The sequence below is a fragment of the Meles meles genome, chromosome 21, assembly GCF_922984935.1.
Source record: "Meles meles chromosome 21, mMelMel3.1 paternal haplotype, whole genome shotgun sequence".
Lineage (NCBI taxonomy): Eukaryota > Metazoa > Chordata > Mammalia > Carnivora > Mustelidae > Meles > Meles meles.
The window spans coordinates 43,197,387-43,331,907 of NC_060086.1; the positions used below are offsets into that span (position 1 = coordinate 43,197,387).

Sequence of the window (134,521 nt, forward strand, 5' to 3'; positions counted from 1 at the left end):
CACCAGCTCCGGACACCAGGTGCTGCGGGGGCCGGCAGGGAAGCCCCCCTGCCCGGGCGACGGAATACAGAACACACAAGCTCACGTCGGCGTAGCCAATGTGGAACTCAAAGAATTTACGCAGAAACTGTCTTTTTATCTCTTTTAGTTACTAAGCATTGCTTTATTTCTTTTAAAGATGTATTTATTTCTTTGAGAGAGCGCACAAGCAGGGGGACCCGTAGAGGGAGAGAAAGAAGCAAACTCTCCGCTGAGCAGAGAGCCCGACGCGGGGCTCGATCCCAGGACCCCGAGACCATGACCTGAGCCGAAGGCAGAGGCTTAACCCGCTGAGCTGCCCTAAGCACAGCTTTAAATCCAGCCCAGCCCTCCCTCCGTCCACCCTGCCAGCCGGTGAAGCCTGTTTCTTGGGCTGGGAAATGGGGACGGGAGCTGCGTCTTTCCTGCGATTACGTGGATTGGTGGTGAGTGAAGCCTGAACGGACGGGAGACACGGACACGTCGTCTAATGTGCGGCTGGAGGAGGGAGGGAGGGAGGGAGGGAGGATGGGTGGACGGAGGGATGGACAGAGGGTGGAGAGAGGGACGGACGGATCACAATGGCCCCGCGGTCCCAACCTGAGTACCGTCTTGGCCCCCGCCCCGCTGAGTCATTAGGTGGGACGAGTGCGCGCACAACGTGTTACCTCATTGTTTTCACAGCAAACCCCGCAAACGTCTGTCCGTGGGGAGCCGGTTCTGTAAGTTTCCCCGGAGCCGAGCAACCGAACACACCGCACACCACGCCATTACCAGCGACGCATTTCTCTGTGGGGGGCGGTGAAGGGGACGTGCGCTCGCGGCGACGTCGTGGCCTGGCTCCCCTTGCCGGCTGGAAGTGGGAGTGACCGTGGGCAGCCACGGCGGCTACTGCTGGCGGGAGATTATTGAGAATTTCTGCTTTCTATTCTTTTTTTTTGTAGCCCGAGTTACATTATTTTCATAATTTAAAAATGAGTATTTTCATGTTGGAGGACACATGGTTTCTGGTTTTTAAAAGCCACATCAAAGTGGATTTTAAGCTCTTCCCAAAACTTCTGCTTCGAATTGGAGCATCTCAACGGCTCCGTCAAAGTGGCCCCGGGAAAGCCTCTTCCCGTCGGGGACGTCCCCACGGACACCGGGCATCTGCTGTGCGATGCAGAGACCTGACCCCCACCGCCGCAGAAGGGAGACTCCATGAGGGCTCCCCGGAAACACGTGGGAGGGCCTTCCAGGTCTTGCCAGAGAGTTCTGCCGAAGCCAGGGTGCCCCCGTTCATTGTCGTTGGGTTTCTGTTTGTGCCCAAGACGGGGTCACCACGGGGGCCGTGGACGAAACGTGGAGACGGACACTCCTCCCTCCGGGTTCCTGTGACCCCCCGACTGTCCGCTCTGTGCCCAGAACCCCTGCCCAGTCTTCTGCCCAACCAAGAGCTTTCGCAACAAGCCCGGAGCCACATCCCTGACCCAACGACATCCCTGAACCAGGCATCCTGGCCACAGTCCTGACGGTTGCAAGCCCCCTGCCGCGCGGCCCCCAATCCCTCCCCTGATGCTATCGCTGCGCCTTCTCCGGGGGGTCTGGTCCCGACCCTATCACGGCAAGCAGGTGTCCTGCCCCCGGGTCCGTTGCTCAACGGCTGAAGCACCGGTGGCCAGGGTGCGATGGCCTGAGGTTGCTGTCCTCTAGATAAGGGACGCCATCCTCACCACTGGCACAGAAAGCACCCGGGGGGGGGGGGGGCGCCTGGGTGGCTCAGTGGATTAAGCCTCTGCCTTCCTCTCAGGTCATGATCTCAGGGTCCTGGGATCGAGCCCCGCATCGGGCTCTCTGCTCCGCAGGGAATCTGCTTCCTCCTCTCTCTCTGCCTGCCTCTCTGCCTACTTGTGATCTCTGTCTGTCAAATAAATAAATAAAATCTTTAAAAAAAAAGAAAGAGAAAGAAAGAAAAGAAAGCACCCTGGGTGATGCCACGCCGCTGCTGCTCGTTCGTGCCCCCGGCGTCACTCCCCGCGCCGTGGCGGCAGAGGCCTGAGGGTGTGAGGAACTGGCCGTCGGGCCGGCCTCTGGGTGGGGAAGACGCTGGCCCCCGAGCTCCCTCCTTCCACGCCTCTAGACAGTGGTTTTCCCTCAGTGACCCACATCTGCCCTCGTCTCTCTTCCCAGACGCAGGGCGCAAAGATTTCTCTGACGGGCTGTCGGTCTCGGGCGGGCTTGGAACACCCCGAGCCTCCCCTCGCAGGCTGGGGTGCGGGGCTCAGACCCTGCTCAGTGACTCCAGGACGACCTCGCCCCCGCCTGCCCACACGCTGCCGTGTTCGGCGCGGGGTCTCCAAGACTAGGGGCCCAGGCTTCTCCATGCACGCACGCCCCTTGGGGTCCCCTGGGCTCAGTCTGTCCTCTTCATTGCCCTGTGCCCACGTGCCCTGGACAAACAGGGCTGGGCTGGGCCACTCGGCGCGGGTCCCCTATCACGGCCCTTCATCCTCTGTCCCCGCTGGAGGGGAGTCCGGGTCGAGGCATGCCGTCTCCCCAGCGATCTTCCCGAGGCCCGTGGCCCCGAGCCACCGTCACCATTGACCACAGGCGCTGTTCCGCGCTTGGAGCTCAGGGACAGGAGGCTCTGAACGGGGCTCGGGCGTCACCTTCCTGAGTCACTCTCGGGGAAGGGGACACACAGGCTGTCCTGACACGTGAGAGTGAGCCGGGAGGGAGCGGCGTGTGGAGGCCCGGGGGCTGCAGCCGGAGACTGGTTGGCCCACTCAGGGGAGGGGCTCGGGGCTGGAGACTATCCCCCGGTGGGGAGGCCCCGGCAGACCTCACAGGACATTGCACCTGCCCCGAGAGGTCAGGCCAGCGCAGGGGAAGACGATGTGTCTGCAGTGGCGGAAGGGGGGGCTTGGGGGCGGGGGTAGGTGGGGAAGCGCCCAGGCTGGGCCCCCCTTTCTTCCCCGTCCTCCCTCCAGGGATGGCTGACCAAGCCGCCTGCTTACTTCCTGTGGCCAAGAGATAAAGGGGCTCAGGAGGCGCCCAGAGCAGAGGCCCGCGGAGTCCTGGCAAGGTAAGGTGCTGCCCCTCCAAGACGCCTGCAGAGGCTCCTGGCCCTCTCGGTCCCTGAGCCCGGGCCTGAGTCCCAGCGGCCCCTCCCTGCCCTCCCTCCTCAGATGCTGTGGCTGGTGCTTTCCACCGTCTTCTTGGGGAACTCCGTTGCTGGCAGCCCAGGTGAGTCCTGACCCCATGGAACTCCTCCCGTCCCCAGAGGTCCCCGGAACCTGGCGTCTAGTTTCAGCTGCTGGGGGGCCCTCGGGGCAGCCTCTCCAGCTCAGCCAGCTCCTCCTGCCACTCCGGGAGGGCCTCAGCGCCACCCCCTGTCGCTTCCTCAGCGCCCGTCCCTGATGGTGAGCTGGTGGGCATCATCGGCGGCGACAGCGCCCCGCAGGGGAAGTGGCCATGGCAGGTCAGCCTGAGAGTCTACGCCTACCACTGGGCCTCCTGGGTGCACATCTGCGGGGGCTCCCTCGTCCACCCGCGGTGGGTGCTGACCGCCGCCCACTGCATTTCCCGGTGAGTCCCCCGCGCTGCTGTCCAGCTCTGGGTGGGACGTGGCAGGGGAGTCAGGGCTCACGGGAGAACTCGGTCTGGAATGGCCAAGGCCGCCCCCCACGGAGGCTACCCTCCCCCCGGGCACCCACCTCTGTGGCTTCTTTTGACCCCAGCAAGGAGGCCGACCCCTCCGCCTACCGCATCCACGCCGGGGACGTGTACCTGTACGGGGGCAAGGCGCTGCTGAACGTGAGTCGCGTCATCGTCCACCCCGACTACGTCTCCGCCGGCCTGGGCGCGGACATCGCCCTGCTCCAGCTGTCGGACGCTGCGGAAGGCGCTGCTAACGTCAAGCCGGTCAGGCTCTCGTCGGCCCCGCTGGAGGTCACTCCGGAGGACCAGTGCTGGGTGACTGGCTGGGGCTCCATCGGGATGCATGGTTGGTCCGGGGTCGGGGGCATCATCCCCGGGAACTCCTGGGGGGCGGGCGGTGGCGCTTCCAGGAAGGAAAGGGAAGGCCCCCCCCTCCCCCGGCTCATCCCCCGCCCACCCCAACCCCAACTAGGGAGGGAGATGGGGCCCAGCGGCAGGACGCGCTGCCAGCCCCCCCCATGGCCTCTCTCCCCCAGAGCCGCTGCCCCCCCCTTACCGCCTGCAGCAGGTGGCCGTGCGGGTGGTGGAGAACGGCGTCTGCGACCAGCTGTACCACAACGTCTCCTCCGAGCACCACCAGCTCGGGAAGATCATCCAGGACGACATGCTGTGTGCGGGCACCGAAGGCCGGGACTCCTGCTACGTGAGTCCCACCCCGGCCCCGCCCCGCCCCGCCCCTGCTGCGGGGGTGGGGGTGGGGGGACCGCTCAGCCCTGCGTCTCCTCCCGCAGGGTGACTCCGGGGGCCCCCTTGTCTGCAAGGTGAAGCACGTCTGGTACTTGGTGGGCGTGGTCAGCTGGGGCTACGGCTGTGGCTGGCGCGACGCCCCCGGGGTCTATGCTCGCGTCCAGACCTACGAGCCGTGGATCACGAGGCAGATCCAGAGCCACCCCTGACCCGGCCTGGGGCAGCGGCTCCCGCCGCCTCCTGGCACCTGTTGCTTCGGCCTTGGCCCCCTGGCCCCGGCCTGGGCCGCACCTTCTCTTCTGCTCTTCTCTGTGTCCACAGGGAGATGCTGGGGGGCGGGGTGAGAGGCCACTGGGGCGAGGGCGCCTCATTCTGCTGTCTCTATCGGATTAAAGAGCTTGAGGAATGACCGGAGTGTGGTCGGAGTCTCTGTGGGACGGGCTGGCCACAGGCAACGTGGCTTTCCAAGGGTGTATGTCCCCCAGCCCCGATGTGCAGCGGGCTGTCCTGGGGCCGTGTCCTGCCAGGCTTGGAAAGGGACAGTGAGGCTCTCAGTGCCGGCCCCACTCCGGGGTCACAGCCCCTAGCTCTGTCCTGCCCTAGAGGTCACCATCTGGTCCTGTGGGTGGTTCCAAAGGGTACTGATCTGAGTCCCAGGATTCGGTCCACTCACCTGCCCCTCCCTCTGTCCATCCAAGTTCTCTTGTAAGGTCTGTTCTCTGAATTAGCCAGTCACCATGTAAACGTGACCTGGATGCGAGGCGGGTGTCTCTCCCCAGCCCGGGAGATGCCTGCTTGTTGGGTGAGAGCCTTCCGTGACCCTCCCAGGGTGCCCTCTCTGGTTGGCTCTGAGTTCCAGACACTGGGCTCCGCAGGAAGACATGCCCACTGGCAGCTGGGATCAGGGAGCCAACAGGGTTGATGCTCCGGCCCGGGGGAGCAGGGGGTAAGAGGAGGCCAGAACGTGGGTGTGCTTTCCTGGGCTGCCCCAGAGCGGGCCCCACGGCCACGACGAAGTCTCTGGGGACTCACCTTGGCGGGGTGTTGGGAGCCACACGAGAGACAAGTCACACCTTCCCCAGCCTTGCCCACGGTCCTGAGGAACCAGTGGTCTGAGCCCCATGGGGCCCCGTCCTGTGCATCTGTAACGTTCACGGCTCTAGGCAGCCCCCAGGACTAGAAGCTTTTCCACACAGGTGAACGGACAAGTGAGTTACGAGTGTGTGCCCAGGGGGAAACGGGAGCAGCTGCAGGTCCCCCTCAGTGGGGGAGCGGGCCGTGCGGATGTGTCCGCCGACCCCTGTGAGATGAGTCTGAGCCTGGGGTGGTGAGATCGGTCGGCGCCCGGGAACTCCTGGACTCGGGTCGTGGGGATCTGCCGGCCCACCGTGGGGACATGCCGAGGGGCCGAGGGGCCAATGCAGGACATTCGTGACCGTGACGACAGGGGAGAGGCTGGGCCCTTGGCAGGCAGCACGACTGGTGGGATCTGGGGTGGTTTTACTTCTTGGCCGTGACGTTCCAGACATCTGCATCTTCTGTTCGGAAGAATAACACGTCTCTAACCAGGAAACAAATGACGATTTTTATCACGAAGACGAGAGAAATTTTCTGGTTGGGTTTTTAAACCACGTAAGTGTGAGCTTGAGCCGCCTGGTAAAGTGCTCCCGTGCAAAGGCCCTGGGGCTGGGGAGGGCATGGCTGAGCGGCCGTGGAGGACTGAGGTGCCAGTTTGGTGGGGAAAAACACCCGGAGCTGGGGGCACCTGGGGGCTCTGTGGGTTAAAGCCTCTGCCTTCGGCTCAGGTCATGATCTCAGGGTCCTGGGATCCAGCCCCACAATGGGGCTCTCTACTCAGCAGGGAGCCTGCTTCCTCCTCTCTCTGCCTGCCTCTCTGCCTACTTGTGATCTCTGTCAAATAAATAAATAAAATCTTTAGAAAACAAAACACCACACGCCGGAGCTCGACAGGAAGGGCAGGCAGCACTGGGAACTCAAGCACTGACTGAGCCGTGCACTCGCGCAGGCCCAGGAGTGGGATCGACGTTTCGTGCACGAGAACGTGCTCGAACACGCGAAGACCTGCGCCAGTGCCTGCATTTATGAGGGTCCCGGCCAGGGCGCCGAGTGCACAGCCTGAGCCAGACGGAGGGCCGCCCGCCCAGCACAGGCTACTCTGTGAAGAGCCAGACCTCCCGGCCCCTGGCTGCCCCATGCCCCCCCCCCCCCCCCCCCCCCCCGGGCCTGGCCCCTCCGCCTTCCACCTCCCGGAAGGACAGCGTTTGCGGGAAGCCAGAGGCCACGTGGGGCAGGGGCTGCCGGAGATAAGACGCGCTCAGGTGTCTCCGGCCTCGCCAGAGTCAACAGGGACAGGGCTCCCTGGGGCCGGCAGCTCCCGGAACCTCCACGCCTTCCCGCTCTGTGTTTGTTCTGCACCAGGACTAGGCAGACGCTGAAGGTCACTCGGGCCTGGGCTTCTCACCTCTGATCCCACCCCATTCCCTGAAGCCTGATGACCCCTGACCACTGGTGTGGCCTGGCCTTGCTGGGATGGCTGCGTCCCAGAGCCTGGGGCTGGGCCCCGGGGGGCCAGGAAGGGACCAGGCCCTCTTCCCCACATGCAGGGCAGGAGACAGAGCTGACATCAGGACCCCGAGGGGCCGGCTGGGAGGGACAGCTGTGTGACCACGCTTGTGGGACACCATTGCCCATCAGTGGGACCCGGCCAGCGGCCACAAGTGGGGAGTCTCCCAGGGAGGAGGCCGGTGGTGTCGGGGACGGTGACTTATCTTCAGGGGGCCCTAGGGTCACTTCCTGGCAGAGGGGACAGGCCTCTAGCCTGATGGGAGCTACAGCCAGGGCAGGAGTGAGCAGCTCTGTGTCAGGGAGCGGGTCCCAGCCTGCGGCCTGCGTCTCAGCGATGGCAAAGCCCACGTGGCAGGGAGGGCTGACCTTCCTCCTCTGTCCCTGGCAGGTGGTGATGGGGTGGAGAGCTCTCCGGGGAACATCAGGAATCAAGCAATCACCTTGGCTGGCTGCCAGCACCTGGGGAACCCGGGATCCCTGTGTCCTCGATCCCTTTGCTTGACCCCCACCCCGACGCCCCAGGGCAGCCCCCACACCAGCAGCCAGTGGCTTCCGTCCCTGCCCTGATGTGTCCAGGACCACCAGGGACAGGGAAGAGATGGGAGGCCAAGAGGGAGGGGCTGGGTGTCGCTCCAGGCCAGCGTGACATCACGCCAAAGTCAGGTGCCACCAAGGCTCACGGAGAACCTGGAGTCCCTGGCGGGCCTCGGCAGATGTCTGTCCAGGTGAGGAGGGGGCTGTGGGGAGCAGGAGGGGCCGGCGTCCCCTCTCCGGCCCCCATCTGCCTGGGCTCGTTCCCGGGGCTGGGGAGGTATGGACCCCGACAAGGGCAGGGCCACCGGCTGGGGGCCACCCGGTTCGTCCTCTCTGGAGCCCCCGGTCTTGGCAGTGGGGGGGCTGGTCCCGCAGCCCCCCGTGCTGGCTGGGCCCCCCACACCCTCCCCCTGCCTCTGCCTGCAGATGTGGCTCCTGCTGGTGCTCCTCGTGCTCCCTGTCTTGGGAGAAAGGGGTGAGTCCCCAGGCCAGAGCGCCCAGCTGCCTGGAACCCGGGCCTCTCACTGGGGGAACCCTGTCCACGCTCCCCTCCATCCGGGGCCTCCTGCAGCCACACGCACCCTCCACGGTCCCTCCTGGGCTCCTTGCTTCCTGGCTCCCCGGGAGACGGGGCAGGGGGCGGGGGACACTCAATCCAGACCGTCCTTGGGGCGCCACAGCTCGCACCAGCGGGTGTGTGTGCCCTTCCGCAAGCGTCAGCTCTCAGGGTCCTTTCCCTTGGAGCAGCTCCTCCCCGTGGGACTCAGGAGGACGTCGAGGCACGGGCTGGGAGACTGAGGCGTCTGGGCTGCCTCCCCGCTGAGCCGGGCCAGGACCACTGGCAGGGCTTTCTGCCGACTTGTGTTATTTATGCTTCAAAATCGTAGCCGTGGAAACGCGTCCGGGGCAGGAAGACAGGAGGTCTGCCTCCTTCCCCAACCCGGTGCCGCCAGCCACCCACCGGGGCTGCTGACGTCTCCATTACTTACGATTCAGATGAAAAAGTCCGGTCCCCAGTCCTGGGGACGTTTCCTTCCCGTGGCCAGGGGCCTGGCCCGCACTGGCCCGCACGCAGAGCAGGCGCACCGCCGTGGAGAGTTCCACTGGGCCGTGCTGTCTGCGGATCAGAGTGTTGACCGCGGGCTACGGCGTCCGCGCTGGCGGCGGGAGGAGGGCCCAGCTCTCCGCCCCGGACCTGGGCCCTGTCTTGCCAGAGGAGGCCGGCCGGTGACCCCGTCTCTCCACCAGGGAGCGGCTTCAGTCCGGAGGCCCGCATCGTTGGGGGTGCCCCGGCAGTACCCGGGCAGTGGCCCTGGCAGGTCAGCCTGCGTGACCGGGGCCACCACGTCTGTGGCGGCAGCCTCATCGGCCACCAGTGGGTGCTGACCGCCGCCCACTGTGTCTCCAGGTGAGTCCGGCCTCCCCGCACCGGGTGGCCCGGGCCGTGAGATGCCACGGGGCCGCACGCGGGGAAGGGAATCGGGGCTGCGGAACGGCACCTGGCCCAGGTGGCTCGGAGCCCCGCGGCGGGAGCTGGGCGCCTCAGACGCCGGCTACTCCCTTCAAACTAGGAAAGAAAACACACTTTACTTATTCGAAGGTACTTGGAGGTCACGAACTTGTTTCCAATTTGGGGGACTCCGGTTAAAGGCACAGCCTGAGACCGATCATCTCGACCCTTTCTCGGTGCGCGGTTCACACTGCGGAGGAACCTCCCCCACACACCTGGGAACACCTCTGTCCTCCCAAACTGAAGCTCTGTGCCCGTTAAGCTCTCAGGCTCCCCTCCCCGGCCCAGCACCCCCCTCCACTTCCGTCTCCGTGGTTCTGGTGACCGCAGGGACCTCATCGCAGCCAAATCCTATAGTCCGTGTCCTCCGGGGTCTGGCCTGTCGCACGGAGCGGAAGGTCTTCAAGGCTCAGCCACGTTACGGCAGCGAATGTCAGAAATTCCCTCCTTCTATCGCTGGACCTTGCCCCGCTGTGTGCCTGGGCTGCACTGAGTTGATTCATTCCTCCCCGTTTCAGCGACTGTGAGTCTCGCTGCCCAGCACGGGGCGCGAGGAAGTAGAGAACGTTCCAGAGCTACATGCCCCTTCATGATACTTGAAAACAAAAACCAGAACAAAGGTATCGTAGAGCCATCGAGCACTGAGAGCACTGAATTCCATAAAAAGATACTCCACAATCAAGGCGGGTCCCTCCCGGAGCTAAATTATGGTGTCAGCTTAACCTTAGACACGATAATTAAAACACCATCGGCTGGTCCCAGGTGTCATTTTGGGGTAAATAAGCCTTTTGCCCTTTGGTGCTGGGGCTGTTCCTGGAATGTCCTCGGGAGATGTCCAGTCCTGGAAATCATGACCGATGGCTACCGGGGGCTTCCTGCCCCAGTGCAGTCCCAGGCACACTCAGGACAACCTCCATAGGTAGACACTTTTACCCCCAGGTTCCGGGATGGGAAACTGAGGCACAGAGAGGTGAGTAATTTGCTTGAGACCGTATGATAAGCAAAAGACAGTTGCGGGATGTGGACCCCAAGGAAAAGGACACTGGGGTTAGCGGCAGTCCTGCTGGGAGCAGTGCGCCGCTCCTGGAGGACCCGCACTTTCAGCACAAACTCCTGCTCCCCGCGGAGACTCGCCGCCTGCGGCCCCTCCCGGGTCCCTGCCCACCCGCTGTCCCCAGATGCCGGGGAGGGGGCCTGCGGACACGCTCCATGAGTTCTGCAGCCCCCAAACGCAGCTCCCCCACCTGCACCCCTGCCTGCTCTGTAGGGTCACCACCCCAGCCCCTGCCGAGAGCGTGGTCTCCCTGCCCATCACTCTGGCTCAGCCCGACCTGCTCCCCCAGAACCCCCACCCGCCATCACGGCGCTGTGCCCCAGCTGTCCGTCTGGCCCAGAAGAGCAGGGCTGTGTCCGCTCTGTCCCCACCAGGACAGGCCCTGCCGCTGGGAGGGCTCGCCACAGCCCAAGGCTGAACTCCGTCACCGGGAGCTGGACTTTACACAGAGTCTCTCCGGGCCAGACAGGACTTCTCGGGAACAAGGCCCAGAGGGGGGCCCTGTGCTCCTGTGATCCAACTCGGAGGGCCAGGGCAGAGCAGAGGGTCCTTCGGCGCCACGCCCCACCCCGGCGGAGCTAGCGGGCTGAGGCCAAGCCGCCAGCCTCCGCCCTCCAAGCCCACCACGACCTCTCTGCTTCCCGCCCAGCTCCGCGAGCCTGCAGGACCTGAGGGTCCAGCTGGGAGAGGCTGCGCTGTACTCCCAGCCCCGGGGCTCCATCTCCGTGGCTGCGGTCCGCGCCATCCGGCACCCCTCCTTCACCGGGAACGCCCTCCAGGGCGGTGACGTGGCTCTCGTGAAGCTGGCACGCCCCGTGCCCTTCTCCAGCACCATCAGACCCATCGCCCTGGCTCCACCGGGCTCTGACTTCCCTGCAGGCTCCCTCTGCTGGGTGACCGGCTGGGGGGACGTCCAGCAGGACGGTGGGTGAGGGGCCAGGGGCTGGGGGCTCGGGGAGCTGGCCCGAGGGGAAGGCACTGCAGGGGCGGAGTGAGTCACCCCAGTCTGTTCTCTGAGCCTCACCTCATGGTAGAGGCCGGCCCAGGCCTCATCCGGCACCACTCAGCCCTGCCTTGGTCCCGCATCTGCCTCCCCGCTGGCAGGACAGGAACGTGGGCCCCGGGCACAGATGCCGCGGAGCTGCAGCTCTGGGCTGTCCACAGGAAGCTGGCTGCGGGCTCGGCGTCACACCACCGCGCGGCCCCTGAGAGCGCCTGAGCCGCTGTCCCTGTGTCCCACAGTGGCCCTGCCTGAGCCCCGCAGGCTGCAGGAGGCGGACGTGCGTGTGGTTGGTCTAGACAGCTGTCGCAGGCTGTACAACCCAGAGCCCATCGCCAAGAACATGCTCTGCGCTGGGGGCGTCCAGGGCCAAAAGGGATTCTGCGAGGTCAGTCCCGTCCAGCCCGCATTCCTGCCCCTGATGCACTGCAGGCTCTGGGAGAGTCACTGGACGCCCCCCCCCGGCCTCAGTTTCCCCAAAAGTGCCCCAGGAGTAAGGGAGCGGAGCCCCACTTTCACAGGGAACCTGTGATGTACCTCCCTCCTCCGTGCTTAGCCAAAGGCTCTGGTCACCTCCCTAACCCTAAGAGACCCTGGGAAGCAGGCTGGATCCTGGACTTGGGGCAGGGGTGGCATCTTCGAGCTAGCTCTCTTGAGGCCACGGACTTTTCTCACCCAAGGTAGAACAGGGTCTGGCTTGGAGCCGGACTTGACAGTATTTCTTGTAAGCATGGGTCCAGAGCCATCCTGACAGAAAAAGCAGAACGCGCGGGCTCCAGCTGTCACAGGATGTGAGCAGGTGTGGCCGGGGTGAGAGGGACAGGGGTTCGGGCCCAGAGATGCCAGGTGACCTGTAAGGGAGGCAGAGTGCATTGGAAGAAGCAGCCAGGCTTCGGGAGAGTAACGACGGCAACCCTAGCAGAGCGACTGCATCCCAGCCCTGCTTTGAGTAGCTGTGCGACCTTCAGCAAACTGCTTGCCCTCTCTGAACTGCTGAAAACAAAAAAAGAGGCAGCTAGAGCTGATACGCAGGCTGCAGGGACGAACAGCTCCAAGACGGAAACCAGGGGCGACCGCATCTGCTACCTGGAGCCGCAAGGGGACCTCCCCCTGCCTCCAGCATCCCACCCGCTCCCAAGTGCTCGCTGACGCTAGCCTCAGTCCGAGAGCTCCCACCCCTGCGGCACAGACCCGAGTCCCACTGCCTCTGTTTGTCATTCCTGTTTTTCAGGGCGACTCCGGGGGCCCCCTGGTCTGTCAGCGGAGGGACAGGCGCTGGGTGCAGGCAGCGGTGGTGAGCTTCAGCAGGGGATGCGCCGAGCCCGGACTCCCGGGGGTGTACGCCCGGGTCTCTGCCTACTGGGCCTGGATCCAGCGCCACCTGCTCCCGCCCCGGCACTTCCGCAGGGTCTTCCGCAGGGGCTGACCCCTCCCCTCCCCTCTGCATTCCTCCACCCGCCTCCCCCTTTCCCCAGCGCCCGCTCTCCCTTCCGTCCCGCTGGCTCTGCCCCTCGCGCTCAAACGCCGCCGCCCGCCCTGCTCGGTGCCCCCGGTCCCCACCCGCCCCGAGCGGCCAGCCGACCCCCGGAGCCCAAGTCCCGGCTCCAGCGGAGAGAAGCGGGCGGGAGCGGGCGGTCGGCCTCGCACCTGTTGAAGGACGGAAGCGCGAGGGGCGCGTGGGGGGGCCCGGGGCGGCCCCCGCCCGTCCGCGCGGAATAAATGCTTGGCTGCCTGCGCCTCGGGTCACTTCCTTCCAGCCGTGGGAGAGCCGCAGGGCCGCACGTGCCCCAGGCGGAGGGGGTCGTCGGCGGGGCCGCGGGGGGGGGGGGTCACCGTTGGGGCCGGCGGGGGCGGGGCCTGCGGGGGGTCGTCGTTGGGGCCGGCGGGGGCGGGGCCGGCCCTCCCAGGAGGCGCCCGGGGCTCCCGCCAGGCCGCGGCGGCCGCTCGTCCAACCGTTCTTCTCCGTCCTGTCGGCGTCTCTCTCTGCAAGAGTTTTCAGTTCGCGGCTTCACGCCGGGCTCCCCCGGGGCACGGGACACCCGCCGAGGGAGCGCAGACGCCGGGCGCCCGGGACGCAGCCGGGCAGGGCGGGAAGCCACTCCCTCCTCGCCGACCCCGCCTTCTCCATAGCCCCGCCCCCAGCGCGCGCAGCCCCGCCTCCTCGACGCCGCCCCGCCCCGCCCCGCTGAGCCCCGCCCCCTCTCCGCAACCCTGACCTCCCGCCGGCTCTCCACAGGGGGCGGAGGGGGGTGATCTGGCCGCAGAGGGACCCCAGCCCCGCAGGGGGCACGCAGGCCCCTTCCGACTGGTCTGCGGGGCTGCGTGTCCGCGCCCTCCCATTGGCGGCTGGAAGGGAGGGGCTTGCTGGCTGGGGACCGGCTCTCCCTCTCTCTCAAATAAATAAATATGTATATTTTATTTTATTTTTTATTTTTTTAAAGATTTTATTTATCTATTTGACAGACAGAGATCACAAGTAGGCAGAGAGGCAGGCAGAGAGAGAGGAGGAAGCAGTTCCCCACTGAGCAGAGAGCCCGATGCGGGGCTCGATCCCAGGACCCTGAGATCATGACCTGAGCCGAAGGCAGTAGCTTAACCCACTGAGCCACCCAGGCGCCCCTAAATATGAATATTTTAAAGACTTCATCTGCTAGAGAGACAGAGAGAGGGAGAGAGCAGACTCCCGCTGAGCAGGGAGCCCCATCCAGGACCCGGAGATCAGGACCTGAGCCAAAGGCAGACCCTTCACTGACTGAGCCACCCAGGCGCCCTGACCAAAATCTTCAAAAAAAAATTCAAGTGTCCGAATCAATGGGTCAGACAAATGCATGAAATCAAGTAGCCGCCCCCACAATCAAGTTTAGACAGGGTTCCCTCTCTCCCTCTGTCCCCTCCTGCCTCCCGCACCCCAGCAGAATGGTGCCACAGGGGGCAGGACAGAGGAGGGGCTGAGGGAAGGCCCACCTGCTGCTTCTGTGCACCCTGAAGCCGCTGGCCTTTGTCCCCCCCATGCATGCCCTCACCTGGCGATGAGCAGCCGGCTCAGGGACACAGACCGCAGCAAGACAAGGTCAGACCCCAGGTGCCCTGTGTGCAAACCGTGGCTTCCTCCTCAGCCAGCCGGGGGTGGGGATCGGTGCCCCCCACCTCCAGGAAGCCGTCCCCAGACTCCCTGTCCCCACACCCGCCCCGGGCTCCCGTGATCTCCGCCGCACATCAGATGGGCACAGCGCCCAGCTGCCTGGCTCAGGGTGGGTCCTTCCTAACGGTCCTCCGTGTGGCCAGGGCCTCATGACTGAACTGCTGAGCGGCCCTGGGAGGGGCCAGACTTGCCTGCACCCGACCCGGGGTTGAGAAGAAAACTCAGAAGACCGTCTGGGGAGCCCCTCCATGTCCCTGACACCATGCCCTTTCAGTCCCCTTTGACAGGAGAGCAAACTTAGGCACAGGGAGGGGTGTTCTGTCCCTGCATGCCTCCCTGCTCCGGCCCCCGGATGCCCTCCTGGGTGGGTGGGCTCCCCTGCTGCCCAGTGGACTGGCTCATGTGGCCTGTGCCGTGACCTCAGTCCAGGAGGACCCCCCCCCTTGCTCCCACCCTCACACTAGCTGCTTACTTGGCTCAGGCTGTCCTTTGGCCTTGACCTTTCCCGGTCTGAGCTGGACTTAGCTGTATAAGTGAACAGGAGCTGCGCTGTGTGGGTATGGTTTTCGGGGCTAGGGGACCCCCAGATGTAGGTCCACCCTCTGCCCTGCTCCCCTCCCTGGCCCCGGGCCTGCTCAGGTCTGCAGCTCTGGGCTTGAAGGAGCCTAATCCTGTCTTTCTGCACCTCCCCCCACCCTGTCCCCACTGAGCCTCGTGGGCTGAGGAGGACTTGGACGTGGGAAGGCGAAGAAAGCTCCTGACTTGGTCCTAGAGTCTCACGTGACATGGAAATCAATTCTAGAAGGATTAGAGGCAAACTTGTGCGTACACGTGAACGAATCATAATTAAACCCGCAGTCTGTAACACAAACACCTCCAATTTTAAAAAGCAGACAAAACAGTTTTTAGCAACCGTGAAAACCAAAGCATAAAGTGTTCCTGTAGTTGAAAATCTCCAAATGCTGAAAAGAGGCCTGGAGCTCCATGTGACAACGGAGGGCCGAGCTGGAGGCGACAAGCCACTGACCGACCGGGGGAGCTCCCAGCTGCCCCAGAAATGAGACGCACACAACTCTCGAACGGAAAGGGGGCCTCCCCGATGGCAGCGTGGGGGCTGCAGGGGGTTCAGGGGCCGTGGGGTGGGGAGGGGGGCTGGAGGACCCGGTGACCAGTAGGCTCAGGGAAGAGGGAGGAGGTGGGTGGGCGGACAGACGGGGTGGGGGCCCAGGGTCTGCGTGGGGACTGGTAGGCATCCTAGTCATCCAGAGCCTAGGAAGCCAACCATGGCCCTAGGCAGGGGTGTGTGTGTGAGAGAGAGAGACTCTTCCTCTGCTTGGCTCTATGCCCACCCTTGGGGCCTGGGGACACCCACATGGGCATCTGGGTGGGGGGGACACATGCCTGCCATAGGAGGGCCTTCCTCTGAGTCATCCACTCCCTTCCCCCCCGGATTGGAGGATGCAAGGCCCCTCCTCTGACCACACCCCAGCCAGGAAGGATAAATGGGCAGGGGAGAGTGGGCTGAGTTCACGGCAGCCGTGGTCGGCCAAGGTAAGCCCCCACCCGAGACCCCAACATCTGGGTGTCGTTGCGGAGCAGAGCAGACGAGCCCCAGATCCAAAGCACCGAGACCCAGCCCCCTGGGACTTGACCGACCCCCCCCCCGATTCCGGAGGTGGGGCGGGCGTCATGCCATCCGCACACCATACCCTGCAGACCCCGTTCAAGCCCCTCTGCCCCCCCGCCCCACATGGCTCCTTTCAGATGCCGAGTCTCCTGCCGCTGGCGCTGGCCCTCCTGGGGAGCCTGGTCCGCTTGTGCCCTGGTGAGTTCTGACCATCGGCCTGCCCTGGCCCTGCGCCCTCACTGCGCGTGCCCACCCGTGACCGGGTGGGTGGTGCAGAGAAGGGTCGCGTGGGACAGGGAAGGGCCCAGGGGCCAGGCCGTGTCCTGTGCTAAAGGCGCTTCTGACCCCAGCTTCAGGCCGGGCGCTGGAGCGAGTGGGCATCGTCGGGGGGAAGGAGGCCCCTGGGACCAGGTGGCCCTGGCAGGTGAGCCTGAGACGTCACTACGGTTACTGGAGGCATGTCTGCGGGGGCTCCCTCATCCACCCGCAGTGGGTGCTCACCGCGGCGCACTGCCTGGGACCGTGAGTGAGCCCGGGGCCTGCGGGGGGCGCCGGGGCTGCCCGGAGCTCCCTGGAGCAGCCTGCTCAGGCCGCGGGGGGGCCGCCCGCTCTCCCCAGGCACGTCATGAACCCTGAGGAAGTCAGGGTCCAGATGAGGGAGCAGCACCTCTACTACGGGGACACGCTGCTGCCCGTCGGCCGGGTCATCGTGCACCCCTCCTTCTACGTCACCCAGAACGGGGCGGACATCGGGCTGCTGGAGCTCGAGGACCCGGTCAACATCTCCCACAGCGGGCAGCTGGCCACCCTGCCCCCGGCCTCGGAGACCTTCCCCACGGGGACGCCGTGCTGGGTGACAGGCTGGGGGGACGTGGCAAGTGGAAGTGAGCGTTGGGGCAGCGGGACGGCTGGGGCGAGCAGGGGCGGGTCGTGGCCCTGATGCATCCTTTGGGACCCCCACGGGGGGCTCAGGCGACCGTGCCTCTGCCCTGACGTTGCGCGCTTCCTCGCCCGCCAGCGCCGCTCCCGCCGCCGTTCCCCCTGAAGCAGGTGAAGGTGCCCATCGTGGAAAATGGCATTTGTGACGCACAGTATCACCTTGGCCTCAACACTGGGGACAACACGCAGATCGTCCGCGAGGACATGCTGTGCGCGGGGAGCCGCAAGAGGGACTCCTGCCAGGTGGGCCTCACGTCCTCCCCAGCCCCCAAGCCCCTGCCTCGCGAGGCTCCACTGACCCGTCCCCTCCCCAGGGCGACTCCGGAGGGCCACTGGTCTGCAAGGTGAGGGGCACCTGGCTGCAGGCGGGCGTGGTCAGCTGGGGCGAGGGCTGCGGGCAGCCCAACCGGCCCGGCATCTACACCCGGGTCACCTACTACCTGGATTGGATCCACCAGTATGTCCCCAAAGAGCCCTGAGTCCAGGCCCCTGAGCTGCCACCTGAACGGGCGCAGAAGCCAGCCTGCTGCTGTCCCACACCATTGCCCAGGCGGCGTCCTTCTGCCCACCTTCCCCGTGCCCTGCTGGGGAGCCCCTGGTGGGCGCAAACCCTCATTAAAGTAGACGGAAGCAGACACGGTTGTCGGTTGTTGCCGCGGCTTGAGTCGCGCGGGTCGCTGCCGGAGAGGGAGGGCGTCCAGGGCCCAGCCGGGCATCGTTGCTGTCTGCATGCGGCCTGAGCGCGGGGGTGGAGGCTGCTGCGAGACGCCCCCTGCCCAGCCCCTCGCACGAGGGCCCATTCTCAGCTCACGGTTTCGTCTCTCGGGGAATGACGTCGCCCATTCCGAATGGGGAGAGCAAGGTGGACCCCGAGAAGATGTTTGTGGGGACACCCAGGCACTGCGAGGGGGTTGAGAGCGGGCACCGCCCCTGTGCTCTGTCCCCGACCCCCGCACACTGTCATCCGCCCCGCTGACACCGGGCATCACGTGGAAGGGGGCGCTTGGCCTCGTGCTCACCTTTGCTGAGTGTCTCCGGGCGTGCGGTCCACCGGAGCCTCGCTTTCCCCGCACACTTCACGTCTCACGGCTGCGCCCCCTCCTGTCCCGGGCGGCCGTCCGGGCTGCTGCAGGGTGCTGTCCGCCCCGGGGGGTCTCGGGACCACGTGGCCGTTGCTGTGCGCACCCCCCGGGGACGGTGGCGTGTGCGGGTGGGGGGCTGCTGAGGTCTGGGGCCTGCACGTCGTCCGTCGTCCTCCCCTCTCTAGACGGGGTCACGGGCCCTGGCACGCTGCCCCCCTCGCCCCCCGCAGGGGAGGGGAGTGTGCCCGTTCCTCCCCACCCTGCCGCCCTCCCTGCGGGACTGGGGGGTGGTCTCGTTCAGTTTCTAGTTGGTGTTTCCGGGAGTTTGGATGAGAGCCGTCCTTTCAGCAGGAGGAGGACTCGCCCTGGGTGGGGGGGTGGGCGGCTGTCCACCCGCCCGCGGCAGCACCACAACCCGGGGACCCTTCCGGAGCCCTGTCCCCTGCACACAGGCGCCCGGCCTGGGGGTGCTCCAGGATGACCCTGGCCGTGGCCCGGTCGCCGCTGACGCCCACACGAGGCGCGTGTTCGAGGTTGGGCTGCTTCACACTCGGGGTTACAGGGCCCCTTGCCCTGTGGCCTGGGCTCCGGGAGCCAGGATGCGGACCCCTGCCGCCCGCCAGGCCCGCCGGAAAGGGCCGGTTGCTGGTGCAAACTGTTCCTGTGCTCCGCCGATTGAGGAACTCATTCATTTTCGGGTCCTCTAGAGTGGGGGGTAACGTCGCCTTCGGGCGTGTGCGTTCTCTCGGGCCGGCTTTTCTGTGCAGACGCGGTTGCGCGCCTACACACATGGGGCGCCGAATCGAACGCTTGTTGTCGGGAGTTTTCTGGGCTCTTCAGGCCAGAAAGAACTTTCTAGAGCCAACGTTCACCTCTCTCCTTCCAGTCGTCGGATGCAAAGATGCACATTTAATCTTGGAGTCTCTAGAAATGACCTCTGTGACTGCAGCTGTCCACCGGCTTCCCTCCCTAGCCCTGCCCGCTGCTTCTGCAGCTGCCCGGGGCGGGGGACCCAGGAGCACGGGGGACGGGGCTGCCGGCAAACAGAGCGGGGAGGGCGCCAAGAGCCACACCGGGTCACAGGAAGGCAGGTGTGACCTCTGGTCACAGGAAGGCAGGGGGCCTGGTCTTCAGCGCCCCGGCTCTGCTGGAGCCGCCGTGGCAGACCCTCTGCCCGCCTTCCCTTGTGAGCCCGGACCTAGCACCGCGGTCCCGTGTCCACTCCAAGACCTGTGGAAGGAAGAACCCGGAGAGCTCACCCCTCCCCCGCCATCTCACCTCTTCGGGGTCCCCTCCCTCGATTGCCGGCCTCATATACGTACACTCAACCCTTCTTAAAAAATGATTTATTGCAGAGAGAGCGAGAGAGAGGGAGAGAGAACGAGCAGGGACGGGCAGAGCGAGAGGCTCCCAGGCAGCCTGTCCCCCCAAGCACCGACCTCCATCCATGACCCTGAGATCCCAACCTGAACCGAAACCCACTCAGGGGCCCGACCGCACCCCCCAGGGACTCCCACACTTAAACTTTCTTAAGATCAGGTTGTGGGGGGAGAGACCAAGGGATGAGATCCAGAAGGGATGGACCCAGAAGGCCCTGGATTCCTTGAGATGGGGGTGAGGGCCCCGACCCGGGGAGTGGGGAGGGGGCCTCGGACCCCCGGCTTCCCCTCTCTGGTCCAGGGAGCCAAGGAGCGCAGCCCATCAAGCAGGGGCGGGTGAGACCTTTTACTGGGGAGGTCAGGCCACCCGTGCAGGGCGGGCTGAGCCCGAGGGGGTCGACCCTCCCACCACCACCAGACCCCGCTGGGCTGGGAAAGCATCCCCGGGGCCAGGGGAGGAGAGTACCTCGGGACAGGACGGCCCCCAGGAGCCGAGTGAGGGGTGCCAGTGGGGAGAAGGGTCTGCACTAGGGAAGCGAACTGAGCCAGGACAGCGAGGGCCCTGAAGTGCTGCCTGTGGGGACCGGGGAATGACACCAGGGGCTCAGGGGTCCTGGGCTGGGCTCCTCCAGACCTGCCCTGCTCCCCCACACTGGGTGTCGTCAGGCCCCCTGGGCTCCAGGAAGGGTGGCCTCGGCCTAACTGCTACCACCCCAACCAGGCTGGCAGGGGCAGGTGCCCCCTCCCGAGGTGCACTCCCCAGGTGGGGGGCCATCAGGCTCAGCATGCGCCCCGCACACAGACGTGAGCTACTGTGGTCCGTCATCAGGACAAACGCTGAATACACCTGAGCCTCAGCTCCCCACCAGAGGGAGACAAGCGTGTGCCCCGAGAACCCACACCCCGGGAAATCGACAGGAAAGCTCCCGGGCCTTAGTTCCCCCGCTTGTAAGAGGGGGCCGCTGACCTACAGGGTCTCAGAGGGACCCTCCCACCTGGACTGTGACCTGCAGCTGAGCAGGGGGTGGGGGCAGGTGCAGGCAAGTCCGGCCCCTCCCAAGCCGCTCAGCGGTTCAGTCAGGAGGGCCCTGGCCACACGGAGGACCGTTAGGAAGGGCCCGCCCTGAGCCAGGCAGCTGGGCGCTGTGCCCATCTGATGTGTGGCGGAGATCACGGGAGCCCGGGGCGGGTGTGGGGACAGGGACTCTGGGGACGGCTTCCTGGAGGTGGGGGGCACCAATCCCCACCCCCGGCTGGCTGAGGAGAAAGCCACGGTTTGCACACAGGGCACCTGGGGTCTGACCTGGTCCTGCTGCGGTCTGTGTCCCTGAGCCGGCCACTCATCGCCAGATGAAGGGCAGACAAAAGCCCACGGCTTCGGGGTGCGCAGGAGCAAGAGGGGTCTGCCCCTTGGCCCCTCCTCGGTCCCTCCCCCGCACCATGGGTGTACGGCGCTCCCTCTACCCCCCGCCCTGGGCCGAGGCATGCAGGGCTCAGTTGCCCTCTGACCCTTCAGGCCCAGCCATCGGGAACCTGGGGCACTGTGAACCCCTGCCCAGCTGGCTGTACCTGATGGGGGACCCTGTGAGTGGCTGGGGGAGGGCAGGGGTTCTGCCAATTCTGTGGGCCTCCGGCTGGGGTCACTTTCCCAGCAACTGCGTAGCTGGAGCCCCTCAGCTGGACACCCTGGCCCCAGGGAACCTGGGGCTGAGACGAGAGTGAGTCCCTGGAGGCTTGGTGTCTGTCCTGCCCATTGGGGTCAGAGCACAGGACTCTGGCCTCTGCCAGGTGGGGCCCCCCGCCCCCCCTGCCCCCCAGCCCCCCCCAGAGGTGGCTGCGGTGGGCCACAGCCGGGTTCCTGCGGAAGGGCCTGGAGCCCACCCTGGAGCTAGTCTGCACCTGGCTCAGCCGCCAGCCAGCACGGTCACAGCCATCGCCGCAGGGATCCCAAGTCCCACCCTGTCTGGGCCATCCGTGGCAACTCTCATGCCTCCCACGAGCTCTGGGCCCTGAAAGGCCAGTAGGGCACCAGGCCCGTGAAGGTCAGCGCCAGAGCCTGGAGGGAGGGAGCTGAGCCGGCGCCCTGCAGAGCCTCAGCAGCTCCCCCCAAGGACCCCCCCCCCAGCCCCTAGCACCCATCCATGCCTGGAGCCTGGCAAAAACTTGCCCCGAACTCTCCCCAGCACGTGAGTGGTAACCTGTGAACTTGGCTCCTATGGGGAGCCTGACTACTCCCTCAGCCCCCGAGGGGACAGGCTGAGCCTCTCGGGGCCGTGGCTGGTGGCACAGCCGGCCACAGCCCCGCAGCCCCCAGCCCTGCTCTCGGCAAGGCGACGAGTGGGGGTCCCGCCGGAGGTGATCCAGTACATTTCTTAAATAAGTTAGTATTTATTCCACTCGGCTTTGTCTCCCACCCCCGCTTCGGTCCCCTAAGAAGCCAAATGTCCCGTATCATATTATTGCAACGTTTAACCTGAATTTATGAAAGGGCCACGAGATGCAGGGGGTCAGTGGACACCTCAGCCCGGGCCCAGGTGGGGCCGTGCAGGGACCCCACCGCCGCACGACGTGGGCGCTTCTGGAACACCCGAAGGCAGAACCGTGGGGCGTCAGAGACGGTGACGAGCAGTGGACAGACAGGTGAGAACTCAGACCAAGTGCAGTGCGCGTGGCTGTGGCGGCCCCGGGGACCAAGCAGCCGCCCAGGAGGGCACAGGTGGCCCCAAGCACGTGTTCCCTAGAAGACTGAGTGGGTGTGAGGACGGGGCCGCCTCCTTCCGGTTGTTTCCTAATCTCTGTCGCAGGGACACGGCAGCTGTCGGGGCCCCCGACCAGGCGCGGGCACGGCCTCAGACCATGGTGGCGAGCTTGGAAAAACCCACCAGTTGGAGTCGGCAGGCTGCAGGGCAGCCCCACCCCGTGCTCTGCTCCACCCAGACCCGGCGTCGGCCTCGGCCTCCCTCCCCGGGCGACGGCCTCACGGGCCTCTCCGCTGCCGCCGGGCCCGCGCTGGGGACCACGCAAGCCCCGCCGGCTGCACACCGGCCCCGCTGCTCAGACCTGGGTGACACCATGCTCTGAGCTACACGGGCCTGTCTACACCGTCCCCGGGGCTGGGGGTGGCTGGGGGGGACCCTGCTTTCTTTGGGGGGCTCTGGAGGACTTGGAGGTGCGACCCCCATTCCTTCTCTGGGGGGTCGCTGGAGGACACAGGAGGCTCTGTTTTGTGGGGTTCAGGAGGCACCGTGGCCCCTGAGAAGGAAGCCCTGGGTTCTGGGGCCACATTGTGGCCACCGTCCAAAAACGGGCCACCGCCAGGGCCCCCTGCGTCCAGCGGCTCGAAGGCAAAGTTGGGGACGGTCAGGTGTTCTGCGCGGCAGGCGGCCTGGGCCCGCCGCTCCCCCTTGGCTCCGGGGTCCACCCCCGCCCCCTCCACGGGCTCCAGGGAGTCCTTGTGTGGCACGACCTCACAGGATGGGGTTCGCCGCCGCAGAGTGGTGCTGCTGCCCTCGGCTGGGGGGGGCCGTGCCGTGCCCTCGTCCTCCACGGGCGGGTCCACGGAGATGCAGGGGGGGCTCATCTTCTTCTTCCTGCGTGCCCCCAAGGCTGGCTCGGCCTCTGGCGCCCGAGCCTTCACCTCCCGGGCCTCCGGGGGCCCGTCCCCGTCCCCCTGCTCCCCGGAGGCCCGCCTCTGCTCATCCGCCTGGCCCGGTTGTTCCAGGAAGCCCTGGGCGTCCACGCGGTAGAGCCTGCACGGGTCTGGGTCTCTGCCGCCCCCTCCGCGGGCCGCGGGCGAGGCTGTGGGGCTCCGGGCGGAGCTGATGATGTGGCTGACCTCCTCGTCGGTGGGATCTGGGGTCTCGGCCTCCTCCCCTCCCGGGGCCGGTGGCCTGCTGGAGACGCAGCGCTGTCCGAATGTGTGTTTGCGGGTGCGGATACTGCCGGGCCGTGGGGACCGGGGTGGGGACCGTAGGGAGGGCCCCAGGGACGCCTGCCTCAGAGGGGTCTTCCTGCCAGGCTCCCCCCAGCCTGGGCCACCATCCCTGGGGCTGTCAACGTGTCCTTCCTGCGAGTCCGAGTGCATGGCCTCCTGCAAAGAAGGACGCGGGATCGGATGCGGAGAGGGGCCAGGCAGGACCCCCCTCTCACAGCCGGCAGCTGGAAACGCAGTAACTACGCTCCCCGCTCCCCGGGGAAGCCCTAGCCTGGGCTGATGAACTCCGCAGGAGGGATGTGGGATCAGCCCTGCTACGTGTTGAGAGCCCTGCGGGGCGGGGGGAGGGGAGGGACGACACTCTGGGCCCAGCCCTGCCTGTGCCAAATACAGGGCTCAGACTGGGGCCACGTGCAGGTGCTCCCCACGGGCACTGGTCATGTTGGCGGGACAGTGAGGATGGGGGGCTGCGGGCCGAGCCCCTGTGGACGAAGCCTCACCCTGCCCACCCCCTGCCGAGAACAGGGGTTGTGGGGAGGGAGAGGGTCTGAGGCCATGGGGCTGGAGTGATCTGGGGGTACAGGTGAGGCTTGGGGGTGCCGCCAGGCCGAGGCCGCTGCCCAAGGAGATGGGGTCCCCAGGGCCCTGCACTCTGTCTCGGGTTCCAGGGACGCACGCCTGCTCTTCTCCTTTGGACGGGGAACCACAGCAGAACCCCCAGGTCTGGGCTGCAGCCCTGGGGCAGCTTCTCCTACCTGTCTGTAGAGCAGCCGGCTGAGGCTGGGGGAGCGGGCTGTGCCCCGCGGGGACAGGGTGTGGAGTGTGTCGCTGTCCCGGGCCGGGGAGAGGGTGGCCGTAGAGGGAACCTGGAGAGAGCTGCTGGGCTCCCCGGGCGGGGGGTGCGCGGAGGTCGCCGGGCCTGGGGCAGGAAAGCGAGCGCCCTGAAGCGGCCAGCACCCCACCGAGGCCCGTCCCTCCTGTCCCGCCTGTGTCCCCAGGCCGCCTGGAGGGGCCGTACCAGCAGCGTCCGCTTCCCATGGCGGGCGGGGGTGTGGGGCCGAGGCGGGCGCCACGGGCCGGAACATGTAGCTGTCGTTGGGCAGGGACAGCACCCTGGACACGGACACCTTGCGCACCACCAGAAGGCCGGGGGCGTCCGGGTTGTGCGGGGCCGCAGGCAGCGGGGGGCTGGCCGGGGGCCCCGGGGCCTCCTCCGGGTCCGGATCCGCATCCAGCTCCGCGTCTTCGCGGGCCTCCTTGTTGCTCTCCTCCAGGTGCTTCATGAGCACGGCCACCACCACGTTGACCAGCACGAACTGGGCCACCAGCACGAAGGTGACGAAGTAGACCGGGGAGATGGCGGGCAGGTAGCTGAGGCAGTGTTTGTCCTCGCGGGCGCACTCCCGCAGCGTGTCCTGAGGGGCGGGCCGGCGGTCAGGGACCGGGAGGGGCGCCCCGCCTCCCGGCCCGCAGCCCCCCGTTCCCAGGGGGACACCGCCGGGCCCACGCCGGACCTTCATGATGCCGTTCCAGTTGTCCCCGGTGGACACGCGGAACAGCGTGAGGAAGGCCATGCCGAAGTTGGAGAAGGTGGCGTGCCGGCTCAGGCCCTCACAGGGGTTGTCCTCGCTGCACTCTGCGGGGAGACCCTCGCCCCATTAGCCCACCAGCACGGCAGGGGCAGGGCACACCCCGGCCCTGGGGGAACCCTTCTGACCCACTGTGGGCCCCGCCCTCCCCTGGGGAGAAAGTCCTCTTCTCTGAGGGTAAAGGGCCCAGGCAGGTGGGCACGGGGCTCTATGGGGGCTGCGTCCTTTCACAGTGGGGGCGGGGTGGGGGGACAGGACTGTTCCCCTCGCACAGTGGAGGCTGCCTCTGGGCCTGGAGCCTCAGACCTGGGGCTTTCCCAACGGACATGGTCCCTGCGGGTCCACACGCCAAGCCCTCTGGGGCACGGCTCAGCCCCAGCAGAGGGCTCCCCTGCTCCGCAGCCTGCCTGCGGGGTCGGCATGGTCTCGGGTCTCAGCAATGGGACAGGGGAGGAGGCACCGTGAATGACGGGCCAGGCCCCGAGTCGTCAGTGCTGGGATCTGGGGCACCAGCTGCCGAGCTCTGGGTAGACCTGAACTGGGACGACCACGTCAGCCACCTTGTGGACAGGCCCACCGGGGGGTGGGGGTCTGTTCCGCTAGACCAGGTGCCCAGGAGACCCCCCAGGGGCTCTGCGGTCACAGGAAGCCCTGCCAGGTCCCCGCCTGGAGCCTCGGGCCTGGGGAACGAGGGAGGACAGAGGACAGTGTTTGTACCCCGCAGAGCACACGAAGTTCAGGAAGACTCGAGCACGCATTCGTGGCTGCACAGGGCGTGTGCGTGTCCCGTGTGCATGCGCGGAGATGCTCCCGTGTGGGCCTGCCTGGCCAGTGCCCCGGGGCCCGAGCCCGCGGATGGGACTGTGCACTCACCGAGCCTCCCAAACAGCTCCACCCCCAGGGCAGCATAGATAAAAAACAGGAGCATGAAAAGTAGGCCGAGGTTCCCCACCTACACGGGGAGAGAAGCAGAAGGAGGTCAGGGGCCGCCCCAGCCCCTCCCCCCGCCCGGCACCTGGCGCCCCGCCTTGCTGGCCTCCCCCGCGGCCCAGCCAGGCTCCCCGACACGGCCTTGGGGCTTTGCTCTGGACCTTGCATCCCGGGCCCCTGAGCTCTGCAATCCCCTCTCATCCCGGCTGACGCCCAAAGCCTCCCCCGCGGCACCCCCAGCTCGGTGCCTGCTCTCCTCACACGCCCGTGCACCTCGGGCCGCAGACCCCACTGCCCGCAGCGCCTCTGTTCTCGGGAGCCCCACCGTAGGACTCCGCACAGGGCCTGCTTCCAGCCTCGGGGGCCCCACGGGGGTCAGCTGTGCGGATGGAGGGGGCCCCCAACCCGTCCCTTGCCTGCTTGTGGGTCTTGCCAGCCTGTCCTCCTCCCGACTCGGCAGGGCACCCTGTGACCCTGCCCCGCTCCTGCCCTCCTGTTGCTCCCACAGACATGGGCCGAGGGGCTGCCCAGGGCGTGGCTGGGGGCCACAGAAGGGAGAGAGGTGGTGAGGCGCGGTGGGGGTGAGCGAGCCGGACAGGGGGACAGCCGGCACGGCTGCACGGACAGACAGGAGGACACAGGGTGGCTGAAGCGCCGGCGGGCTGGCAGAGGGACGGCACAGCACAAAGGGGACCCACGTCTCCTTCAGCGGAAGAGGCCTCAGAGCACCGGGGCCGGCGCCTTAAGCGCACCGAGGGAGAAGCCGGGCCTGGCTCCGGAGAGGATCGGGACCAGTGGCCGACACGTGGTCCCCTGAAGTCCGGCGAGCGCATGGGGACCATGTCCCCTGCTTGCCGCATCCAGAGCTGGGCTGGGGGCACTGGTTTCCAGTCTTTCGCAGACAGGCTGAGGCCCCGAGGACGCTGGCCCCCACGTCCTGAGCTACGCTCAGCTACCTGCGAGCCCGAGGCCGTGAGCGCCACCGCGCGTGGCCCCCTGCGCGCCCTCGGGCAGGGACGGCGGCCCAGCCCGTGGCCGCGGACCTACCTGGGGCAGGGCTTGAACCACCGTGTCCAGGAGCGCCCGCATGCCGGTGGCCATCTTGAGCAGCTTCAGCACTAGGGCCAGGAACCAAGCATCAGGATGGGGCGTGCGGCCTGGGCCGGGCGGACCCTCCCTCGTGGGGGGAGAGACCCGCATCCACCCCTGTCCCTTAAACTCCCTGGCGCCACACAGCCCCAGCGCAGAGGCTGCAGGGAGAGCGGGGGAAGGACACGGGGCCGGGGCTGGGAAGACCGGCAGCAGGGCAGCTCCCCGCCCCCGCCGGCCTCCGCGTAGCGGGAAGGGCGGGCGGGCGGCCTACCGCGGGCGATGCGCAGCACACGCATGATGCGGATGATGGTGGGGTTGATGGGCAGAGCGGCGCTCATCTCGATCTCCTCCAGCGCGATGCCCAGGACGGACAGCAGCACGATGGCCAGGTCCAGCTGGTTCCATCTGGGCGGGGCCGGGCTGGGCTGAGCGCCGCCTCCTTGCTGCACCCCCACTCCCCTGCCCAGCCCCCGTGCTCCTCAGGTGGACCCTCAGGAGGGTCAGCTCTCGCCCGACCCCGCCCCAAGGACCCTCCCGGCCCTGGCCTGGCCCCACACACCTGTCCTTGAAGAACCTTCGGAACCCAAAAGCCACCAGCTTCAGCGCGGCCTCGAAGACGAAGACGACGGTGAACACGTAGTTGCAATACTTGAGGGCCTCGTCCAGCGACTGCGAGCAGAGCGTCAGGCTGCGGAGGCTGCCGGCTCGCAGAGCCCCTGTCCGGCTCGGTCCGGCTCGGTCCGCCCCCCCCCTCCTCTGCATGCAGGGCTGCGCGAGGCCCCAGAGGTGCGGCCCGGAGGTTCCCTTGTGGTGTTCTGAGCCTGCAGGTGGGGGGCACCTGCCCCTCCCAGCCCAGAACCCCGGCCCCACTGCACCCGGCACCCACCCACGCGCCAGAGCCTGCTGAGACCATTCCCTTCCTTGCAGAGGTGGGGCAGGGAGAGGAGTCCCTTCTTTAGAGCAAGGCAGGGACACAGCTACAACGTCGGTGAGATTAACCGCCTTCCACCCGGCCAGCTTGCTCCTGGGCAGCCGGGCTCCCAGATGTGCCGCCAGCCAGGGCTTCCAGACTGGGCAGAGCCCTTCGGGGTCAGTGGCCCTGGGAGCGTCACCCACAGCATACCTCCACATACCCTGGGAAGTCCGGGCAGGGCTTGGACAAGGCCGCAGACCTGGGACCTCCAGGAGCGCGGATCCAGGCCACCCCCCAGCGCCGGGTCCCACCCAGGGGCCCGGGCCTGCCCCCACCCCGGGGAGCCTGTGCCCCCGGGCCGTCCTGGAGGCAGGCTGAGCGGGCCCCTCCAGGCGCCGGGCCCCACCTTGGGCTGGTTGTAGTGCTCCATGGACATGGTGATGACGTTGACCCCGATGATGAAGGTGATGAAGAGGTCGAGGTAGTGGCTGGTGCACAGGGAGTGGATGGAGCGGCGGGTTGGCGAGTACTCCGCGTAGTAGGGGCGGCGCTGGGCCTCTGCGGGGAGAGCATGTCCGTGAGCTGGGGCGGGGGCTGCCTGTGCCCCGGTGGCACTGGGATGTCCCTGCGTGTCTGCTGGGAGGGCTGCAGCATGGGGACTGCTGGGGGAGGGCCCCGGGCTCAAGCACGAAGCATTTGCCGGAGCCTGGAGGAAAGGACTTCTCCCAGGAAGGGGGTCCCTTCTAGGTCGGAAACGGCTCCCTGTGAGCCCAGCTCCGACTTCTAGCTGGAACCACAAGCTAGGGGCTGGGGCAGGTCATTGTGTGATCTCCTGTGAGCCCTGGCCCCGAGACGGGTGCTAGGTTTGGGCCAGGCAGCGGACACCCCACCTGGGCCCTGGTCGGTCCCCACCCGGCCAGGGGCTCCCAGGTGGGCCCTGTGGTCCACTCTCCTGGGCTCACGTCGGGGTGCAGACACCTTGATGAGGGACACTGAGCAGACAGGGTTGCTGGGCACGGAGGCCCGCTGCCCCCTGCTCCATCTCAGCCTAGACACGAGCTACCTCTGGTCACCAGGCCCACAGTGTCTCCCCTCCTTGTACTCTAAGAGCTCAGTGGCCACTCCCTGCTGTCTGGGCTCTGCCCAACCTCTGGTCCATCTGACGTCGATGGCCACAACCTGGGGAAGTCCTGCGCCAACCAACGGCTCTGCCTGCACTAAACCCTCTGGAGCTTGTCCAAGAACACTGAGCAGCGGGGGAGCGCACAGCTACCACCGCTGGGCATGGGAACAACCCTGGGCCACAGAGCCCTGCGTAGGCAGCGCCCAGGGTGGCAAGAGCTACAGCCGCCCTGGCCGGATGGCCCAGGGCCTGGGAGGGCAGGGGCTGATGGGCACCGACCCCTCCCTGGGACCCTCATGCCCCTCGGGCTGGCGTGCAACTAGAGAGATGGTTCAGCTCGTCAGGCCAGCAGCCAGCCAGGCCAGGCCAGAGCCAGGCAGGCGGAGCAGCCACACGCGGGGGCGGGGGGGGGGGGGCGGCCAGAGCGCAGAGCTGCAGGCACGCATGCAGCCAGGCAGAGGGCCGGACCCAAGCTCAGAGGCAGCAGCACGACGCCGGGCAGGTGAGCCAGCAAATCCTCTTCCCTCCCACTGAGGCCCGGCGCCCACCCCCCGCCACCCCGTTCCCGTCTGGCAAGCAACCCCGGCAGGCCTGGCACCAGAGCCTGCAACGTCCACCCTCCCCACGACAGCCACGGGGGAGCCGAGGCCAGGCCGCCCACAGCCCCATGCGCGCGCGGGCAGAAGCGCGGCTGACACGTGCAGGGCCGGGGTGGGGGCAGATACCTGGGCTGGGGAAAGTGCCTGGAAAGACAAGGAGATGGTCTGAGCTGGCCTCGGCGGGGTTGGGCGAGAACTCCACACGGGGCAGCCGGGCGGGGACGCTCAGCAGGCCCCTGCTGCCCCCAAGCTGACTGGGACTTCCCTAAGACCCTGACTACCTCTGGCAGCTGCGCTCGCGCGACCCGTGACCCCACAGCTGCGGCCGTGAAGACCGGGGGGTCTCGTTCACGTCCTGCGCCGCTCGGGAGGAGACCCCCTCCTCCTGCCACGTGGCCCTCCCCGCCCCGGGCCGGGCATCCGGGGGTGCTGGGGTGCTGGGGCCGGCGCCCAGATCGCAGGGCACAGGCACGCGGGGACCGACCGCCGCCAGCAGCGCCTTACTCCTGCGCTTGCGCTGCAGCCGCCGCTGCCGCTTCTCCTCGCGCCGCCGCGCCTCCTCGGCCTCCTGGTGCTGCCGGCACTTGTGGAAATTCTCCACCACGACGCCCACGAACATGTTGAGCACGAAGAAGCTGACGATGAGCAGGAAGGAGATGAAGTAGAGCAGCATCCAGGGGTTGTGGTTGGGCACGGGCTGCAGCACACAAGCGACACGTGGGTGCCCGCCCCCCCCTCGGGGCACCCCTCCCCGAGGACGGCGCGTGCCCTCCGGGGTCAGAGACGGGCCGAGATGGCGGGAAACCCTGAGGCCGGAAACCAGCCTCCTGGGATGAGGTTCCTTGAGATGCCCCGGAAGCCGGGGAACAGGGGGTCCCTGTGGGAGGGGGCGCTAACCCCCGCTCCGTACCTGCTGGTCGATGCCCACGGCGTCCAGCCCGTCATACATGATGTTCACCCAGCCGTCCTTGGACGACAGCACAAACAGGGACATCAGCGCCTGTGGGGGGCGGAACGAGGCTGGTCACCGCAGCTCCGCGTCTACCGAGGGGCCCACACCACCCAGGCTGACGGTGGAGCCCGACCCCAGCCGGCCTGCGCCCCGCCCCCACCCGCGGCCCCGCCCACCTGGCCCAGGTTGTCGAAGTTGTACTTGCGCCGCACCCAGCGGTAGTGAGCCGCCCGGCACTCGGCCTTGGTGGAGATGTTCCTGGTGTCCGCGCCTTCGCAGTAGTAAAACTTGCCTTTGAAGAGCTGACCACGGGGCAGAGGTCACCCTGCGGCCTGGTCCCGCGCCCCCGGCCCCCCAGACCCACCCCCACACCACCCTCTCCGGGCTGCGGGGCCGCTGCGGACCACAGCCAGATGCCCGCGGCAAGCGGGGCGCGCACCTGCACCCCCAGGATGCCAAAGATGATGAAGAAAGCGCAGCAGATGAGGACGATGTTCCCAATGGGCCTGAGGGACGATATCAGGGTCTCCACCACCAGCTTGAGGCCTGGAGCTCGGCTGATGACCCTGGATGCACACACAAAGGCGGGTCCCTGATCCCAGCCCGCAGCACGCGCCGGCCCCGCCTCCCTCCGGCCGCGGCCCCGCCTCCCTCCGGCCCGAGGCCCCGCCCACCTCAGGGGCCGCAGCGTCCGCAGGAGCCGCAGCACGCGCAGGATGCCCAGGATCTTGGCGCCCCCGGCCGAGGCCATGGCCACGACGATGTCCACCAGGGACACCAGGACCAGCAGCCCGTCCAGCACGTTCCAGCTGCTCTGCAGGTAGGCGTGATCGCCGGAGACCAGGCCCAGGGCCACCACCTGGGAGGCGCAGGGGGGAGGAGCGCAGGTGGGTGTGGGGGTGCGAGGAGCACAGAAGCTGGGGGCAGCTGGGCGGGCGGGGGCGGGACGGGGATGCCCCCAGGCCTGGTACCTTCACCATCATCTCCGCCACGAAGATCGCCGTGAAGATGTAGTTGGAAACGCTGAGGAAGACGCGCTCCTGCAAGCACAGGGCGGTGGGACGGGCCGGCCGCGCCCCCCTCGATCCCCGACCCCCCGACTCCCCGGGCCCGGAAGGGCGCCTCACGGTGCTGCCCGGGTCGATGTCGGGCCTCTCTAGGGCGATGGTGATGCAGTTGAGGAAGATGAAGACCAGGACCACGTGATCGAACATCTTGTGGGCGATGATCTTCTGGCAGGAGACCCGGAACCTGGACGGAGGGGCGGGGTCAGTGAGACGCGGGGCGGCCCTGGACGGGGCCCACGCGATGGGGACCGCAGGGGGCGGAGTCGGCTCCACGCAGGCCAGCCCCCAGCCGGGGCCCCGCCCCTCACCTGTTCTGCGGAGAGAAGAGGTACAGGGCCCAGGGCTCGCGGCTGCGGCACCACGCGGGCTTGTAGGGTTCCAGCACTTTGTGCAGGCGCAGGCAGCAACTCTGGGGGAAGGGGTGCAGGTCCTCAGGGCCCCTTCCTGCCAGCCAGCCCACCCGGGGCACTGAGACCCACAGGGGGAGTCCTTGGGGACCCCCTCCCCAAGCTGACCTCCATCCTGCAGAGCTGCCCTGGGCAAGGGGAGTGCCTCCCTGAGGGAGCCTGCCCTCCTGCCCATCTGGGGGCTCCCCTTGGCCAGAGACCAGGTCCTGGGGCAAACCTGCTCCAGAGGTCGCCGTGGAAGAGCTGTGGCCACGTCGGCCCTGTTGAGCGTGGCTCAGCCAGTCCTGCTCCCCCCACCCCCAACCTGGGGCAGTCCCTGCCTCTCCGTTCTGCTGTGGGGAACAGGTCCACGAGGGATGGACGTGGGGACGGGCCTCCACTCACGTCCTCCATGTCGTCGTCGAACTCCGTGGGATCCTCCTTGTGGCTGTCGATGCGCAGGAAGAAGTCGCCAGGCAAGGCGAGCACCTGCCCATTGCAGTCCTGGGACTTCGGGGGCAGCAGCGCAGCCGGCCGCGGGGGCCGCACGTCCAGGCCGCTGCGGTGGTCCAGGGACTCGGCGCGCCTCAGCGGGACGGGGCGAGTCTCTGGGGAGGCCCCTGCCCCGGGCCTGCTGTCCTCCGCCTCCTCGTCTGTGCTGCCCTTGCCCTCCCCGGACAGCAGGGACTCACGCTCCCCACACTGGCTCCGCCGCTTGAGGCTGGGTGCGCGGCCCAGGCTGTTCCAGCTCGAGCGCCGGCTGCTCCAGGCACTGTTGGGGCCCCAGTGGGCGCAGGGCGAGCTTCGGAGGCTGGACTGTGTCGGGAGGTAAGGAATGAGCAGGGCCAACGCCCCGAGTCCCCCCACATATCCCCGGGGCCCTGGCCACAGCGGCCTTTCCTGACCAGCAGCATTACTGTGGATGCCGCGGTGACACCTGCAAGGGATTGACCCCTTGACTATGCAGATGACCGTGCCAGGGAGCACCCAGCGACCCGGCATTTCAGCACGTCCCTGTGGCACCAAGCCCATCCCCCATGAGTTAGAGACGCAGGCAGCCAATGTCCGGGGCCAAGCTGGACTACAGCTGGCCACCTGCGGCCGCTGTGGGCTGGGGGGCCGGCACAGGTGCTGATCCACGAGCCCAGCCTCGGGCTGGACGTCCTCGCACCTGGCGCCAGTGGCCAGGGCAGGGGCCCACATCAGTGCTGAGTGGGCAGCATCTGGGACGTGTCAAGACGAACTGAGCGGCTGTGTCAGGGTCAGGGATCTGGCTCCGCTGTTTCATCCTCCCTCCTGTCACTCGTGTCCCCTCCCAGGGGACAGCTCGGGCTGGGCATCCCCCCAGGTGCCTGTCCCCACCTCCCGGCTGGATGCATCTGTTGGCTGCATTGCCCGAAGCCCCGCTGCAGGCACAGGAGATCCTGTCTCCGGGGCAACCCTCCCCCGCGCTCCCCACCCCAGCAGCGAGCCACGCCCCCTCCTCCACCCACCCTCCCCACCTTCAGAAGCGGCTTCTCCCGCATTCCCCCCCCCAGGAAGCCCCGTGGCTTGGGCTCTGGGGGACACCTGCCCCGCTTCTGTGACGGCACCTTCGCTTCCCCTTGGACGTGCGCTCTGTGCCTGCCAGCCTTTAACCTTCACTTCGGTCAGGAGACAAACTCCCGACCTGACGTTCTGCTGGACAGGACGGGGCCACGCGTTCCCGCGTCCGCTCGACGCAGGCTCCTTCCGCGAGAGCAGTGGTTCCCCGGCTCCGTTTACACAGAGACAGAGCGGTTGTCTCCGCTTGGGGACAGAGATTTGTGCAGTGTGACTGGGGTGTGTACGGGGGCCCACACATCCTGGGGAGGGGCCACAAGGACCCAGGCGAAGGGGGTGCCCTGAGGCCGGGGCTGGGTAGGGTCCCTACCAGTGACTTCTGGTCACCCAGCTGGGGGTCCACAGAGCTGCCGCTGCCTCGCCGCGAGTCCAGGAGGCCGGGGGCCGGGTCCAGGTACGGGGAGCTCTTGGGGGTGGGCATGGGGGTCGCCGCCGTGCGCATGATAAGGGGAGGGGGCAGGCTGCCTCGGCCCTCTGGGTGCCCGTTGGGGGTCACAGCCAATGAGTACATCTTCATCTCTGGAAGGAGAAGGGAGATGCTCGCCCCCGCACGGCCTCCAGGAAGGGAACCTGCCGGCCCAGAGCCTGCCTGCAGGAGTCCCGGCTGCCTGAGCCCCGCTGCCCACACGCTCACCGGTGGCCCGGAGGTCTGAGAACTTGTCAAAATCCTCCTCCAAGTGGGTGGACGTCTTGTCTTCGTCCGTGTCGGACCTGTTGGCGTCCCCCTGTGGCCCGCACAGCGGGAGGCAGAGTGGAGTCCCCTCAGCGGAGCCATCTGTGCCCAGCACCCGCGGGCAGACCCCCAGGCACGGCTGGGTCAGTCTGCAGGCAGGCGGGGCCGGGGCGGGGGGCGGCTGCAGGACGGAGCAAAGCCCCCTCTCCACAGTGGTCTGGGCGGGACTCCCACTCCTCCACCCTCCACTCCTCACCTCCGCCTGGAAGCCCTCCACCAGGATAGCCACTAGCAGGTTGAAGAGCACGTAGTTGCCGAAGGTCATCAGCGCCACGAAGTAGAGGGCGGCCCAGGAGGAGGTGGAGGCCATGCCGTTGTAGAGGACCACGTTCCAGTCCTCCTGGGTGAGGATCTGGGGGGAGGGGCCGTGAGGCAGGGAGCGCCGCAGGCCGGGGGAGGGGGGTGGCAGGGGCTCTGCACGGCGTCTCCGCAGCGCCGGCCTCCGACAGGCCCAGGCACACCCTCGGGGGCTGCCTGGAGCGGGACAGTGGCTCTCCGGGGGACCACCCTTCCGTCGGGGGACGCCTGCACACGCTTTACCTGGAACACGGTGACGATGGCCCACAGCAGGGAGTCAAAGTTCTTCCTGTCCGGGACCGTGTCTCCGGTGTCTGTCGTCAGGCTGAACTTGCAGCCAAAGAGGTGCATGCCCAGGATGCTGAGGGCGGGGCGGGGGTGCGTGAACTCGGGAGGGGTGCGGGGAGGCGGGCAACACTCACCTCCACACCCAGGGGCTGCTCCGCCCCCCGCTGGCCCCCCAGCCCCCCCGGTTTCCAGGGCCTCCCTCCTGGTGCCCACCGCCCAGCTTTCCCAGCGGTCGGCGGGAAGACGGAGGCTGGGGTGGGAGGGACCCGGGGTGCCCGTGCCCCGCAGCCTGCCTGGGCCATCCTGGGGGCTTAAGTCCAGGCCAGTCCGGCCAGCAGCGGCACTCGGACATCCCAGCGCAGGGCCGCGGACTCGGCCGGGCCGCCCCGCCCACCTGAAGATGAAGATGAAGAGCATGAGCAGCATGCAGAAGGTGGCCACGTTGTCCATGGTCTTCATGAGCACCACCAGCTGCCGCCGCAGCGCTGGCAGGAAGCGCACCAGCTTCAGCACCCGCAGCAGCCGGAAGGTCCGCAGCACCGACAGCCCGCCGTCCGCCTGCCCGATGATCTCCCACACGCTGCGGGCCGGGCCGGGGGTCAGCAGGGGCCCCTCCTTGTCCCAAGGTGAGGGGCGCGGCCTTGACCGCACGGCCGAGAAGAGGTGCGGCCGTATCCGGGCACCCAGGGGGCCGAGGGGCCACGGTAGGGTGGCCAAAGCCCACTGCTAACTGCCGGCCCCCAGGAGCTGCCGGAACTCAGGCTCTGGCCTTCCCCACCCTCGTCCTTCACGGACAACTATGCCTACCTCCCTCCCTGCTGGGGGGACCCCTGGACTCAGAGCCCTGTTTCCTCCTGGCGGAGGTCACCACAGATTTTCCCCCTCCTTTGTATTGACCTGGCCGCAGCAGACACCACCCAGGCGAGGTGGCCTTCCTTGCAGGGGCTGAGACCTGAGTGACCTCCAGCCACGTGGCTGAGCGCCTACTCTGTTCCTACAGGGAACAGCTCCCCCGTGTCCTAGCAACACCTGCCCGAGAAGCAGCGGGCTACGTGCAGCTGCCAGCAGGGAGGGACGTGGCCTGTGACAGCTGGTGCCCGATTGGGGCTCAGCTCTGTGTGTGGCGGGGAGGGGCGTTGCCTGACCCCAGAACTTCCTGGGTCCCCGCAGTGCAGGCGGGAGGCGGGGGAGCACCTGATGACCACGATGATGCCGTCGAAGATGTTGTAGGGGTTGTGGATGTAGCCCAGTGGGCCGCAGGCCAGCAGCTTCAGCAGCATCTCCAGGGCGAACATGCTGGTGAAGACGATGTTGCTGATCTCCAGGGCGCTGGTCAGCTCATCGGGCTGCGGGCGGCGGGGAGGCCGTCAGTGCCCCTCCGCGGCTCCCACCCACCGGGGACGATGGCCTCCCTGCCCCCAGGGATCCAGGAGCAGGTAAGGGGCCATGTAGGCAGCGCCGGGAAGCAACCTGACCTGGCTGCCCCCCCCGGAGAAATCTGACCCATGCTCTGACCCCGGCTGTCCCCAGCTCCCAGGGAGCCCCGCGGGCCCAGCCCGGCAGCACGTCCAAGCTCCAGAGCAAGTGCGGGCCACGGGAACTGTGCCCGGAGCATTAGCTCCCGGGTTCCCGGGTGGGCAAGGGGGAGCCCCCTCGGATCCTCTGCTGCGGTCTCTGGTGGCCTCACACCCCCCTTCTGGTGGCAGAGGCTAAGGGGCCTTTCTTACCAGGGACACGCTGGCTCCCGTGTCCACACCTGCACGTGCGTGTGCGCGCCCACCGCTAGCACCAATATTCCCACCCGTGTGCACGCCCGAGCACTGGCCCACATGGGGCCTGCCACGTGCACCCGCCCACGTGCACCCGTACGTGACAAAGTACACAGAAATGCGGGTGTATACACGCAAAGGTTTCTCCTTACCGGGGACTCCCCCGAAACCTCCTGGTGTCCCTGCCTTGGCCTCCCCGTCCCCCCGCCCCAGAAAGAGCCTCCCGACGGGGCCGCCAGCGAATACCGCTGCTCAGATGTTCCCTGAGTTGTTGCAGAGTGAAAAAAATCACTTAAATAGCTGGAAAAGCCCCAGGAGTGGGACACGAGAAACTGCCATTTGGTCACTGAAAGTGACCCAGCCTGGCCCCCAGAAACGACCCCCTCTTCCTGCCAAATCTGGCCGCTTCCCCTCCCTGCTGTGGCCACGGTCTGGGGCAGGGGCCGAGGACGCCCAGTGTGCACGGCTGAGAGCTTCTACGGCTGCTGGGGGCACCAGACATGACCCCACCGCCTCCTCCTGGACGCCACCCTTTTGTGAGCACCCAGTGGTCCCAGCTTGTAGAAGGGGCATCCCCTCTCCGAGAGCTAAGCCGGGGCAGCCCATCCTCAGAAGCACCAGATGCCCTTGACCCCTGCTGCCTCTAGTCCGTGCTGCCCCCCGGACTCCGGGTCGGGAGGAAGCTCCACGCGGGAAGTGTGGCGCGAGTCCGGGTTTGCGATCGACAGAGACCCGGCCCAAGGAGACACGAGCATCTCTCGAGCGATGGACAGAAACCTCCTGCGGCCGAGCACACGTGCTCCAACACTGGCCCTGCCCCCGCCTCCCGGCAGCCCCTTCACAGGGTCCCACAGGAGCACGAGCTCCCCGGGGGACACGATGGCCGTCCCGGCCCCTCCCTCACCTGCTCATGGTACTCCACGCCCATGCTCAGCGTGTTGGTGAGGATGGCCACCATGATGCCACGGTTGAAGTACTTGCTGTCCACGATGCGGCACAGCTTGCCACTGAAGGCGGCCCACGCGTGGCCAAGCCCGCACTGCTCGCCCGGGGCCGCCCGTCGCTGTGCCCGTGGCCTCGTGCTGCCCTGGCCCGGCGCGTCGGCCGCTGGGGGGTCCCGCATGGGGTCGCGGCGGTCCCCATGCCGCACGTCCTGTGTGAACTCGTACACCGTGTTGCCTTCCGAACCTCCGCTCTCAGAGTCGCTGAGCTCGAAGTCGGGGTCATCCAGGGCGCTGGCGCAATACGGACAGTCCTTCAGCTCACAGGTCAGCGTGCCTGCCTGGGGGCTGGGCAGGGGGCAGGGCACGCTCAGGCCTGAGAGGTGGCTGGGGGCCCGGCCCAGTCCTGCGGGGAGAAGGGCACGGGCAGGGTCAGGCCACAGCCCGGCGGGGCTCCTGTGGCGTACACCAGGCGTGCCCTGCTTGACCAGTAGCAGAGACACACCATCCGCCGGCAGCTGCGTTGTCCGTGGAAGAGGCGCGCGAGTGCCGTTCTCGTGCCCACGTCGGACAGGTGTAATGCACGTCAATGCCCTACCTGCCCCAACGCGTCTGCACCCTCACTGCTCTGATCCGAGAGAAGCACACGTCCCCCAGGACCCACCGTACGGTTTCCTGGTGCAAAGTCTCTGGAGCCGGAGGCGTGGCTCCCACCAACCGCCTGCCGTGGCCTCCACGCACCACAGCTTCAGAGCCCTATGGGGCGGGCTGGCCACACCGCCCGCACCTGCTCCTGATGCACGAGGGCCCGCACCCCCGCACACACCACCCGGGAAGGCCTCACGGTCGTGTGTGACCCAGTGTCCCTCCGACTGCCTGTCCGAGGGGCGTGCAGCTGAGCCCCACCTGGGGGAGGCCAGGAGTGTACTGGGGCACACCCGGCCCCTTCCCAGACGCTTGCAGGCTCTGGGACCTCAATGCGACCTTCTGTACCCTGCGCCCCAGCATCTTTGCCTAGAAAGGGGACCAGCCACAGACATGGGTGTGTAACCACTCCCGGGGCCTGGTGGCACAATGGGGCACAGGCCTGGGGGTCCGACGGGGTTTGTCAGTCTTGGAATTCTCCCATCCTTGTGAGCTTCGTGTCTCACTTGCACTGGGGCTGTCTGGGGCTTGCCCCAAGGTGGAGAGAGACCTGGCGCCCTCTCCAGACCAGCGGCATTAGAGCCTGAGATGCCCGCAGCCGCCCCCCCCCCCCCCCCCCCCCGTTCCCATGAAGCTCGAAAGGAGAAAGACAGATGTCCCAAGGGTCCCGTCTCCTCACGGCTCACCCAGCCTGGGTCCCGACCTCCACTGCAGGTGGGGGGCTGGGTCCTTACCGTGTTCCCCGACCAAATGCTGGATCTTCTCGTAGGGGTCGGCACTCCTCGGGCTCAGGGGGCTGTGCTCTCCGGCACCTGGAGGCCCGCCGGCCCGCTTCCCCTTGGGCCCCGGGCCGGGGCCGCCTTTGCCGGCCCCCCCGGACGAGGGCAGGATGGCGGGGTAGTTCCTGGCTCCCAGCCCCGCGGCCAGCTTGAGGTTGGCGGCGGCCGCTCCCCGGGCCCTCTCCTGCGGCCCCTCCACGTGGCAGTCTGCGTGGTACACGCTGTGCACCGACTCGGCGTCGGGGGGCCCGCGGCCCGGCGAGGGCGGCGAGGGCGCGGCGCCGGCCGGCACCAGCTGCGTGTCCGCAGGGCCGGGCTGGGGCCGGCGGGCACGGCCGTGGCTGAAGTGGTAGTGATGGTGGTGATGATGATGATGGTGGTAGACCAGGTGGTGGACGGACGCCGCGGGTCTCGCCGCCCGCCTCGGCCGCCGCCCGGGGCCCCGGCCGCCGCCGGGGTCCGCCTTCTGGCGCCGGCGGCCCTGCCAGCGCGCGTACAGACGCAGGCCGCGCCGCGTGACCTTGCGGCAGATGTGGCCCGCGTACTTGAGCAGCTCCTCGTAGCAGCTGCCCGGCTCCGAGAAGCTGGCCAGCGTGCTGTCGTCCGACAGGTAGCGCGCCCGCTGCTCCCGCATCAGCTGGTTCTCCCGCTGCTTGGTCTCCGAGAACTGCGTGGCGATCACCACCAGGCACAGGTTGATCATGAAGAAGGAGCCCACCTGCGGCAGGCGGGCCGGGGTGAGCCTCCGGAGGCCGCTGCCACCCGCCGCCCCGCCCACCTCGGACCGGGCAGCTCCGGAAGAGGGCCGGGCAGGCCGGGCAACGGCCAGCAGGGCAGCGACGGAGTCCCCGAGGGAACACCGAGCCCCACTGTGTGCTGCTGGTTCTCGGGGCTGGGGACACAGCTGTGCGCGTAGCTCGACGGGTGCCCCACGGTGCTGGGGTCCCCGCTGATCGAAGCCGGAACCCAGCACCGGCCAGGGTAAGTGCTCCTTGCCCATCTGTGCGGCCCGCCCACATGCGGACAGCTGAGTGACACAGGGTGGGGGGGACCCTCCTTCCCATGATCTGTGCGGCTCGCCACCCCCACACCTGACCCCGCAGCTTCACTTCCTCCGGGACGGGTCAGCAAACACCACTCCTCTGCCCGTGCTCGTGATCAGAAACAAGGGGGCAGGACACCTCCCCGTCTGTATTCACAGCAGGGTCCTCGCAGACCCTGCCCGGGTCACCTCCGAGCCTAGAGGCCCATGTACACTGTGGAGGGCTGTGCCTGGCAGGCGCACCTACGCTAGACAGACCCATGCCTTCAGGGCAGCCTGCTCTACAAAGGACTGGCCTGAAGGCCCGTGAGCACTGGGGCAGTCTGGGAACCCCAGACACGGTCCTGAGTCTCTCGCAGCCTCCAGACAGGACCTGGCTGTGGAAGGGCCGGGGAGGGGGTGCTGGAGGTCTCCTGGACGTGGGCCTTCCCCAGCAATGCCATCCTGCTGGGGGCCAGACAGAAGCCCCCCGCCGCCCCACGGGCAGCCTGGCCCTCTGCCACCCCGCCCCGCAGCTCGGGCAGCTCAGCGACCCTGAGCGTCAGTGGAGGCTGGGAGGGTGTGGCGTTGGGAGGGGCATGACAGCGCCCACCAAAAGGGGACTTTGGCGGTCTGCGGCCAGCCGTCACGCTGCCGGGGCACCCCCCCCCACAAGCATTGGTGAGCACCCCGCCCAGCCCCTGGGGCGCGCCCCGCCGCCAGCACTCACAATGATGAGGAGGATGAAGTAGATGAAGTTGTAGAAGGAATGCGCGTCCATGACGTAGTACATTATGTCCACCCAGCCCTCCAGCGTGATCACCTGCGGGGTCAGGCGGCTGCACACACGGACGGCCCCGGGAGGGCGGCGGGGTCTCCTCGCATACGCAGGCCCCCGCCCCGTCCCGGCTGACGGGGAACCTGAGGCCGGGCCGTCCGCCACAGAGCCGGGACTCACCTGGAAGATGGCGATCCACGCGTAGCCGATGTTGTCGAAGTTGATGGCGCCGTTGTGGGGGTTGGAGCCGCCTGAGCGGCACACATTGTAATACTGGTTCCAGTTGATGCAGGCGTTGTGGGCCGCGCCGGCCGCGCCCTCCCGCTGCGGCTGCCCGTAGGCCTCCCAGCCCAGCGTGCACTCCACGCGCAGCTCCCGGCGGCTGGGGATGTGCGAGCACTTCTGCATGCCGTTGTCTCGGCGGGAGGAACAGATGAAGGGGTTCTCCTCGCCCTCCTCTGTCTGATAGTATGGCCGCAGGAAGGTGAGGTTGTTGTTTCTGGGGGCAGACGGGGTCCCCGAGCCGCAGAGGGACGCAGAGACAAGACGGATGGACAGAAGAGCAGAGGAACACGGAGAAACAAAGGATGAGATGAGGAGTGATGAAACAGGGCGGCAGGCGGACAGCAACCGCCAAACGAGCAGATTAGTAGATTAGATAAGTACACAAAAGCACCCGTAAAAATAGAGAAAAGAACCCCAGCTAACGGTATTCTAAGAGAACTGCATCCCTAGAACCAGAACTGGAGGGGAGGAACCTGGTGGGGGGGCACGTAGAGGCTGGAGAGGTGCAGCACCTGGAGGCTGAGCATCTGGGAAGCTGAGGAGCCTGCTGGGGGCGGAGCATCTAGGGGCTGGGCTGGAGGGGTGGGGCCGGAGGGGAGGAGCCTGCTGGGGGCGGAGCATCTAGGGGCTGGGCTGGAGCCGGAGGGGAGGAGCCTGCTGGGGGCGGAGCATCTAGGGGCTGGGCTGGAGGGGTGGGGTCGGAGGGGAGGAGCCTTCTGGGGGCGGAGCATCTAGGCTTGGGGCTGGAGCATCTGGAGGCGGAGCATCTAGGGGCTGGAGGGGTGGGGCATCTGGGGTGGGGCAGGAGGGGAGGAGCCTGCTGGGGCACGTGGCCCCAAGAGCCCCTAGGGCCCCACACCTGGCAAAGGTGCTGTCCAGGAAGCAGCGGTTGCGCAGCAGGCCAGCCCACAGCTGGACGCCCACGATGCCGAAGATGAAGAAGACGAAGAAGCAGAGCAGGAGAACGTTCCCGAGCATGGGCAGTGTGTCCAGCAGCAGCGTGACCAGGATCCGCATGCCTGCAGGGGCAGGGAAAGAAGTCAGCACAGCAGAGCTCTCCCCGGGCTCCCACTAGTCCGCACCCCTCCAGAGCGCACTCAGCCCCCTCGCTTTTCACACATGGGATCGGCAACTCCGGGGAGGGCTCGCAGTGGGTCCCCACACACTTGGCAGGCCCTGAGCCCCGCGAGGCCTGTGGATCAGACCTACATGAAGGACAGCGAGGTTGTGGGCCTAGAAGGTCTGGGGGCTGGCGGAGTCCAACAGCCCCAGCCTCAGGGCCCCCAGGAGCTCAGGCTCTGGGCTGCCTCCAGCACTCAGGAGCCCGGGGTCTTACAACAAGTAAGGGGTCCAAGGAGCATTTCTTCCCAGGCCCTGTGTGAACCATGCTGGAGGTGAGCCCTGCCCTGGAGGGAGGGACCTCAGGGCAGGGGCGGTGTGCTGAGAGGCAGTGTTGAAGCCCGGGCGCCCGGTGCTGGATAGATGCAAATGAAATCGGGAGCGGGTCACCCGAGCCCTGTGTGACCCCCCCACCACGTGGGCCTGTCCCCTCCCAGACCTCAGCAAGGAGGACTGACTCCTCCCCTGGAATAAGCAGGGGCAGGGCTGAGGCAGGAAACCGCACTCTGGGCCCGCAGGAGGGGGGTGCAGATGCCAAGGCCTCGGGGAGCAGCAACCTGGGGTGGGGGGGTGGGTGCTACCTGGCAGATCGGGCCCATGCAGCCCCCGGCAGGACCCTCAAAGTCAGTGCAGATGGGGAGCCTGAGGTTAGCCCAGCAGCATGGTGGGGAGCCCGGGCCCCGCGCAGACTGTCACTCCCCAACCCGGTCTGGGTTTGCTGTGTGCTCTCCAGACAACAAGTGGCCAGGCCCCAGGAGCCCCCCGCAGTGAGCGGCAGGAGGCTTGCTGCCCCCCCAAACCAGGGCTGGGGCCACCGCATCTAGGAGCAGCCCGGGCAGACCCCGGTGAGGTCTCTGCAGGGCCAGCGGGACACGCAGGCCTGTCCCGGGGGAGGGTCACTCACTGGGCACACGGTTGATGGCGCGGAGGGGCCGCAGCACGCGCACCGTCCGGATGGCCGAGAGGCTCACGTTGTGCCCGTCCAGCGAATACTCCATCATGCTGGGGGAGGGGCAGAGGGACAGGGAGGCTCAGGGGCTGGGCAGGGCCCCGGGAGCAGGGCTGAGCACCACCTTTCTCCAGAGCACCTTGCCAGCTGAGGCCAGAGGGCCTGGGCCCTGTCCCTCCCTGGGGCCCCTCGCCACTCACGGGCCAGCTGCATCTGTCCTCCCTCGCCCCCGCCGGCCATGGGGCAGCATCCTGCTCCCCGTCAGAGGCCGCACTGACCCGACCCCCAGCGGCCTCCCAGGGTTGGCTCCACCGGCTCCCTGCAGAGCGCACCTCCCCCTCCTGGTGGGACCCCGGTCGCTAGCAGGACCTGGGGGGGGGGGCTGGTGCCCAGCCAGGCTTGGCCAGGCACACCTGTCACCACGGGTTCAAAGGGGCTCCTGGGCCAACCCTGGCTCTTGGGGGGCAGGGGAGCGTACCCCGCCATGACGATGAAGAAGTCCAGCCTGTTCCACGTGTCCCCCAGGTAGCACTTGCGTCCAAAGAGCCCCAGGGCCACCATCTTGATGATCATCTCCACCGCGAAGAAGGCGAAGATGAAGTCGTCGAAGGCCTGGCGGGAGACGGAGCCTGAGCGCCGGGGCCTGCCAGCGCTCCCTGGGCGCTGGCCCCCGCCCCCCGACGTCCAGGCCCACCTCCAGGATGCTGCAGCGCTCTGACTGGCACTCGACGTCCTCGCAGGGCCGGAACATGCCCAGGGTCACGCAGTTGAGCATGATGACCAGCATGCTGACGTGCTCGAACCACGTGCGCCGGGCGCCGAGTTAAGGATCAGCGGTGGGGATGGGAGCGGCACGGGGAGCGGGGACCCGGGATCCACCCCAGCACCAAATCTGCTGGGCCTGCAGAGGCAGAGCCACGACCCTGGCCCCTGTGTGCCACGCCGGCACGCCACTCGCCCCCGTGGCCCCTGTTCTCCAGCCCCTGCCCCTCTGCCGGGCTCCCCCGACACGGGCGCTCCAAGCTGCGACCGGTCACTTAGGAAGTCATCTCAGGGGCTCCATCCACTGGGCCATCACTGGGCCCCCACGTGCTGCGGACGCGCAGACACCGTGAGGGGAGCGAGAACGCGTCTTGGCGCTAACCCCCGCGTGACTCCAGCAGGCCGGCGGGGCCCCGACCACAGCTGCTGGGACGGGGAACGAGAGCTTTCAAACCGCTCAGCCGCTGGGCGTGGGGGACCCACAGTCCTCGCCCCCTCCCCAGCCCCCAGTCCCAGAGCCAAAGCTGCCCATGGCGACCGGCCCTGTCCAAAAGTCTCTGGCTGACAGGAGAACGTCCCCGTGGGGTGGGAGCCTCTGAAGCTGGCTCAGCAGGGAACGCCCCTTCCCCAGACTCCACACCCCTGCATCCCGGGTGTGGGGACCAGAGTCCTCCTGCGACCTCCTGGAATCCCAGGAGCAGCCACCAGGGGGCGCTTGGGCTCCACACAGGCCGTACAGTGCCCTGACCCAGGGTGGGGGTGTCTGGGAAGGGGTGCACCCAGCACCCCACCCCCATTGGTGCTGGGCCGGCTGGGCCAGGCTGCGTGGGGAGCTGGGCACCATGCAGGCCCTGTGAACGTGGACCGGTACACCCCGCGGCCAGCAGGGCTCACGGTGTTCTGTGCACCCCACACGCTGTCCCCACATCCGGATCTGGAAGCAGCCCATCCCCTCCCCTCTCTCCCCCAGCACCCCGACCCTGGGCAGAGGCGGGGCCACCACCGTCACTCCGTTCCCACCCATGGGCCCCAGCCCTCAGCCCCCACCCAGGGGGCCTGGCGTGCCTGCCGGGGGGTGGGGATGCGGCCCAGAGACCTGTGGCTGACCACCGCACCTGCAGTGCGCCAGCAAGCCTCCACTGGGGCGTCTTGGGGCCCCCTGCACAAACCGGGTCCCAGGCTGCCAGGGGGTGCTCAGGCTGCACCAACCTCCTGACCCTTTGTCCCTTAAAGGCTGCAGTCATACCTCTAAGGAGGGACATTTGTGCGTGTCACCGCAGGGGGGGGTGTCCCCAGTTTAAAATGGCTCAGCAGACCCTCCTGCAAGGAGATGAACCCCCCACATCCCCACGAGGCCCAGCCAGGGAGCAAGAGGCTCTGGGTGGGTGACGGTCAGAGGGTGTGAGGGAGTGCGTCCCACCCAAGCCAGGTGGACACAGGCGCACGCCCCCCTACCGCCCCTGGTCTGGAAGAAGCCCATCAGCTACCCTCAAGGCCCTAACCATCACTGCTACCCACCCCACTACTGCAAGACCCCTAGCTGCTGTTTGGGGTCCTGGCAGGGGCAGGGGGGGATGAAAGGGGCAGGCACAGGCATCTCCTGGTCTAGGGGATTCCTGCAGGGGACCTGCCCCAGACCCCACAGCTGGTTTCAGGCAAAGCTGAGGACCTCTGCCCTCGAAAGCAGAGCGGACCCAGGCCCTGTGCTGCTCTAGGCCAGGACCCACAAGACTATTCAGCTCAAGGGCTGGGAGGGGCCCTCACTCCCCAAGACAAGCCATAAACCAGGGCCCTAGAGCAGAAAAAGACCCGTTTGGGGCCCTACCTCCACATCTCCCCAAACTGCCCACATGCAAAGCCCACACACCAACCTTGGCTTTCAACTCCGCTGGTCCTGTGGGCGCGGGCCTGCCTGCCCCACCCATGAGGGACGCCTGGCAGGCTCAGGACCCCACGGACAGAAGCCTGGGTGCACAGCCGGGAGGGCACGCATGCAGGTCCATCCCAGAAGTGGGGACACAGCAGGATGACCAAACCGGTCAGCACAAGCCCAGCACCTCGGAAGTCCTCCGTCCACCCCCGTCCACCCCCAAGAGCTCTCACCCCTTTGGGGTTTCTCTCCTAATGATAATGCCTCCCCCCAACCAGCCCACACACACACATCTGGGAGGAAATGACCCTAGAGTCCTGCACCTGGACCCCAAGACCTTGCCTTGGTCTGTATAGGGGTGTGTAAGGGTGCTCACGTGTACACACGGTTCTCCCGAGACCCCCAGAGCCACCCTGCAGATGGCTGGGGGCTCCCCAGAGAAAAGAGCAGCCGGCCCAGAGGTCACCACACACCAAGGCCCCCCCTCCCCCGTCACACCTTAGCGGGCAGCTGAGGACAGGCAGGGCCAACCTGCTCCTCACCCAGAGCCCGGCGACTCCCAGAGACTTAATCACACACATGGATTTTCTGGGTTTTAATTAAAAATCCTTTAGGTTTTGAACCAACTTTTACAAATTAGAGTCCGTTTCCACCAGGGTTCCAAGAAAGCCTCGCTGAGGTACAGCCAGGAGGGGGCGGCCACACCGGCACAGGGAGGGGCCGAGTCCGACGTGAGTGACGCGGTCTCTGCCACAGGACCCCGAGCTCGGGCAGGAGCAGTCTGGCCGTGAGCCCCCTGACCCACACCCTGCGACGACCCCGGGCCCAGCCATTCCAGCTCCAGGGATCCCGGGCCCTGGGCTGGGCTGCACCACCACCCAGGCTGGTGGGGGGTGGCCCATCAGTGAGACACAGGACCAGACAGGCCTGACGAGGGGTCCCAGAGGCCCTCTCAGCACTGGGAACAAAGGTCCCGTCTGCTGGGGACCTCTCAAGGACCGTGCCCACGCCGCGGGCACCACCCGTCCAGCATACTCCCCCGGCCTGGCCTGACGCCGGCCTTTCCCACTGCCTCCCTCCCCTCCGGGTCTTCCTGGGCCTGGTGGGGCAGCAGGTGCCCAGCCAACGCCACCGCACCCTCGCACTCTCCCAGGGGCGCCCGCGGCCAGGCCTCCCCCTGCTGGGGTGGAGGAGGAGCCCAGTCCTGTCCTGACACTCTTGGTGCCAGACGGATGGCCTCTCATGCCACTAGGGCTCCAATGCACCCCACGCAGACACCCCAAAACCAGGCCCGGCGGGGGAGGAGGAGTCCAGGGCCGAGCCAGGTGACCGCTGTCCGTGGTGCTGAAGACCTCCTGCCCCAGGCCCGGGGGGCTGGGGAGGAGGCTGTGGATGGACCACCTGCTGGTGCGGGGAGTGGGGGGTGCTGCTCCCCTGACCCAGGCTTCCCGGGGAACCACCCACCGACCCACGCTCCTCCTCAGACTGCCAGCTGGCTAAGCAAAGCCCACCAACCGAGGCTTTGAAGACGGTGCAGGCCTGCGAGCACCCTCTCCCTCCTGTCCCTGGCTGTGGACACTGGGTGGGGACGGCCAGGCAGTGGGGGTGACCGTGGCAGGCACAGTCATCTCTGCACGAAGGCGTCATCGGCTGGCAGCGTGAGGCTGCTGGGACTGGGCCTGGAAGCCAGAAGGGGCTCACGGACACTCGGCCCACGTTTCAGCGGCTGTCAGCCCCTCCCCCGCAGCTGTGCCAACAGGGACCCTGACGCTCTGCGAGGTCCCCCCGGAGGCCTGCAGGGCACAGGACTGTGTGACTGAAGGGTGGTCCTGGACCTCTGAGCCGAATCCTCACTGATGGCCACCCAGCCCTGCTGGTTCAGGGCCCCCAGAACCGCGGAGTGGGCCATCTTCTCTCCCCTCTGCCCGGCTCGCAGCCTGGCCCGACAGTACCACTACCTACCCCTCACTCTGAGTCTCAGTTTCTCCAGCTGCAACAAGGGAGTGATGGCGGGCATCACCAGACGTGGAGGGGAGCACCCAGCAGGCTCCAAGTCCACCCCCCAACCTGACGATGTCACTTCAGCTCCCTGGCTGGCTGTGGACATGGAGGAAGGGGACGTCGCGCTTTCGACAGGGGCGCAGACGGGGAAGCTGGATACCCCTCCTTGAGGGACGCAGACCAGCGGGGGACACGGTGGCTGTAAGGCTGCGGGGGAGTGTGGCCATGATGCAGGCTTCATGGGGACCAGGCCCCACCGTGCAGGCTGGGCTCCCCGAGGGGCCGCCGTGAACTCACAGGGAGAGAGGGAAGAGGAGACAGCCCCAAGCAGGCCAGCCCTGCCTGCCGCCCCCCGGAGCAATCTGCTCCACCGGCTACGCTCCATCAGACCCAGAGTAGCTCGGGGAGCGTCCGTGCGCTGGGAAGGCGGTGGGGCACGTGCGGCGGGAAGGAGGGGGGGCAGGGCGGGGTGGCCCACAGCCTCCAAACCCTCAGGCTGGCATCTCTCTCCTCTTCCTCGTGGCCTCGGCCCAGGTCTGGCCAGCAGCCTCCCCCACCTCCCTGTCGTCTACCCTGTATCCACGGCAGCCCCCAGTCGCCAGGATCTACTGACTCAGGGCACAGCCAAGAAGTAGCCCTGATCCGCTGCCCATCAGGATCACCGAGCCCAAACCCCCCCCCACTCCAAGCCCTCGGGCACCAGCCTCTGACCTCGATGGGGCTGGCAGTCGTCTTCCTGTGTGGTGTGGATGGGCCCCGACAGGCAGGGGAGGTGTGGGGATGAGCTTGGCCACTCCACAGGCCTGTACCTGCCCTCAGACGCACAGTGGCCCCACACTCGGCACCCAGCGCTCCCCTCACCCCAAGGACCCCTGGTGGGCAAACCCTTCCCTGCGGCTGTGCACACGAGGCTGCTGCTCCTGCCCCTGGACCCCGGCCTTCGATCTCTCGAGCATTCAACCTTGCTTCTGCAACATGTTCAAGGAGAAATGCCTGTGTTTGTTCATGGGGGTGGGGGGAAGCCCCTTCTGCAGGAAAGAACAATCCTGGGCCACTAACAAGATGTCTGCAGTCCCCACTGAGCCGAGTGAGCGGCTACAGACAGAAAGGCTCCGGGGCGGGAAGGAACACCCCACATGGGACCCAGCCAGCTGCAGAGCAGATCCTGGGGCCCAGCGGGCAGCACCGGAGATCCCCAGACCCGGCCAACCTCACAGAGCACAGCGCGGCCTTCCCCAGCCGGGGCCCCTCCCAGCCCCGCATCCGATGGCTGGGACGAGGGCAGGGCAGGGGAGCCGGGGACGGCACCCAAGGGCGCGTGCGGCCAGGCTGGTGAGCCCAGAAGTGCAGCCGACAACCAGGGAAGCTGAGCGTCGCGTGTGCGGTCAGGGCGGGAGGCTGCGGTGATGAGCAAGGAAACCCATCCTGGCTGGACGGAGGGGGCACGGCAGCGGCGGGAGGCGTGCATGGAGAGAATCACCACAGAGGCCCGGCTCCCTAGGACACGGGTGGACGTACGTGCACCAAGAGGCGTGCGGAACGTCTGGGAGAGGCTCCCGTGGTGGTGGGGGGGGCGCCACGGCTCGGCGCAGGGAGCAGGAGAGACGGGACCTGGGCTCTGCCCCTCCTCTGTCCTCTGGGCCTCTGCAGGCCGCATGGGACCGCCACAGTGAGGCGTCTCACTGCCCAGGCCTACACCGCGTGACTGCCAGCGTGGGGGAGGCCTGGGAAGGGCCCCCACCCACCAGGGCAGACACTCGGCCCCTTGCTCACGGTGGCGGGAGCCTGCTTGGCGCCCGGCTGGCAAGCCCACCTCCCAATGTTGCCACAGCAACACGCGGGCGACAGCCTCCTCCCTGGCCCGGCATCTGAACAGGAAGCAGCATGTTCTTACCGGAAACGCACACCATTAACGACACGGCTCCTCCCAGACCAGCCTCGGTGCGGGACCCGCTCCTCTGCACCGTCGGGACCCACTGGGCCTCTGTGAGCACCTCCAGAGAGCCCTCAAGGGAGGCACGCAAGACGGACGGCGGCTGAGCTGGGCAGCCGGGCCCTCTGAGGACGGCGGACTCAGCGGGCAGTTCTCCCCGTCCCGGGGACCGGGCCCAGCCCACTGTCCAAGACCCTCCAACGGTACACCCTGACGTCGCCGCGTGGCTCGGCAGCGCCCCCCCCAGCACACCCAGAGGTGGAAACGGGTCCTCGGACACACGTGCGCACGCAAACACACACACATGCATCCCCAGCAGCAGGGCTTGACACCACCCCAACGTCCACTAACACACAGCAGCACGTGGCCCATCCACGCGACGCTGCTCGGCCGTGAGGAACGGCGTGTCGACGCTGGCACGACCGGCCGACCCAGAGAACTGGACACGCAGGGAGAAGCCAGGCGCACAGGAACGGGGCTGTAGGGCCCCGAGTCTACGAAGCAGGACAGACAGACGCGGGCAGACTAGGGACCCGAGGCTGCCAGGGGCAGGGGGGTCAGAACTAATGGGAACAGGCTCCCTTTGGGGTGATGGAATGTTCTGGAACTAGGCGGGAGCTTGCATCACGCTGTGAACACACTCCCCTCCCCAGGACTGCTCACTGAGGACGGGGAGTTTTACAGCCAGTGCAGGTCACCTCGGTGACCAGAACAATCCGTGTCTGTCCTGCTGGAGTCCCAGGCCCATCACTGTGGTCACTCACAGGACAGAGACACGGGCCCTGCACCAGCGTGGGTGGGGGTCCCCTCCCGGCTCCCCGGACTCGCAGCCCCCCTGCAGGGCACAGCCACCCCCCGACTCGGGGCCTCCGAGTCCTCCTCGGGGCCAGCGCTCCTGAGTCCTCCTGGTGGCTCCCCACCGTGGGTCCAGCTGCCCATGGGGAGGGCATCCGAGGACGCCTCCCACAGCTCCCGGTAGCCGGGGTGCCGGGGTCAGGGGGCCGGACCACGGGGGAGCCTTCGGAGGCACAGTGGCAGCTGCAGGTCGGGGACTAAGCCAGCGTCGCTCTGCCCCCACCCTGGGTCATGAGCCCGGTTAACCCCCGTGACCTGCAAACTGGGCCTGGCCCCGCAGGACACCCTCGGTCCTGGTGGGGCCCGAGGCTTCTGCCATACAACCCCGTGCCTCAGGAGGGTCCACTCCTGCACACCCGGGCCCCAGCTGGAGCCGCAGGCAGGGGCCGCTCCCTGGTATCAGTGCCCCAGTGGGACCCCGCTCCTGTGGTAGCCTGGGTTCCCAGAGCCGACTCCATCCCTGGAGCGCAGAGGCCCCCTTGGGCAGGCGGTGTGGATCGGCGACCTTTGTGGATCCTGCCCATTTTCCGGCCGCCTGAGGGTCCCCTGAGGTCTTCAGACTTCTGCCCCAGAAGTCTGGGGGGTCGGACACAGCCCCCCGGGGCAGATGGACCTTCCCTTGCTACTGGGCAGAGTTACAAACCCTCCCGTTTACTTCACAAGGGATGTTGCAGAGTGAGGCTCCCATTGCTGCGCCAGGCCCGCCCAGGCTGGGATGTTCACCTGCGGACGCGGGGCCGGGGGGCATGGGACAGTCACCTGCACACCAGGTCCCTGGGGAGCGGCGCAGCGTTGCTGGGGCCCAGATGCTTCCGCTGCAGAGGCTCCCCCGTCCGTGCGACCCACCCTGGGGCCCAGCTGGCTGGTGTCCACACTGCGGGCTGCCGCGGTGAGGGAGGACGCCAGCACGGCCTCAACAAGTGGTGGAGGGTCCCACGGCAGCTGCCCAGCTCTGACGCAGACGTCTCTGTGGCTACACCCCTCTGTGGCAGCCTGGTGGCACGGTCACCTTTCCCTGCCCCGGCATGCCCAGGCCACCGCCCACAGGGACACGCTGACAGCCACGCCAACTGCCCGGATGTTGGGGGGACGGGATGCTGGGCTCTGGGGGGAAGCAGGCATCCTCCCCGACAGCTGTGGACAGGGCTAGCCACGCCAGACCTGCCGCCGTGGGAGCAGGGGGCGTCCTCCAGCAGCTGCGGGAACCGACGGTGCCCACGGAGCTCCCAGAACAGGGCCTCTGTGCCACCAACCCGATGCCCACACGGGCACTTAGTCCAGTCGCCCGGGGGCCCTCTGCAAGGAGCAGGAGGCAGCCACTCCTGACCATGATGGAAGGAAGTTTCTCTCCTTCCCAAGGTTGCTGCCGGGATGACCAGCTGCTGGAAAGAGGAGGAGACTCTGGGAGGGGGATCCCCCAGCTGACACCCTCCACCAGCCCCACAGCTCAGCCCAGACCCTGGTGTCCACACCCCTACCCCTGGGCCCACCACCCTAGGGCTTTATCTGGGGGAAAGGGGTGCAGTCCAGAAGGTCCTGTCAGTGTCTGGGAAGAAGGGGAGGACAGGAGCGGGGTCAGGAGACCAGGGGTCCCCGCCAGGTGCTGCTGAAGACACACTCTTCGGAAGTCACAAATGAAGGGCTTTCTCAGCCTCTCCCCAGCACACAACGCTGGCTCTGCGCAAGGAAGGGCCTTGGTCCCCTGTGGCCAGCCCCCATCCGTCCCCGCCGTGGGACACAGGACCGCTGTCCCCGGGGATGCCGCCTGTCAAGAACTCCCTGGACATGGCTCACCAAGCATCCTAGTGACAGGACCTGCCACCCTGTGGGGTGCAGCGGGACCCTGTCCCCTCCCCGCTCTGACACCGGGGCCAGGCTCTGTGCCCAGTCTGTCCCCCGCGGCCTTTCCCAAATGGTTCCCTCTGCTCCAAGCCCCAGCCTCCTCCCGCTTGCCCCCTGGCCAGACTTTGCCACAGGGAACCCTCCTCCCCACCTCCGTCCCTGTCCCTGTCCCCCCACCCACAGCCTAGTCTGCGTGACTCATGCTCACTCGGCTCTGGCCGGGGTGGGGAGGCGGCGTGGCTGGCCAAACATGGAGCTGTTTGTTCTCGGCCAGCGGCTCAGGGTCACACGGTGGGGGGAGCGGCGGGGGGGACGGGGAGTTCAGGGGGGCTGGGCCGCTCCTGGGAGAGCACCTCCCCGGGGAAGCTGAGCGGCTACAAGCCCACTCCCCATGTGGGGACGCTCCCACTGCCAGAATATTCTTCCTCAGTTCTGAGAGCTGGTCCCGGTACAGGCGACCCGGAGACTTCAGCCACCTCTGACCCCGACCTTTCCCGACCTACAACGAACCCGCGCCCCGGACCCCCGGGCCCCTCCGCGTCCCCCAAGCAGAGCCCGGGGCCGGCGTATGTTGTCGTCAGTGGCTCACGGCACAGAGGCCCCTCCCGCCCGCGTGATTCCCGAGCTACTCCAGCCATGGCGCTGTCCTGGCCCGAGTGGCACCTGCGTCCATCTGCCACAGGAGGGGGGCACGGAGGGCAGGCAGGCCGGTCATGGCCCTGGCCACCCAGACCCGAGGCGTGTCTGGGCGTGTGCATGTGGACCTCGTGTCCCCGTGCACCGTGCACGCCCGTGCTCACGCACCGGAGCGGGGCTGTGTGGGCACGGTGACGCATACACACAGCTTCCGGTGCTCGCCTTGACAGGAGGGGGCCCGTGGCTGGCTTTTCTCCTGAAGGAAGAGCCCCCCGCCCCCCTGAACAACATGAAACGCTCACTGACACAGACATCAAGGAGCCGAGCACATGCCCGCAGCCCCGTCTAATTGCACACAATTTTAAAGACCGTGCCAGTTAGGAAGAGGGCTAATGTCTCTACTTAGCTCTTAATAAAGAGCTTGATTCGGGATTTTTTTTCAAGGCATAATGGAGTGGAAAAGCACCCCATCCCCACCTCCCATCACTGTACCTGCAGGGCACCTGCCTGTGTTGGCCATGGACCCTCACAGGGACCCTGTCAGCCACTTGGTGGCAGCGTGCCCAAGCGCCTTGAGGGCCCACAACCGCCCTCCCCTGGAGATTTTCCTGTCTGAAAATGGAGCTGTTTCATTCCCACTGCTCCAGCTTTTCTGACGGATCCCCAGGTCACAGCCCTGGCCTGCTTCCTGCTGGGGCAGCTGAGGGTCTGCCGGGCTCCCAGGACCTGGCCGCCCTTCAGGCTGGCTTTGTCCTGAATGCAGAAGGCCGGAGGGGCCGGCCTCGCCAGGTGAAGTCTTCCCCCAGACCCTGGAAGGGAAAGGCATGGGCAGGGGGCACAGAGCCAGGAGGGCCCCAGGGAAGAGGACAGACAGCCCGTGGGGACAGGCCTTCAGGGCCTGCTCTGGGCAGGAATGCTCCGGGCCAGGAATAGCAGCAGTCAGCCCACCGCACAACTGCCTGAGGCCGGAATTAGCGACCCCGGGGGACTGGACACCCCCTCCTTGGGAACCCAGCCTGGGGGACGCCGTCGGCCCCACCCCCCACCAGCGGGCCTCCAGGACCACAGCTCCAGGCTCCGAGAGAAGCTGGAGGAGCTTCTCCAGCTCCTGGAGAACCAGGCCCCGAGGGCTGGAGCCTCACAGTCTCGCCCACGCCGGCCCACACGGCGGCCGCCGCGGGAACACGCACCACGTGCAGACACACCACTCTGTATACGTGGGAGCCTGGCTCACCCCTCAAGTAGGCAAGGGGGCCCCGCAGCAGGGCTGTTCCCACACCCGCCCCCAACACCAGCCGCCCCCCCTCCCCCCGGGAAATCCCAGCCTCCCAAGTGTCGCCTGGCACCTGCGTACTGAGGGAATGGGCCTTCTGGCCACGCCTGGCCACCTGCTCTCGCATGGCCCTCGGGGGCACCACAGCCCGAGCCTCCCACTGGGAGGGGGGCCTCCAAACCTCCCAGCTGAGGTCGGGGACGCTGGAGTCCAAGCCCCACCCACTCACACGACGGGCGCCCACGGGGCTCCTTCCCCGACTTCCCGGCGGGTGAGAATCCCCAGGGTGCTGGGCAGAAATGCAGCCCCTGCCCTGGGCACAGGAGGGTCACCTGGGGGTCCCCAAGGGCGGGGCGCTCGGACCGCTCTGGCTGGTCAAGGTAGCCCGCCAGCCTCGGGGACATGTGCCCTCCACAGCCGGTGACCCCCCCCCCCACTCCGGGCACTGCCATCCTGCCAGGCCCCCGAGGCAGCAGCCGCCCCACCGGACGGCGCCTGCTCTCCTGCAGGCTGAGAGCTGCTGGGCAGGGGCCCCGGGGCTGCCCCGAGGAGGACGCCTCAGCAGGGCCCAAGGCAGGGTGGGTGGAGGCCTCACCACCGGCAGAAGGGGCAGCATCTAGAAAGTTCCGGATAAGTCCCGGGCACCGGGGGCCCCGCACAGTGGCTCCAGCCCTGGCTGGCTCCCGAGGGATGAATGCCCAGAGACACCAGCCCCGGGGGCTGCAGTCCTGAGGGCCCCACCTGCACCATGGCCCCGCACTGTGGGAATCGGCCCTAAGCAGGACTGAGGCTCAGGCTGACCGTAGGAGCGACGACTAGAGCGGGACGCCCTGCCCCCACCCCGACCCGAGACACAGCTGGGCTGCCTTCCGCTCGGAGACACTCGGGGTCGGGGCGCTGGTGGTACACGGGAACACGGGGCTTTCAGACGCCTGCGCAGGGATGGGGCCGGAGGCGGCAGCAGCAGAGGCCAGGAAGCCCCCTGTAGAGCCGGCAGGTACCCCCCAGACCACCGACGCCCCAGCTCTGCTCTCCCTCCCTGCGAGGGCGCCGGCCGTCCACTCCCACGGGCAGTCCAGACCTGCCCGCGAGGCAGCCACAGGATCCCCTGGAAAGGCTCCGGAGCCCACGGGTTCCGACGGCCCCCATTTCACACACGGACACCAGAAGGCCCAGGAGAAGCAAGTTCCTGCTCGTGCGGCAGGTTCAAGGCCCGCTGGGCACCTCTCCCGGTCCTCGGAGAGCACACTGCCCCCGAGGAGACCCCCACTGGTGCTGCTGAGCCCAGCCCCTCGGGAAGGCCTGGGCAGCCCCCCACACCCCACAGGGAGCTGCCTCCCCGGCCGGTCGGGACCCCAAAGGCCCTCCGGCCCCGCCCCCGGGTTATTAATAGCTGTGACATTTGAAGAGGACCGCCCAGAACCTCCGATCGTGGGTTCCAACTTGAAAGCAGCAGGACTGAGCTCAGCACCCGGTGCTGCTGTCCACGGTGCCTCCAGGGCCCCCGGGGCCCCCGCCGAGCCCGGCCCGACCCCTGACCCTGACATTTACACAGGGCCGCCCCCGCCAGCATCCTTGGAGCGCCTGCCCACAGCTCAGGGCCGACACCGTCCCTCCGACCGCGGCGGAGCGCGCAGAACACGACACAGATCTGACTGTGGCTCGGGGTCCCCCACGTGCACCTACAGCACGACCCTTCCGGCCCGAGCTGAGGCGGGGGCAAGACACGCACCTGTGAGGAATCCTGGGTCCAGGTACAGAGTCCGCAGTGCCAGGCCTGGGGGGGTTCCGGCCCCTACACCCTGCACCCGGGCCACAGGCCCCTTCCCTGCTCAGCCACCAGCGATGGGGCGCTCCCTCCCAGCCCTGCCCCCCAGCTCCCGCTGCCACAGGCTAAACGGGGATCCCCCAGATTCCCCCGCAGGAGCCCTAACCCCCAGGACCTCAGAAGGTGCCTGCGTTTGGAAATGGGTCTTGACGTGATTTAGGTAAACTGAGGTCAGTAGAATGGGCCCCCTCTCCTCTGACCGGCGTCCTCACGAGAGCCAAGGGGATGGCCAGGAGGACTCGGCCTCGCCGGCCTCCAGCCCTGGCAGGAACACACACGCTCCGTGGTGTCTGTCACAGAAGCTGTGACCAAAGACAGGGGCCGCTGCACCTGAGGGCAGGTGTGGCCCTGACGCCCCGTCCCCACCAAGCTCCAGAAATCGGTGGTGGCCTGCTGCCCAGACGGACCACAGGCACACTTCAGTCCCTGAGCTTTCTGTGAGCGCCTCCCAGACACAGGCCCAGCCCGGTCTGTCCCAAGGGGGTGCCGCTCCAGCAGCAGCCGGGCCCGCCGGTCGGGCATGGTGGGAAGAGCTCTCCCTCCCCCACACCGGGGCCAGGGACCCAGTGGCCTGGGTTGTGCCCACAGGGGCAGGCTCCCCGTGCTGCCTGACAGCAGGCTGGCTTGCCGCCAACCCCGTGGGGACAGGCACACCCCCCAGAACCCAGTGGGCTGGACTGGGCACCACCCCCTAGATGGCCACCAGGATGTCCCGGAGGCAACGGTGGCCCCAGGCCGCGGGCAGACAGACGACCCTGAGGCAGAGCCCAGGCTGTCAGGGTGGAGAGGCGGGAGGAGCTGGTGGGAGGTGGGGGCCCAGCGGCTGCTGCCACGGGGGGGACCTGCTCAGACTGGCCGGGGTTCATCCCAACGCGCCGGCCACCTACGGTGCACCGTCTGCCGTCCGCCTGGGAGCACTCTACGTGAGCCTCAGAAGGCACAGAGAGCGCCTCGACCTCCCTCACCGAGCACCCACTGCGTGTCGGTCCTGCTCCGGGTCCCTGGACAGGAGTAAGCGCGCGGGGGCCCGCCTTTGGGAGCCAGCCAGAGCACAGTCAGGAGCGGGTGACGCGTCCAGCAAGGACATCAGTGCGTCCAGCACCGCTCCAGGCCCAAGTGAGGGGACGGAGAAGCCTCTGGCCTGTGCGAAGGCCCGGCAGTGGGAGCAGGGGCAGAGCAGCAGGGACAGGACGACCGGCGGGGGGGCAGAGCCAGGGCCGGTGACGGGGCTGTGTCCTGAGTTCACGAGACAAGCCCACTCCTCACCCCTGCGCAGCACTGGACAGGACAGGGTCCCCACACCTGGGGCCTCCTGGGGGTGAGGAGTGGTCCTGGGCTCTCAGAGCACACCCTGCTCAACGCTCAAGGCAGAGCAGAGCCCCAGGAAGCCCTGCACACCGCAGGCCTCACTTGGTGCGCCGTGTGCACAGTAGGCTCTCAGATCACACGCGGCTTGGGCTCAGGCCTGTGCGCACACCGAGATAGCAGTGGGTCCCGCACACAGTAGGGCCTCAGCCCAGCTGGGCTGTGGACACAGGCTTCTGCACACAGTAGGGCCTCACCTTCCAGGAGTCATGCCCCCAGGAAGGCCTCCTTGGAAGGAGGCACCTGTGCCCCTGGTGCCCTGGGCCCCCACCTCCCTGCACCCAGCCGACAGCCCAGCCCACCGGCCCAGCAGCCCCAACCGCGGGGGCCCTGGGGAGTCTCGCAGCCGTGGCATGCCGGTCGGCCTAGCCTGGCTCCCCTCCAGCCGCCCGAGTCCGAGCTGATCCCCTAATAACTCAGTCCATTATGTTGGAGTAGAGTTCCTGGAAACCGGCAGGAAAGGGGAGGCTTCTGTGAATCATCCGAGCCATTTTTTTTTAAACCAACAACGGGGCGCCTTTCCCCTCCCTAGGGCAACGGGCTGCCCACGCTCGCTGCTGTCCCCCCACCGCTGGTCAGGAGGCACCACATGCCCCGAGGGGTGGGGGTCACGAGCACCGCTGGACCCCAGGGGCCTGGGCAGAGCGGCAACCCCCTCCAGAGCTCACGGCCCCATCCTTCCCACCTCTGGCTTGGCCGAGGCATGGCTTCTCCCCCGTCCCGCCGCCCCGAGGTCAGCCTGCTGGGGGTCAGGCTGCCCCACCAGCGGGGATCTGTGAGCGTCTGTGAGCAAAATTCCATCCGGCAGCCCACGAGTGCTATTCCCCTGTCCCGGGGTCCAGTCCCCACCAAAGGAATGGCCCCAAGAAGGAATGGGGTCAAAAAGAAAAAGGGGATTGTGGAGCCCAGAGTGACCCACACAGACCCACGGGCCTGACTGCCCAGTGTCAGGGTGAACCACGGCTCCCAGTGCCCGGCCCAGGGCAGGCAGTCAGGCCCCGGGAACTCTGTGTGTGTGTTCTCAGGGACTGCGGATCCCCTTCCCCCAGACGATGGGGAGCCACATCCACCCCCCACGTGGGAAGGCGAGGCAGACGAGGAGCCTCCCCACAGCTTCCTGACCTGACCCCACAGCAGCAGGAAGGGGCCCGGTCCGTCCGCGGGAGCGGGCCGGTGGGACTCGCCGAACTGTGAATGGCCCCTCCTCACTCAGCCTCCGTTTTCCACGAAGAAAGGCCGACACAGAGCGGATTCATGACTACTCGAAGCAGGTCACCACCCGAGGACGGCCAGGCCTGCTGTCCTCCAATCCTAGTGAGGCGAATGGCAAGACGCGCTCGCGGGGTCATCCATCCGCCGTCCCCCGTGGCCCGGACACTCACGGCGCAGAGGACGCCGCACACGGGGCTCGCAGGCCACCAGTAAGCACAGTAAGCATACGCCAGCACCCAAGCCCAAGTCACCCCGAGCCAGAGGCTCCCGCGCCCTGAAGGACATCCCCCGTTGCCCAGGGACCCCCCAGCGGTGCGCAGTCCCCGCACCCAGAGTCCCGACTGGTCTCTGGAACCACCAGGCCACGATTAGACACCAGCCCACCAGGACACAGGCGCCTTGGGCCCCTCCAGCCGCACCGAGGGGTCCCCGCGCCCCCGACGCGGCACCAGACTCACTGTCCGCATCTGCCCGGGCTCCGTGGGGCTGGGGCTGCAGGAGACCGGGGGGAGCGCTGGCGGCAGGCAGAGGGCCGCAGGTCTCCTGGCTGTCGGAAGCCGGCACCTGCGAAGCCGGCGCTTTCACGACAAATCCCGTAATTAGAGAATCCCCGGGCACAGAGGAGCACGGGCAGGCGGTCGACTGCTGTGCCCACATCTTGGGGTTCCCTCTGCCCATCGTGGGGCGTGCTGCCCGGGGGAGGGGGGCCCGGCCTTCTTGGGGGGGTCTGGGGGGGAGCAGACGGAACCCGGGGACGCCGAGCTCCGGGGGGAATGCGAGGCTGTTCCCATCGGACGAGGAAGGCACGTCTGGAGCCTTCGACACCCGCAGCCTTCCTGCATGCATCCGGAAGCTTCTGTGGGGGGGGGCCCGGAGGGTGCCGGTCTGCAACAGGGCTCCACCGCGGGCAGAGGCTCGGGCAGGCTGGACCTCGCGACGGCGGCCATGGGGTTGGGGGAAGTCAGGCAGCCCAAGGCTGGCCCCACACAGCTTGGCCGGCTTTCCCAGGGACAGGGTGTCCCCAAGCCCCCACACCAGTTCTGGCCTGGCCTTCGTACCCCCCTGCTGGCCCCTGGAATGCCCCCAAAGCTGCAGACCCCCAACCTCCGGGGGCATCACCCCCATGGAGTGGGGCTGCCCAGAAGGGTCATGTGCGGACCCCACAGCACACTGCTGGAGAATGGGGGGGCGGGCGCCGGTGCGGGTGGGGGGCACACAGTGACGCAGGCTTGGGGTGGGACCAGGACAGGGCGGCCAGGGCTGGGTTGGGGCAATGAGGGTGGGGAGCGCCAGGGCAGGGCGTGGGGGGCAGAGTAGGCTTGGGGATGTCCCCTAGCCGGCCCCGCCTGGGGGCCCCAGGGCGTGGTCTCAAAGAGCCGCAGGACCCTGGGCCAGTCTCCCCTGCCCCAAGACGCAGCTTCCCAGCCCAGAGGGACGACACGCTGTGTAGCCGTGAGGGATCCCCGAGCCCCAAGGCCTCCGGTTGGGCGTCAGGATGGGGACGCCCGGAAGGCAAGGAGCGCAGGGGCGGGCCCATAGAGGCAGCAGGAGATTGAGGTGTTCACCCCACCCCGCTGCGCACCCCTGCAGAGCAGGCGCTGGGAGGGGCGCCAGCAAGGGTGCGGCTGGCTCGGCAACCAGGAAGCCAGCCGGCCACAGGCAGAGACACAGATTTCCTAAAGTCGGAGAGACGCCATCGATCCTATGGCAGCCACGGTGACTCGAGCTCGGGGGAGTGGCTGAGACGCTTTCAACCACCTGGTCCCTACCCCTCCCTCCCCGAGTCCCTCTCTTATGGTCAAACTCCCAGCTGACCAGAGGCCTCGGAGCAGCCCAGCCTGGCTGCCAGATTTCTCAGACCGCCCCGGTCCCCCGAGCCCATGCCCCACCCCCACGCTGCTCCCGGACTGCTGGCCACGGCCACGGGCCCCGAAAAGGCTGTAGGGCGTGCGGAGGGGTCTCCCCTCTTGGGGAGCAGGTGGCGTGGGGCTGACCACATGGAGACACATGGGGACAGGGGCCGGATCTCGAGGCGAGGTCCCCCTCCCGTGCCCACCAGGCAGCTGGAGCGTGCTGGAGGCGGGAGGCGCCCTCAGGGCGGGGGGGGCACCGTCTCTTCCCGGCCCGGCCTCCAGAACTCTGCAGATAAACAGTCTAAATTAGGAATTAAAACATCCCTTGTTCCCACCAGCCGGCAGGCCGTATTTCAAACGTGCAGGAAACACGCCTGCTGCCTCGAGCCCGACTTCCCAGCCAGACTCTGCAAGAACTCCCAGCAGAGGGGAAGGGGCGTGGACGGGGTCCCGGGCCCCCGCTAACACCGTGGCCCAGCTGCCCTGCCTAGACCTGCCGTCGGCCCCCAAGAAGCCAGGAGCGGGTACGGAGCCCTACCGTGGGGCTCCTCCCGCTGCCCCGGGGGCTCCCGGGGCCACGCAGCAGGCATGGGGAGCCCCGTGACCATCCGTGAAGGGGATGTTGGGAGGAAGCACCCTCCTGACGGCCCCCTCCCTGCCCAGAGGAAGGCCTGGTGGGCAGAGGGCAAAGATTCCCACACTCAGGCACCGGCTGGGACTCAGTGGGGGGCAGACTGTAGGGACCCTTCCTCCCTGAGCTCCAATCCAGGATTCCCCCCGACCGAGGCTTCCTGCCCACCCCGCTCCCAGGGGGACCTGGCAGGGCTCGTGCCTGGAACAGGGTGCAGCTCTGGGACAGAGGGTGCTACGGGGTGGACTTCCGGGTGTCGGGCCGCAGGACGGAGGGGCTCGCCCCGGAACTCCCGACGCCGGCCCAGCGCTCGGGGCTGTCTGCTGTGCCAAGAGTCAGCGGGTGGCCCCGGGGGCAGGGGAGGGCCGCTGGCGCTATTCCAGGGGATGCCACCTTCCCGGGGGTGGTCCTGGGAGGGGACTTGGAGCCCAGGCAGAGGTGGGAGAAGGCGGTATATCAGCAAGGGGGAGCACAGAGGCAGGCTGTGTCCGCTCCGAACCCAACACCCCGTGCAAGGGACTGGCCAGGCCTGAGGCTCCTGTCCCTGTCCATCTCCCCCACACACACCCCTGTCAACCCCAGCCACGATGAGCACGGCGACAGTGAGAGGGACGCTGTCTGACCCACAGACTCCCGATGGCGGGAGGGGACACCGGGCTCTGGCTCCAAACACTACCCAGCTGCCTCAGGCCAGGAGGGTCACCGAGCCCCAGGAGACATCCGTTCACACGGCCCCTCTCCAAACGTCTGCGGAGACACGCCGGCCCCGGAGGAGATACGGCTGCCCGGCCCTTCCGCCTGTGACCAGCGTCTCCGTGAGCAAGTTGGGGCCGACGTTCCTCCAGGAAAGAGACCAGGCGGTGCTGAGAAGACGGACTGGGCCAGGGCGGCCGCCGACAAGCCGTACAGACATGGGGCTTGGCACCAGCAGAGAGGGGCAGAGCACACGGCCCGGAGGGGCCCCTGGGTGACACATGCAGGACGGCCACGGGACCCTCCAGGGCACGCACCCTGATGTAACAGCTGCCCTCAGCCCATGGCATCCACCTAGGGAGGGGACAGCCTGAGGCTCAGACACATCGCAGGTGGGGACAGGGTCCACGAGACTCAGACCCCGTGTCCCACCAGCTGTTCATCCGAGGACCAGACCCCGCTCCTCCAGCCACGACTCCGCAGGCCATTACTGCCCCGAGGACAAAACCCCGGCCTCCTCTCCTCTCAGAAGATGTCGCATGACTCCTGGCCGGGCCAGCCGGAGAAAGGTCGAGGCCAGGCCCGGCAGGACCTGGAGACCCAGACGCAGCCACAGGCCCAGGAGCTCCAGCAGCAACGTGGGGAGCGGAGACCTCGGCCGGGATCACGGCCCAGCAGCCCACTCCCTCCCTTCTCGGGCCCCCACTCCCAGGACTGCAACCCCGACGTCAGGTCACTCTGCCATCTAGAATGACCTAGAACCTTCCACACATCCTCCCTGCGGTCCTGAGCACCCCTGAACCATCGGCCCCAGGCAGAAGCAGCGCTGGAGGCGGGCGGGGAGCTCTCCGGGACCCGAGACTCCCGCCTGGGCTTACCTCTGCATGCTGCCCGGGGGGCGGGGGCACCAGGGGATACAGGCCGCCCCCTCCCTCTACCAAGGTCAGCAGGGCCCTGCGACGGTGCTGTCGATGGAGAGAAGCCCTGGGCCAGGCCACAGGAAGGCTGTGGGTTTACTACCAGGAGCTGTGAGACCAACTGTTGCCCCACGGAGCCCCACGTCGGGCCTGCTGCCCAGACGCTCACTGGCCAGGGGCTGTTCCTGGGGGGCCCCCAGGCGGGCTGCAGACGCTGGATGGAGGAGGTGTGGCTGGAGGAGCCCACATGCGCCAGGAACCCTGCTTGGTGCTCCGGGAGGCTCGGGGAGACCAGAGAGCCCCAGAGCTGATCCAGAACCACGGGGGCGCTGGGGAGCGGCCTTCCCCAGACCCTCCCAGACCGGAACGCTCAGAGAGACTCTGCTTGGAAAGGAATGTTTCGACAGGGTAAAACGGGCCTAACCCAGCGTCCCTGACGCCCTTGTAACCAGGAGAAGGAGACACAGACATGCACTTGGAGCGAGCACTTGAGGATGCAGGGAGCAGCCGGCCCCGACCAGGCCTGGGTCTCGGCCGCCCCGCGCCCAGCACTGGGAGACGACACGCCCCATGCTGTGCTGTGGGGGGGTCCTCTGCCACCCGGCCCAAGCCCACGCGCACAGACAAGGCCGCACTGCAGCAAGAGAGTCAGGAGAGGGTCCCCCCAGCGGCTCCCTGAGCTGCCGTCAGAGCTCACCCGCAGCAGGGGAGGGGCTCGCCCACGAAACACCCCGGGCACCGCCCTGACGGAGGCCCCCCTTCCTACCAGAGCCGTGTGGACACAGCCTCCTCCAGGAAGCCCTCCCTGCACCACCACATCTCCTATGGGGACAGCTGCACAGAGCCGTCCCCCTCCCCACCTCGCACCCGCTCAGGCAGCTGGAGGGTGTCCCAGAGCGACTGCCAAAGGAGCCCACACCCTCAAGTCAGGAACCTCCCCACCCGGCTGGCCCTGTCCGAGAGCCGGGCGCGGGCAGGCGGCCAGACTACGGACAGCAGCGTCCACCTGCCCCAGATGCCTAAGCTCCGGCCTCGGCACAGACGGTCGTGGGCGGGAAGCAAGGGGGGGTACAGGCCATGTACCGCCGTGGCCCCCCACGTGGAGGCCCCAGCGTCGCAGCCAGCTGAGCCAACACCACGGTCGGTGGGTGTGGCATTCCGCCCACGCCTCCTGGCTGTCAGCGTGGGCTGGGGGTCGCCGGAAAGCACCTGGCCTCGAAGGGGTCTCACCACCTCTCAGGGAACAGGTGTCCACGCTCCTTCTAGAAAGTTCTCCCATCACCAGGCCTGGGCCAGACGGAGGCCTGGGTGCTGGCCCCGGGGCCCCAGCCAGTTCCCATGGCCCTGAGCAGCACATCGCTCCCCTACACGGCATTTACCGACCCCCACTCCGGGCCCGCCCTCCCCGGGCAGCACATGCGGCGACCGGCAGCAAACGGACCCTCCACAGCCTCTCTCTCCAGCAAACAGCCGGCCGGGGGCCTCTGTCTCCCGTGGCCGCGGAACTGCACGTGTGGCCCACGGAGGGAGGGGGGATGGCCGGCTGCTCGCGGAGAGGGGTGTCTGGGGAGGCTGGCGGCCGAGGGGGCTCCGCTCTGGGAGCAGCCCTGCACTCGCTAAATTGCTTTATGTAAGTAGGGCCAGGCCAGGAAACCAGGAGCCCGGCTGGGGACTAGTGACAGGCGTTGCCACGGCAACCTGATTAGTGGGAAACATGTCGTCTCTGGGAGTGCTGCTGGCAAAGGTAAAAGGAACCCCAGAGATTCATTAGCAACAGGTTCCCATGGCAACCGCTCCAAGCTCATTAATAATTTTTTTCTTATTCCAAGCGTGGGTGTTGAAATTCTCCAGAGGGCTGATGAAGGAACGGCCGCCGGACGGATGGACATGCACACGCCCGCTACTCCCACCGGCCGCCGGCCCCACCCGGCCCCACCTGACCCCGAGAGCCGCACGGCACACGCCTCGCCCCGCCCGGCTGGCCCCGGGGTTTCGACGGCCCCGACCTGCCTGGACGGTCCCCCACAGGGCAGCAGGATCAGAAGGGCCGCTCTGACCTGGGGGGCAGCCAAGACCGCCTCCGCGGGGACACCCCAGAGTGTGTGCAGGAAGGGAGGCAGGGAGGGGCCCGCTCACGCTGCACCAGGCTGGGCGTCGTGCCCGCCGCTCGCCGGCTGCCTCCTCCGGGACGACCGCCAGCGCCCCCACAGAGCTCCGCAGAGACCCCACGTGTGGTGGGGCTGGGGCTCGACAGGCAGACGCCGCCTTGGAAAACGCGTCGGCAGGTCCTAGCACAGCTCCACACAGCCAGTCCGCTCTCGGGCGCACCCCCGAGCGCCAACATCGGGGCCGGGCGGCGACTCCATGGCCGGTGTGCCCCGGCGCCGCACAGGCCGGAAGAGCCTGAGAGCTGACGTACCCACGGACGGACACGCGTGGTCTGTCCACACTGCGGGATGGGGCTCAGCCACCAGAACGGGGAGCCCTGACAGATGCTACGGCGTGGCCCCAGCTGGAGGACGGATGGTCAGAGGCCACGGGCAAACAGCCACGTGGCGTGGGATCCCATTTCTAGGAAACACCCAGAAGAGGCGGATCCAGGAACACAATGAGATCAGGGGCGCCAGGGGCCGGGGGAGGGGCCGGGGTCTCTCTGGGGGGATGAGAACGTTCCAGGGTTGACAGCGAGGGCCGACCGCGCAGCTCTGCGGGTTGTAAACACCAGGCAACTGTGTGCTTTCCGCGAGTCGTGCGAGGACACACCTGTGACAGCACAAGCCGGCGTGTGCTCGGAGCTCCGGAGGCCACGCAGGGACCGGCGCTGGGCCACGCTTTCCCGTCGGGACACAGAACACTGGGGCTGCGCCCCCGGGGCCGACACCAAGGCAGGGGCTCCCCGCAGTGAACAGGGCGACAGCTCGCCTCCACCCCCTGCCCCACGGTCGGCGGGAACTGGCGACCAACCCACACGGCGCGCACACCGGCCACAGGCGGGAACGTGACCCAGAGCCCGGCCACCGCCGGGCCCCCGCTCCACCCTAGCCGTGCGGGGCGGTCAGGCGCCCGAGAAACGTGACCACACAAGCACTCCCTGACGCTGGGCTGAGGGTACTGGGTCTGAGGTGGCGGACGGGACGCTTCTCCCGGTGCTGCCTGTCGGGAGCTGGCTCCGGAGCGGAGGGGCACAGAGACCCGCGGTCAGCGGGCGCACGGACCATCCCGCAGGCCCCTGACCCGATCCAGAGTCACAAACCCGGGGCTCTGCTCGGTCACGCCGGATCTGGCCCCGGTGGGGGAGAGAAGGGAAGGTCGCGGGGTGGGAGGCCGGCAAATCCTGGGATGTCGCACACCGGAATGGGGCGTGCACGGACGGAGGACACCCCCGGCTGCGCTCAGGTGTCAGCCCCGGCCCTCCGAACCCCCAGAGCCGACACCCTCCTCTCTGCCCCGCTGCCCCCCCCCGGCCTCCCCGCCTCTGCCCGCAGGCTCCCACAACCGGCGTCCCCTCCTTAACCGAGTGACCCCCGTTTCACGGTAAGGTAAAAAAAAAACCAGGCAGGCTCTGCAACATTCAGAAACGTCAGGCACGCCCGGTTCTCAAAACGCGACACGGAGGTCTGTGGTTGTGGGTCCGTGAGCCTCTGGCCCCAGGCCCTCCCGTGGGCCACGTCCCTGGTGTGGATTCGGACTTCTACAGTGTTCCTGGGACGGTGGCACGGCCACCGGCCCGCAGGCACTCCCGGCTAGCAGGGCCAGGCGGGGAGTTCCCAGGCGGCGGCCCCATCCCCCTGCAATCGGACTCTCCCCCACGCCCCTCTGCCAGCCCCTTCGCGCGTCCCTGCCCCACCCCCCCAGCACCCAGCAGCCCCTCTCGGCCTCCGGCGGGCAGGCCATGCGCCCCATGTGGGTGGTCCCCCAGGTCCCAGCACGCCCTGCACCAGATCTGCCCGAGAGGTGCCTGCGGGGCCCTGCAGCCAGCTCAAGACTTCAGGGGCTGGGCCTGCCCTGCCTGAGGGCACGTCACAGACGTACCAGACACGGGGCCAGGCCGCACGGCTGCCCTGCCAACTACCCGTGCCCCAGGCCGCGTCCCAGTCCACGTCCACGAGGCGCTAAAGCAGGCTGAGTCATCGGACTGTGGCCGGCTGGAGACCGTGCAAAGACAAAGGGACGCCGCGGGCACATGAGGCCACGTGGCCCCTACCTGGCCCAGGGAATGTCCCCTGGGCCTTCAGACATGGGCGCCGTCTCTGGGGGGGTTGAGCCCGCGGACAGGCCGCACAGACGCCCAGCGCCCCCGCCTGAGCCCACACCCCAATGCCCTCCATGCCAGGTCCTTGGGTCACCGCCCGTCACACGGCACCCCGGGGCCCACGCGCCACCTGCCCACCCCTCTGTCCCCAGTGGTCCCCACAGCCCGGGAGCAACCGTCCCCGGACCTTCACACCCTGGCTCCGAGGGCCTGGCTCTCCTCCACCCTTCCCACCCCCACGACTCAGCCAAGCTGCCGCAGCACCCCAAACAAGGCCCTGGGAAGCTGGGGGTCACCGGGAAGACAGCACGCCCTTGTCACCCAAGAATGAAGGGGGGCTGATCTCCGGGGTCGGAGGAGGGCCCTCGGGGAGCCCCCCCCAGACTGGAGACAATCTCTTCTCTGGCCGCCCCCCAGCCCCTCTGTGGCTCTCAGAGGGGAAGAGGGCCGGCCCCCCAGGGTCTCTGTTGTTGCACGGTGGGTCCCCGGCTGGGAATCCAGCCCCATCAGTCCCTGCAGAAAGGCCTCCACCTGACCACAGGTCTCGGGATGGAGTCATGCCAGGCTCAACCTGGGGCTCTGTTTCTGGTCCTGACACTCTATCTGTGTGTCCCTGGGCTGTGGGGAGCCGCGGGGGGCGGGGGAGGACACTGGTGGAACGAGGGCCTCGGACTCCCAAAAGGGGTCTCTGTGGGGCTCTATCCTGGGGGGCGGGCCAGCCCAGAGAAACGGGACTTGCAGAGCGGATGTCGGGACAGACCCTTCCCTGGGGAAGCCCCCGGGAAGCCCGGAGCACGTGGGCACAGAGACAGGCGCGGCCCCCGCCCCTCCTCACCACGGAGCCCGGCCTCTGACACCCTGCCAGGACCCAGAGCAGGAGGGGTTCCCCAGGCTCAGAGCCCAGGCCTGCCTCGCTGCCTGCGACTTCGGGGGCACACGCTCCGTCCACCCCAAATTGCTCCGAGCGGCTGATTTCACGGTCAGTTTTCCCTCTCCCCGGGTGGCTCCACATCAGAGAGCCTGGCACGGCCCAGCTGGCATGACTCACATCCTAACAAGGACTCCCTCCCGGTCAGACAGCTGGCACCCCCTCGGCCTCCCTCTGGGGGACAGCGGAGGGCACGCCCGGGTGTGCGAGCTGGACCTGTCGGCATGCCAGGTCCTTCCAGGGGCCTCCCCGGTGCCGGCGGCCGCAGGAAAACTTGAGCATCGCGGACCCATGACCCCAACTTCCCGTGATCTCATGCACCATCTGCCTCTGTCTTTGCTCCTCTCCCGAGCACAGGGCCACCGTGCCAAGGGCCCCCCACTGCAGACTGACCTCGTCTCGTCTTGGTTATGGCCACAAAGACTCAACCGCCACAGAAATCCACGTTCTGAGGTTCCTAGCAGATGTGAACTCGGCGGAAACTAGTCACACCAGTACGCCGGCTCCCCTGTGCCAGCTGGGGTGGGCGATGCGCACAGTCCCAGACCACTGCCCCGACCCAGGCTGCCCCACGATGCCCCCCCGCTGCCGAGCGGCGCCCAGCACCGCCACCTTCCCGTCGCTGCTTTTCTCCGCCCCTGCCAGCGGCTCCCCAGCCGGTGGGGACCCCTCCCTGGGCCCGCACCAAGGGCAGGGCCCAGAAGACGCACCCTAACCAAGTCCAGAGAGGTCACCCAAAGGCCACACAGCTGGGAGACAGCTGGCCCCAGACCCTCTGGGTCGCCCGAGGGGCAGGAGAGGTTCAAAGGTCGTCCCTGGGACACCAAGTGGGCACCATGGGCTGCGGCCTGAGGTGGTGCCAGGAACACCCACCTGAGAATCCCACAGGCACCACCCAAAGGCCATCGGGGAAGACCCGAACCCCGCCTGTCCCCAACAGCCCGGTTCCTGCAGCCCAGCTCCTTGGCCATCCCCCCAGGGGATACGCGGCCCTCCATCCGCGCCAGCGGGTAGTCCCCAGCTCCCCGGCCCTCCACCGCCGAGACTCCACGCTACTGCTCCAATGGATGGAGGTCGAGTGGCGATGGGGACCCACACCCAGGACGTGGGCCCTTCCCTCACGTCAGGAAACACAGCCCCAGAATAAGTCCTTGTCCACCACGGCCCTCAGCTTCGGGGTGGGGACCCGTGGGGCCCCAGCCTCTGACACAGGGATGAGGTCTGGAGTAGGAGACCCCCCCAAGCTCAGACTACCTCTGTTCGCTCCCTCGGACTTCAGGGACACACCCCATCTACCCCAACAGCTCTGTTCTTCCCAAAGAACATCCCCTCTGCCTATCCCACATTTCCGTGTCCGCGACCGCACACCCCACACGCAGTCCGGGGACGAGGAAACCCAGGGGAGCCCCACATGCTCTCAGAGCCGGGGACAGCACGGAGGGCAAGCCCAGGGGTCTCCGGGGCCCTCTCCCTGGCCAGCTGCGCACTGGCCTGGGCCCTTTACCAGCTGACCAGGGTCCCCAGTGACCCCACACTATCCGTGACCAAGAGGACAATCGGGACCCTGTGAGGAGACACAGGGTCCCGCTGGGGGCCGCACCCTCCACACCAACGTCCCCAGTGACCAGCGCTCTGAACTTCTGGAGCCTGGGAGCGGGGGAAGCACCGGCAGGGCCCAGAACACAGAGGACGGCATGACCAAGCAGGCTGGCCGCGGCCGGCGAAGCACAAGTCAGCACCTGGGCCAGGGTCCGGCTTCGCTCGGCTCCAGCAAGACAGGGAACGGCACCCGGCCAGGAGGACTCACACGCCCCAGGCTCTGAGTGGGCCAGGGGGGCTGCTGGCCCCTGAGCACCCCGGGGCACGACGGCCCAGCCCACCTGGCGGGCCCAGCTCGCTCGGTAACGTCAGTTCCCTCTTCCGCGTGAGCGGCGCAGTTGGCAGACGCGGAGGCCGGGCCTGGGGCTGCCCAGCGGGAGGACGTGGCCAGCTCACAAGCCCCCTGTACTAGTCTGGACCCGGGCCGTCGCCGGGCCGGGACCGAGACATCCGAGCCTGGGGACGGCGCTTCTGCCATGCAACGCACTTGGTCCTCGTGTGCGTTACAAAGAACGCAGGGGCTCCTGGTGCCCCTAGCCCTCCCCCACCCAGGAGCGGCTCCGGGACTCCCCTCACAAGGCGGCCGGCTGGGGGGCGCACGGGGGGGCGTTGCGTCCACCGATTTCATGCCTTCATCCAAGGTCCCGCTGATCACAACTCCGGGAGCAGACAACCCCTCCAGGCAGCCGGGGGGCCGGGGACACACAGCCTCGCCTCCCCTGCGCGGCGTCTGTGCGGGTGGGGGGGGCCCGTGAGCAGAGCTGCGACTCACTCAGCGGAGACGCGCAGCAGAGGGCCCCCATCTGTCATCCGTGGTGGGCACGGTGCTCTGGGGACGGTGCCCGAAGCTGCCGCTGGCTCCCGAGGGCGGGGCTGTCTTCCTCTGCACCCCATCCCGTCTGGGAATCCAGGCCCTAAATAATGATGCGGAGCCGTCCCCGGACCCCACTCCCCCGTCTCCTCGCTGTGACTCCGGGGTATTCCTGTTCCTACCTGTGTCACCACTGAAAAAAACAGCGTAACCGAGTCGTCGCGACCCTAACCCAACACCCACTTGCCGTGGAAAGAGGAAGCCTGTTCCTGGCCTGGTCTTTGGCGGGGAGGGGGCAACAGAAGACGGGGAGACGGGGGGAGGGGGAACAGGGATTGGACACGAGGACACCTGGATGCAGAGATAACATCTCCCCCCTGACCTTGACAGCTTGGGGCCGAGGTCTGGCCCCTGAGAGTCCAGCGAGCAGGCTGAGCGGGACCGTGGCTGCCCTGCATTCCTCTCAGGGATGCCTGACGGGCCACCCATCCGCCGCATTCCTCCACACCCTGACCCTGGACCAGGAGTCCCGCCAGCCGCTCCCGGAGGTGCTGTCTGGCCGGCCACACCACAGGAAGACGTGGGGAGCTCCCAGACCCCTCCGAGTGCTCTGCCATGCCAGGGAGGAGGCGACGCCCAAAGGGTCGGAGAGCATCCTCTGACGGGTGGGCACCCGTTGTGTCCTGCCCTGGCGTCGTGGGGCTGGTGGGGGAGCACCAGCACCTTCCCGTCTCCTGGCCTCTGTCCCTGCAGTGCCCTCCACCTGCTCCTCTCTCCCTACCTCTCCTCTATTTTTCCCTGACCCTGGTCCCCACATCACCGCTCCCTTGAGGGGTGTGTCCAGCCCCTCCCCCCCCCCGCCACTTGCCACAGAGCCCTTCCCTGAGACACGGCCCAGGCCCACCACACTCACAGGCCTCTCCTGGCCTCCCTGCCTCCCATCGCCTCTACCTCGCAGCAAAACCCGTACAGCTCCAGGCTCACGCATACGTCCCGCCTGCCTCAGGACCTTTGCTCATGCCATTCCCCTGCAGGGGACATTCTTGCTCCATATCCTCCCACAACCAGTCTCTGTGTCCACTCAGCCGCTGCAAACTCCCCGGCCCCCAGCCCCCAGGGGCCTCCGTCTGGTCCCCCCAGCCCAGCGCCTCCACCGAGATCAGGCCAGCGGAGCCCTGATGCAGAGTGACCGATGGCAGCACACGGCGGGAGACCCCCCGAGTCCTGCGGAGAACCACAGCAGGCCCAGCACAAGGACCAGCACAGGGCTCAGGCTGAGAGAGGTCTGCAGGGCGAAGAGGACTTGCAGCCCCCGCCGGGCTCTGTGCCCCCAGGCCCTGCTCAGGGTCCAGCTGGACTGCAGATGTGGGGACAGGGCCACACCTGGCCTCACACGGCACACGCACACCCCACTTAATCAGTGCTTCCCGACCTCTGCCGACGAAGCAGGCCGCTGGTAAGCTCAATGAACACCAACCGTCTGCCCAGCTCGGGGCCCCAGAGGTGCCCGAATGGGGGCGCAGGGCAAGAGAGAAGTCTAGGCCACAACCCTTCCTGGGCCGTCCCAAGAAAGCAGCGGAGACGCAGGAAGCCAGGTCCGTCCCCGCAGACGGACCTCAGTGCATACTAACCCCGCTTTCACTGACTGCCCCCCTCAAAGGCTGAGGCTGCACAGACCCAGACTTTCCATCAGAGGCGGGTTCCCAAAGACCAAACCCTTCCACCTCCCTGTAAGAAGCAGAAACCCTTATAAAACCCACAAAAACCTTCCCGCTCCTTCTCTACTACAGCTCCTGTCCACCCGCACAGCCCAGCCCAACCTCACTTTCTCCAGGAAGCCCTCCTTAGCAGCGCACAGAACACAGGAGAGGGCACCTCGCTGCCCAGGTCTCACTCAGGGGCCAACGAGAGGTCAGGCCCGCGTCCAGGGCCACCGCCCTCCCACCCCTTCTGCCTTCACACCCCCTCATTCTACCAGGCACAGGATGGCCTTCCCATCGGCCCACCCCAGGCCCATCCAGCACCCGTTTCAGAACCTCTCAAGGACTCCTCACGAGAGGCCAGCCTGGGGACTCTGAGTCCAGGCAGAGAGACACGTGGGTGCCAGGAGAACAGAGACCCAGGTCCAGGAACAAGATGCCGGCACGTGGAGGGCTTCGAAGGGGAGCACCCCCAGGGCTCCGTCCCCAGAGCACACGAAGGAAGCCCCATGCGTCAGGCAAAGTGTGCCGGGGAGCACGGCTACAAGGTCAGGGAGGTGAGCACAACTTGTCACTGTCCTGTCCAGTTCCGGTCTGCGGAGGCAGAGTGGGCCGCAGGATGGAGAGAAGGATCAGGCCTGTTCTAGGTCAATGCCCTCAGTGTCCTCACCAGGACACCCACACCCACTGTGAGCCCTGCATGCTTGTGGCAGCTGGACGGCTAGAAGCGGCTCCCATGAGATGCCTTTAAAAACTCGACTGGCCCAGCGTCGCACCCCTGCCCAACACAGGGACCTGAGAGTCTGACTGGGCTCCCCAGCTCTGCCCTCCAGCAGCCGTGTGACCTTGGTGTGTCCTCTGGCTTCTCTGAGCCCGAGGCTGAGACGCACCCCATACCTGGCCCCTGGGAGGTGACTCCTAGAGATGCGTGCCACCTGAGCCCCCAGGGGCCTCCTCGGCACCCTCCTGGTCCCTTACACCCTCGCTGGGCTGCAGTCGGCCTCCCTGGGGCCCCCTCCCGAGCCGTGAGCGTCCCCAGAGGCCCCGCCGGGCTGGGTGCGAGGACGGACGCAGCAGCTGCTCGGCCGGCAGACAGGCGCGGAGTCAGGAACCCGGGGGAGCCCGGGCAGAACATAACCCAGCCACGCAGGCTACGACACACAGATCCCACCCACCTTCCTCTATAAATAAACCTGTGTAGGAGAAACAGCGCTTGCCCCGAAAGTTCCAGCGCCGCTGTGTTTTCAAAAAGCCAAGTCAATTGATAAGGACGCGGGCTGCCCTTGTCGGCTCCTCGGCGGTGCGTCGGGAGTCCCCCTTAGAGCCCGAGCAGACCACGTGGTATCATGGGTGCCGGGGTCACCCCCACGGGGGTTCCCGAGAGCTCGGGGGCTTGGGGAAGTCCCCTTCCCGCGTTCCAGCCGCCGACTGAACGCCGGTGGGGGGCTCGGACGATGGCTGGGACGGCGCCAGCCTCCGGCGAGTGTGGGTTCCCAGAGCAAACCCAATGATCCCGCTCGGCTCTCTGACTTCGTCCCCTGCAGCAGGGCAGACAGGGAGCTGTCGGCGGCAGGCGCACCCTGCGTGTGCCCAAGGCCAGCCTGCAGGAATCCGAGGGCTCCGCCGAGCCGCGCAGAGGCCCCGCGAGCTTGCCAGGGAACCAGTCCCCACCTGTCCAGGCACACGGCTTATTTTAGGTTTGCCCCAGAGCCGACACGCCCCCACTGCCTCGGCCTGGCGTCTGCGGGAGGTCAGCAGCCGCCCCCACGAGGCCGAAGGCTGGGCCGTGCCCACCCCGCCTGACAGACGCAGGATTTCCAGAGAACACAAACCAGCGCATCCCGGGATCTGAACCCACTGCCCGCCAGTGCCGTCCCCCTCCAGCCCGGTGGCCCTCCTGCTCCCAGAGCAACGGGGCATCCTCCTCCTGGGGTCACAAGGACGCACAGAGATGGGGACGCCACCACAAGGCCCAGCCGGCCCCATCCCCCAAGCCGCTCTGGCTTCACCCTACCTGCATGAGCCCCCCTGTCCCCGCTCCCCTACATGGAGTCACACCGTGCGCCTGCCAGACATGCTCAGGGACACAGAACACCCAGCACCCCGGGTCAGACCGTTACACTCCCTCAGCCTCCAGGGCCCGGAGTAGCCAGACACGGGGCTGTCAGTGGAGACAAAGCACAGGCCCCACTCGGCTCTTTCCCTATCTGGTCTCTGCACACGCTTGGAAATGCCGCACACGCACGCCAAGCCGGCCGCCAGACCCGTCCCAGCCCAGGGTGCTCAGACAGACACAGCCCCGTCACCCGCCACGACACCCAGCCACGCCAACTTCCTGCCAACCACGAGGTGCCCGGGCCATCTCCAGGCCGGAGTTCCAGAGAGGACGGACCGGGCCCCGACATGCGGGAGGTGTCGCCCGCCAGCTGCCGAGGGTGCAGGCTGCCAGGCCCTGAGCTGGCCACTGGGATGCGACCATGACCCCGTTCTTCACAACGGGAGCAGAACCGGACTCGGCTGATGTTTGGATTTGAAGAAAAAAAGCAGTGTGGGTTTTATTACTTTTCTTGGTACAGTTTCCTCTTTTACATTTAATATTTATACAGTTAAACACACAAGGTAGGAAAAACACACACACACACGTCGCTGCTTCAGCCTCTGTCTCCATTCTGTCAAATAAAGTTTATTTGCAGGTCCCCACCTCGGTCAACCCCCACCCCGTCTGTCTGTCCAGGATGTCCCATCCCTCTAGGGCAAGGGGCCTGAAGGCACAGCACCCGCCGCACCGCCTCCTGAGCACCGGCTCCCACCACCAGCAAGAAGAGCCAAAAAGGCAGGACCCAGGGTCAACCAGAGCCCACCAGGACAGCCCCCAAACACCACCTGGGGGGGCCCCCAAACCTGCCGTCTACATCCCAGAAGTGCCCTCTGGCTGCCCCAACACCACTCGAACCTTCTCTGAAAGTCTGTGCCAGTCTGGCTGGAAGCAGAGAGGGGGCCCCATCCTCCAAGGCCAGGAAAAGCCCTAGGGGAAGGGACTGGAGCGCGCAGAGCCAGCTGCGTCCCTGCCCCCCACCCCCAGCTGCGCATGACTTAAATCAGCCCCAGCACGGAGTCCAGCCCGGAGAGGAGAGTTCACAACCAACGTCACGGCATCTCTCCGCGGAAAAGGGCCGGCAAACTCGCACCGCCTCCGGGCCCCACGGGTCTCCCGCGACGCTCTGAAGCGCACAGCACAGGCTGAAAACTTCGCTCCCCTTACTCCACGTCCCGCCGGCCTCCCCCTCCCCAGCGAGGGTCCCGCCGCTGGCGGACGGTCTGTAAGCGCAGGAGGCAGCCCTCCCGTCCTGACCGTCACCCAAGGGGGCACGACTTCCCGCGCGGCCGACCCCTGTTCCCCTCCATGCTCGTGCTGGCCTCGCCGCTTCTCTCCCGCCCTCTCCCATCCCGCGCCGGCTCGGCACCGGGGACACCCCGGCCGGGGATGGCGCGCAGCCCCCGTGCCGTCCCTGCCCAGCCCCGCGCTCCCCGCGCGCCCAGCCCGCTCCGGGTCCAACGAGTCCGGCCTCGCGGGGGCCACGCGGAGCAGGTCCCGCGGCCCTGGAAGGATATGGGTTACAGACCAGCCGGAGACACCAGCTGCGCGGCCGCGTGGTCTGCCCGAGGCAGAAGAAGACCGTGGCCGCCAGCGCCGGGTACGGGACGGGCTGCTCCTCGTCGGCGCCCAGCTCCGTGCCGCGCTCGGCCGCCGGGCTCTCGGGGGGCGACGCGCCGGGCCCGGACCCCGGCTCCGCCTTCCGCCCCGGCACCCCGGGGCTCGCCGGGGAAGCCCCAGCCGCCGCCGCCGCCGCCGCCGCCGGGCCCGGGGCCGGAGCGCCCAGGGGCACTCGGACCTCGTCGGCCGCCTGCGCGCCCTCGGTCATGGTGGCAGCGGGCAGCACCTGCGGGGTGACAGGCGGTGACCGGGACCCGGGAACGACACCCCTCGCCCGGCTCGGGCACAGCGGAGCTGCGGGAACAGCCGCGGCCGCCGGGATGTCTTTGTCTTCCCTTATTAGAGACAAATGCGCCCCCCGCCCCCGCCCGCCCCCTCCCTCCGGCGGGGGTTGGGCCGCCCCTCCCCCACCGCCGGGGCGGGGGCTCCAGGGGCCCCCTCGCCGGCTGCGCTAAGTTGAGAGGGTCCCGCCGCGCAGTGGGGCGCGCGTCCCCGCCGCGTCTCACCTCGCTCCGGCGGCCGGCGGCGTCCCCGCGGGCATCGCCCGGGCGGCGCGGTCACCGCGGACCCGGCTCGGCGCTCGGCCGCGGCTGGAGCGCGCCGCCCCCGGCCCCGAGCCCCCGGCCCCCGCCCGCCGGCTTCGGCTCCCGCTCCGGCTGTCCCGGCGGCGACGGCGGCGGCCCCAGCGCGGAGGGGACCGCTGGGCGGACGAGCCGGGGGCGCGGGGCGCGGGGCCGGGGGGCGCGGGGCGGGGGCGCGGCGAGCAAGCCCGGAGCGTGTCCGCGCGCGGCGCAGGAAACTTCGGAGTGAGCCGCGGAGCGCGGGGGCGGGGCGGCGCGGGGGCGGGGCCGCGGGGGCGCCGGGAGGGAGGGGCCGCCCCGCCCCCGCCCCAGGCACGCGCGCGGCGACCCTCCCCCATCGCGGGGGGCACCCGCTGGTTCCCAGGGTCCCGGGGAGGGGGACGGGGGCGGGGGCGGAGCTGGACCCCACCGCGCCCCCACCCCCTCTCCGGGCGCGCGGGGCGCCATGGGGCGCGCGCGGAGCGGCTCGGCGGGGGGGGGGGGGGGGCGGGGAGCGGCGCCAACGTGCTCCCCGCCCCCAGCTGCGGGGGCGGCTCGAGCCGCGGAGGCGGGCTCTCCCCTCCCCCTCCCCGCCGCCGCCGCCGCCGCGCACCGCCCCTACACCCCGGCGACGCGGGCCGGGGTCGCCGAGGGGGCGGGGCCGGCGGGCGTGGGCGGCCGCGACCGCGAGGCTGCGTGCCCCTCCCCCTCCGCGTGTGTGTTTTGGGTGTGACCGTGCCCGTGTGATGCGCTGCCGTGTCCGTGGGTGGGATTCGGGGCGCGCCTGCGGCCGCATCTCTCCCAACACCGGCGCGCGCACACACCAACGGGAGGCAGTTTCCGCGAACTTGTCCGTGCCCACCCGTCCCGCGGGCCGACCCCTGAGGGCCTGGGAAAGGGGAAGGGGCCAGGCCCTCCGGCAAGCCTCCCGCTCTCACACTGAGCACATGCAGGACAGGTCACTGGAGCGCCTGTGTTCCAGGGGTCCCTCCACAGTCCTCGTGGGCCCAACCCCGCGCGCAGGGCCGGCGGCAGCTCAGAGCCTGGACCAGACCAGGCCGCCCCCACCAGGCCCACGGAGAGCCCTGTCCGCCAGGTGTCAGCAGGGAGGGCGCCGGCGGCTCCTGACTCCTCCCCACCCCAGGGCCCCGCCTTGGTCGTGGTGGAGGCTCCTACTTTCCCCACCCGTCCCTGCCCCACCCCCCGCCCCACCCCCCGCCCGTGGACTTCCTCTGGGAGCACCTTCCCCACACCCCAGGCAGCCCTGGAGGGGCGACTCCCTCCCTCCCTCCAAGCCCACCCTCAGCGCCCAGAAAGCTCCTTCCTCTGGACAAAGAGCAGGCAGGTGGTCCCCAGGAGCCCAGTCCAGGAGCCTTGGTTGGGCCTCACCAGCTGCTGGCACGGAGTGAGGGCCACCTGGCAAGGCTGCAGTTAGGTCCCTGCCAGCCTGCGCTTCCCCACCTGCAGGGCGGCAGGCCAGGTGTAGCCCCGATGCGGAAGGGGCTGTGTGGGGCAGGGGCCCAGCGGGGGCAGAGGGGGGAGGAAGACCCCAGGAGACAGTGGTGCCCTGGGAAGGCACTGGAGAAGGGACAGGAGGACATGGCCAGAGCAGCTCTGGTGCGGGTCTCGGGAGGTGCCCTGGACAGGCTGCTCTCCGCTCAGCAGGGCCTTCTCTTGTATACGTGAACTTTTCAAGAAAAGGAAAACATTTACTCTATTTTAATGCTACTACTTAGCATTGGAGGGCCCCAGCCGGTAATTAAGGTCCTCAAGCAGCAATTAGGGCCCTAGCTCGGGAGAAGAAGGCTCTGGGAGAGCCCAGGGCCTAGAGCTCAACCCTACAGGGAGGCTTGCAAGGAGGGGACAGGCACCAGAGCTGAAGCATGTCCCTGATCTACACACTCATTAAGTTTAGGGTGAAGCTCCAGGTTGGTTTTAGTTGGAGGCTGTTACTGATTTGCGGGACAAAAATTAGTGGGGGGTCTGCAGTGTGCCAGGTCTGCGGTGGAACTGGGGGTGCAGTGACAAGGGCCAGTACAGGCCCTGTCCTTGTTCCCTGGAGCTTCATTCCAGGAAGGAGGCAGCCAGTAACGCATCCTTGGACTCAGGACAAAAACATTTACAAACTGTGTTCAGTGCCATGGACAACCGAGAAAGGAAGCAGCAGACATATTGAGAACAAGGGAGCAGCAAGAAGAGGAGCAAAGAGTTATTCAGCAGTGAGAGCAGCCTGTGCAAAGGCCCCGTGGCAGACAGGAGAAAGCTGACCTGGAGAGAGCCTGGGGTGCCTATGTGGTGGGCGGACTGTGAGGTGTGGTGCCGGGGATGGGAGGGCAGGACAGGGCTTCTGCAGGATCTCGTGCTACAGGGAGGAAGCTGTCATTCTGAATGAGAGACTGTCACCGTCTTCTGTCACGTTCCATCCTGCAGATGTCTGCAGAAGGGACAGGGCCATGGATTTTTAAAGTAGACGTTATTTTTTAAAGACATCTGTAACCTGACGAAGCCTATGGCCTTCAGAAACCCCATGGCCCGTTTACCACCGGTGGTGCTGTAAAGACCCCCGAAGGGGCATTTTCCATCCCCAACTATCTTCCCCTCCACTTGCCCAAGCTGAGGACCTGCCGGAATGGTCCTCCCAGGTTCCGTGTCCCCTGGCCTGGTGCTCGCCGACTGTGCGTCCACGGCGTCCAGTGGGGCTGAGCCGCCCAGCCACGGGCTTGCCCTGGGCCCTCGTCGTGCTCACGGGAACGCAGTGGAGGCCCACGTGCCTTCCACGGGAGGGGTTCTGCCCCACGTGGGGACGGGCTCGCCCCAGAGGGAAAATGAAAAGCAGATCGTACGCTGAGAGGAGAAAATGACATTAAAAGCAATGAAACAGTGACGCGTCCACATTGCTAGAAAGGAATGTTCAAGCAAGATGAAGCATTGGACGATTTGGAAATTGGCATTAAAATTGTTTAATTAAACAGTACAGAGTGTTCAGATGTATTGTCTTTTAAATCCTCCAGGCCCCTGGAAAATTTGGTTCTGCTTTTTGCTATTTACTGTTTTTTTTTTTTTTTTAAGGGCAAAGCTTTCCCTTGACAAAGGTCTGGTGTGTGCGTGTTGGGGGGTGGGGTGGCAAGTGGCGCGTTTGTCCAGGCAGCGGAAAGTAGAGACAAGACCACGCCTCCAGGAAAGGGACTCAGACCCCGGAGGTGTCTGGCTGTGGAGCGTCCCAGCTGCCTTGGGGGCCTCTCTGCCCGCTGGGTCCCTGCAGGGCAGGACCGGGTGGGGGACGAGCAGGGGACGTGCCCAGGACCTCACACCCCCCCCCCCTGCTGCAGAAGTCACACGTCCTCTCCGCTCCCAGAAGCCTCAGGGCGCGGCCCACCAGACGCAGCAGTTACAAATACAGGTTGGCCCTGCTGACGTTTGTCCGGTTTTGTGAGAGATACAGTGCTGGGGGCAGTGGGAGAGGGAGAGAACCCTAAGCAGGCTCCACGCCCAGCCCGGGGCCCGACGTGGGGCTCCATCCCACAACCCCGAGATCACGACCTGAGCCGGAATCCAGAGCGGATGCTTAACGGACTGAGCCACCCAGGCGTCCCTCCGAGTTAACTTTGAATCGCAGACAAACAATGATTAATTTTTAGTACAAATATATCCCGTGTAATGTTTGGGAGCTACTTATACTAAAAAATGTGTGTATATCTGAGACTCTGATTTAACTGGGTGGCTATCCTTTCCCCGGTGACCTTCCTCCCGGCAGCAGGAGGTGAGGCGTGGCGGGGAGGGAGGAGGGGTCCGGACCCCACCCGAGCCTGGTGCACTCTGCAGGGCCCTGGGGTGCCCTCCCCCAGAGTCAGAGCGATCTGAAAGAGCAGACCCTCGGGGAGGGGGAGGGGAGGCCCCTGAGTGTGCATCCTGCGAGGCCAGCTGGACTCTGTCCCCCCGGTCACCCGCCATGGGCTCAAGACGCTTCTGTCCCAGCCCCAGGCTCAGGTCCCCTCAGGTCACAGTGCGGGGGTGGTGGAGGCCGTGGAGTGTGGTTTTGGCAGGGCCCCTCCGAGCCCCCAGACTCCAACGGCAGGTCACTTGGAAGGGGAGGTGGCGTCTAGACCTTCACTTTGGGCTGCACAGCTCCGCAGGGCCGCAGATGCTGGGCAGCGGGTGGGGGCCGGTGGGGCCTTCGGCAGGTGCTAGGCACGTAGGCAGCCTGCCCAGCCGAGGGGCCTGCGCTGGGAGGGAGATCCGGCCACCCTGGCTGGTGGCCGGAGGGACTCGGGGCTCCGGGCCTTTCAGACGGGGTCTGGAGTCTCAACTCTCGGGCAGCAGTGAGTCTGGTAGAGCCTGGACATGAGGCGATCCAGTCGGTATCAGCACTGGGTGCAGAACCATCCATCACCGCTGGGTTGGAAACAGTATTTTCTGGGGGCACCTAGACGTCCCGCTGTCCCCGCAGGGCACTCATCCTGTCCCGTCCCCCTCCTGCTCGCTGCCACCGCCGTACTGGACGGGGCGCAGGGATGGTGGAGAGGGCAGGGAGCACAGCCCAAGTGTGGCCTGCGCCCCTGGGAGCCCTGCCCGGCCCGGGACATGCTGCGGAAGGGGACACAGGCCAGTACGGGGCCCCGGCCCACGGAGGGGCTCTCAATGTTCCGGAGCCCTACCAGGTCCCTGGGGTCGCCCATGCCGGGGGCGGGGGGAGACTCAGGCCTCTCGTGGCTCAGGAAACCTAGTGGGGGCAGAAAGGCTGCTGGGAGGAGGACCCTCCCATGTTCTCCGGTTCCCTGAGCTGGAAACGACCTAACTGTCCCGCGGACACACGGGCCGACGGAATGTAGGCCACCCCCACGAGGGAACACTACTGAGGCGTGAACGGGCAGTGGGCCGGCCGCACGGCCTGGAGCACTGCCCTCGAGGCCACGGTGATGCTCAGGAACAGAAGCAGACACAAAAGGCCACAGAAAGTGTCGGGAACAGGGGCAGCCACGGAGGTGGAACGTGGATAGGTTGCCGTGGGCTGGAGGGAGGGCAGTGGGGTGCGTGTCCTTTCAGGGTGACAGACACGTTCTAAAACGGGCCTGGGTGACGGTGACACCTCCCTGCAACTTTGCTGGGAACCACCTGCACACTCTGCATTCCGCAGGGGGCCGTGTGTGGTGTGCGAATCACAGCTCCACGAGGCCGTGAACGGGGCCATGAGGGAGAAGGCCACGCTGCCACGGGGGTGCCCACGCAGAGAGCTGTTCTCAGCAGCCGGAGCTGGAGCTGGGCGGGCCTCGGGGGGGCTGTGCCCGGGACGGGGGCGGCCTCCCAGCGCTCGCCGGTCCCTCTGGTTCCTCAGGGGCTCTCAGGCGCCTGCAGCAACGTCTGGCCTGGGGCGGGACAGGGCAGGAGGTGGGCTCGAGGGAAGTGAGCCATTGCTCCCGCAGGAGTCAGGGTAGCCTCCTGGGGGTTTGGGTGGGACCTCCTCTGAGAGGGGTGCTCAGCCTCGAATCCGGGGTTGGAGAGCAGCGGGGCTGGGTGGAGTGCCCCCAGCAGGATCACACCCGGGGGAGGGGGGCGAGGGCTGACCTGGGGGGCGGAAGTGGGGGGGGCTCTGGCTAGGGTGCTTCCAGGACTTTGACGGGGCCGTGGGAAAGGGAGAGGCCGGCGGCGGATGTCAGGCGCTCATCCCCGCCCCGCTTCCTCCACTGGCCCCCAGCCCCGGCCCCCAGCCCTTCTGCCTGCAGGGAGGCCTGGCCTGGTGGTCTCCCCCACGGTGTTCCCTCCGACCTTCAGGGCCCCAGCTTCCTCAGCCTGGCAGGCTCCCTGTGCGTCTGACGCTCCCCGAGACCCCAGGAGACGCAACTCACACCCACTGGGGATCGAGAACCCTGAAACGTGGTCCGCGTGCTGGCCTCTTGTCCAGCTTCTGCACCTCTCCGACCCCCATGGGCCAGGGGCAGGATCTCACAACCCAGGCGGGAGGACACCCTTAGACCGACTTGCTATGAGCCAGCCAACCCCTGCAGGCCCCCACCTGACACCTGTTCTCCTAGCTGGTGGGTGGGGGGGGGGGCACTGGCATTCAGGTGTGGGGCCCTGCCGGGAGGCCAGGCTGCCTCTGACTCCTGCCTCCTCTGATGCATTCGCCACACGGACCCAGGGCAGCTGTTTGACCTTCGCTGTTACATGGAGATGTGGATGCCCCTCCGGACAGATGGACAGATGGACAGACGTCCTGCTCCACTGTGGGGCGGTGGGGAGCCCCGCCCCCGCACGGTCAGGGGACCCCTCCCGCAGCTGGGGAGCCCAGGAGCCCCTGCCACCGCACCGCAGGCCTGCAGAGGCCTGGGCTCTGAAGGCATTTCCCTAATTTAGTGTAAAACAGTCTTTTGTTTATTGTTCTGATGCTTCCCCTTAACACTGGCTTCCCCCGTGTCTGCTCTCGCCTGCTGGCCTGGACACCCCCCTGCCAGCCCACCCAGCCCCGGGGACACCTGCCTCCTGCAGAAGGAATTTCAGATTGCCTCAGCTCGGCCTCCAAGCACTCCCCTCTGACCAGCAGCCGCCTGGCCCTGCGGTCCTGGAAGGAGCCGACACAGGACGCGACCAGCCTGGTCCTCAGGAAACCTGGGTCCTCCGAGCCAAAGCCGGTCTGTGGGCAGTCAGGGCCTTGCAGCCTGAAATGGCAGCTTCCAGAACCCTCCTGCTTCCTCCCCTAGTGAGCACCAACTCCCGGCTGAGTCCTGGACGGTGTCTACGGGCTCTGCTCCTCGCCACGCACCTTGGGGACGCCCGAAGACTAGCCAAGTGGGTGGAGATAGAAGGTGGGCACGGAGACCCGCTGGGGAGGTCCCACGGCAGGTGCGGCGGGCGGCCGGGGGAGTGTTGGACGAGTGCCCAGGTGATCCTGGGTCCGGCACGGACCCTGCATTCTCGGAGGCACACGGCGGGGGTGGGGGGGGGTCCCTCCTGTTGGCCGGAGGCCCTGAGCTGGCCGCACGGGTCCCTGCTGTAACTCCCCCTCTCCCTCGGCCCAGGCTGCAGAGGGCAAGGCCGCAACGGAGACCTTTTTCATTCCATCTATTATTAGTGAACCACGTTCTCACTGTTGTCAGAGAAGGCGTTCCCGGCGGCGGCCTGGGGGGGCTCCTGACTCTGCCAGCCCACGGCCACCAGGCTGGCAGCGGGTCAGGCCGGAGGGTCCCTGACCATGGCAGAGCCCCCAGCCCGCTGCCCCAGGGAGAGGGACAGGTGTCTCGTCCTCCCCGGGAGGGTAGGGCTCACGGGGCATGTGGGAGTCCCGTAGCCTGGCCTCTCTGAGGAACCGTGCCCCCGAGGTCCCGCTGCTCGCTGGTGGCCTTGGATTAAGTCCTTCCCACTCGGCCACCCCACCGTGGCAGCCACGCACATGTTGTACGAGTCAGCACGGTGAGTGCGGACGGCAGAGAGTTTAGGGGTGCTGGCGGGCAGTGACGCAGAGCTGCGGGGGTCTGCGTGTCTGAGCTGCCCCAGCCCCCACGGGAGAACCACCTTAGCTCAGAGGCAGACCCAGGCTGAATCGGGCCTCCCGGGGACCCTTCTGGGGAACGAGGATGGCAAGCCTGGGCCAGGCCACACAGGGCGTCCAGCTAGAGAAACAGGGGTCCTGGGAGACCTTGCGGAGTCGAGCGGGGGGTCCCTGGCACCTGAGCTGTCCATGGCCTGGGGCTCGGCAGGGAGAAGTCCTGCACCTGGGCTTGTAGCTGTGAGCTCCATCCGGGCTGAGTTTGAGGCTGGTACCAGGAGCTCAACCCCTCAGAGTCCCCTCTTTGGTCCTAAGTCGTTCCGCTGCACCAGCTAGACCCTCGGGAGCTGGCAGTGCCTTCAGGACAGGGGACAGGGCCCCTGGACGCAGGAGGCCCCAGGACCGTCCAGAAGGGCCAAGCATGGGGGCCGGGGGGCACGTACACTCCAGGAGCCTCGTCCAGCTCCTGCCCCCTCCCCCGGCCAGAGCAGCTGCGGGAGACACTGGTTTCTGCTCAGAAGATGCCGACGCTTTCATTTTCCTGGATTTATGGCCTCTTCCGTGGTTTCATTACTGAGATAAGGACGGAGCCCATCCCTGCCAGGCTCCGTGGGGGACAGGCAGCCAGCCATCCAGATAAAACACCAACACGGCTGACTCCCGGGCCGCACGGCAAGGCCTCGGGTCAGCAGGGTGAGAGCAGGTGTCCCTCCTGGGGGGGGGGGCGGAAGGACAGCCGGGAACCCCCTCAGCCTGATCAGGGCGTGTATGAAGACCGCGTGGCGAGCGTCCCCCTCGATGGTGAGAGATGGACACTTCTCCCCTCAGGTCAGGAACAAGCCAAGGACACCTGCCCGGGCCCCGGCCGCTCTGCACGGTCCCGCTAGAACGAAGACAGCGGCTCCTGAGGGCTCCAGGCAACACGGGAAAGGACATGCCAGCAGCGACGATTGCAAAATAAAATTTGGAAAACTCCCATTTACAGTGTCGTCCAAAAATAGCAGACGTGGGCCGCCTGGGGGCCTCGTCGTCCGGCGTCTGACTCCGTCAGGGCTTGGTCCTGATCTCAGGGTCACGAGATCGAGCCCCACGTGGGCTTCCGCCGGGGCTGCCCTCTCTCTCCCGCGGCTCCCCCCAGCCCCGCTCCTGCTTTCTCGCAAATAAATCAATGAAGTCTTAACACACGTAGAAATCAATTGGACAGAAGATGTGCCAGACCTCAGGAATGAACCCGAGAGCCAGAGTCCCCGGTGTGCCTGCGGCCGGGGCTCTCCCCACGTGGCTCTGCAAGATCCGGGGAAATCCCAAAGCAACCCCGGAAGGCTGCTTGCGGACGTTAACCGGCCGAGGTGAAGACGCGTGTGGAGGGCGCAGACGAGCGAACGTCGCGTCTTGAAAACAAAGCTGGAGGGCACGCTCGCCTCTACGGCAGGTCACGCCGCGGCTTGGTGACCACGAGTGGGGGAGGGGCCAGCCCAGGGCAGCGGGTCGGCCGAGTGCGCGTCTCAAGGGCACACGGGGCCCTGCGGGCTCCGCCGAGTTTTGGTGAAGGGGCTAGCGTCCCTCAGTGGGAGGACAGAAGTGTCTGCGGCCAGGGGTTTGGGAAAAGTGGGCGAGCGCTGGAGGAAAACGACCCTCGAGCCCGCCTCCCGCCGCACACACATCCGTGAGCCCCAGCATGGATCCAAACGGTGACGCTGCCGCGAGAAGGGACCGGAGGATACGGTGGGGCTCGGAGGGAGACAGACATTTCACAAGTACGACGCAGAAAGCATCAGAGAGAAAGAACGGTGACCTGGGCTTCATCAGGCCGACGCCCTCTGGTCACCCGAAGGTGCTGTTAAGTCACGGCGACGGGAGTCCCGGTAGACGAGGGGCTTGCGTCCAGGGCACAAAGCGCCAACCGAAACGCACGAGGCCGGCTACCCAACCCAAGGCGATCCTGAGGGCGATCCGAACATCGGAACGGACGGGTCAGCAAAGGCGTGCAGCGGGCACGTCAGCACGGGAAGGGATGGCCACCGTCCCTAGTCCTCCAGGACACACACAAACCCCCCACCACTGCGGGGACTCCAAGCCCCGACCGGACGTGGGTGGTGGGCAAGGGTCCCCAGGGAGGCTCACTCCGTCTGGGAAAGTCAAGAGTAGGGCCTCCACCAGAACGGGCCCTGCCCAGCCCCTCCCTGCCCAGAGGCCCCGTAGCGCCCCCCGGGGCAGCAGAGCCCGGCGTGCCCAGCCCAGCAGACTGACCGGCCTCCCACGGCAGGACCTTCAGCCTGAAACTAGATGAACAGGACCTCCCAGCACGGGACCGGGCTGCGCAGGCTGGGGCTGAGCGCCGGCGTCTGACCCCTGTCTGTGGAGAGAGAGCAGGGAGCCCAGGCCCGTGTTCCTGCTCTCATCCATCCCCGGGGCCGCATGACCAGGGCCAGCGCTGACCTCTGGGAACCCTGGTTTCCCCTGTGCAAGGGGGGGGGTATCAGCCACTCCCCGCCGACCCCTGCAGGGCCGCGCGGTCGCCGGATCTCCAGCCCGTGCCACTGAAGGCACTTGGCGAGTGACCAAGACTAGCACTAGGTTCTGGGGTCCCCGAGGCGGTGTGGGTGTGCGACGTAAGCGTGTCGGGCGGGGTGGGGGAGGGGCCGCGTAAATCGGCAGAAACCCATTCTCGGGGTTCTGGAGGCTGGGAACGCAGGATCGAGCTGCGGGAGGGCAGCAGTCCCTCGGACGCCTCTGGGGGAGGGTGCTGCCTCCCTCACGGGCTCTGGTTCCCCACCCTGTGGCCGCATCTCTGTGCACGGCCTCCTTCCGGAGCGTCTGTGCGTCCCCCTTCTCTCCTACGAGGACACCGAGGACACCGCTGTTGGGTTGAGGGCCCTCGGGGCAAACCCAGGACCATTGCATCTCACGGTCATTAACTAACTACGCCTCAACCCTTTCCCAGATGAGGTCCCAGGCACAGGTCGGGGCAGTTTCTGGGGGGGGGGGCGACGGTCTGGCCCATCTCGCGGCGGCAGGATTCTTCCCGGGGTTCCTGCCCGGGGGGGGGTCCATGGCCCGGCCATGGAGTGTCACCCCCCGCGTCCAACCTCTCTGCCCAGACACCGGCCTAGGAGCGCCGGGAGTGCGGCCTGGGGGGAGGTGGGCAGGGAGATGCCGCGGACGCTGACCGGCGGACATTCACTGCAACTTCCTCGAGGCTTTATCGAGCGGCTGCCTGGCTGGCCAGGGACCTCCTCGCGTTGCCAGGACTGGCGCCTTCCATCTCTTTGGAACATAGACGGTTCATGTTTAATGCCCCCTTCGGGTGGAGAACCTATGCTCTGAGTGCCCGGAGTCCCGGTCTCTGGGGGCGTCTAGATGCGGCCGAGGGCCCCAGACCAGGGCTGCGGGAACCCTTGGGGAGCCCGCGCACCTGAAAATCCCAACCGGGGACGTCTGGGAACGCTGGCTGAGGGAGTAAGGGAAGGAGAGGACGACAGTCCCTGCTCCACGAGCAGCTCCGGACGGGGAGGCGGCGTGGTCGGAAGCCGAAGGACAGAGGGCCTCTGGGCAGGCTGTGAAGCATGCGGACCCCGGACGCAGAGACACAGCAAACCCCAAACACACGCTTGAGTCCATTCCCCTTGGCTCGGCCTTGGGACCCCCGCAAAGAGAAGCCACGGGGACAGGTAGAGCGAGTGGGTGGTTTTGAGGGACGGCGGGTGATGGATCGCAGACGCCTCACCAGCGGGGAGAGGCCAGAGACCAGGGTAGCATCCCCGGCGGGCGCCGGGCAGACAGGAAGCGGCTCAGACAAGCCAGGCCGGGAGGGGGATGCACGGGACGAAGCAGAAGGATAAAAATGCTATTCAGGACACAAAAGAAGATCTGAGTCCTCGGAGAGCTTTGATCCCCGCTCCCGGGAAGACTCGAGGCTGCGGCGAGGGAAACTCTGCTGAGTTAACTCCGTGAACTCAACACCGTTTCCATCAGAGCCCACGGACGTCCTGGGAGCCTTGACCCGCGGACCCTACCCTGTGTCCTGTTGGACGGGGGACAGCAGTGGCCAAGCCAGTTCCCAGGAAGGACGGTCGGGAGGGTTCCTCACCCCGATGTCAGGGTTTCCCGTCACGTCCCCGTCGTTAGAGCACCTGGGGAGACGGGCCAGAGAGGGAGGCTAGACGGTGGGCGAGCCCGGGGCCCCCGCACCGCCCGCCCTGCGTGGGAGGCACCCGGGTCGGCAGGTGTCTGGCTGGAGCCACTGTGTGCTGGCCCGTGTGGACCCAGTGACACGTCCCAGAATGCGGGAGCCGGCTGTCACACCCGGTGGCTGTGGAGAAGCAAGCACTCGAGGGCAAGCCGCTGCTGGCGGAGCAGCGTCCGCCGTTTGTGTGAGGGCGAGGCGCGGAGGGCCGTGTGCGGGACTGACGACTGCACAGCAGTGGGGCTCCGCGGCCGCAGGTCAGCTCTGGGCGCGGGAGGGGGGCTTACAGCCAAGAGCGACCCCCATTTCTGAGTATCTGCGGACCGCGGCCGCACGCTGTGTGTCTGGGTACCGCGTGCGGTCGGAGGCTGCGTGTCAGTGCAGACCGCTGTGAGTGGCCCGGTGACCCTCCCCCGGAGAGGCCGACGTGCGGGGAATCCACGGCGGGGCCAGCACCTGGGCGTGGACCGACACCGCGAGCCGCGTTCATCTCCGGGGACCGTCCAGGGCGCCGTGGCTCATCTCCTTGCCTCTCGGCGAGCTCGAACTGTCCCATGATTTCGAACGGGCTTCCGACTGGGGTGCCCCTCCCCATGGGACGCCCTCCCCCACCCGGCGGGAGTGTGACCCCTGCTGCCTGCTGAGGCCAGGAACGCGGGAAGGTCGCAGGGGTTCCGGGGGCCTGGGGCCTGCATGCCCGAGGGAGGGCGGAGGCTTGCTTCATGTGCAGGGAAGGGTTCTCTGCGTCCCTGGCTGTCAGCTTCCCCGGGACTCAGGCCCAGTGGCCTCCTGCCCGGCCTGCTGCCCAGCACCCCGGCAGTAAGGACAGTCCCCCCCCCAACGCTCCTGGCCACTCCATCAGCTCAGCGCAGTCCCGAATCGATCCAATTGTAATTGGGTCTTGGAAGAGGGTTAATATTTAACTGGATTAAATATTTAAACAGGGCGAGGAGACAGGGCGCAGGGCAGCCCCAGGAGACGCGGGCAGCAGACAGGGTCTGCAGACACGGGGGCAGGCCTCGGGGAGCCAGAGCCTCAGACACCCAGGCCTGCTGCCCAGATATCAGGGCGGACTGGGGGCAGGGGGGGTTCCTGCTCTCTGCTGGCCGGGTGCGCCGAGGAATCTCCAGCCGGCCCTATTTATTGAGCACCAACTGTATGCCAAGCTGAACTGGGGGGACAATACTGCCTTGCAAGGGCCCCTGGAAGGCTGTGAGCGGCTGCCTCCTTCAGGAAGCCTGCTTGGCCTGGGCCGGCTCCCCACGCCGCAAACGGTTGCCCTCCCACACGTCCCCTGCGCCCTTGTCCTCTGTGAGGCTGTGCACCCGGCTGAGCCTGGCTATAGACCTACTCGGTCGTGTGGTCCCAGCTGGGGAGGTTGCCTGGGGGTGGGCGCTCGCGGGACGGCCTCAGGGCATGCGGTGAGGACACGGGTGTGGGTTCCCCTGGGCAGCCAGGTCTGGAGGCCAGGATCCCAGGGCTGCCCGCCCTCCAGAGGTCCAGGGGAGGGTTCCTCCTGCCTGGTCCAGATTCTGGTGTGTGCCCTTGGCCTGCGGCCTCATCTGCTAACCTTGGCCTCCACGGGGCTGCCTCCTGGTGGCTGTGTGGCCAGATCTCCTCTTCTTAGAAGGACGCAGGGGCCTGGGTTCGAGCCCAGCCCAATGACCTCATCTTAACTCCATTGTCTGCAAAGACCCTACTTCAAATAATGTCCCATTCACAGGCCCTGGGGTTTCAGACTCGGACTTATCTGCTGGGGGGACACAATTCACTCCATCACCAGGGGTCACCTCCCCGAGTGCTTGGACAGGGGGACAGCAGGCAGCCCCAGACCTCGAGAGCCCGTGGAGGCCCCTCTCTCCATGTGGCTCCATGTAAGCCGGGCTGAGCCTGTGGCCACCGGCCCCGAGTCCGAGTCGACGGGTGATGCGGACACAGGGGGGTCGGCAGGATACGGGTGCCGTGCTGGGGCGCAGAGACCTCCTGGGGTGGTTAAAGACGTCAGCCTGTGGCCTCCCACCTGCCCCTGGCGGCTCAGAGCGGCCGGCCCCCTTGCCGACCCTCACCGTTCTTCCTTCCGAACTTCTGAGCGTGTGGTCCTGCCCCCTCCCACACCAAAAGCACTGGGGAGGCCGGAGGGGTGTTCTAGAATGCATGCGTGGTGGCCCATAGCCCTCAGGCTCCCTGCGAGGGTGTCCTGAGCTGACCTCTGGGAGGGACCGGATGGCCAGGCAGGGGGAGGTGCAGCCCCTGGGCCCCCTGTGGCCCACACATGGTTGCCCATTTCCAGGGCCCACGCCCCTGCAGCGCTCTCGGCAAAGCCTCTTGACTCACCGGGCCTCCCCCTACTCCTGGCAGATGAGCGAGACCCCACAGCCGAAGGCCCAGGATCTCAGGCCCTCTTCTGTGGCCGTAGGTCTGTGGGCACCTGGGCGGCCACCCCATGAAAGGCAGGGCGCGAGGAGGCAGCAGCCCCTGGGGTCCCGCGTCCCTGTCCCCCAGCTGCCCGGCGGCAGGGCGCCCGGGACCGGCTGACGGTCTCCCACACACAGCACCCCACGTGGCCGGCCGAGCCGGGTCTGTGCAATGTCAGCTCCGTGAGGGAGGAAGTGAGCGGGGCGGCCGGGCCCTCGTGATGTCTTGCAGACCCCAGGAACCCGGAGAGACAGAGCCCACACCCCAGCCCAGGACGACGGCGCCGTTCCAGGTGGACTCAGGCCTTCCTGAGTCCATCCAGGTCTGGCGCTGGACCGGAGGGCATGGCCAGGGCTGAAGGACAAAACAGAGCGGGCAGGGAGAGGCTGAGACGGAGCCTGAATCCTGGGGGGAGGCGCACCAAGCCTCGGTTTTCTGGACTGCCAGGCAAGCCTGAGGCTGACCTTGCTGGGCCGTAGACACACGAGCCAAGCACACAGGCCAGTGCTCTGACCAGCCTCTTTGGGCTTCTTGCTGGAGGGGTGGACGCACAGACAGGGGGCAGGAGGAGGGAGGCCTGGCCGCTGGGGGTCTGCAGCGGTGACCTCCCCCGCCCTGGACGCTGGGGAGGCTGCGGAGCCCAAGGAAGCCGTGGCTGTGACCCAGATTCCTCGATGATGCCAGTCTCAGAGCTGGAGTCTCCTGTTCACTTCCCCGCCGCTGCCGGGGCGCCTCTGCCCCCCGGGGTCCAGGCCTTTCACGGAGGAGTCTCTGCCCTCATTCTGGGCTCTGACCTGCTCTGCAGGCCCCCAGCCCTGGGGTCTTGCCTGGGGCTCCTCGGAGGCTCTAGGGAGGGGGGTAGGCGGGGGGAGGCTGGAGTCAGGTGGGCCCCCGTGTACCCCGGGCTGGGTGTGTGGGAGGAAGGAGGCCAGGACAAGGCAGTCCCAGGGGTGGGCTAGTGGCCTAGGCCCCCTCCTCTGCTGAAGCCTCTCTTTCCTGTCCTGGAGTGAGCGGGGTGTGCCACAGTCTGACCAGGCCTAGGGATGGGTCCTCTCCCAGCAGGATCCCACCCAGCCAGTGACCAAGAAGCGCCAAGGCCAAGGCAGCCTTGGGGTTCCACGGTCAGCCAGCAGACCCGCTGAGGGAAACTGAGGCACAGCCCCTTAGAGCCAACACGGTAGGCAGGGTGGGTAGGATTGTGGCCCAAGCAGCCGCCCATGGGGATGAACCAGCACTATCCCCCACCGTACCCCACCCTGGAGGAAATGGCCTGGCTATTTGGTCTGCCTGGTCTGCTGGGCCTGTGGGGGCCTCCCAGCCAGTTCTGGATGGATGGATGGATGGACGGATGGATGGATGGATGGATGTCTGGTGGGACCATCTGGCTGGGCTAAAACCCAAACCCAAGGGCTCTCCTTGGGGACCCTGGTACGTGTAGTGTCCCCCTAGTAGGGCAGCTGCTTCTAGGGCTGGGGGATCAGAAGGGAAAGGCTTGGGGGTGCTCAGGATCTGGGGGTGTCTTGTGGGGGGGCCCTCTGCTCTCGTGGGTGGGGCCGACCTCCACGGTTCTACCTAGAGGATAGACACAGGTCTGAGGGCAAAGGAAACAAGACCGTGTCCAGAGGGTGTGGCTGGGGCGTTCTTGCTTTCCGTCAGCAGGCCTCCTCCTTGCAGGGAGGGGACGCACCACTTGGCTGTGACCCAGAGGCCGCCGGAGTCCCCGACCATCCAGCCCCGGACCAGCTCTGCCCCCGCGCCCCAGGTCTGACGGACCAGCGACAGCGTCCTGTTCCCAGCCATCAGCCCTCCGGGCATGGTGGACAGGGTCTCGGTCTGGAAGGACCAGCAGGAGAGCTTCTAAAGCACGGGGTGCGGGAAGGACCCCTCTTGCCCAGGCTCAGGCAAGGGCTGCAGGTCCCTTGGAGCTGGGCTCCTGCTTAGAACACGGCAAACCCTGCGTGGCTCTGGCCCCAGTCCTGGCTCTGGCCTTGGATGGATGCTGAGGTCCCCAGAGCCCGGGGGGAGGGAGGGTTGCCAGGTGTGGCCAAGAGAGGGGGTGGGGACGACTGGCCGGTGGCCCTTCCTCTCGCCCTCACCAAGGTCCAGCCCGTCGCCGGGCATGTTTCAGGTGCTGCCCTGGTGGGGCAAAGGTGTTGGGGGCGAGGGCCCTTCCCGGGAGGCGTTGACCCCCGTGTCCTCCTCAACTCTAGGCCTGTCCCAAGTCCCTTCCGCCCCCCAGGTCCATCTTCCCCGAGGTCCTGCCCGGTGCTGGGTTGGAGCCGCGGGCTAGTGGGGACGGGTGGCCAGCCCGGTGGGTGCTAGGACGCAGTGGGGGTGTTGGCCGGGCCTTGGTCCCTGTGGTGAGAGGGGGAAGGTTTTTGGGGTGGGGAGCATGTTGGGGGTCAGGGGTCATTGGGAGTGCCCTGGAGGAGGAGCCGTCCCCCGACACAGACCTCAGGGGAGCGGTCAGGGGCCACTGGGGCCGCGGGAGGGCCTGAGAAGCGGTCCCAGCCAGGAAGCCGTCCTGCCCACACAGCCACAGCCTCCCCTGTGCCCCCAGAAGGACCTCAGGTTGCCTGCCTGCCCCCTGCCGTCTGGGTCTGTGCCCCGAGGAGCCAGGGATGTGGGCATGGACGCAGGGAGGCCTGGAGGGGTGAGGGCCGGCACTGAGGCAGAGCGCGAGGAGCAGCCGCCGGCGGGAAAGGAAGATCCCCCCAGCTCCCTTGCGCGGGGACCCCTGGCAATGCCAGGAAGCCCCCCTCCGGCTGCCTGTGTCAGGCAGGCAACCCTGGGGGTCCCCTGTTCTGGGCCCCGCACCGCCCACACCAACCTGTTCAGCTTCAACCCTGGAGGCACGGGGAGCTCTGCCTCGGTCTCCCCCACCTCCCGAGCACGGGCTGGAGCCTGGGGAGGGGGTGTCCGAGAGCGGCAGGGGACCGGGGTCCCGGGAAGGTGGAGGCCCGTGTCAGCCCAGTTTTCCGGAAGCAGACTCTGGCCAGAGGGCTCCGGTGGGGGCTTCCCGGGAGAATCCACCGGAGCTGGGCCGGGGGCGGGGGGCCGTCAGGAGGCCAAGCCGGCCTGTCTGCGCACAAAGGCTACGGGACAGACTCAGGAGACCAGTGACCGGTCGGGGGACAACCCTCAGGTTGTCGGTCCAGGCAAGCCCCCCGCCCGTGTATGGCAGCCCCCTCGATGTTCAGAGGGCAGCCCTGAGGGTCAGGGTCGGCGCACCAAGGTGGCGAGGTCAGGTCAGGTCCCGCTTACCTCCTCCCCCAGATGGGTTCTGGGCGCCTGCCGGTCACAGCACACGTGGCCTGATCCCAAAATAAAATACTTGGTTTCCAGGGCTGATGGCCTTGAAATGCAAATGTTGCTTTTCTGTTTCCAACAAACAGTCACACTTGGGCCTCCCGGAGCCCTGCGCCAGCTCCCGGCCTAGATGCCCAGCGTCCACTGTCCCTGGCGGGCCCCGTGTCAATGCAGGGAGTGGGTGTGGGACCCCCGGCTGTGTAATGGGTTAGACAACGAGGCTGGCTCTGGGTGGTACTCCGAAGTCCGTCTCGGGACCCCCAGGCTCTCAGAGGGGCCCCCTGCTGCCCCGGGGTGTCGGATAGAGGGCCCGTTCACACGTGGGGGGCCTGGGGGGCCTCAGGGCCACAGAGACGGAGGGGCTGCTGTGGCTCAGATCTGGGACATCATATGCCCGGGCAGGTAGCAGCCCAGAGGGAGCCCTCCACCCCGCACCCCTCCTCTGGGGTGAGCTAAAAGCCCTTGGAGGGCAGAGGCCCACCATGGGCAGTGGGTGGGGAGGGGACCTCCAGGTCTGATGGGGGAGGGGACCTTCAGGTCTGATGGGGGAGAGGTCTCCCCCGCTCCCCCTGGGAGCATCTACCCCGAGCAGAGCGGGCAAGGCTCAGATCACACTTGCATCAGGGGCACACCACTGCGGGGCTCAAATCAGGCTTCCAGCTCTCCGAGGAGCTGTTCCAGCCTCTGCCCGGGGCCAGGCAGCTTCTGACCTTGATGTAGCCCGGCCGCTCTGTCTCGGTTTCCTGGTCTGAGGATGGCCCAGAGGCGGAGCACGGGGGATTATTCCAGGCTCCGGTGGGCATGGGCACCTGCAGTGCGGTGAGACCCCGGGCTCGCGTCCTCTTTCTGGGGTTGGGCGCTGACCACGGAGGGTCAGCGAGCTCAGGGCCCCCCAGCTACCAGGAGCCCTCCCCACCACACCACCCCGCCCCGGGGAGCGCGGGGCCTGACTGAGAGGCTGGGGTGGCCTCCGCCCCCGTCCCCCGCTCCGACGGGCTGAGCTGGAGGAGCCGCACGGAGCCGGCGGCCTGCGTGGGTGTGGGGGCTCAGGCACAGGCAGCCGGGTTGCCAAGCAACCGCCCGGGCCTCGGCAGTGGTGTCTGGGCTCCTCCGGGCCCGGAGCCCCGGGTTCCAACACTCACGCTTTGCTGCTAGCAAAGTCGCAGTCAGTGGACGGAGCAGGGGATGGTGTCCTTCGGGGCCAGGTGGCAGAGTCCCAGGACGGGGAGAAAGCACGACCTGGGCGCCCCGTTGTGCTCGCAGACGGGGCTGGGGAAGCCTCCTGATGACAGTGCCCCCGGGCAGGGGCCTCTCCAGCACCTGGCCAGGTGAACCAGTCGCCCCAGCCCCGCTCCCTCAGGACCTGTGGGGCAGCCAGGTTCTCCAGCACCTTCCGTGGTCCCCTGGCCTCCCCAGCCCGGCCTCCCGCCAAGCCGGTCTCCCGCTGACCTGCCCGGTGCTGGGAGGAGGGGAAGGCTGCTCGCGCGGGAGGGGCTGACCGTTTGTGACCGTATCCTTCCCTGGGGCCCACTGACGGGGTCCACCCCATCACGGCCTTGGTCTCCCCGCCCATCTCATGGGCCCAGTCCCTCTGAGCAGGTTGGCTGGGCCAGATCTGCCCCCACGAGGAGTCTCCCGCAGGCCCTGTGTTGGCTGTGCCCCACGCACACCGGGAACCCCGTCCCCTCCACTCCCACATCCTGGTGGAGACCAGGGTGTCTCTGGTCTGAGGGTGCCCCTGAGGCAGGGGCCACGCACCCAGGCAACCCCACTGAGGAGCGAAACCAGCAGCGAGCCTGGGGTCCTGGCACACAAGCTCGGCCCGAGGGCTTCAAGGAGAGGCACAAGATGTCTCAGGGAAGGAGCTGACCTCCGTGGGGCAGCAGCCTGACGGCCCCCCTTGGCCTGAGTCTTCTAGGTCAGGGCCATGGGGGTGGGGAAGTTCGGTGGCCCCCATGCCAGGCCTGGTCTGCAGGTGAGGGTCTCTGCCTCTCGGGACCCTCAGGTCCCCGCTTTGTCCCCCGGGAGGGCTCGGGCCATAGCTCCCTACAGGGGTTCTGGAAGCAGGGTCCCTCCTCCCACTGGCTTAGGGTGGCTGGGAATTGGGGCACCCAGACATCCAGGCCTTGGTCCCTCCAGAGGCTGGCAGGTTCAGCGGAGGACCCCCTCATCAAGCCCCGGGGGTTCCCAACACCCCCGACCTGGGAGGTCACAGCCCCACACGAGAACCCGGCCACCGTCTGGAGAAGGGGGGCTGACGCGCACACGGGAGGCAGATAGATCAGGGATTTTCCCTTTATGGAGCACAAAATGCTTGCGTTAAGATTTCCAATAGACCACGCTGGCTCTGTCTGGTCCTGGGTGCTGGAGGTGGACGATACCCTCAGAACTGGGGGTGTCTGTGCGGAGGGACCCCGCTCACCCCGCCCCCGCCCAGGGCCACGTGTCCCTGCACACCTGACGCTCTGTGGCTGACCTCCCCAGCCCCCGCTGGCTGTTCCCCTCGTGCTGACGGTGAGCTCCCCCTCCAGCCTCTGACTGAGGGGCTCGCAGCCCCCGGCACCAGCCCTCTGTGTCAACCTGCCTTCTGGGGCTCTGATTCCCTCGGATGCTTAGTGAGCACGTCCCAGCACTTTCCATGGCCCTAGGGCACGGGCACCATGGAGCCCCGGCCTTGTCAGGGCCCAGGGAGAGCTGGCGGGGGGGCTGGTCAGGGTGCCCAGGAGCTGAGACCCAGGGAGCACAGGCTCCATGACCCTCGGCCCCGTCGGCCAGCAGCAGCCTGGTCTGGCTCCCAAGGGTGAGCACGGGGCTCTGCAAACCCTTTCCCCTGGCTCTGGGGCCGTTGCTCTCCTCTCTGGGAAGGCCCCCCACAGAACCCCTGCAGAACCCCCTTCGTACCCCTTCGGTGCAGCCCCGCAACCCCTCCTCTCCTTGGCTCCCACGCCGACCCCGGGCTAGCCGCTTGCCACAGGCACCTTGTGGGGGCCCTGAGGCCCTCGATGCTTCCATGAGCACGGGGGTGGGTGCAGAGACCCCCGGGTGGGGCTGCACGTCCTCGTGGGGACCCTGAGGTACAGCCAAGCCCCACCCCCTGCTCCTGACCCCCAACTGTCCTTCCAGGATGTCCGGGCTGAGCTGGGGAGGGGGACAGACGGTGAGGACTGAGGGGGCGGCCGCCTGGGCAGCGGCTCTGCTCCTCCCTATCGATCTGGAGACAATTACCCCACGGCAAGTCCCATTAGGTCCCTCACGCACCATTAAAGAGTCTAAAAATAACAATGTCTCATCCACTGCAGTGGGGGGTCAAAGTTCAGGGCGGGATGCTGTGCGCCGGTTCTGTGAAGGCCGCGGTCACTTTGATGGGGGCTGGGCTGTTGTAAACCGGCTCCCCCAAGGTGGGGAGGGCTTTGTCTCTCCAGGCAGCCGGTCCCATCCTGACCCCCACGTCATCGGCGTCCGGCACGCCCGAAAAGCCGGGCATGTCCGGGGGAAGCCCCTGCCTCCCGCCGGGAGACAAGCCTCCTGCCTGCCCTCCGCCCCTCACCCCAGTCCCCAGGCCTGGTGAGGAATCCTCCCCCCAGATCCGGAGACCCGTCGCCATAGAAACAGACCGCATTCCCAGAGTAAACCAGGGCCATCTGTGTCCCTCTCTGGCCAGGGCTGGGAGTGGGTAGGGACAGGCAGCCTCTCCGCCGCAGATCGGGAAACAGGACAGAGAGGGTCGGGTCCCTGCCCGCACCCCCCGCCGGTGCTAGCTTCCCACCAAGCAGGACTCACACCCCACAGGCCCCCTGCTCCACCTTCTCCCTGCAAGGCCTCGTGTGGGCCCTGGGCCCCAGCTGGCCTGCAGACACCCCGGGCCGGAGCCCATCCCAGCTTCAGGACCCGTATTAGCCACAGGCCGAGGGACACCGGGAACCCCTAGAAGCTGGACGAGGCAGGAAGCCCCCTTCCCTACAGCCTCCAGAGGGACCGTGGCCCCGTGACACCTTGATTTAGAACTTGTGGCCTCCAGATTAGGAAAAAGTAAATTTCTGTGTTAAGCTGTCCAGTTCCTCTCCTTGGTTATGACAGCCCTCGCGAGCTAACGCGTGCCCTTAAGTAACGGTGAGCGCGGTCATCTCGAGCGCAGATATCTATTACTGTACTAGAAGGGGAATACATTTAAGCCTTTCGCTGCTTTTGCTAATTTGCAAGAGACAAAGGAAACTCAGTACTCCGGACAGCCCCACCCTCCCTCCGCACTTTTCCCAACTAGACAGGCCCTCCTAGCTGCCCCCCAGGCCCCTGGGCCCTTGTACCAGCCCTCAGGGCAGCCAGTGATGCTCCAGCACCCGACCGGTTCTCGTTCCATGACTGTGAGCTGACTGGTCAGCTGGGCCTGCGGCGGACAGCCCCGACCCACCCCGCACCTGTTAGCCTCCCCTGGGCGCTCTCGGTGGCCCCTCCGGGCTCTGGCAATGGTCACAGTGCGGGCGGTAGACCCTGGCTCAGTGGAGGGGGGACGGTAGCCCCTTAGCCCATGAGTCTTGTAGGTCTCTCTGCCTGTCAGGCCCTTGAGCTCACGGGGCCACTTGCTGTGGGAGACAGAGGTGTGGGCGGCCCTGGAGGCCCAGCTAGAGACACAGGAGGCTCTGAGGACAGCTTGGAGAGCTTCCTGGAGGAGGAGACCCCAGGGCCGGGACCCAAGGATGGAGAGAGCTGGGAGGAAGAGGACAGCCTGGGAGGGAGAGCATCCTGGGTGGAGGTGGCCGGAGGCAGTGGTCCCATATGGTCCGCCTGAGCAGAGGAGGAGGCCAGGGAGCTGCGGGAGGCAGGAACCGGGGACGGGAGAACGACGGGGGGGTAGCTCACCAGGAAGCAACTTCCAATAAATACGGAGCAAATGGTGCCCCTGCCTCACGGGGCGGGGCCCCCAGAGAGCCTCTGTCTCCTCCAGGAAGGCTGCAGGGCCAGTAAGGCCAAGTATATCAGCTTGGCTGAGGGCTGAGCCCCCCTTCCCCCTCTGCGGGCTGGCCGTGGCCACTTCATGGGGGCAGCGCGGCGGCTGGTCGGTGGCTCACTGGTGGCTGTTTAGAGCTGCCCAGGGGCAGTGAGGGAGGGGAGTCCCTACTGGGAGGCTGGGGGGTGCAGAGAGCAGGCCTGCAGTGGCCTGTGGGGTCAGGGTCGGTCCACATCCCACCTCCCTTAACTCCTGGGCCCAGAGAAACGCTGGGGTCACGCTGGGGGCTCTGTGTCTTTCAGGAAACTGGCCTGATGGCTGTGGTTGGTGCCCCTGTCTGGCGATGACCACCGAACACGGGGGGCCTCCCACCTGCCCCTGAGGCCACGGCTGAGAGCAGCAAGCAGTCGGGACTCGAGAGAGTGAACGGGACAGGGCAGACGGCCGGGGGGACCTGGGGACTGCCTCCACTCTGCTCAGCGCGCTGGGAAGGGGCAGGCCGTGCAGGAGGCCCAGGCTGGGGAGACCGGGGAGGCCGGCGGGCGGAGGGCCCGCAGCTCACGGTGACCCTGCCCGGTCCTAGCACTTGGGCGGGTGCTGCTTCTCTCGGAGGAGATGCCGTGACTCTGGCAGCCCGCGGCCCACCGGCTAAGTGGCTCCATGCCGTGTCCGGCGCTCCCAGGAGGCCTGTCTGGGCTCAGTGCCGTGTCCTGCCAGCGTCCTCTGCATCTATTTCCAGGGCCTCTTAGTCTAAGTGCTGCCATGGTCCCAAGAGGGGCCGCAGCTCAGGGCTATTTGCATCCTCTCCGGGGCCGCGGGCACGTAGCCTGGGCTCCTGGTGCCGCCACAGGCCTGCCGGTCCCACAGGTGCCCTTGGGGTGCCCTTGGGCTGGGGGTTCTGGGGAACACCGTCTCCTCTTTCCTGCTGGCCGAGGGTTATGTTAGAGAGAAGTTCTGCGAACAGAACACCTCCTTCTAGCACCTCCCGTGGGAAAGAGCCGACGGACCCCTCCTGGGCAGGCTCGCCCTGCCTCAGCTCTGCGAGGACTCTGGCCTGACCATCCCTCGCTCCGGGGCCATCCTGGACACTGGAGACGCCTGGGCCGCAGCCCACCCCCAGAAGCCAGAGCACCCCTCCCTGCCGCTGTGAAAGCCACAACAGACACGGCTAAACATCCCCTGGGGGCACAGCTGCCTCCCACAGGAACCCGGCTGCAGAAGGGTCAGGCTCCCCGCCCCGCCGTGCCCAGAAGAGGGCCCGCCGCAGGGGTCCCACAGCCACAAACTTGCAGGCATAGACGGGCCGTGGGACTTGCCTACGGAGCTCCCTAACGGGTCCCTGGGACCTGGGACTGAGAGGTCAGTGGTGGGGGGGACAGGAAGCGCCAGGCCGAGGGCTGGACACCCTGTCGTGGACACCCCGGCCAGGCCACCACGGCTCCTGGTCAGCACACGGCGCAGAGAGGCTAGGGTTTTGCTGGCAGTCCCACAGCGCGTGGGCAGGATGTGGGGCCCACGGGGCGGCCTGACTGTGGGACAGCTCCGTGCCCTTGACCGGACAGCTCTGCAGGGGCAGGCTGAGAGGGAGGGGCGGTCAGGGCAGGCGCGGGGGAGAGAGCACATTCTCGGCCGTGCTCCGATCTGCCCTCCAAGTGACCTGCCAGCTCTCATCTAGTGCCCTCGCACCCCTAATCGGCTCGATGACCCGCACAAGCATTTGCAGACGGTGTTTCTGGAGCCTCTTAGCATCAGAAGCGGCTCAGAGCTGTGCCGCTCCCTCCTGACACCCCCGCAAGACGGCCCGAGGTCGCTGGGGCCACAATTGGCCTGGGGCTGCTGGAGAGCTGGGCGAGGGGGTGCAGAGCTTCCCCGAGGGCCCCCCCCCCACGGACATCCGAGGGCACACCGTCAGGGTCAACCACGCAAGTTCCCAAAGCCCAGGGGCCCAGGGTTCCCCTGGGGACGCCGTGAGTTGTGCCTTCTTGGCAGCTGTGTCCTGTCTGTCCCTAGGGCTGGGTCCCTGGGATCAGGGTGCATTTAGGCCAACCCTCCCCGTCAGCCCCTGTCGCCTGCCTGGGGTCTGAGGGCCGGGAGATGCCCGACCTGGCCAGGCCTCGGGTCCCTTCACTGGGAACAGGCCGGCTGCTGGAGAAAAAGTGGGACCCTGGCCTGCCCGTGACAAGGTCGTGGGGGAGCCCACGCCAGCCAGGGCACCCCCAGGCCGCAGGCAAGGCAGCCCAGATGGGGCCGGGAGAGGGGAAGGCGGGCAGGGGCTCCGCGCACCCATCATCCCTGCTCAGGCCCCTGGAGACGGGCAGCTGGGCACCCCCTCCCCTGTCCACCCCCGGCCCCGGCCCCGGCGGCCTTGCCACGTCAGCCTGTTCCCGGCCCTGCTTGGGCAGACGCAAAATCTCTCCCAAATCCCGTATTTAATTTTGTTCTCTGGGAAATGGTAGGAGGTTTTGGAGATAAAGCTGAGCTGATAAATCAGGGATTTGGCTGTTCTTGCGGAAACTCTCTGATGATGGGTGGGCGGCGGGCCCGGGTTGCCCAGGTCGGCAGGGCCCCGCGTCGGTATCCCCGCAGGCATTCACGGGGACCCCCACCAGCCCGCTAGGGGACAGGTGTGAAGGACGCCAGGGTGACGACAGCACGTACGGGGGCCAGACCATAAGGGACGCCCCGAGGTGCTGTCAGAAGGTGGGTCCACGCACACTGCAAGAGGTTGGGGGGCTGAACCACACGGAGCCCTCCTCTCGGAGTCGAGCCTCTGCGGATCCGTCCCCAAGGGTGTGCTGGCTGCGTCCGCCCTTGCGGACTGCTCTGCCTCCGGCCGCCCGTTTAGCCAACACCCAACACCCACCCCCGGAACGCTCTCCTTCAATCTCCCAAGCACGTTCTGGCCAGTGTGGGGTGGAGGAGGGGTATCACCTCCCTCATCTGGGACACTATACCTCTTCTAATGTGACCCAGAGGGCACTGGGTTTGTCAGTCTTGAAACCCATTGGCTGATGTCCACCAGGGGGCCCTCAAAATCCCCCAGGGGTAGGGAGGTTTTCATCTGGTTTCCTCATTACTGTTGGGTTTGCCCTTGGCATTTCTTTCATTTCCTTAGCAGGTCTGAAGGTTTCCTTAGCAGTGAAGGTTTATAAACGCCACGAGGTGCCTGTGTGCTCGGACCACTGAAGGCAAAGGAGGAGGAGGAGCTCTGACACTGCGAGAGGCAATCAGGGCAGACTTCCTGGAGGAGAGGTGAACTCGCAAGAAGTGGGGCCCGGGGCATTCCAGGATCGGGTGGGGAGGGAGGACTGTGGGAGGGTGGGTGTGAGAAGCCCCTGGGTCCTGGCTGGGCCCGAGTCAGTCGGGACAGGCCGGGTCTCCTCGGGGTAGCAGGGGTCTGGTCACCTCGATGCTTCCCACGGCAAAGGTTTTATACTGTCTTGCCTCAGGTCCCCCGTGGACTGTGCTAGGCCCCATGACATCCTCATTCAGGGACGTGGACTGTCTCAGTCCCCCTGGCAGGGGCAGGGCCGAGGGAGAATCAGGACTGGCTCTTGAATGCTCTGTCCACGAGGGACTTGGGTCACTGCTCCCACGCCATCCGCCCGAGTGGGGACACAGCCTCAGCCAGCTTTGGAGGGCCATCGGGGGCCTCTCCTGTGCCTGCTGCGGAGTTGAGGACACGGGGCCCCTTGGGGACTGGCTCCAGCTCCCCAAGTACCAGGCTGTCCTCGGCCCCGGTGGAGGGGACGGGGCCCCTCATCAGGTGTGTGGAGCCTGGGGTCTCCCCGGGACCTCGGAGCCTGCACCTTCCCCCCACTGGAGTTGAGCTCTGGCCTCAGCCCTGGGGTCCATGAGGACAAGCAGCCTTGAGACCGCAGGAGACTCACATTCTAGAAAGAAACCGGATTGAAAAATCTCCGTTGAGGTCCTGATGGGAACATTCTACTAAAACTGGCTTTGGACAGTGACATGCCATAGGGGAACGTGGGCAGCCCGTGGCCGCCGGCGGCTCCTGGGGAGGTCTGGCCCACGCCGGCCCCGGGCTGGCCCTCGGCCTGCTCTCCCCCAGCTCCTAAGCGGCTGCTGTCCCCCCCACCCCCAGATGGCGGGGAATTAAACACAGGGAGGGTGTTGTCCCCCGACAGCTGTGCCCAGAGCAGTCCTGGCCTCAGCCTCAGGAAAAGGTTCTGGAGTCTTCCAGTCCTCTGACTGGTCCCTGCTGTGTGACCTTGGGGTGACCCACAGCTCTGTGCCTGTTTCCTCATCTGTGCTCGGGGACCCAACCGCAGGCCAGAGGGAGCGTCCGACAGATGCAGGCCGGGGCCAAAGGAGGCTTGGAGTGGGGGTCCGTGAGGGCGAAGGCCGGGTGCAGACGGGCCCCGATGGGCTCCATGGCGAGTTCCAAGTGCCGACGGGGGGAGGGGACGCGCCCTGGAGCCCAAGGATGGGAGCCCGGGTCTCAGCCGCCTTGTGCCCTGCTAGGCCGTGGTGGAGTGGGCCCAAGGGACAGAGCCTGCCGCCCCTGAGGTCCAGGAGAGACCAGGCCGGGCCCAGAGTGTGGACGGGCTGGAGAGCGTGGGGGCCCAGCATCCCGCAGCCGGGGGGTCGGGCACAGTTCCTCTCGGCTGCGTCTGCACCCAGACGTCTGTAAGCGGAACGAGGCAGGTACGCTGCACCTGAAGCTCACCCCCTTCTCCCCGCAACTGCCTGGACTCCGCCAGAAGCCCGTGGGGACGTGCTTCACGGGAGCAAGGAACCCGTGTGTGCGGGACGGCTGCAGGGGCCCAAGTCCTGTGGACATCGGCGGGGAGACACCTGGCAGGGATGGCGGCGGCTCTGAGAGCTGCTTGGGGTCCCCCACACCGTCCCTGATGCCTGTGCCATTCCTCGGGGCGGGCGACAGGGCCCAGCGGGTGGGGCGCCCCCGGCACGCGCCTCCGACACAGACTGGAGAGAGCCCTCCCTCTCTCTGCGCGGGATCCGTGGACTGGGAGCAAGAGCTCTCCCAGGCGTCCTGTTCCAGGACTCTCCACCGCATCCTGACCGCGGCTGCTTGAACACCTCCAAGGACGAGGAGCTCACTACCTGTGGGAAGTAGAGCCTGCACCCAGGCACGGGAGTTAGAGCCCCGTGGGCTCTGAGCGCCGCGTCTTAGGGAACAAACGCTGTTTCGTGGGCACAGCTCCAGCATCCTTTCCCTGTGCCCAGACCCCAGATGCCGTGGAGCTGAGCCTTCCCGGGGTTCTCCTGCCCAACTGCTTGATACGCGGCCTCTTCGTCGTTGCTCCGATTGTAAACCCCACTGTGCTGTAGCTCGGAACACTGACGTTTCCCTTCCCTTTGAAAAACGCCCCCATTCGCCATCACGTTCGAGGGCGAGCGTGAAGGGACTGGGACAGCTTATGTCTCTCAAGGTCACCTGACAAAGTCCTTCTAGAAAGCTCACCGGATCGGCCAGGTCCCAGGACAGATCCGTGGGGCTTCCCCAGGGCCAGAGAGGGGTCGGGGAGAGACAGGTGATGTGGGCCGTTTCTATGCGGGGGGCTGGGAAAGTTCTGGAACCAGAGACGGGCGGACGGGTCTGTGTGCCGCCGCGTCCACGTGCGCTGGCCTGCCCAGCCCACCCCTGGGGCCTCTCCCCGGCCGCAGGTGCCATGCAGTCGTCCTCCAGAGCTCGGGGCCACACTCTGCGGCCTCATGGCGTCTTCCAAAAACCCCTTAGCGTGGACGTCTCAGAGCCGGTTCTGCAGGACGGAAGGCCTGAGTGGTGAGGAAGGGCCAGGGGGCGTGGTGCCCGGCTCCCAGTCCCCGTGTCCCCTCTCTACGTGGGCGCCCAGAACGGACCACAGACTGCCCGGGAAGGACCCCTCGGGAACAGAGGCTGACGGAGAGACTTCCAACGGGAACGAGGTCAGGGGTCAGGTCACATAGGGAGGGGCACGCACACGGTGTCCCTCCATCCTCAAACACCCAAGAGAGAGGAATCGCCCTGATCCCCAGCTCACAGATGGGGAAACTGAGGCACGGTCCGGGCAGCGTCCAGTGCTGCGGTCTGGATCCGGCGCCCACGCCACAGACCTCCAAAGCCTCGCATGGCAGAGCCAGGCCATGGTGCTGGGGACATCCTGGGTGACCGGGTCATGGTGTCTCAAGGCTGCCAGGGCCTGGGCCGAGCCCCGCGGGGGGACACAGCTGCCCAGAGTGGGAGCCCCATGTGGTTCCAGCTTCAGGCTGGGAACACGGTCAGTGAGTGGTGTCCTCTCTGGGCGCAGGGTGGACAGGGGAGCCTCATGGTCCTGAGTCCCCACCTTGTGCCCGTGGCCGGGTCAGGGGACAGGCCCGGGGCTGAGCAGGCGTGAACCCCCAGCCTCTGTCGGCCTCCCTCCTGCCAAGTGCAGGGACGTGGCACGGAGCCGTGACAGGCGGGCAGTCGGGCTGCAGCCGCCAACCGCCCCCCTGCATGTCTGCCCCCCGCCACATCCTCCCACCCTCGCCGGCAGCACCCAGCCCGACCCATCGCAGGGAAGGGGACCTCCCCGGCTGCCCAGCGCCTCCCTTCCTAGAGCCCACGCCCCGGGCCTGTCCACACCGCATGCTGCCGGACCAGGAGGAGGGCGTGTGCACTTCTTCCCTCCTGCCTGGGGGTGGGGTAGGCCGCCCTCTTCCCCGGTGGCAGCTGCTGGGACTGGGACCAGCCAGGCTCAGGGCCCTCTGAGATGCTTCAGCTCCTCCGGTGACCGAAATGTCCTGAGGGCCCAGGAAGCGCGAGGAGGGGTGAGGCGGTCCTCCAGGTCCCGACCCATCCCCCTCCCTGCAGGTGGCATCCGGAAATGACAGCGCCAGCATCCTCTCTCCCGGGGCTGAGGCTGGCAAGTGGCCTGCCGCCTCCCACGGCACTGGCCGTGACTCGGTGTCCCTCTGTGCGAGCAGAGAGCAGCGGCCCGGGGTCTCAGACAGGTAGACGCCCCAGGGGACGCTTGGGGGGCATCGTTCCTCCAGCCTCCTGCCTCCTCCTGCCCCAGCTCACTCTCGGGATCAGGCTAGGCGCCCACTGGCCCCATGAGAGGGCACGAGAGGCGCCAACCCGGGGGCAGGGGTGTGTGAGGAGGTGTCCTCCAGAGCGGCCCTGGGAGGAAGGGAGCTCCCCATCCCCGGGGGCGTGCGAGGACGAGCTGGACGGAGTGTTGGGGGGCCTCGGGACCTCCCTGACCCCATGGCAGGTCCCAAACTGCTGTCTGGCCACGGCAGGGGAGAGGGCAGCGGGCGAGCGCTTCGGCGTGTCCCTAGACTCAATTTTCTCGGCTCAAATGCAATTTGGCAACAAATCCAATAAGCCTGCGTATCCCTCAGCCGCTGTTTCACCCGACACTGGCAACCGGCCTGCCGCTTCCAGCCCAGAGACCCCGCAAGGCTGGGGGGCTGGGGGGCGGGAAGGGGCCTGGGAGGAGCCGGTCACTCCCAGCACTGGGCACCGGGCCAGCCGTTTATGCCCAGCCGCCCACGCAGCAGACGGTGTGAACCCTCCGCAGAGAAACAGGCGGGGACCACTGGCCTCGCCACAGGGCGACAAGGGCAGGGCCAGACTCCAACCCGGCTATCTTCCCGTGGCAAGTTCACCTCTGCCTCTGGACAAGGGACGGATCTGCCCCTGTCCGGGGTGGGGGGCCCAGTCCCCTGACAGGCACCCAGTCACGTCCTGTGGACCGGCCTCGCGGGGGACCCGGTCATTCCTGAGCACCTGCCTCGGGGACCATGTCCTGTCACGTCCCCAGGGTCCCCTGACCTTGGCTGTGGCCCCGTGTTCAGCAAGCTCCCGGGGTCAGCAGGTTCTTGGGGCAGGACAGACGCTGTGTGCAAAGCAGCGTCCAGGTAAAAGGTGGGGCCAGGGGCTCCGCTTCGGCCCGGTCCTGAGCGGGCCCTGGGTGTGCAACGCCGTCAGGAGACACAAAACACAGAGAGGCCCCCGACCTCGTGCCCTTGAGGATAGGCCCAGGCCCAGTGTCAGCCGGGGAAATCCGGGGCGACTGCCCCCGAGGCCCACATTTATGAAGCACTGAGCTGGGTCAGGTGGCAGACGTGCTGGGCCCCAGGGCCCCTGCCGACAGGGCAGAGTCAGGCCCGCAGGAGCGGGCACAGCCAGGCCGAGGCTGATGTACCTGAGGTCTGGGGCTGGTGTGGCCCAAGCTGGGACGGGACAGCATGGGATGTGGAGGGAGGGGGCTGTGGGGTGGGGGGGACGTGCGGGGACGTAGGTATCCTGCAGGTGTACTGTTGGGGCTCCCCTGGGGCTCACGAGGCCTGCGGGGTGGGAAAGGCCATCCAGGCTCCGGATGGGGTGGGGGACAGGCGACAGAGGGCCAAGAGACCTCCCCCAGCGCCGCCCCGCCCCTTCCCAGAACATTTTCGCGGCCAATGCTGCCCTCTGCTGGTGGTGCTGGAGATCGCCCCCGGCGCTTCCCTGGCCCGCAGGAGGGGGCGGGATGAGCTGTACCCCGGGACCGCCTCCTTCCTGCTCCTGTGGCCTGGGCCATGAGCCTGGCCCTGCGTGGCCTTGGGGACACTGCCGGGATCTGCTTCTACCCGTGTGGAGAAGAGGCGGGTGTCTGGGTCCAAGGTATCCCCTGGAGGCTGAATTCAAACCCCTTCAGAGACAGGCCCACCCCCCTGCATGTCCAGGGACCTGCTCCCTGGGACGAGTAAGATGGGCAGGGGACAACGGGCCCCGGCGTCAGGCCACCGTCCCAGTGCAATTCTGGGCAGACGCTACATGTGGGCCAGGATGGGTGCTGGGGCTGGGGCCTGCCTGGCCCTTTAAGAGAGCCTCTAGGGGAGGGGGCCCGTTGCCCGGCAACAGGAGGGCTTGTGTGTACCTGTCGCTGGGAGACCAGAAGTGTCCTGCTGGGCACAGGTGGCTGGGACCAGCCCCGAGGACCGCTGCCCTGACCACTGACCGTCCCTTCCCGGGGGAGCGGGGGTGGGGAGCACCATGGCGCAGACGGACGTGCTCCTGACCAAGGAGCCGGCCCCGCAGACGGTGCCGGCCTGCGAGCTGCCGCGGAAGCTGTACGATGTGGCCCGGAACACGGGCGCCCACACGTCCTCGGGCCTGGCCACCGCTGGCTTCCGCTCGGCCAAGTACCTGGCGGACGAGTGGTTCCAGAACGGCTACGCCCGCTACCACCAGGCCTTCGCGGACCGCGACCGGTCGGAGCGGCAGCGGCACGAGAGCCGGCAGCTGGCGGCTGAGACGGAGGCGCTGGCCGGGCGCTCGCAGGAGGACTCCTCCCGGAAGGTGGGCGCGCGGCTGCAGGACACACACCACTGGAAGTCGGAGCTGCAGCAGGAGGTGCGCGAGCTGGACGCCGAGACCGACCTGCTGCTGGCCCAGAAGCAGCGGCTGCAGCGCGCCCTGGACGCCAGCGCCGTGCCCTTCTCCGTGGCCACCGACAACCTGCAGGGCCGCGAGCGCCGCCAGCACCCGGACCTGGTCCGCGACCTCGTGGAAACCGAGCTGCTGAAGGTGCTCCGGGGGCCGCAGGCGCCACGGCCCTCCCCCGCCTCAGGGAGCGTGGCCTGCCCAGGGTCCGGGGGGCGGTTCCCCCGGGCGCCCCCACGACGTGGGCTGACCCCGGGTGGGCGCACACAAACTGGTGGAGCCCACGCCCCTCTGCACACACAGGAATGCCCAGAGCACATAACCCATGGCACACGCAGACACGTGTGGAGTACACACCCAGGGCCACACCCAGGCACAGAGACTCTGTTTGTAGGTTGGGGACACACAAGGTGCGGGGGCCACAGGGTCAGGGCTCAGGCCATACAGGACGGAGGCGCCGTCCCTGACCCTGGAAGGGTGCCCAGTCTGACCTTCCCAGAGCCCAGGGCTCACAGTGGACACTGGGGAGACTCAGCTCCTTACAAAGTGGGCCCCAGCTTGGACCTGCTGAGTTGGGGACACCATGACGTGGGGGCAGGTCCCGGTGTAGGGGTTTGAGCAGGTACGGGGGGGCTGGAGCTGAACCTCACATCCGCTCACCCCATCCCATGGCCAGGGCCTCTGCGCTGTCCCCACCCCAATTTTTGCTCATTCTGGGGTGAGGGGGACAAAATTCACACCTTGATGTGTGTTGGGGACATTTGCCTGAGGATGGGACACTCTGAGGCCACCGAGGCGAGGTCCATCCACAAGCCTGATGCCCCCCCAGCACACACCCCATGGATGGGACGGGGACTGAGCTGAGCCCAGTGGGGGGGCACCTGAGGTCTGGGATGCAGGCAGGGCTGGCCTGGGAGTTGGGTCCTGTAGGCTCCTGCACTCAGGGGCAGCCCCGTGGTCACCCTTGGGTCCTGGCACCCCCTGGGGGTCATCCTAGTTCATGCAAATTAAGCCTGAGCCTGAGCTCCTGAAGGCCAAGAGCACCATAGGCACCTGATGGCTGTGGTGGAAATCCAGGCCCAGCCCCGTATTCAGGTGCCCATGGGTGAGGGTGGGATGGAGGTCACCTTCATACCCCAAGGCTTCCCCACTCCAGGCTCTGTAGGACCTGTCCTTGGGGCAGCCCACAAGCATCAGGGAATGACCCAGGCCAGTCCTGTGCTCCAAGCACCTCTCAGATCCTGGGGGCCTTACTTGTGAACCACAGGCTGTGGGCATTCCTGGGAGATGCGGGCACCCCCGCACGCTGTGGGCTCAGCCCAGAACCTTGAGTCCCCCTCTCCCGGCCCCAACGCCCTCCTCGGTCCCCTCCACCTCACCCCCACACTCAGCTGCTCAACGAGCTTCCAGGGCTCTGGCTGCAGCCCCCTGGGCCCTAAACCAAGAGACACTCCCCTCCCCCTCCCCAAGCATTACCCCACCTTCCCGATGTGAAAACATGAACAATGGTCCAGGTACAGGGAGACAGACCTGGGGACAGACCCTGACACGCGTGGGTTTAGAGCCAGATGGATGTAAAAATCCAAATGGGGGTGGCGGACTGTTTGTGCACAGAAAACAGGGCCATCGCAGGAGCAGAAAGACACACAGGCTCCCCCTTGAAAGGCCAGAGGAGGAGAGAGGGCCTCACTCTAAGGCCCTTGCTGGGAGGGCACATGGTTCCCAGGGGCCGGGGCCCAGGGGGTTGTTGGCTTCCCTGCCCGGGGGCAGGCGGCAGGGATGGCCCCTAGAGCCCAGGGGCTGCTGGGTGGGGGCCAGGCGAGTGGGAGCTGGCCATGCCCCCCGGAAAAGACCTGCACTCCGCCACAGCAAACAGAATATTCCAAAGCCCAGAACAAACCCAGTGAAAAAGAGCGGGGCTCCTCCCTCCAGCCCCCCAGGAAAGAGACAGGGGTCGACAAGCTGGCTGTGGGGCCCAACTGAGTACAGGCAGGGCCAGGCGTTGGCCTAGGCATTGAAGGGGCAGACCATGGGCCCACACCGGCCTGGCCCTCCTCAGACCCTCACCAGGGAGTGGGGTCTTCTCCCCCAGGAAGCCGAGCTTATCCGGAACATTCAGGAGCTCCTCAAAAGGACCATAATGCAGGCCGCGAACCAGATCCGGTGGGTCTCAGTGGTTGCCTGCCTGCCCCTGTCTCCTCACGCCCTGGGCTGGCTCTGGGCAGGAAGCTGGGGTGAGCAGGCTGGGAGTCTCAGAGAGGTGGGGGCTTGTCCCGGTCTCGGCCAGGAGGACAGGGCAGGTAGGGGCAACTGGTGGGGGTGCAGACTCCTGCATGGCCTGGGGGCCTGGGCATCCAGAACCCAGGCCAGCCTTCCAGGGCCAGGAACATCTGCTCCTGGACGCGGTTGGCCAGGCAGAGCCTGGGCGGCCCGAGGACCCCCGTCCTGGACAGACGAGGTGGCCTGGTTCACAGTGGAGAAGGGGGTGTGTGCTTGCTCCGGGGGCGGTACCCCGTGCCCCTCCACAAACGCAGACCGCGCCCGCCCCAGGCTGAACCGAGAGCACAAGGAAACGTGCGAGATGGACTGGTCGGACAAGGTGGAGGCCTACAACATCGATCAGACGTGCGCGCTCTACCACAACCAGAGCACGGAGGTGCAGTTCTACCCGCACTCCGCCAAGCTGGAGGAGAGGTGGGCCACTGCGCCCCCGCCCCTCCAGGGAGCCCCCTCCAGACCCCGGCCCCCACCCTGCGCCTGTGCTCCTGCGCCCTGTGCTGGGGACCGTCCCCCAGGTCCCCGCCCCTGACGCCCTCGCAGGGAGGGCACTGTGGGAAGCTCTTCTGCCCACAGGCCGGGCGGGCGAGCAGGACCCCGCGCAAGCACCCCGCACCCCGGGCTCACCGGGGGCTGAAGGGTTACCTGCAGCTCCTCGCGCGGCCGGCAGGGGGCGCGCAGCCAGCACGCAGCGGGGCGCGGGGCGCGCGGGGCGCGGGGCGCGCGGGCCGGGTCGCAGCAGCCGTCGGCCAGCCGTGCCCGCCCGCAGCGCCTCCACGCCCGAGACGTGGGCCGCGTTCGCCCAGGACCACCTGCACCGCGCGGAGCGCGAGCGCCTGGCCTCGGCCAACCTGCGGGCGCTCGTGGACTGCATCCTGCGGGACACGGCCGAGGACCTGCGGCTGCAGTGCGACGCCGTGAACCTGGCCTTCGAGCGCCGCTGTGAGGAGCTGGAGGACGCGCGCCACAGGCTGGAGAACCACCTGCGCCAGGTGAGGCCCCGCCCCCACGCCGGGCCAAGCCCCGCCCCGCCCCGCCCGACCACGCCCAGGCTCGGCCCCGCCCCGCCCCACGTCTAGGCCCCGCCCACTCCCCACCCCGGCCCCGCTCCACCCCCGCTGCGAAGGGTCCCTCGCCCCACTCAAGCCCCTCCGAGCTACCGCCCCATCAGGTCCGCTCCCCTAGACCCCGCCCCCAGGCCCCACCCAGGCCACGTCGGGTCTCTTGTCCCACCCAGACCCCACGCAGGTACCAACCCATCAGGCCCCGCCCCCGTGCTCCCCCCTAGTGGACCAGCCCCGCCCTGGCTTGGTCACAGCCTGGCTGGACCCGGCTGTCCTCCTCTGTTCTGTCCAGCCTGAGGGACCCCAGGCTCCAGGCACCCACTCCTCCCGGGCCCTCACTAAGCCAATACAAAGCCAGGTGGCACGGGGGGCGGCTGTCAGGCAGGAGCAAGAGGGAAGGGGCAGGAGGTGGCCAGGCCTAGTAGGGCTCTGACCCTGGGCTCTCAGGGTGCCCTTTGCTGCCGCCATGTCTCTCTGGTTCTTCACCAGGGCTGGGGCCCAGTGGCCAGCAGGGTGGGGGCGGGAGGCACTCAGGCCAGAGGGCCGCCTCACCCTGGCCCTCGGGTGCCCTTGGAGGGGCCGAGGGGGCCGAACACATCTTCCTGCCTCCATACGTACCCCCGAGTCCGTGGACGGGGCCGGGGGTGCGGTGGGGGTCACGCCAGCTCCCCCAGGGACTGTCCTGCGTGCAGACGCTGCGGGAGATCACGGACCAGGAGCACAACATAGCCATGCTGAAGCAGGCCATCAAGGACAAGGAGGCGCCCCTGAAGGTGGCTCAGACCCGTCTGTACCAGCGCTCACACAGGCCCAACGTGGAGCTGTGCCGGGACGCCGCGCAGTTCAGGTGCCCGCCAGGGCTGTGGCCCGGGACAGTCCTGAGGACAGGCTTGCCTGTGTCCCCCCCAGCCCGGCCCCCTTGGCCTCTGGGCCCCACGAACACTGCCCACCCCCACAACTAGACGTGGATGTGCCTTTCAGGGCACTGAGTGTCACGGACAGCGTGGTACTTCCCGCCGAGCCCGTGCTGTGCAGTCTTGCCGGCAAGGGATCTCAGGGTCTGAGAGGCTGAGTCGCCGAGGCCCCCGGCCGCCCTGCCCACACCGCCTCGGGCCCCCCATCCAGACCCCCCATGGCATGGGTGGCCCCTTGGCCCTGGCTCAAAGCCGAGGAGGGATGGAGTCTCTGGTGTTTCTGCCCTTGTTGGCCGAACCCCCCAGCGTGGCTCCCTCCCTGCCCTCAGCACACGCAGGGGACTGGGGCCTTGGGCAGCACCAGGGGTCCGTTGGTGGCTGCACAAGTCCCAGCTCAGGCCCAGCACGGTGGCCCTGTGGGGCTGCAGGCTGAGAGCACGCCCTCTTCCGCCTGCTACGGGGCCCGTGTGGCATCCTGGCCCGGCCCACTCCACGTGGCTGGCAGGTCTCCCTCTGGACTTTCGGGTCCTCCTGTGGCTCGCAGCTTGGCCTGGGACCCCTCGCCAGGGCCCCCGGGCCTTGCCTGTCCCAGCCGGAGGCCCCAGCTCACGCTTCCTCCACGGCCCCCAGGCTGGTGAGCGAGGTGGAGCAGCTGAACGTGTCCCTCATGGCGCTGAAGGAGAAGCTTCTAGAAGCCGAGCAGTCACTACGCAACCTGGAGGACACGCGCATGCACCTGGAGAAGGACCTGGCCGTCAAGACCAACAGCCTCTTCATCGACCGCGAGAAGTGCATGAGACACCGTGCCCGCTACCCCAGCGTCCTGCAGCTGGCCGGCTACCAGTGACCGGGGCGGGCACCATGGCGGTGCCCCTGCGGCCTGGCCGGACACGGGCAGGGACTGTCCCCGGGCCCCCAAATAAAGAGTGTATCAGCTTTCTACTTGTCGGCGTGGCTCTGGGTGGACGTGCCCAGCCTGGGCTTTACCTCTGGAACTCCTGCCCAGGCCGGCGAGGGGTGGGGGCCCAGAGCCTCTGCCCAGGCGGTTCCCGCTGCCCGTGGCGGTCCCGGTTCCCACCTGGAGAGGACTGTAGAGGCCCCTGCATTGCTCACCGCGACCCGCTGCCCCCCCCACCAGGAGCTCCGAGCCTGCTGAGCCTCGGCCAGGGGCCCTCTGTCTGCCGGAGCCGCCCGCAGGACCCCGCAGAGGAAGCGTCCCCTCCTGCCACCGTGGAAGCCACAGCGGTCGTCACCCCAGCCCTGACCAAAGCCCCAGCTTTCTCCTCCGTGTGCCCTGGACGCTGTCCCTGTGCGGCTGGCTGGCTCTGCCCTGAGGGACTGGGCCCGGGGTTGTGAGCTTCTGCCGCAGGGTGCCAGCCAGAAGACCCCCGGGGCCTCTCCCTGCCACCTCCCCCGGACACTGGGAGGGCACCCAGGAGGACAGATGCCTGGGGACTCTGAGCCAGAGGTGGGGGCCCCCACTCTCAGACACCTTGGTCACCTCGGGCAGCCAGTGTCCCATCCGGCCTCTCCTTAACCGGAGGGTGAGTCAGCCTGGGGTACGGCAGGTACAGGATTCAGTGCCCACCTGTCCACGCACCATCCCTCAGCCCTCACCTCCGTGAAGGAGGGCCCTGCAAGCGCCCATCCCACCCGCGACACCCAGCTTCCAGTCCCCGTCCGCCCGTGCAGGGCAGCTCAGGAGCAGAACTCAGGGAGCGTCCAGCCCCTGCCCCCTGCGACGGCTGCCAGGGGACGGAGGGGCAAGGTGGATGCTGAGCACAGCTCACTGTCTCTCGGGTGGGCTGGCGGCCCCGGGCTGGGAGGGCGCGGGACAGACCCGGGGCTGCCGGCTAGCCATTCGTTGTCCCTGGTTGTGTCGTGGCTGCCGGGGAGCTGGAAAGTTTGTCCCCCTGTAGAGACGATCCACCGGGCCGTGGAGCTGAGGGACGGCTTCCCGGGATCCTGGCCCCCACCGCCCGGCCAGGCTCGTGGGAGAGGTGAGGCCACGACGCAGCCCGGGGTTCTCCAGCTGCCTCAGAGACTTGACCCTGCTGGGCTCGCAGTGGCGCAGCTGAGGACCCAGGCCCGGAGGCCAGCAGGGTCGCGGGGAAGGGGATCAGGGTCGCATCAGTCCACCAGAGCCTCCGGAGGGGTCCCACACGCAGGGCAGGATCCATCTGGGGACGGGGTCCCAGGGCGCTGGGCAGGGCAAGCGTGGTGGGGGTAAGGGAAGGAGAAGGTCCGGGGCCGCGGTGTCTCCCCCCCCCCCGCCCCCGTTCCCCCCTGCAAGCCCCCTGGTGCCCCAGGGCGGCCCCAGCACCGCTCGTTTCCCCTGGCTTCCACGGGTTTCCTGTTTGTGGAGCCCTCCAGCCTGGCCGCACAGTCGCTCTCACAATGAGTGAGTGACCCTGCAGGGTGCCCGGGGTCCGGAGCCCCCATCCATTCCTTCCAGGACCCCCTGCGTGGCCCCACTGAGTGGAGTCTGTGGTGACAGGCCCTTGTCCCCCCGCCCGGGCTCGAGTGGGCGGTCAGTGCGGCCTTCCTGCGCTGCAGTGGGCTGGAGGCAGGGAGGGAGCCCGGCCCCGCCGCGGGCGACGCTGTGGCCCCCTGGGGGCCGCCGACCCGTGGGGCCGTGACGCTCAGCCATGCGCCCGTCGTCACGGAGATGGGGGGCGGCGCGTCCAAGGCTATCCTGCTGAGTCACCCTCACCCCTGCTGACCACCTGCGCTCAGTGAGTGCTGGGTGAGGGACCCGCCGGACCGCAGGGACCCGTGCTTCCTTCCAGGGCCTCCACCCCACACCTGCCCCTCTTGAGGCGCCCCCCCACACACAGGGCAAATTTAGCTCCCTGTCCCCTCCCCTAAGGGACACACAGTGACCGCCCATCTCCTGGGGAGGCTCAGGACAAGGGACGCTGGGGCCCGCAGCGGGGCCAGAACCTGCCCAGACCCCCGGGGGCAAGGCTCTTCCTGTTTCCACCTGCCACAGGGGACGCCCCAGCCACTGCTGAGCCCATCAGTGTCTGTCGTACAGGTGGGGAAACTGAGGCTCGGGTGAGGGAGCCGCAGAGGTTGGGCCTGTGCTCCTCTCCGGTGCCCGAGAGGCGGGAGTGAGACCGCCAGCGAGGACGCCCCCGCCTGCCCTGGGGCCCAGGCTCTCACAGGGACGCCGCGCCGGGAAGCAGGGGCCGCGTATGGGCCTCCAGGAGTGGCTCCCGCGAAGCTGCCTGGTCTCAGAGCCAAGCCCGCACCCGGCACGCGCTGACAAGGTGTGGGGGCACAGGGCCCCAGGCTTCACCCCTCCTCTGTCTGTACCACCTGCGGATGGGGCGTGAAGACAGCGGTCCCCACCGGGAGCCACCGGGCCGTCTGCTGCGGTGTGGGCCGACGGCTCCAGGACACGGCTCCAGCTGGCTCCGCCCTGCCCGCGGCCCTCACACCTTGTGCCCCCTCAGCCTGGCCGCGGGGTCCCCCACAGGCGGCGGCGCTCCTGTCTGTCCCCTTCTCTGTCCTTGACCCTCCCTGGTCCTCTGTCCCCCAGGCCATGTCTGTGGCCTCCCCCACAGGCTGCTGGCTTGGGTAGGGGGATGCTTACCAGGGAAACACATGTCCCCACATCCAGAGACCAAGGCGCTGGGCCTGTCCCTGGGCCCAGTGTCCAGCCGTGCAGACCCAGAGCGGAGACAAGGCCAGGCCCAGATGTGGGCTGGGTTCTGGCTTGCAGGGGATACTGCCCCTTCCTGCACTGCCTGGGGCAGGGGCGGCCCACAGGCCCCGCCCTTTATCTTCTGAAAGGCTGGGCTAAGGTGGAGGAGCCCTGAGCAGGGGTCACAGCTCATCTGCTCCGCCGGACACCGGAACCCTGGCATGGCACGGCGGAAGGAGGGGACAGACACCAGGGGCCTGGCCAGACGCTATGCTCCCCAGCCAGAGACGGCGAGGGTGTCCCTGTCACCAGGAGGGTCTGGCACAGGCATGGTGGCCCCAGTCCATGCCCCCCACATTGGCCTCTGTCCCTCACCGGACTCCGCCAGCCTCAGCTCTGGCCTGCCTCCCTGCCGAGTGTCTGCACCCCAGAGGACAAGGGCCAGCCCACAGAACGGTGCCCCACTCCCCAGTCCTAGACCCCCAGACCCATCTGCGGCACAGGGCTGGCAGGGGGACCCCGGGGCCCCCATGGCAGGCCCATGCAGCCCCTGTGGCAGGCGGAGGGCAGGCCGGGTGGAAGGCAGCAACGCCCAGGAGCTCTGACGCTGGCCCCGCACTTGTTGGTCGTGGATGGTCCAGGGCAAGCTGTGGGCGCCTGGGGTGGGCAGGAAAGGGCTCTTTCACGGGCTTTTAGGGCAGTGACGCCGGAGACGGCCAGGCAGGCAGCGGCCGCTGACGGCGTAATGGTAACGGGAGTGTAGGGGGTGGGCGGGGGTCCTTACAGGTACCCCAGGCAGGCTGGGCGGGGGGGGGTTGTCTGTGCTCCCCTCCAGGCTTCAGAAGGAAGGAGGCTGCAGCCCAGGCCATCTGCTGGGCAGGCCCGGGGGGCCACGTTGCCAGAGACCCCAGGCACAGGCGCACCTATGGAGTGGCTTCCCCCCGAGGGTCCTGTCAGGTCCCTCCACGGGAGGAACCGAGGATGGGCTCGCAGGGTCCGGCACAGCCAGGAGGGCGGGTCAGGGTCTGCTGGGCTGTGGGGTGAGGTGGTACACAGAAGGGGTCCCCCCTCCAGGAAAGCTCAGCCTGAGAATGGGTTGTGCCCCCACTGTGTAAGAGGAAGAAACCCATGCTGGGGTGCAACCCCTGAGGGCTTCCTGGAGGAAGGTCCCGTGTCTTTTTCAGCATGGTTGCCTGACGGGGAAGAGTGGGGACTCCGACCTCACACTCCTGCCCTCACAGGGGTTCCGCCCTGGCAGAGCCTCCCGGATGCAGCAGGAGAGGCATGGATGGGCCAGGCGTCCGGCAGGGTCTGCTGGGAGAGGGGAGGCCGAGGTGGGAGGCCGGGGCCTGGTGGGGATTAAAGACCATCTTTCCACCCTGGGGAGCCTCCCAAGTTGCGTTCCCTCCCCTGGCAGCTCGGGATGTGGGTGCCATGCTCTGCCCAGCTCGGCGGCCGGGGAGAAACCGCCTGGTGGAGACCACCACCCAACCGGGCCTGGAGCCCTGCCTCCCAGCCCCGGGGCCCTGCCCTTCCCTGAGGCAGCCCAAGGGCTCCAGGGTGGGGGCTTGGGGAGCTGGATCAGAGCCCACCCCCCCGTGACAGCTGCCCTGAACCTGCCAGGAGCGGGACCCTAGCGGCGGGGGCTGCAGGCTGTTAGGGAACCTGCCCCCGCCCAGAGTCCAACCTGCAGGAGGGGGGGAGGCTCCCCGAGCAGACCCGGGAAGGGCCCGGCCACGCCAGGGTGGACAGCGTGGGGCCGCCTCAGCCACCTTCGCTGGGGGCTCTGGAGGGCCAGGTGCGAGCTGACCCGTGTGGGCCCCGGACGACTCCGAGGCTATTTCAAGGTCGCGGGAAGCGCGCAGGGATCCACCTGTGAAGTCCGTCAGGGACAGGGGCTGAGGGTCTAGGAGCCCCACGCGGGCAGGTCCCTGGCCTCACCTGACCTCTCCCCCAGACCAGGGGCACGGCCTGGGCAGCTGTGGGGCTCGGGGCTCAGTGGGGGCCCCTCCTCCTCAGACGCCGACCCCCTCTGCTCCCCCACCAGGCTCTGGTATGGACGGCGGCCTCTGGCCTCCCGATCTTCCTGGGGCTGAAATGGGGAAGCGCAGCAGCCTGGGCAGGGGGCTGTGGCAGAAGGACGCCCGAGGCCCCTCTGTCCTGCTCACCACCCCCCGCAGCGGTGCCCTAGGCCCAGCCTCCAGGGGAGGCTGGAGGGAGGCCCCCCTGGAAGGCGGCCAGCTGCACGAGCCCCCGTCCTGGGGCACTGGGCAGCAGCTGCCCTTAGCCAGACCCGCACGCTCCCAGCCTCCCGTCCTGCACAGACCAGGGCAGACCATCCTCTGGAAGCTCCTGCTGTCCCCGCCACGCCCGCTGCCCCTCCCGTTCCCACGCGGTGGGTGGTTGAGACCCCAGAAGAGACGCAGCCTGGGGCCGTGGCTTCTCCTGGCCCCCTGGGACCCCAGACCCCATACCCTGACCCCTGGTCCCTTCTCCTCCTGCAGGCGAGAAGGGTGAACTGGGGGTCGCAGCTCCCTCCGGCTCCCTCCAGCAGCAGTGGGAAGGAGGGTCCGCCAGGCACCCGCGGCCCTCCAGGGCGCGGCCTTCTCAGTGGGCGGGCGGGAGGGCCCGTGCAGCACTGACCGCTGCCAGGCCGTGCCCTTCGACACGGAGCTGGTGAACCCTATGGGGCCTTCCACCTGCCGTCCGGCCGCTTCCCGTGTGCCGTGCCGGGCATCTGCTTCCCGAGCCACAGCGTGCACACGTGGGACCGCGAGGAACCTGCCTGCGCATCGCGGGCCACTGGCCGCCGCCGCGCCATACGCCCAGCCCAGCGAGTGCAGCGTCACGCAGACCCAGAGCTGCTGCTGCCGCTGGCCGCTGGTGATGCCGTCTGCGTGCGCGTGTTCCAGCGTGACCGCGACAACACCATCGATGGCGAGCACGGCGACCTCTCCGTCACCTTCAGCGGCCACCTGGTCAAGCCGGCCACGGAGCTCTAGCCCTCGTGCCACACACCGCCCGGCCCAGCAGGCCGTGTCTGAGCTCCGACGGTGCACGGCGATGGCGCAGACCGCCAGGGACACTCCAGAGCCGGACGGACGTGGGGCCCCCCGGTGGGGGTGCACGCAGACTGGGCATCCACAGACATTCGGGAGGGAGGCCTGCGGGGCCCGGCGCGGGGGACCATCCGTGCTGCTTGTGAAGAGCTGGGGGCTGCGGACGCGCGTGCAGATCCGGCTGCGGACGCTGAGGGGCAGGCGGGGCGGCCCCGGGAGACACGGTCCGCTCAGGGCCGACTCCGCAAAGAAACACACAGAACCCGGGGGTGTACGAGGGTGGCCAAGGCCCTGAGACAGGACGGCGTCAGGCAGCGTGGGGGTGTGGTCCTGGGCCGGAGGGGGGAGTCTCGTCCTCAGGGTGAACGCAGGGCCCAGCGTCCCCTATCTGTCCGGATGGTGGAGGAAGACGGCCCCTCGAGGTGCAGCCCAGAGCCCGGGGAGCCCCCGACGCCCAGTGTCACCGCGTACTTCGGTGAGGCTGAAGTTGGGGCCTGGCGGGGACGGAGCATCTCTCGGGCTGCACGCCTCCCCCCTGCAGGCAGGGGTGAAGCTGGAGGGTGGCGTGTTCCCTCCACAGCAGGGCTCCGTCCATCGCATGGGGCCGCGGTGTCTGTCCCTTTCCTGGCTTGTGCCCAGCCCCTCCCGTGCCCCATCTCCCCCGCCTCCTCCCCGGGCCCCCCCACGGCTCCCCCTGCAGCTGCTCCCTCCCGAGCCAGGATCCTGGGCAGTGAGACCGCGGAGGCCGTGGCCGGAGCAGCGTCTGGCATGTGTGGAGCCCCACCAGCTGGAAGGGGTCCTGGGCGGTGGCGAGGCGGCTGGAGCTGCGCAAGGGCTGCACTGGGCAGGAGATGCTGGAACCTTCTAGAAGGACAGTCTAAGGCCGCAGGCCAGGGCACAGGAAGAGGCAGAGGTGGCTGCCAGAAGCCCCAGAGCCCTTTCCCTTGATGGCTGCACCAAGAGCACCCACAGGCCTGGCCTGGGGCCTCATGGGAGCCACCACCTGCCAGAGGTGAGGCTTCCTCAGTCCTCGTTCACGCCAGAACCCCCCAAAGAGCACCCAGCCCAGCAAGAGATAAATTCCCCGTACCCACCCGGTCCTGGCAGACCCCTGGGAAGGCGGTGCTGAGCGTGGGCAAGGGGAGGTCGTCAGGGACCCCTGTCCCAGACACACAGACAGGGGCTCCGCCTGTCCCAGGACAGAGGACAAACTGAGGGCCAGCGAGGGTGTATAGAACCTCCAAGTGTGTATGGTGCAGGGCACTGGCCCCCCAGGGGCTGGGCTACCCCCACCAAGTGTGGCCCTGGACAGAGGAAGGTGGCCTCACTGGGCAGGGGCTGCGGGGACCCCCTTTGTTGTCCACACAGGGCCTGTCTGCAGGGGGAAGGTCTCCCTGCCAGCAGCCCACCCTGTGGGTGGGTCCCGAAGCCTCTTGAGCAGCGGGTACGCCCCAGGGGCACACCCGGGGCCCCAGTATGAGACCCTCCCTCCATAGGTCCTACAGCCCATCCTGGCCAGTGAGGTGTCCCAGGGGCAGGGGTTCCTGTCACTCCAAAGTGCCAGCCCAGGCCCCCCACGCCGGGTCCGTGTTTGCCCCAGACAGGGCCTGACCTGAGGAAGTCATCGACTAGGAGGTCAGCACCAGCGGGGATCTGTACCCCAGGAGGCAGAGCGTGGGGGGCTTAGCAGGAACCCCTGTCCCCCAGGAGCACACCAGCCTGAGCAGGCCCTACTGGCATATGTGGCAGGTGTCAGCCAAGGACATGGGACGGGGGGGGCCAGGTCGGGCGTCCCAGGCTGTTGGACTGCGGGACTGTGGGAACTATGGGGTTATGGGAAGCTGCAGCCCCGGGCCCCCAACCTGCGATGCCAAACTGGGCGGACCCGCAGACTGAATTTCAGCCTCTGGCCGTGCCCTTCTCCGGCTGCGACAGCCGGACACAGCCAGGGCCGCGGCAACGGGCAGGGCCCTCAGGACAGCTCAGCGCGCGGTGGGAGACGGGGGCTGCAGGGGCAGAGAGGGCGTGGCGGCAGGGCCAAGCCACCCAAAGAGAAAAGGGGCGCCTGTGAGAGGACTGGAAGGACCCGGCCCCCTCCCCCCTCCCTCCTGGAAGCTGACTGGCAGCGTGCCGCGGGCCGGGCGGGCCAGACGGAAGACCCTGTCTTACAGCTGGCCCTGCGGCCTCCGCTCCCACATCCGGCAGCGTGGGGATGCGACAGGTCAGGTCTCAGAGCGGCCGTGGCCAAGAGGTGCCCGGGTCCAGGGCGGTCCGCTGACCTGGTGGCCTGAATCCAGCCGTTCCCGGAGCCCAGACAGGGAGGCGCTGGGACAGAGTGGCAGAACCTCTGGGGTTGGGCCTGGTGTCAGCCGCTGACCCGGGTGGCCAGGACGGGTTGGGCCCTGAAGGGCGTCTGAGAGCCCCCAGGGGCTGAGGCCTCCACGAGGTCTGCGAACCACGGGCGGTGGGGTGAGGGGGAACAGCCAGTGGACGCCGCCATGGGTCCGGGACAAAATGCCGGCGTCCCCCCTCCCACACCCCCTCCAGGTTCATTTATTTTTTAAAAAAAGGAACAACTGACCCCAGGGTTCAGTCCGCATCCCAAAATGGCCAGGCTGAGCGCTGTGGCTGCGGGCCTGGGTCGGAGGCCGCCCTGCCCCGAGCACGTGGGGAGCAGAGAGGAAGAGCCGGGCGGGCGCAGCCCACCAGAGGCACCGGCCGTCTGTCCGCGGCAGAACCACGACGACGGGCGCCCTGGGGGGAAGCTGCCCACGGCGCAGCCCTGCCACGGCCCCCGAGGGGGACTCCCGTCAGGAGCCAGTGACCCACAGAAGTCTGCCGGTTTAGTAAAACCTCCTTTTAAAAATACCGAGGTGAGATCCACGTTACGTAGGCTCGACCGCCTCACAGCGAACGGTTCGGCGGCGTTTAGCCCGTCCCCGGTGCAGAACCACAGACATCTATTTCCGGAGAGTTCCCGTCCCCCCAGAGAGACCCCGAGCCCGCCCCCAGCCCCGGCAACCCCTGATCTCGTGTCCCTGGATCTGCCTCTTCGGCACGTTTCCGGAAATCGGATTCCCACGCCACGTGGCTCTGCCCGTGGCCTCTGAACGTCGCGTCCTCCAGTTAGGGACACGCTGTGGCACGTGTCAGGCCCCATCCTGCTGTGAGGACGGACCACGGCGTGCCCGTGCGAGGGCTGCTGAGCTGTCGCGGATCGTGCTATTAGGAACATTGGTGAACAAAACCCACTTTCTTAGTTTTGTAGACTAACGCCGGACACAACCTGGAAAAGGAACAGACGGCATTCTAGAACATTCTGACCCAGCCTAGGAGACGCTGAAGCAGAGCCTGAAGATACCGTAGTGAACATCACGGCAGAGGCCGAGGGCACCCCGAGGACGAGAGTGGCCAGTGTGTCCACGAGGCAGGGGGCTGTGACGCCTCCACGCTACGGGTACCCCATGAGCTAAGGCACATGCCAGTGGAACAAAAGAGCCACGAGAGACACAGCCACGGAAAACACGTGGGACGCACCCGGACCACAGGGGCGTCAGCCACAATAGCCAAAACAGGGGACCCACTCAGGCTATCCGTCGATGACGAATGGACAAAACGTGGTCCATCCGCACAAGGGAAGGTTCCTCAGGACTGGCCAGCGTGGGCTCCACGGGGCGGGGGGGCACCCTCGAGGGCGGCGGTCAGACAAGCCTGTCGCAGGGAGACAAACTCGGGGGCTTCCCCTTCTCCAGGCCCCTCCCGCAGTCAGATCCCTGGAGACAGACCATCGGAGAAGGTCCCCAGGGCGGGGGTGGGTGGGGCGTGGGCGGTTCCTGGGAACGAGCTTCGGTTTGGGAAGATGGAAAAGCCCCGTGGACGGACGGTGGTCGTGGTCCCATGGCGGCGGGAACGCGCTGTGCGCCCCTGAGCTGCGCACCAGGGAGCGGGAGAGGGGCGCGCTCTCTAGGACGTGTGTTCGGCCACAGCTGAAAACACGTGAAAATATTTCGTGAGTCTGTGGACGGGGAAAGACTTCTCCATCCAAAATCTGAAGTGGAAGCGTTTTCCCGGCAGCCCGGTGGCAGGCCGACTCCGTAAAAATAGCAAACACCAAGCCCGAAACCCAAACGCAAGACACAGGACGCGGGAGAGTGGAGGGGGCACGACTCGTCAGCGTGGGAAGGAGCGAGAACCATCCTGTCCCCGGCAGGCCGCGCCCACGCACACGCCTTCACAGGCTGCCTGGTCACCACCGTCATCCGTCCCCTCAGGGGACCCAGGAGGACGCTGCAGCTCAGCCGGGCCCCAGCAGGGTGGTCGCAGAGGACACGTGGATGGACCCTCCATCCAGGGGGCCAGGGAGGCCACGGCCAGGTGTCAGAAGCGGGAGGCCCCAGGCAACGGCAGCCTCTCTCCTGGGATGTCCGTCTCCTACCCCATTGCGACACCAGCCACAGGGCAGATCCCGGTCTGGTTCCAGGGTGACCGTGGTATGTCTGCTGGGCGCTGAGTCAGGAGGGAGGGAGGAGACCACACAGCACAGGCTGGGTACCACGTGGGCAGGGACTGGGGGCTCTGGAGGCTGACCCGGGGCAGCTCCCAGCATGCCCTCCAACCCAGGCCTGATGGCCCCCAGAACACAGATGTGGGTGGGGAGCCTCGGGTGTGTCCCTTTCCCCCAGGTCCACTCCCTAGATTTACCCTGACCCCTACAGGCCACAGGGCTGCCTCCCAGGCTGTGTCTGGCAACAGGGAGCCCAGCAGGGTATGGGAGGCAGGAGACGGGGTCGGGCACACAGTCTCAGCTCTCAGGACGGCTGCTGCCCAGGGCTGAAGGGGGGCTCCTCCTTGCTCTCAGAACCCCGCCCCTGCACCTGTCGGGCCCAGGGAGCTTCACTGTCCAGCCCTGCAAAACATCTGTTAATTAAAGCCTTCTCACACTACCCAGTGGGGGGACTGCCTGTTCCCTGAGGATAGGCTGTGCCCGGGCTACGTGGGGGGAGAGGGAGCCAGAGCCAGGTGCTGAGCAGGAGAGAGCATGGCCGGTCCCCACTGTCCTGCGATCAGTTTCCTCCCACTGGCAGGAGGACCTGTGTGCTTCTCCCTCCCCAGGGCACACCTGCCCCTCCCCACACCAGGGGGCTGCGGGCTGGGCGACGGAGAATGGTGTAAGTGCAAATGTGGGAGAAGAGATGGGCTGGTCGAGGGCCAGAGCCCCTTCCTGCCCCTTTGTGGGGACCCCCCTGTGCCGGACGGTGACTCTGCACCCAACACATAGCAGTCAGGGCCGTCTGCGGCTACGCAGCCTGAGGAGGGGGACAGGGCAGGCCTGGAGGGAGTGAGAGCCTAGGGGAGGTGGGGGCAGGGAGGGGGACCTGTGGGTACGCCCCCAACCCAGCCAGAGCCCCCGTCATTCAATGTCCTCTTGGGCATTCAACACACACCCTTCAGGACCCCGGATGGCACCGACCAGCCTGGATAGGACAGTGTGCTTGGCCGCAGGCAGGGGACGTGGAAGTGTCCGGAATGGGGGTCACCCCCAGCTGTCTCCCAGGTCCCCTGCCCTTGCCATCCGAGCTATGCAGATGCCCAGAGGGGACCAGCACAGACTCAGTCCTCACGTCCGTCTCCCCGACACCCCGAAAGCGCACCACCGCTCTCTGGGACCCCCCAGGTTCCGTGGGAAGGCCTTCTTAGTGCCCCCTGCTCTCTGCTCACCCTCCTGCCTTGGGACACCCCAGGGGGCTGGGCCCTTCTGGCCCCACCCAGGGCACCCCGATACAGATCCTGCTGCTAGGGATGGCCTGGGAGGAGCCGCTGCCTGCCAGAGCCCCGGGGCCAGCCTCGCTTTCCCTGACTGTGGGGACGCCTCTCATCCCCTGCCCCGCCCTGCCAGGCAAACAGACCCCTCCTGCATCTGCCCTCCCATCCTAGAGGCAGCCTCGCCCTGCCCCTGCAGGCCGGATTTCCTGAGCGAGGTCACTCTGGGAGCCACTGGAGCCTGGCGGCCAATAAAACTCATCGAGGCGGAGAGAGAGCCCATAAAGCAGGTCACCCCCCCAAAGCCCGTTTGCTCTGTGCCGCCCCGCCCCCGCTCGGGGCCTGGGGACGCGGGGCTTCCAGCAGCGTGATGGCCCCAGCCCATGCCGGGAGTGGGAGGGCCGTGTCCCCCCCGCCCCGAGCCCACCCTCACCTCCCGCCCCCCCACAGGTGTTCAGGGGTGTCTCGTCCTCCTGTGTCCCGCTCAGGGCCCCACCCTCACCCAAGGCTTCAGGGACTGTCCACTCTGGCCGAGCCTAGTTCCCAGCAACCACCCCGAGCCAGGGCCCCCAAGCTGCCTGGGATCTCCAGGGACATCCCATGCACACATGCTCGTGCACGCTCACAGACACACGCACACGCTCACAGACACACCCGCTCACATGCTCAGAGACTCCCATGCTCACAGACACACACTCACAGACACACACAGACACACGCACACACATGCGCACAGAGACACACGCTCACAGGCACGCACACTCACACACACACGCTCACCCCCGCCCCGCGCAGCAGGATCCAGCCGGGGCACTGCCGGCGTCCGTCACCCACGCGCGGGTGCTCACACAGGGGTGCGCGGGCGCTCTGGGCTGGCGTGGCCCCGAGGAGGCAGCTCACGATGTCAAACCAGCTGGGAGGAACCGATCTGGGCAGAGATCTCCGGGCCATCTGTGCTCACGCCCCAGAGTCACTCTGAGCCAACGCACTTGGCTTCGGTTTCTCACAGGTGCCCTCCCTCCTCGGGATGCCGGACCGTGGGTGGGAACGGGCGGGTCCGGTCACCAGCTAGGCTCCGAGGCCCCTGTGCAGGAGCCGCCCCAGCCCCCCAGGAACAAAGCAGTGGAGTCAGCCGGCCCCCACACGCCCGGGGCTCCGGCCCCCAACGAGCCTCCCGCTGTCCTGCAGGCCCTGGAAGGATCAGATGCCCCCCCGCCGCGTCCTTTGAGACCACAGACCGATGCCACCCCCCAGGCCAGCCTGCGGGGGACACCTGCTCTTCTTCAGACCCCACTTGCTGGTGCCGCCGCTGTCCTCGCTCCCGCATCCAGCGGACAGTTGCCTGCCCCCTCCCAGCCTCTGGTCCACAAGCTCTGAGCCGAAGCAGCTTCGATCGGCTCCAGGGACAATATTTGCTTTGGGAAGGAGTCAAACCTTTATTCTCTAATTTATTCGGGAGATCAGGTTGTCAAACACAAGCGCCCTCGTTACGCTATCATGTTTCCAGGCCTTGGCCTCTGTCCAGGGTCGGTGCGGCCCAGGCCACGCGGACCGAGCCTTTCCCCTGGCTTGCACCTGCTCCCTGTCCCCTCCTGCGGGCTGGAGGTCCCGCTCCAGGCAGACCCAGCAAGCCTGGGAGGGGTGGCGCTGGGCACGGCTGTCTAGACTGGGCTGGGAGCATGTGGACCGAGTGAGCCCCCACGTTCTGGTCTTTCTCCAGCCTTGGCCAAGGCCCAAGGCACATGGGATCCCAGAAAGTCCCCAGCTGGCATCTTCTCCGGGACCCCATCGTGGGCCGGGGGCGGTGGGTGGGTGGCGCTCCCCGGGGGAGGGTGAGGCTGCTCTCGTCTGGGCACCGCAGCACTCCTCGGGGCCTGGCTTTGGCTGGCATTTGCAGGCACCCACACAGAGATCCTTCCCAGTGGCTCCTGCTTGCGACGGGGGCCGCTCCCCCCCGCTGCCGTCTCGCTAGTTCTCCTCGTCTGCTCCCGTCCCTCACGCTCTCCAGGCCAGAGCCCCTGCCAGAGGAGGAGAGGTGACTGTGGGTGCCCACCCCCTCCCCAGGATGGCCTCTCCGATGCCCTAGGACCCAGAAGCCTGGGGGGCCGACGCTCCACCCCCCGTTCAGCCACTTTGCTAGCCGCTCCCCCAACCCCCTCGCACCGTGGAACCGACCGTGACTGTGGCCAGCCAGTGGCTGGGGGTGGGCAGTGGGGCTTCTCCACGGCAGCAGAGATCTGCAGCCCCAGACATCCACCTGGGGTTCCATCCCCCCTTTGCTGCCCTGCCAGCCGTGCCCGGCTTTGCCCCCTTGATCGGCCGCCCCCAGAGTCAGAGTCACAGGTCCCGGGGAGCCCAGTGCACCCATGGGTCTTTAATTTCAGACTCGCACTCGGCACGGCCAGCCGGCGCAGGGCTATGTGAGGAGACACGGGGGACCAGAGGGCAGAGGCAAGTGGTCCCCAGCTCACCCCGGGGGTCACTCCCCCACCCGGCAGGGCAGCACCGGCCGGGGACAGAGAAGGTCAAGATGCTGTGAGCACGGCCCAGGTCACCCGGCCTCTCCCGCCCACTTCCTCGCATCCCCGAACCCCCCTGCGGGACCCAGCACAGCCTCGGCCCTGGCGGAGCATCAGGCCATCGCAGGGGGCGGCTTGAGTGCTGGGGAGGCTCTGCCTGGCGGGGAATCCAGACGCCGCCGGGCATCCCCCGCCCCACCCCCACCGGCAGCCCTCAGAGCCGGCTGGTCTGCATGAGCCCGTTGGCCTCGGAGCCGCACACGGGCGCTGTGGCCTCCTGCGGCCGGCCGCTCTTGTCGGGCTGCGGCTCCGTGGCGTCGGCGTCCTCAGCACCGGAGCCCTTGCGGAGGCACAGAACCTTCCGGAAGCTCTGGCGGAAGTTGTCGGAGAGGAAGCCGTAGAGCACGGGGTTGGCGCAGCTGTTGGCGTAGGACAGGACGACCACGAAGAAGTAGGCGCCCGCGGCCACGGGCTCCTCGGGCAGGACGAAGGCCAGGTTGACGATGTTGACCACGAAGAAGGGCAGCCAGCAGCCCACAAACACCAGCACCACCACCAACACCATGCGGGTCACCTTGCGCTCCGAGCGCCGCCGCGGGGCGCCCACGCGCACGCCAGACGCCTTCAGCTTGAGCACGATGAGCAGGTAGCAGAGGCAGATGACCAGCAGGGGCCCGAAGAAGCCCAGCACCGACGTGTAGATGATGAACGCCGCGCCCCACAGGCCCACGGGCTCCGGCCAGCTGAGGTTACAGGTGTCCCAGCCCTCCTGGATGTCCGCGAACACCACCAGCGGCAGGGACATGAGCAGCGAGAAGGCCCAGACCGCGGCGCTGGCCAGCTTGGCCACGCGGGGGCGGCGCCAGCGGGCGGAGCGGATGGGGTGCACGACGGCCAGGTAGCGGTCCACGCTCATGACGGTCAGGCAGAAGATGCTGGTGAACTGGTTGATGCCGTCCAGCGTCATGACCAGCCGGCACAGGACGGGGCCGAAGGGCCAGTAGGACACGGCGTTCTGCGTGGCCAGGAAGGGCAGCCCCAGCATGAGCAGCACGTCAGCCACGGCCAGGTTCAGGATGTAGATGTTGGTGACCGTCTTCATCTTGGCGTGGCGCAGCACCACGTAGATGACCAGGGCGTTCCCGCCCAGCCCCGCCGCGCACACCAGCAGGTACAGCACCGGCACGACCACCGCGCGGGCCCCCGGCGACGGCGACGGCCCCGCCAGCGTCCCGTTCTCGCCAGCTGCGCTGGTGACCGCAGGGGAGGGGCTCCAGCTGACCGGGGTGGGGGCCGGGAACAGAGGCTCCATGGCGGCCACCGCGGGCCGGCAGGGTGAGCGCGAGCCCCGCACGTCCTCTCTGCGGAGAGAAGGAGGGCGGCAGAGCGGTTACGGCCCAGGGTGCTTCCTCCCCGGGGCCCCGCCTGCCTGGGAGGCACGGGATCACCCTGCAGCGAGTAAACATTGTTACTCGCATCCAGCTCGGCCGGGAGTCACATTAAGCAAATTGTTTGGAAAACCAGCGCGGGGAGGAAGGAGCAGAGAGCCGGCCTGTGTCATCTGCTGCTCCCGGCGGCGTCCCCACAGCCCTGCCTGCCCCAGGACAGCCCCTGCGCAGCCTCTGCCTCCCTCGTCCCCTCAGGGCTCAGGGGCCTGGGGATGGCCTCACGGCCCCTGTGTGGGCAGCAAGGATGGAGGATGACACAGGACAGGTGGAGAAGGACAGGGTGGTGATGGGAAGACCGGGACCACGGCCGGGCACACGGCCCCCACGCCCGGGCGATGCCAGCTGGAGGCACGGTTACACCTGCTGGCCCCACTCTGCCGGCTGACCTCCCGGAGCCCTCGGGAGGGTGCCAGGTCTTCCGCACGGCCGCGGAGCCAGACCTCGGGCCGCAGAGGCCCTGGCAGCGTCCACCAGGCTCTCAGGAGCACTGTCCCCTTGAGAACCCCCGCAGAGCCCACACACTGGCCTGAGGAGTCGGTTCCCCCCAGAGCTGGCCCCCACGGCAGCCTGTCTCAGGCTGAGGAGACGACGCAGGAAACCGCTCCGGGGGGCCGTCCTCAGAGAGGCGAGAGACACACTCCAGGTGATCACCTCCACGGCCACGGACGGCGGCGTCTCTCGAGGCCAGGCAGGGGGCGTGGAGTGGGAACGGGCAGACGAGTTCCTCCACGTACGCCGTAAGCCAGCAAACACGGAGAACGCACAGAGAACCCCAGCCCATGCCTCCGACCAGGAGGAAATGCTCCTGTGTGAGTGGGGGCCAGCCATTGGGATGCGGTGTACGTGGGGTTTTACAGAGAAAGAGCAGAAAACTGAAATTCCTCAGTTCAAGGGCATGGGCACACGAGTCCTTACAGTTTCTGTACTTTCCTGTATGTCTGAGGAGGTTCATGAGAGCGATGGTGCTCGGGAGAAGATAAGCACCTCCACCGACAGGAGGGAGAGGGGAGGGGACGTAGGCACCCGACACCCCAGCAGGCCACGTCACTCAGGGGCGGGGGCCAGCTGGGAACCCCAGCAGACCGGGGGGCCCGAGCCGGGGCTGCTCAGGCCCAGAGGCGCCCCAGACCCCTGCCTGGCTGGTCTCCAGACCCACGAGACAAGCTGGGGAGCCCAGAATAAAGCACAGTGACCGTGTCAGAAAGAAACCCTCAGCTCCCGCTGGGCAGACACACTCAAACCTCCAAGTTCACTCGGCTAACCGCCGCTAGGACGTGTCAGCAGTGGGGAGATGGGTCAGTGGCTTCATTTCTGGCGGAATAAAAGTACTAGGTTTAAGATCTATTTAAATAAGAATGTGTAGGAGCCTCAGTGAGGCAGGGATAAAAATATTATGATACAAATTTGGCTCTTGTCTGAGAAGCAAAATGAACAAGTGTGTATTTTGGAAAGTTACAACTCTTGGGTGTGAAAAATCATTTGGACTTAAAAAAAAAAAATCACAAAAGTCAGAATCCGCTCAGGTCTGGATATAGCTAAAGAGAGAATCGGGGAAGGGGAGCGGGGCAGAGGGGATCCCCCCGGGAGCACGGCAGGCTGATGGGCGGGACAGGCCGCGGCGGGCGCCCGGGGATCCTGGAGAGCACGAAGCAGCCCCAGGGACGAATACAGATAGAACAGCATCGCGGTCCACCGACACAACATCAAGGGTGCAGAGAGAATCCTAGAAGATGGCAGATGAGAAACAGGACAGAAACCCAGGCAGAACTTGGATCAGGACCAGAAAAACCAGTGGTTTCTGGACGCCAAGCACTGGGAAGAGACACGGTCATGCTGGGGTGCCCACCGGGAGGCGGCTCACCAGCAGGGGGAAAGAGATGCTGCCCACGTCGGGCTGGGTTCACCGCTCCTAGTGCTGAGCACCCCAGCGTGGCGTGGTGAGCAGAGGCGAGGCGAGGGGCCGTAACTCAAACAGGGCAAGGTGCGATCTCTGGGGACAGCTGCGCTTCCAGACAAAGCCAGGGCTCCCTCAGGTGGAAGGGGCGTTCCTGGGTCCGGGAGGCCCACCTTTCCCTGGGTGCCCGGCTGGGAGGGTGGCCGGCCTCAAGCTTGATCCCACGGGTGGCGATCAACCTGCTCGTCTCTGTGCCCCAGGACCCTGCTCACGTTTTGGAAAAAAAAAATACTCAAGAAGGGGCTTTCAGCTCATTCCCTGTGGGACCCCAGGGTGCTGGGTGGGGGAGAAGCAGCAGCCCCCAAAGCTGTTCGGTTCAGCCGTGGAGGGAGGGGCGGCTGCGAGCTCAGAGGCATCCCCGGTGCGGGGCCCGGGTCCCCGGCACACGGCAGCTGAACACGAGTTTGACCCTAAAAAGGCTGCTCAGGGCTCCTCTGAGACCCACTCCTAGGCGTGCTGCCAACCCCCCAAGCCCCCCAACCCCTCAGACTGCACAGCGGTAAAGAACAAAATTAGGCCGCTACGGGCGCACCGGCCTCTGGGAACATAATTCTACGGGAGCCATTATTCAGAAGCGGCAATCTTGTTAGTCACGGAAATTACACTCGTGGAAAATTGTCCCTGGGGCCCTTCCTCCCGCAGCAAGGGACTTAGCAGAGCGGGGGGATGTGGAATGAGCCGTGGGCCAGCCCTGGGGCACTCCGGCCCAGAGGTTCCCAGCAACACAGCCCAGGGAGAAGACGGCCACTGTCCTGAGCCCTGTGGGTGCAGTGTTACGGGTTGCGTGAAATAAAGCCCAGGTTGGGCAGCCCCACCCGCCTGCCCCAACGAGCCCAGCATCTCCCCAGCGTCAGAAAAGGGGCCTGCCCTGGGCTCCAAGGAGAAAGGTGCTGGAGGCTTCCCAGGGGGTTGGGGATGGGGATGGGGCCCAGACTCTTCCAGACTGGCCCCACAGGAGGCCGGCAGGCCTGCTTTGTCCACTCAGGGGCAGCAACATCCCGGAGTGGCTCAGTGCCCCTGGGGTCCGCACCTCACCTGGAGCTCCCCCCCCATCTGTGTGGGGCAGGGGCAAACCCTGGGCATGGTCCAACGCCCCCACCTCCAGGCCTGCCTCCCCCATGGGGCGGGGGCTGGCTCAGGCCTGCCCCCAGTGGCAACCACCCATCCCACCCCAAACACGCCCCAAGGGCCTTAAGGCAGATCTGGTCAGAGTGGTGTCCCTTCCCCTGGGGAGCCCGCTGGGACGGGAGGTGGACGCGGGCTGGCTTGGTGCCGCACACAGGGGCTGGCCGGCACAGCCCCTCCCCATTCCTCCAGCCCAGGCCCTGCGAGGTGTTTCGAAGGCCCTGTTCCGCCTCCAGCACACTTTCTGGGAATTCTGGGTCATTTTACCGGGAACCCATGGAGGGTCATTGTCGTTGATGCTATCAATCACCACCACACTCCGCGGGAGGCTCGTCCTCCCCTGCCCAGGAAACTGGTCTCTGCAGCCCGGCCTCACTCTCTGGCCTCCTGGGGCTCCCACCCCTCGCCCTTCCTCAGGACCCCAGGTCAGCTTGCAGGCCTGGTGGGCGGCGAGGGCCCCGCCTGGACCCCGGGTGAAGAGAGAGCGCACAGGCGAACTTTCAGGGCGCGCTCCCTTCTGGGGAAGGACTAGGAGGGCTCCAGAGCACTGTTGCGAGCCCTGGAGACGCGGAGGCTCTGCTCCCAGGACCCCCAGAAGCTGGGCCTGCTCTTCGGCCGCGGACCCACAGCTCGCCGCCGGCCTCCCCGGGTGCGCCCCGGCGGACCCCACCTCAACGGCCCGTGCCCCAGCCCCCCGCGCACGCGCCCTCCGACCCGCTTCCCCGTGCGCCCCGCGCCTCGCTCTCCCTCCGCTTCCGCTTCCCACACCACTACCCCCCAGCCGCAGTCTCGGAAGCAGCGCACCCACCCCAGGCGCGCCGCCCACCCTCCGCCAGCCTCGGGGAGAGCCCAGCGGCGGCGCCCACCGCGAGGAGGTCGGCGGCAGAGGCGCGGCAGGCGGCGCGGCGGTCCCAGTCTCCCTGCTGCTTCGGCCCTGACCCGGGCGCACCCGCGGCAGGAAGGGTGAGGGCAGCCAGGGAGCCGGAGGGGACGGAGCGACCCAGACTGGGGCGCGGACGGAAGGGCAGGGGAGGCCCCGGGCCGGTGGCAGGTGAGCCCCAGGGGAAAGCAGGGAACGCGCCGGGGGGGACAGGGGGCGCCCCCGGCCGGGCCGCGCGGGGCTCAGCGCAGGGTAGTTAAGACCCCCCAGGGGATGATCCTCCAGGGATGACCCGGAGCTGCGCGGCCAAGGCGACAGCGGAGGGCAGGGGCGCGCGGCACTCACCCAGCGGCGGGAGCCAAGTGCCCGCGCTGTGCTCGCTCCGGGTTCCGGGCTCGGGGCTCGGGGCGCGGGCTGGGAGGCGGGGCGAGCGCGGCGGGGGGGTGGGCGGGGCCGACACTAGACGCCCCGAGCCTCTCGGATGCGTTCCCGGGCCTTCCCGCAGCCAGCGCACGTTCGTCCCGCAGCGCTTGCCCCGCCCGCTCCTAGGACAGCGGCGCCCCCAGCTCCTCTTCGGGCCGCCCTGGCCGCCGTCCTGAGCCTGGAGGGTCCCGCCCCCAGCAGGGCCAGAGGGGCACCCCCGTAGCGCCCTCCTGAAAGTCTAAGGATGCGGAGGTGGTCCTCCCTTGGCAAGAGGGCTGGAGGCCTCTGTCGCTGGGGCGGAATGAGCGGTGCCGGGGATGGGGGTCCGGCCGGGGGAGGGGCACAGGATGGCCCCAGCTGGCCGCAGGGTCTGGGGACTTCCCCGATGCTGCCTTCACCTCTGTAGGGTCTCCCCCTCGCAGGGATCCGGCCACCTGATCCAAACACAGTTGCAGGGTCTCACACCTGGGGTCTCGGACGTGGCCGGGCAGCCGGCCTGGGAACCTGCCTTTCCCACAAGTTTCCAGGTGCTGCCGGTGCGGCTGCTGGTCAGGGTGGCCTCACTTTGAGCTGCTGATTCGAACCGGGGTTCTGAACACCTGTGCTCTGTAAGCAGGAGGGCCGGGTGGATGTCTGGACAGTCCCCACGCCAGGAAGCAGCCCCCAGCGCCCTGACCCTGATGGCATCTTGGGGAGCCTGGCCACCGGCTGAAAGGAGAGGGGCCCCTAGATGGTGGAAACCCTAAGACGCCAGGACCCTTCCCCGCAGATGCGGAAGAGCCACACGCTGCGTGTCGGGCAGGGCCGGGGGCACTGGCTAGGCATCTCGAAGTGCTTCTCTTCTCTGTGCTTTTCTGCGACGTTGCGTCTTGTGGAAGGAGCACGGCTTATGGGTTTCATCGAGGAAAAACATTTACGGAACCAAGGCATCTAGCCTGGAGGCGAGGGCCTTTTTTCTTGCCGGCTCCACACGGGGAGGCTGGGCTGTTCCCTGAGGCACACAGACCCCCTGGCCAGCCAGACCGCCTCGCCCCGGGTGGTCTCAGCCGGTGCTCTGCGGGCTGCAGTGGGAAAGGAAGGACGGCGCCCGGAGAGGTGGCCTGCCCACCCTCCTGCTGACCCCGCTGTTGCCCCATCTCCTGGCATGAGTCCCCGGGAGGAGCAGGTGAGGGGACATCTGGGTACACTCTGCAGAGGTCAGGACAGCGCTGGAGGGAAGGATGAGGATTAGTGGGAGCTAGGAGCCATGGCAACAGGGCAGTGGCCCCATGGTCTCCCCGGGGACAGTCCTAGCCTGCCTGAATGGGGACCACCATCCTGGCTGTGAGCCCCACCGTGGTCCTGATCCCCCCCCCCCACCCGCCCTTGCGGGGTCTGAGGCTGAAGCCATGGGACACAGCCTGCCTCCCCTCCCTGCACAGCCACGTGAACCCCGCCCGGGCCTCCGGCTG

At 67.4% G+C, this 134,521-nt stretch overlaps 6 protein-coding genes across 9 annotated transcripts; 4 read left to right on the plus strand and 2 right to left on the minus strand.

The window, feature by feature from the left end:
• Positions 1 to 3,185: 3,185 nt before the first annotated feature.
• LOC123933975 (serine protease 29-like) lies at positions 3,186 to 4,706 on the plus strand. Its single transcript, XM_045993789.1, has 5 exons — positions 3,186 to 3,243; positions 3,405 to 3,585; positions 3,738 to 4,003; positions 4,194 to 4,360; positions 4,449 to 4,706. The coding sequence occupies exons 1-5, from the start codon at positions 3,186 to 3,188 to the stop codon at positions 4,611 to 4,613; spliced, it is 837 nt and encodes a 278-aa protein (XP_045849745.1). The 3' UTR covers positions 4,614 to 4,706.
• Positions 4,707 to 7,803: 3,097 nt separating this feature from the next.
• On the plus strand, positions 7,804 to 12,514 carry LOC123933633 (serine protease 33-like). The gene is made up of 6 exons (XM_045992971.1): positions 7,804 to 7,999; positions 8,773 to 8,932; positions 9,323 to 9,466; positions 10,738 to 11,012; positions 11,331 to 11,476; positions 12,320 to 12,514. Exons 1-6 carry the CDS (start codon positions 7,804 to 7,806, stop codon positions 12,512 to 12,514), a joined length of 1,116 nt encoding a protein of 371 aa, XP_045848927.1.
• A 3,258-nt stretch (positions 12,515 to 15,772) lies between these two features.
• Positions 15,773 to 17,421, plus strand: LOC123933932 (tryptase-like). The gene is made up of 6 exons (XM_045993705.1): positions 15,773 to 15,781; positions 15,995 to 16,055; positions 16,208 to 16,379; positions 16,476 to 16,741; positions 16,876 to 17,039; positions 17,111 to 17,421. The coding sequence occupies exons 2-6, from the start codon at positions 15,995 to 15,997 to the stop codon at positions 17,273 to 17,275; spliced, it is 828 nt and encodes a 275-aa protein (XP_045849661.1). The 5' UTR covers positions 15,773 to 15,781; the 3' UTR covers positions 17,276 to 17,421.
• A 1,838-nt stretch (positions 17,422 to 19,259) lies between these two features.
• Positions 19,260 to 76,349, minus strand: CACNA1H (calcium voltage-gated channel subunit alpha1 H). 4 transcript variants are annotated; one of them, XM_045993377.1, is made up of 35 exons: positions 76,231 to 76,349; positions 75,622 to 75,950; positions 43,743 to 43,854; positions 43,527 to 43,660; positions 43,004 to 43,101; positions 41,840 to 41,999; positions 40,876 to 41,194; positions 40,648 to 40,740; positions 38,852 to 39,614; positions 37,436 to 37,878; positions 35,957 to 36,108; positions 35,157 to 35,342; positions 34,718 to 34,835; positions 34,374 to 34,529; positions 34,079 to 34,169; positions 33,755 to 33,963; positions 32,248 to 32,658; positions 31,765 to 31,865; positions 31,517 to 31,640; positions 31,361 to 31,429; positions 31,064 to 31,248; positions 30,829 to 30,955; positions 30,602 to 30,691; positions 30,348 to 30,437; positions 29,942 to 30,134; positions 29,564 to 29,581; positions 28,122 to 28,273; positions 27,362 to 27,471; positions 27,074 to 27,207; positions 26,758 to 26,828; positions 25,654 to 25,732; positions 24,706 to 24,827; positions 24,210 to 24,606; positions 23,947 to 24,110; positions 19,260 to 23,347 (listed from the first exon to the last, which is right to left on the minus strand). In XM_045993377.1, exons 2-35 carry the CDS (start codon positions 75,930 to 75,932, stop codon positions 22,340 to 22,342), a joined length of 6,990 nt encoding a protein of 2,329 aa, XP_045849333.1. In that variant the 5' UTR covers positions 75,933 to 75,950; positions 76,231 to 76,349; the 3' UTR covers positions 19,260 to 22,339. The 4 variants fall into 4 exon arrangements, with proteins under 4 accessions (XP_045849333.1, XP_045849330.1, XP_045849332.1 ...); XM_045993374.1 differs by having other exon boundaries at positions 30,566 to 30,691; XM_045993376.1 differs by lacking the exon at positions 29,564 to 29,581 and having other exon boundaries at positions 30,566 to 30,691.
• A 31,259-nt stretch (positions 76,350 to 107,608) lies between these two features.
• Positions 107,609 to 113,100, plus strand: TEKT4 (tektin 4). Its single transcript, XM_045994213.1, has 6 exons — positions 107,609 to 108,142; positions 110,091 to 110,161; positions 110,549 to 110,692; positions 111,045 to 111,267; positions 112,032 to 112,186; positions 112,884 to 113,100. The coding sequence occupies exons 1-6, from the start codon at positions 107,609 to 107,611 to the stop codon at positions 113,098 to 113,100; spliced, it is 1,344 nt and encodes a 447-aa protein (XP_045850169.1).
• A 13,063-nt stretch (positions 113,101 to 126,163) lies between these two features.
• SSTR5 (somatostatin receptor 5) lies at positions 126,164 to 133,033 on the minus strand. Its single transcript, XM_045992552.1, has 2 exons — positions 132,993 to 133,033; positions 126,164 to 128,601 (listed from the first exon to the last, which is right to left on the minus strand). The coding sequence occupies exon 2, from the start codon at positions 128,550 to 128,552 to the stop codon at positions 127,455 to 127,457; it is 1,098 nt and encodes a 365-aa protein (XP_045848508.1). The 5' UTR covers positions 128,553 to 128,601; positions 132,993 to 133,033; the 3' UTR covers positions 126,164 to 127,454.
• Between the last annotated feature and the right edge of the window lie 1,488 nt (positions 133,034 to 134,521).

What these genes read in the sequence shown, in the direction of transcription:
- LOC123933975 (XM_045993789.1), top strand. Translation starts at nt 3,186, where the DNA reads ATGCTGTGGCTGGTGCTTTCCACCGTCTTCTTGGGGAACTCCGTTGCT. An exon ending in CTCCGTTGCTGGCAGCCCAG is followed by an intron (nt 3,244 to 3,404) that starts GTGAGTCCTGAC and finishes TCGCTTCCTCAG; the next exon opens with CGCCCGTCCCTGATGGTGAG. An exon ending in AAGGCCGGGACTCCTGCTAC is followed by an intron (nt 4,361 to 4,448) that starts GTGAGTCCCACC and finishes CTCCTCCCGCAG; the next exon opens with GGTGACTCCGGGGGCCCCCT.
- LOC123933633 (XM_045992971.1), top strand. Translation starts at nt 7,804, where the DNA reads ATGGACCCCGACAAGGGCAGGGCCACCGGCTGGGGGCCACCCGGTTCG. An exon ending in GCCGCCCACTGTGTCTCCAG is followed by an intron (nt 8,933 to 9,322) that starts GTGAGTCCGGCC and finishes TCCCCGGCCCAG; the next exon opens with CACCCCCCTCCACTTCCGTC. An exon ending in GCCAAAAGGGATTCTGCGAG is followed by an intron (nt 11,477 to 12,319) that starts GTCAGTCCCGTC and finishes CCTGTTTTTCAG; the next exon opens with GGCGACTCCGGGGGCCCCCT.
- LOC123933932 (XM_045993705.1), top strand. Translation starts at nt 15,995, where the DNA reads ATGCCGAGTCTCCTGCCGCTGGCGCTGGCCCTCCTGGGGAGCCTGGTC. An exon ending in CCTGGTCCGCTTGTGCCCTG is followed by an intron (nt 16,056 to 16,207) that starts GTGAGTTCTGAC and finishes TTCTGACCCCAG; the next exon opens with CTTCAGGCCGGGCGCTGGAG. An exon ending in GCGGCGCACTGCCTGGGACC is followed by an intron (nt 16,380 to 16,475) that starts GTGAGTGAGCCC and finishes CGCTCTCCCCAG; the next exon opens with GCACGTCATGAACCCTGAGG.
- CACNA1H (XM_045993374.1), bottom strand. Translation starts at nt 75,932, where the DNA reads ATGACCGAGGGCGCGCAGGCGGCCGACGAGGTCCGAGTGCCCCTGGGC. An exon ending in CTCAGACCTCCGGGCCACCG is followed by an intron (nt 33,964 to 34,078) that starts GTGAGCGTGTGG and finishes TTCTCCTTCCAG; the next exon opens with AGATGAAGATGTACTCATTG. An exon ending in TTGGCATCCTGGGGGTGCAG is followed by an intron (nt 30,692 to 30,828) that starts GTGCGCGCCCCG and finishes CCCCGTGGTCAG; the next exon opens with CTCTTCAAAGGCAAGTTTTA.
- TEKT4 (XM_045994213.1), top strand. Translation starts at nt 107,609, where the DNA reads ATGGCGCAGACGGACGTGCTCCTGACCAAGGAGCCGGCCCCGCAGACG. An exon ending in CAGGCCGCGAACCAGATCCG is followed by an intron (nt 110,162 to 110,548) that starts GTGGGTCTCAGT and finishes CGCCCGCCCCAG; the next exon opens with GCTGAACCGAGAGCACAAGG. An exon ending in TGGAGAACCACCTGCGCCAG is followed by an intron (nt 111,268 to 112,031) that starts GTGAGGCCCCGC and finishes TCCTGCGTGCAG; the next exon opens with ACGCTGCGGGAGATCACGGA.
- SSTR5 (XM_045992552.1), bottom strand. Translation starts at nt 128,552, where the DNA reads ATGGAGCCTCTGTTCCCGGCCCCCACCCCGGTCAGCTGGAGCCCCTCC.